The following is a 133,355-nucleotide window of genomic DNA, read 5'->3' as shown; positions in this document are numbered from 1 at the left end:
GAGGTGTGGGCCTGTGGTTTGGATGGGAGGTGTCTGCGCAAGAGGCTCTTCAAAAGTGATCCCCAATCCAGAAAGGTTAGAGAAAGCCAGGTACAAGAGAGCCCAACCCAAACATTACTACCTTTCCAGGACAGAGGCGGGGGGCTCTTGCAGTCATTCTGGAGGGGCAGAGTTAAGAGCTGGCTACCATAAAGTGTCCATTTGAGGGGTACACCGTTTCCTCCTAGTCCAAAGCAGTTAGGGTGACCAGATGTCCCGATTTTATAGGGACAGTCCCGATTTTTGGGTCTTTTTCTTATATAGGCTCCTACTACCCCTTACCCCCGTCCCGATTTTTCACACTTGCTGTCTGGTCACCCTAAGAGCAGTGACCATCACAGTAAAACCTTTCCGCACAAATAGGAATGCCATGTATAAAACCTCCACGCTCTGGAGATTAGGACATGCCCCCCTCTAGCCTCTTGCCTGAAGAGGAAATCTTGTCTTTTGCTCATACCGTTTGCATTGGTGACTTGTGACCTTCGTGTCATAGGGGGCTGCTGAGACCACATCTGGAACGGTGCACACAGCTCTGCTCACCTCAGTCTCAAAAAGGATCATATGACTAAGATGAAGACGAGAGAGTGAAAGGCAGCCAGAATGGTGCAGGCACTCAGGGAAGTTAGTTAAACAGAGAGCTTCGAGAAACTAGGTCTCTGTTCTTTAGAAAAGAGAAGATTAAGCGAGATCTCACTGAAGTGTACAGAATTCTGGAGGGAATAGAGAGGAGTGACACTACAAGGCTATTTGAACTCATGTCAAATGCAACAATTGAGGGCATGAATGAAAGCTCAGGAAGGGTTGGACACTAAAGGGATTCATGTGGAAATTCTTTATGCTGAGAGTACTTAATACAGTATATGGAACAGACTCACCAAAGGAAGTAGTAAGAGCAAGCAGGTTGGGTTTAGAAAGGAGTTTTGAGACGTGTATTACATTTTGGGGGGGGATTTGGAACTTCTAACTCTACACACACTGAATAGCCTCCTCTTTTGCCATAATCACTTGTGCTCCTGAGAGCTTCCTTGGGACATCACAGACTCTCCCATGCATTCTTAGTAGTAATAATTCTCAGCTTGTAGAATCTTCAAAGCTCCATATTAGTGTTAGTTAATGAAGCCTCACAACACCCTTGTGAGATAGACGAGAGTTTGCAGCAGGCCAGCCGTGTTTGCCTGAAACACCCCACCGTTAGTAAGCACTGATCCCGCTGGGAGAGGGTTAAGTGGATCCTGCTGGTTTACTGAGGTGGGTGCTGGATATAAGGGAGGTGGACATGGCTTTCTGGGGAGAGAGGGGCTAATGTATGGGGTGAACAGACCTGAAAGAGGAACCATAGGAGCGGCCAGGCCTGGAGAGAAGATCTCAGCTAAGTATGATGTTATTTGATCGTTGATTTCTGTGTTAATAAGCCAGATCCTGGAAGGGGAGAGTTTTTACTACACACAGTGTGTGAACTGTGTCTGTAGAGCAGGCAGGGAAAGGCACCAGTTCACAATGTTACTGGAGAACTTAATGAGAGCTCACACTACCCTGGGCTGTGAAGTTCACTTTGTTGTCAGCACAGACCCTCGATTCAGTAAAGCATCTAGGGAACGACTTTGCAAACCATGCTGGCATGCCATAGGACTTTTACAAAGAGTGCAGGTGCGTGTGTGGGTCTTGCACATCAGAGATCTCTCGCTTCCACGTCCATGGCTGTGAACAAATTTCCTGTGGATAGGAATGTGCAGAGAATTATAACACCCCAGGCAAGGACACACCCCATTTTACATATTAGAAACCAGGAGCAGGGACAGTAAGTGACTTACCTGAAGCTACAAAAGAAGTCAGTGCCAAAGCGAGGCTGGTAACTGGCAAGTTCCTGTCCCCCAGATCGCTGCTCACAGCACTCAGACCACACGTCTTTGTCTCTTTCTTCTTCTAGAATGGGTCAAAAGTGCACATCATAAACCAGAGATGAGACTAAAAATATGACCCTCAGTGACTTGCACAAGGTCACAGAGGGAGCCAAAACTAGAACTCAGTTCTCCTAACGCCCTGCTCTAACCTCTAGACCATACTTCCTTCCTAATTGCTCACTGTGAATATTAGGTTCAGCACGAAGCTGCACCACATCACACCTGAAAGGATTTTGAAGTGCTTGCTAGGGAAGAGGTAACATATTGCAGGATTTCCCTGAGGCCTGCTTGGTGTAGATTGCATAGGGCAAGCCCATCTCCTGCTCAGGTGCAGGATCATGTGATGGGATCCCCGGGGTTCAGCCTGGGACTGTGGGACCACTGTGCCACCTTAACTGTCTCCAGCCTGGGCTGTCTCTCACAATGCCTTGCTAGTGACAAGCAACAAACCCCTCCAAGTGCTGTTATCACTCAGCACAACCCCATGGGGAGCCCCACAGCCAGCTAGAGTGCCTGACTGCTCCCAGAGCCACTCAGAAATCACACAGAGAAAGGCACTAGCCAAATCCCCCCTGCTCCCAGCACTACCTCAGGAATATACCCGTCTTGCACTGCTCAAGACAAGCAATGCCGATTTATTAATTGGTTCACCACTTCATCAATGGAAAGTGGATATACACCAGCCTTTGTAAAACCTGAACAGATTTACCACACACTTCAGGCAAACTCACTGGCAAAGATAAACAATTAAAGAAGTTTATTGATTGCAAAAGATAGATTTTAAGTGATAGGCAAAAAGTCAGAGTTAGTTACCAAAAGAAAAGAAAATATAAGCACGCAGTCTAAACTCTCAACCCTGTTAGACTTGGCAACATCTAGATTAAGCAGTTTTTCTCACTCCACTGGATATTGCAGTTCATAGTATGCAGATTTCACCCTTGAAACCTGGGCCAGTCTCCTCTGTTGGAGTCTTAAGTCTTCTTCTCAGTGTCCTTGTTGCTTAAAGCATAGGTGGGAGCAGGAGAAAGGCCAAGCATGTGGCCACTGTGTTCTGGTTTATATCCTTAGTCCATGTGCTTGTAGAACACAGATCCAGGCATGTCTCGGGGGGCATTGCTGAGTCTCCTGGCAAGGTTGAGCAATTCCCCTGGTGTGGCCTCACACAGGTGAGTCATTACATTGTAGCTCCCTTGCTGGACAATGGCTGGTGATGTCTGTTCAGCAGTACCCACCCGGGTGTTGGTTGTCTCCCTTGTCATTGTCTCTGTATAGCTAGTATCTGGGCACCCACAGCATATTTTAGTGAAAACCATACAACCTGTTACCTGTTAGGTTCACTCCCTCTGGGGCACCTGGCATTGGCCACTGTCGGTAGACAGGATACTGGGTTGAATGGACCTTTGGCCTGACCCAGTATGGCCATTCTTATGTTCTAACACAATTCTTATAATTTCATATGTATTGGTGATACACATATTTAGCTAGAACACTGTCTTTCAGCAGATCATAACTTTTCCCTTAATATCTTACAAGGCATGCTTTATATGCAAGATCACCATTATATAAAAATGAGGAATATGGGGGTTAAAGGACGCTCCCCCAAGGTACAGAACATCACAGATCCGTCTGGCTGTAATTTCATCTCTGGGATCCTGTAACCATTACTTGCTTTGCACTCAGAGCAGCATCAGGGAAATGAGCAGGCCCCCGGGCTCACCCTCCCAAACAGAGGGCTGTATCCGTTTTGTATTTCCATTTAGAGCTAATCTGACAACTCCCAGTGCACCTCCCCATTTCATCCTCTCCCCTTTGTTTTCTCCCCACCCAACCCCTGCATGACCAGCCAACGTGGGAGTCAGCACTTCCTATTCAGAGCAGCTTATCGGCTCGGGAACAGGGTTCAGTTTTCTGAAGTGAGCTGGCAGAGGTCAGATATGGACAGGTCCAAATGCAGTGGGAACTGCACCCAGCTGCTGAAAACATGACGGTTGAGTGAGTTTGGATGGCTCCCAGGTGGACCCTATCCACCTGGAGAAAAAGGCTGCACTGGTTCACATTGCATGCTGCCGACTTCTGAAGAGATAGGAAGTCTCTGTGAGCTGACAGCCTGGAGACAGATACTGATCTCCCTGTACCATGGTAGACTTTGCCAACAAGTGCCACACAGCTGGCATTAATACCACCTTTCTGAGTACAGGGGGAAACAGGTAACCTCTGGTAGTATTGAGTGGTGGGTTTGAGCAATTGCTGACCTTTTAATGGTAACCACTGTGTATGACCCACAGCTGACACAAGAGTCCTCTGGCAGCCTGTGGTCGGCACCTATCACCTCAGCATTTAGGCTTTTCCATTTTGCTTCAATACCATACGACAGACATTTCTTTAGCTGTTGTTGTGTGGGAGAAAGTTTGAATGGAAATTACTGTACATTCTTTTTGTAAACCAGGGGATAAGGTGCAGTACGTCAGTTAAGGTTGCTTGGGTTCTGTTCTTGGCTAAGTCACTTAGGGTACATGTGACTTAGCCAAACACCTGCAACTGGCTTGTGTAAACTGACTCGGGCTTGAGGAGTTGGAGCTGTAAAATTGCAGTGTAGATGTTTGGGACTGGACTGGAGCCCAAGTTCTGGGACCCTGCGAGGCGGGAGGGTTCCAGAGCTCAGGCTGCAGCCTGAGCCGTAACCTCTACAGTGCAATGTTACAGCTCCTCAGCCTGAGCCCAGGAGCCTTAGTCAGCTGGCATGGGCCAACCGCCCGTGTTTAATTGCAGTGTAGACATGCCCTCTGATTGAATTTTCAACTCAAGTGCCTAAAGTTATGCACATAAAATAAAAATGACCTGCTAACTGCCTGCAGCTCTCATTGACTTCAGTGGGTGCTCAGCACCGCTGAAAATCAAGCTAAATATGGATTTAGGGGCCTAACTTTAGGCACCCGAGCTTAAAAATGTCAACCTGTGAGTCAAATTTTAAAATAGTTTGTTCATGTGCATGTGTGCACAAGCTCTTGCACACGCGTTATTTTTTGCACTATCTCTTGTGCATGCAAATTCTGGACTTTTCACTCGCACCCCCCACTGGCAGATCAAATAAGTTATGTAAAAATACATTTTGTTATAGGCACCCACAAGTTACTTGGGTGCCATTTAAAAATGAAGCTCTTACCATGTGGTGGCCTTCTGTGGTGCTGAGGATGTTGGCAGTATTTTGTGCGATATCGCAAAGGCCCCAGTTCTTCGAAAACTCACATATGTACTGAACCTTATACACAAGAGTATTCTTATTGATTTCAGTGGGACAACTCACATGCATAAAGTTAGACCCAGGCATAAATCTTTGCAGGAGTGGGGCCTATGACTAATAGGCATAAACTTCCTGACAAAATTGTGTTTTATAGGTTTTTTCCATAAAAATCATGATCTTTAAACCCCAGCCAGTCCCCAATTAAGCAAGATTTATTTCTGCATGATTCCACACAGATTTAGCTCTAAATGTGCCCAGTGCATTGGAATATATTTTAATGTTGGTAAACTATTTGCTAAATATCATTACCTGGTTTTAAACAACTTTTAGTGTAAAATAAAGGTCATTCGTTTGATTTTCAGCTATTATGTGCAACAACTTTGATTTATTTAAACCAAACCTGTGGTTCAGTGCATTTTTTGTCATGACTTTTCCCATTTTTTACAATGACAAGCACTTAGACACCTCTGCACCAAATCCTTTGAATTGCACATCCTGTGCTATTATGGGACACTGATAAAGTGTCCTGAAATTTGGGACACTGTAGCAAATCCAGGTCAGTGGAGGTAAGGGACACGTGATCTTGGAGCAGGTATACTTCATGGGAACATAGGCCAAATTCATCAATAGCAAAGTTTATTGATGTCAGTGGAGTTATACCAGGAATGTTTGCACCAAACTGTTTTTAAAAGACTTCATTCACTGAGCAGAGCAACTGAATCCTCTCGAGAAATGTTTGGCTCAGGTGTGTTCATCTATCAACATTTTTCAGATATGTGATCAGTAAGTAGATGTAACCTGAAGCATTGATCACACTCTGGCTAATTTCTGGAGAGTCTGAGTAATCTCATTTGCTGGAGTACTAGAATTATGAGGAGATATCTGTCTATGCTCATTCCAGAGAGGTGAAGGCATTTGATGAGGAGTGCTTAATTTTTAGTTCATTCATACATAACATCTTAGGGGACCAAGTTGTGTCCTCAGTTACATGGTGCAAGTCCCATTGACATTTCAACTGTCGTGCACAGATGAGAGCAGAATTTGGCTCATAGTATCTAACCTAGATAACTAAAGCCTAGAATGTGGCCTCAATTGTTGTACAAACTCCAAATTGTCTGAGTAAACCCAAAACCACACTGCATAGCCTCTTTAGTAGAGTTATATATAGTTTAACTGCTGCTTCTATTTTTTAAGTAGATATATTACTTGTACTGGTGCACTATTTATGCAATCTGCGTGAAACAAAGGGCTTGTACACAAGCTCTGCAATTTGTTTGGTTTCTACAGAAAACAGAAAGATTTCTTTGCAGACAACAGGGAGATCCCTCAGTGGAGTCCTTCCTATACAAATGGACTGGTTTGAGAGATTGTAGCAAAATGGCTTTCGTTTAATGGAAAACTAGTTTATTTCTCTAATAATGTAGATATTAGCATTTAGTTAGGGGCATTTATCTGTTTGTATCTCATAACAATGAAAAAGACAATGAAGGTGCCCATCCTAAAATGAAATAGTGCAACTGAGCCATTGTAAACTGTATCACAGTTTGCAAGCATGAAGGGACGGACATAGGGGTGGAGAGGGAAAGGAGAAATCAAATTTATTCTAAACATGTCACCATTGTACTATTGGGCTCCAGGAAAAAGAAAAGCCCACATCACTTGTTCTCTCCGATGTACAGTGAGTCCATCTTAAATAAAGACCTGCAAAAAGAAAAGATCTGATTAAAGGATAAATTGTCAGCCTACCAGTCCAAAATGCAGTGTTAGAGGGAAGTTGACCCCAATCAAAGGAGAAACTTGTTAAGAGAATATACTCCCACCCAGTACACCAATGTATAAAATTAGATAGAAAGTGAACCTGATGCAAAATGGCTTTTAAAATGGAAGCAAAGACCATTTACATGATTGACTGTAAGAGGAAGACTATGTTGGTACAGCAAAGTTATCCATACAAAAGACCACTGGCTTCTCAGTCTGAACTAAAGATGGACACAAACAAATATCCTAGAGCTCAGCACTTCCAGATTGCAGTGGGACCTGAATGTTGCAGCTTGGGCCCCTCTCTAAATTCAACATTTTGAGGGGAATGTATTTTTGGAGTATTAAACATCTTCGGAGTCAGGCCAGTTCCTTTCAAGAACTGCACTGAAGGAGGTCAGTAGGATGTGGCTGGTTAAATATGTTATAAACGATCATCATCCCCCACCCCTTGAGTTTTTACAAACCTGAGGACTATTTCCTGTTGCTTCCCACTACTTGAATACTTGGTGTTTCTGCTCCTCTCTAATGATGTGCCTTGATTAATAATGAAGAAACAACATATTGCCCCAGTTCTGCCCTTCAGTGCACAGAATAAAACTAAACCAACATTGTGCATTTAGTAACACAAATAGAAATAGATTTAACTTTCAAGCAGTTAAACAGCAGAGCATGGTAATGAGAAAAAATAAGTGTGTGTGGGGGGGAGAGATGGGGGTGGAGAGAGGGAATTTTATTCTCCTGGGTTTTTTGTAATCTTCATTCACCATATTTAGTAGGATTGTGACTTGCCCTTGCTAGCTCACGGAGAATTCCCCCATGTGTTTACTCCCACAACCTAGTGAATGCCTCCTTACACATCATGGAAAAAAAATACAATTGACATGTTGACTCCCACTAGAGAAGGAATTCTCACTCACCAAGCAAGCACAGGCTGGGAGTATGTCTGTGCGTGAGAGAAAGAGACAAATACTTTTTCATTAGCTCAGTTTAAATGTGGTTTACTCCTAAAATGACCTGGTCAGGGTGCACATCACCTCCCTTTTTTCCGTTATGGTCCCCTGACAAAGAAACCAGATGACCTTTGATTCAGTGTAATATGGACAGGAGTATAGGTCCTTTAACCCTTACTTGTGACATCAGAGGTTTGGAGGGAAATTGGCTGACAAAGGTGAGAGTCTTGGAATTTTCATGCAACCAGAACCACCACGTTGGGCAGTAATGGGTCCCAGTCAAATTGCTTTCTTCCCACTCTGGTCAGAAATGAATTGGGTCTGAGGATTGGGATTCATTTGTAGGGTGCATAGAAAACCCTGTCAGAATGGCCTCTTGAAAACGAGAACTCTGACAAAGAAACTCGTCAGCTCAGAATGCTTGTTATTTGGTTTTGGACATCTATTTTAGGGTACAAAACACAGAGAAAAAGAGTGATTCAGCCACTTGGGATTTTGTCTTCGTCTTCATTCTGAATTTAGGAAAATTACAGAGCTAGAAGAAATTACATTTATCAAATGCAATGTCTGTTATGGTTTATAGATAGACAGGGGGACAGAGGTGTCTAGAGCTGAGCAGGGGACTGGGAGTAAGGATACTTGAGAAGTACTCATGGGACCTGCAACTGAATCATTCTCAAAACAGGCAAATCGTGTGGTCCTGTACCTCAGTTTCCCAGAAACCATGTGCAAAAATGTGTGCGCCTAATTTGTGTACAGTTATTGTGAATAGATACTCAGCATTTGCACATGCCCATATGATGACTGTCTATGTAGAGTAACCATGCAAATATGAATGCATTAAAGTGTTCATATATTCCTTATCACAAGAGAACTGCTCGCAAGAATGTGACTTCTAAATGCTTCTTCAGTGCTAAAATGAAGGCTGCAGATAGAAGCCTCAACGTCCCTGGGCATATGGTCTGGATTTATGAGCTTTGTGATTTGGCAGCCTTGGAAAGGGTGGGATACAGAAGAGTTACACTCAGTCTGAAAACCCGTGGTCTTTAATCCTTGACATATATCATCAATGTTACACACTGTTAAACTCTGTATCATGCTTCCAGGTGACGTGCTCTTCATTCAGCAAACACATCTTGGACCACACCTAGGGTGACCAGATGTCCTGTTTTTATAGGGACAATCCCGATATTTGGGGCTTTGTCTTACATAGGAGTCTATTACCCCCTGCATCCCCATCCCAGTTTTTCACACTTGCTATCTGGTCACCCTAACCACACCATCCTCCCTTTCTACCTTCCTTTCTCCTTCTCTCTTCTTTTCCCACTGTCAGTTCTTTCCTTCTTTCTGGGGAGCAGCTTCCCCTCTTCTGAGGACAGAGTATGTAATTGCATACTTACTTTAACTGCAATACAAACTGCTAATCAAAAGAAAACAAACAAACAAACAAAAACCTATCTCTACACAGCAAAATACAGGCTCAAGTGTATTAAACCCTTCCAGCTTTCCCCAGCCCTTTGTGTTCTGCAGCTTCAGGAAACTCAGCCTCTCTCCACCCTCCCCCTCTTTGAAAGCATTCCCCAGGGCAGTGCCCAGTCTGCAGCTGCTGCAGCTCATGGGGGAGTGAGTCCAGCATGACACACACAACTAAATAAATAAATACTTTCCTCTAACAAAGAGAGGAGGAAGAAATCCTGAGTAGGGTAGAACTAGGGCATGCATGTTTGGAATTGAAGGAGTCCAGGGGTGATAGGGGAATTCCTGCCCGGAATCAGAGGAGTCTTGGAAAGAGAAGAGACCAGGAAAGGAATAATAGGGTGGTTTACCTAGGGATAACACAGAGTGTTACAAACATACTTAGCTATAGCTATATGGCCTGATTTAATGTGTTCCTCCCGCACAACCCAGCTTCCACTTGTGCACCTGTAATTGTAGGCACTGGGATTCAGCTTTAAAGCATTCAACGGCTGCAACCACAGTGGAAATATTCTAATATCTGTATGTACACGTGAGGATATGTTCACATGTAAAACCCATCAGATAATTTAACATGGACAATGGGGATTTGTGTGTTAAAATTCTGTCACCTGCACACAGGTGAATTTCAACTGAATGTGCAGCGATGTGCACACGCACAAGATTGGGTTTACATAAAAGGAGGCAGAGGTCTAAAAATCAGGCCCATTACTTTTAATTTTGTATTACTTAAACTAAGAATTGTGCCCTTCACTGCATACACAGACAACTACTGCAAACTGTTCATTTGCATTTTAATGGAATGCTTTCTTGGAAGATGGTAGTTGGACTCCTTTAGCAATACAGAAGAAAAGGTAATTGAAAAATATACTGGAGTGAAGACATTTCATTTTCATTAATTAGTTGCATTGGGGTTTTTTTCTAAAATAAAATTGTTTGGGTTTTTGCGGGGTGGGATGGAGTAGGAAGAAAGACATGCTGGAACAACTGTTCATCCACTTTAAAACATACTAGGGATCAAAAGATCCTTTTAGGAATGCACTTAAGTAAGGAGCAGTGGTGTAATTTGACTGACTTCAGAGGAATAAATTCTCTTTACTCCTGGGCTGCATTTGACCCACTATCTGTGTGCATGGGGAAAATAGTCTCTCTCAATAAGTGACCTTATTATATGTACCATGATTTGAGGAAAAGGAAATTAGGGAGCAGATTCTCAGAGCTTAGGCACACAATTCTGTGCAGTTGCTGAGGTTACATACAGAAATCAGATAACTGCTCGTAAACGGCCACTTCCAGTTATTTGCATACATAATTACCCAATGTGTGTGCATAATCACAGTAAGTGCATGTACTTAAATACCTGGAATATTTGGTCCTACATCTTTGCGGCTAAATTGTGCCCTAGTACAACTGCACAACAACACAGGCTTCAGAGACCCATTGTCTTGGCTGTTAAAGCCATCTCAAAAGTGTGGAGTCCTGCATACTCCAAACCTGTTAGCTCACTCCCATGAAATATAGTCCAGTTCTTTGATCTTTTGGTCGTTATCCTCAAAGGGCCAAATTTGGCCCTGTTATCAGTTATACTTGGCACTTATAGAATGTATTTCAGCTGCAGATCTCAAGGCGTCCGACATAAACGAGTAAGCATTATCTCCATTTTACTGTGGCAAAGTGATCGAATCCAATTCTCTTGACTTCCAGCCATGATCTCTATTAGACCCACAGCTGCCCACTTGCAATCCCATTGAAGGCAGGGGTCTCTGAAGTGAGCATGGTCGTATTGTTCTTGGGGAACAGCTTATCCTTCATAAGAGCTGTCCCTCCTTCATGTGTAACTAAAGGACTCCCCCTTGTTTTTGCTGATACAGACTAACACAGCTACCACTCCGAATAAAGGACAGCGAGTGGCTTTCAGAGCAGCAGCCGTGTTAGTCTGTATTCGCAAAAAGAACAGGGGGACTTGCGGCACCTTGGAGACTAACCCATTTATTTGTGAGCTACAGCTCACTTCCGCTCACCACAGCTTATGCTCAAATAAACCGGGCCAGTCTCCAAGGTGCCGCAAGTCCCCCTGTTCTTTGAGAGAGCAGTTTGCAGAATCTCCCTATGGGCACACACAGAAGGTCATCCCATGAAAGATACTAACCTCGCCCAGCTCGCCCCGCTAATATCCCGCGACCCTAATACCCCGACCTTCACCAGGAACCCGCCGCGGGGGTCGGCGGCGGAACGCGCCAGGCCCCCAGGCGCTCTGGGGGTGTCTAGGGGCGCTGGGCCTGGCTGCGGGGGCTGGTGCAGCTGCGGGCCAGGCGGGACCCGCTGCTCCCGGGGGGGCACCTCAAGAGCCCCGGCACAGGGGGGCTTCGAGGGAGGCCGGCAGCCCCCCCGGCAAGGCCAACGCTCCACCGCGCACCCCACCCCCTTCTGGGGGTGCCTCCCATGATGCTCAGCGCGCTGCCCTCACTTCCGGCGTCCGGCAGTGCCCGTGGCTGGCGGCGCCCCCCATCCCCGGGCGCAAGGGAGCCGGGAGGAGGCGGGGCGAGGGGGCGGGGCTTGCGGAGGCCTGTGTCCGGCGTCATCCAGTGGGAGCGTAGCAGGGGCGGGAGGGAGGCCGCACGAGCCCCTCAGGCCACGCCCCCGCCCTCACCGGTCTCGGGCCCGCGCCCGCGCGCCCGCCGCCTGGGAGCGCGCGCCAGGGGGAGCGGCGGGAGCGCGCCCCGCCCCCCCCAGCTTCCCCCCCCTCATCCCCACCCGTGAGGAGAGACATTGAGTGACCGAAGGAGCCAAAGCTCCGGCCGCTCCGAGACCCCGCTCCCCTGCCTGGGGCCCAGGTAAGCGAGACCCCCCCCCCAGCCAGGCTCCCCCTCACCCCGGGGGCTCGGCACGGCTGCCCGGTGCCCCCTTCCCTGAGGAGAGGGGCCGCTGGGGCTCCTCTCCGGCCCGGTCAGGGGAGGGGGCCTGACCCCCCCCCGCCCGCTCTTTCCGCTTCTCCCGGCCCCTCAGGGGAGAGGGATTCGCGCCGCCCCCCCCCCCAATCGACCTGCCCTCCCCAGCCTGGCCGGGGGCTCCGGGCTCTCCCCGGGGACTGGCCGCTCCCCCCGGCTCGGCGGGGTCCCGGGGCAGCGCGGCGACGCGTCCCGCTGGAGGGGGGGGTGTCCGGGGCGATGGGGAGGACGAGCCGCTCGTCGTCCCGGGGTGGGGGGGCTGGCTAGGGAGGTAGCTGCCCCCACTTCACTCAGTGGCGGAGGGGGGGGGGTGAGCACGGGAGTCGCGCGGCGCTTCGGGGGTGGGCGGCGCTGGCCTGGCGGAGGCGCCCCCCCCCCCCAGGAGATGAGGGAGGCAGTTAACCCGGCAGCACAGGGGGGCAGCCTGGGGGTGGTGCTGGAAGCCTGGTTCACACGCTGCCGAGGACACCCCCTCCCTGGCTGGGTCGGGGGAGTGCTGCTCCCCCCCCCACCGGGAGTGGGGTAACAGCGGGGGGGGGGGTGTCAGTGCCGCGATTCCAGGTGCGGGGGTCCTGACGGTGGGGAGCTTGTCTGAGCCCAAATGTCTCCCCTGCCCGGTAAACACTCTTCCCTATCCCTGAACCTCTCTGAGCCCCCGGGGGCCGCTGGGCTAAGCCCACTACACTCGGTGGGGAGGAAAGGGGGAAATGTTCCCTTTGTGGAAGGGGCATGGAGCCCCTTTTGGCACGCCTGACTGACTTGGTGTGGGTGGATGGGTTAACTAGGTGAGTGGCAGGGTTTAACCCCCCCCCTCCCCCATGACTCGTCCCCCCTCCTCCCTCTTCCCCCCTCCCTGTAACCTCCAAAAGGGGAATTTTCCAGCTGGTAATTTCTGCTGCGTCAACACCCAGCTCAAGGGAGAGGAGAAGAGACAAGGGGGCATTTTAACAGCAGCTCCACTTGCAAATAACAAGCCTGAATTCTGGCTCCAGAATTAAAAACCTTTCCACCCCCAAAAAATCAGCATCTGTGCAAGTTGGACCAAGAGTTTGTCAAGAGTGTGGTTCAAAACTGCTTGGAAAAAGGGATGAGGTAATAATACTGGTGAAGCATGTTGTATTTCTCTCTCTCTCTCTCTCTCTCTTTCTCTTTTTAAAGCCAGGCCTGTTTTGGGTTATTGTCTCCCCCTAAAGCCAGACACAGATCGCCTGGCCTTGCCTCCATTTTAATTGCAGGCTGAAATGGGGGAAGTGACCCTATTTAAAAACAAACAAACAAACAAAAACCCCCTGAAAACAATGCCTCTCCTCTTTGGAGATGTAGGTGATTTTTAATATACTTATAACAAGTGCAAAAGTGACTGAAATTGTTTTCTGTCAAGGTGAAAAACTACTTTGCATAACCTCTCCCACCCCACCGAAAAAACAAAGTGTTTGTAAAAATAGGGGGGAGAGAAGAGGTGTTTTGGAAGGTGCTTGTAAAATAAGGGGTTGTAGTATTGGATTGCCTTTGTGTCCCTGTAAATAGACGTGACAGTTTCACAAAGTAATACAAGTAGTGTCTGATAACTCAATCCCAGATGACAAATAGAGAATGGAGCAGATTTTAGTGGGAGGATTTATCTCTTTGATAGGAAAAAAAAATGTTGATACTTAATGCACCACTAAAGAACCTGTGTTAAAATGTTTAAGCGAACACTTTGAAGAAATCCAAATAACTAGAACAATATTTTATTTTACACCTGCCAAGGAAAATATAAACAAAGAAAGGTTTAACAGAGACTTTTAATGACTTTCCACATGCTTTCTATTTTACAATCTGAGTGATTCATTCGGCATGGATTATAGGGACAAGATTATTATCAGCATTGTTTAAAGATATGCTAATTAGCATATGTGTTTTGCAAACGGTGCTATTGCAGACACCTGTACTGAAGTTCTTACATGCATATTAATTGCCTTACTTGTATCATTTTTTACATTTAGTTAATTTAGTATGGGTCTAGCTCCCAGTTCTTGTCCTCAACAAAATGTTTATTACATGTTTAAATTTTCTGTCTAGTTCCATTTTTGTTAAATTACATACCTTAGAGGGACTTTTTCTAAAGAGAGGATGGCGGGGAGAGAAGGGGGAAGAGAACAGTAATTGAAAGAAAGAACAAGGTTAGGTGACCTAAAAAACAAACAAAAATGAGGGTGTAATTTTACAAAAGAAGCTTGCAGTTCCTGGATACTTTTTCTACTTGTACTGAATTTTTTCTTGTATATTGTATATCATCATAACTATTATTGCAAGAGTTAAAAGAAGATGCATTCACTTCTTATGGCAAGTTTTTTGATTGTGGATTAAATTTGGCTTTACTGATTTGAATTCAAAGAAATGGAATTTAACCACGGTTTGTCAAGTTCTTTATTTTGAAATCCTTTTAGTGATGGAAAAAATGGGAGGAGAAGTGTATTATTAGTCACAACATTTTCAACATGTGGTGAAGAATTCTCACTTTGAGGTGTTTTTGGGAGCTGAAATAGAAGCTGATAGAGAAGATTGCCCCATGGGCCATGCTGGGAACTACATAACAATATTTATATTTGTATTTGCTGGAATTCTCATACACATGTTCCTGAAAATTATGTTTTGGTTTGATAGACTAATGGGTTAATTGCAATTTAAATGGAAAATTATATTATTTTTTGTTTTTCTGATTCCAGCCTCACTATTGCAGTAAAATAGCATCTTTTTAGATTCCAGTCACTTTCATTTACGTTTAGTTTTCATGTAAGTGATGGAAATAAAGTTTTTATATTTTTATAGTGCTATATGCAAAACTGAGAGTAAATTTTACAGACTTCAAGAGTGAACATTACAGTTTCATATTTTAAAAGCCATATAATATAACTTCTGTTAATGTGGTGATATACATTTATTAAGTGGAACTTTTGAAAATATAACCTGTACACATGATTCTTAGAGACTAAAGAAAATGGGCCACTTTCTCCCCATGGTCTGTGTTTTTTCTGGGACAGTTGTACAGCAGTGGATATGTTCTTCTGTGCAAGAGGCATTTATAATTGGAAAGCTTAGAGGAAAACCAGATTGGCAAGTAGTTCCCCCCCCCCCACACCCCCCCCCCCCCCAAAAAAAAAAAAAAAAAAAGAAAGATTTTTAGTCTGTTACTTACCGTTTCTATATTCATTCATGCTCTGGCACGGTGTTGCATTGATGTGGGATTGGGTATATTTTGAAACTATTTTTGCCTTGACTTCTCTTCCCAGTTGAAGTTTCTCCTAAAAACACCCATTTTGATCTATTATATACATATGCTTACATTTTTTAACAAAATGTTTCCTGTCCTGCCAGGTGAAGACTACCATCCAATCCACGTTTTTGTTCCTAGTTAATATTTCTTGCAACAGCCCAACTTTTTCTAAGGCGTCTTTCTCAGTGACTATTTATGCCTGTGTTAACTAGCTACTCTAGAGCACTCCATGATGTATTTTGAACTGTCTTGCTCTGGTGTGAAGCACTCACATGGGTTTTCCTTACTCCTACATGCTTAGTTTAATGGGCAAACAAAGGGGTAAGGAGAGGGCTTAGTTTAAATCTTTGAACAGCTACCTGCTGTTCTAATGGATATTCCTTATGTTCATTGTAATTCCCTGGAGCCAGCAGTTTCTGTCCATTACTGGCAACAAACTACAGCAGAAAATTCTGACACTTTACACAAAAGGATGAATATAACATTCTTATTTTGTTGTCAGTTTACTGCTGACCTACCTTAAACTTTCTGAATGTGCAGTGTACTTGTACAGTATGTCTCTAACACTTATGTATCTTACAATTCATTAATGATGATGGAAAATGTCCTGTGTGGTGGTCTGTAAATTGCAGATACAATAAAAAGGACCGAACAAAGTTGTGGGATGCATAATTTTTGCTTAGAGTGCAATGATGATACTGGTTGTTTAATGATGCCTGTGATATTTCATGCTGTTTACATTAAGATATAGACATGAACATATTTCCGGTGTTAACTTTTTAACGAACCATTGTTTTAGGGGGTTTGTATCAAAAGAATATTCTCTGGTGGTCTTGGCTAGTTCTTATTTCCCAATCTACTAGATTGCCCAGACCTTCTAATGTATTAATTGCCACTGGTGTTCTATCAGTCTTGGGGCAGGGGAGAGAAGAATTTTGACTCCCACAGCCCAAAGTATTAAATTACTTATCTGATGCTGCCTTGATGTGTCTGGATGCACAGCAGTTGGGAGATTTGGGTTCTGATCCCACCTCCGCTAATGACTCAGTGTGCGAGTCACATAATCTCTATGTATATCTTTGGTCATCTGTAAAATGGGGATGCTAATGCTTACCCACCTCTTTAAAGGGCTTCCAAATCCATAGATGGTGTGTTATATTAGCATGCAGCATGTGTATTCTTAATTAATTAATTAATTAATGCAAAATAGTCTGAAATTTTGGGTTCGTTTGTCAAACACTTTTTGGTATATTTCTGTAACAGGCTTGTATTTCATTCTTCTTTAAAGTCATCAGCAATATAGTTAGAGGAAATTACAGCTGTAATTTTCTTACTGAAGCACGCCTTTAGGAAACATTAGTTTTTTTAAATTGAAGTGTGGATTTTTCATTACTCTTGAATTCTTTGCTGACAAGATGGGATCATTGACAGAATTCTAGTTAGATGGAACCATGGTCTGCTTTATGTTAGAAGTTTGATTATACGTGTGTGTGTGTGTGTGTGTGTATGCATGCACAAGAATGGGATATATGTCTGTAGATATGTGCAGTAGCTAGTTGAAAAGTAACAGGTACTTGCAGAGTGACAGTAGGTACTTGAAGTTTCCCTTTAAATATATGCATACCTGCAGTCCGTTCCCATATTATTATGGGGTTTGTTCCTGTTCAATTATTTTATTACCTTATACATTTATTATAATGAATATGAATAGTTAGTATACCTAAAATTCACTTATAATGAGGTTGGGGTGGGAGTTTCCAGATTAGGGGCAGCAAAGAAGTCTAAAATATTCTACACATACAGTTACTCACTGGTGTATGTGCTGAAATATGCTTAGTAACTAGAATGGCAGGGTATATGTGCCAAGAATTTAGCTACTGACTGTACTTAGCAAACTGAGCAGGGGTTCACATGCTGAGGAATAGTTATAATTGAGAGTAGTTCCACACATACCCAGTTACCTTTCACAATTTTTTCTTATGTTATTACTAAAGATCTTTGGATATAAATGATCTGCTTTGTTCCATCCAAGCCAGTCTTCTCTTTGTCACACGTTGAGCAATGTAGAGTCCGGAAAACATATCAGAATAGGCAGTTGATCTTTCGTCCATTAACTGCTCTTAGTGCTTGATATCAGATGCTTGAGGAGAAGATGCAAAATCTTAATTGTGCAATACTATAGCATGGGGAGAAACTTCTTCCTGACCCTGGCTGGCTGAAGCATGAGGATTGATTAGTGAGTGTGTGTCTGTCTGGTACTTGGGAAAAAGCTTTCCCAATACCAGCTAATTTGGGGACTAAACCAGATAGCCTGGATGAAAAATACTTGTGCTGCCACACCCTTCAGAACTATGCCCCCGATGTTTTAAATAATGAAATGGTTGTGAACTGTGTTTATTTGTAACATATTGTCAAACAGTTTTCTATTTACAATTTTTAAAAAAAATCTTAACTTACTATTACCATATTCTTCTTGGTTTCATTCCGTTTCCTTTTTTTTTATGATAGATTATTGGATTTAGATTAGGTTTATACACCCCCAAAAAAATAAAAATAAAAATAGAAAGGGATATTTGTCTACTATGATAAGTTACCATAAATAACAAAAACAGATCATCCACAAAACACCAAACATGGTGTATTTAATTCTGCAGTGTTTTCTCTTTTTTTCTTTTATCATCCTTGACTTTCTTATAACTTTCTTAACTTATGTTAAATTCTCTACCTCAACTTTTACATTTTGTTTTTCTCCCATGTCTCCTGCAAAAGCCTTCTCAATTCCATACTTCTCTTCTCTAATGTCTCATAATTCTTCCTCTTTCTTTCACCCACCCCTTTTCACATTGAGCTTGGAAACTTTGTCAGACATCCCATAGTGAGTGTACTAAACCAAACAGCCAAAAAACAATAAGAAGGGTGAGGAGATCTCACTCTTTAGGAGCAATACCCGGTGAGATACAGTCTCTAATGCTGAGATTGCTGCTAGGGAGCTTGCTGTTCTTTGACCTGCTTTTGGGGGCTTGACATACTTCTCAAGCATCCTATAAGGTATCCTGCTTTTCAAATGCTTTATTTGCTAATTTCTGTTTTTTCCTCTGTGATGCAAGCCCCAGTGGTGTGAGCACTGTTGGAGCTGTTGTTCTGTCTCTGCTACATAGGTTACAGACTGAGGGAGCAGATGTGGCAGGATGAGAGCTATATAAGCAGTATTCCTGTGGCATGGGGGTGAGGGAAGGATATGGAGAGAAGGGAGGGGAATGAATAGAGGTGGGAGGACATGAGGAAATGAATTAGAAGGCAAGTACAAAGGGAATGCAGAGAGAGGGGATGAGAGGAGAAATAATAAGTAGAAAATTGTGTTCTACATTGTATTCTCACACTGAAGCATTTTGAAGTCAAGAGGTTTATAGATCATGGTAACTACTAATATCACAAAAGACTGATTTAATTAGTGGGCTGTGAGGGAGGATGCCATCCAGACATAAGTATCAGCGGTGTTATCAAGTGGAATACAGAGGTTCTGGCTAAGTAATCTTTGTGTTTGTTTAAGTTTTGTGTTGGTGTAAAAAAACAAAACAAAACCCCGCTTCTTTAAGTTCAGTTAGGTATTAGTTGTACTTCTTTTCATATCCTTGCTATTTTTTCAGAAGGTTCTCAGGTTGCTAAAGGGCAGCAGTAAATTTAGTGTCCTTGTGCAGTGCTTTCCTGTAACTGTGATTTGGTCTAAATGGAAGAAGGATTCAATAGGTCTGGGAATAGAACCCATGTCTCCTACAGACTTCCTGTATTGTACTGAACAGATCATTTTAATCTTTGTCAACTAAGTTGCCTTCGCAAAATCTCCATTTTAGAGAGATCTCATGGGCAGGCAGATGTTAGGTAAGACTATTGAGGTGCTTGGATGGATGGTGTAAATGAAATGCAAAGTATAACAACACCAAAGTAAACGCTTCACAATACATTTTTAAAAATTTTCACATTACCAGTACTTACCTTGGGACGTATTGTTTGTTGAGATTATTAGGCAGCTTCCTTCACTGTAATTCTGTGTGCTAGAAGTGTGAGGTTTTTGTACTGTAGATTTTTCCTTTGCCTGATCACTGTAGTAACTGTATTCTGTTTTATTATTATAATATCAATGTCTTTTTAAATACCTTTCTTTGGCGGTGCATCACACTTCAGATAGAAGGAACTTCTATATAACATAGAGGCCACTTCTTTAAAATTATAAAGATTCAGTTCCTGTATTGAAAGGGGCTTGGAAGCATTGAATTCAGGATTTCTTTGATGATGAGTTCTGCTGACCACATTAATTTATTAATCTAGTAATCTATTAATAGTATACAATCCTTCATTAAGACTGGAATGAGTATTTTTAAAATCATCAGTATTTTAAAATCAGCTTAATAAAGTTTGCTTCCTATGCAGCTGATTTTAGACATTAACATTTTTTATGTAATTTTTCAGGAATATTTCTCTTCATGAGATGGTAAATATAATAGTATTTTGAATGATTTAACAGGTATACCAGTTTAAAGTACATGCATTCTTTCTATTATTAAATAATAACTTTTAGTTTACGTATTAGACAACTTCCAGGCTTGGCTTTTTTTAATTATTGCCTGTAAGAACGTGGAAGTCACAGTGTGTAATACCTGATTTAAAACTTACTGACTTTTAAATTTCTTAAAATTAAGATTATTTTTTCTTCTCTTCTTCCTTCCCAGTTACAGGGCAGTTGATGAACCTTCCAAAGCCTGTTATCAGAAACGCTTTCCCTCTGTTCATTAAAACATGTATGGTGTACCATGACACCTCGTGGCATTTATCTTTACTAAAGAAAACAATTTTCAACTATTGGTAAGTTCTGAACACTTGAGAGAGTTGCTTTTTGGTTTGTGTGTGGTGGGGGAAAGCATTACCTTGAGGACTTTGAATTATCTTTAAATTTAAACTTAACACTGACAATGAAGGTTAATTTAAAAACCTAACACAGAATTAAAACCTGACGTAAATTTCTTTGGCTACTGTATTGTTCCTACCTTCTGGCTTGGTCACCTTCATTAATCCTGATCAGTCGGTTGTTCTCTCTGAGTATATGAGAAGCAGGAAGAAAGAATATCACAAGACTCAAAACAGAAAAACATTTAGGGGTGATGCAAAAACAGGAAAGGTAGGAGCTTCACTGCTCTTACTGTTCCTATTCTACTCAGCCTCAGTTCTGGGAAGCCTAGAGTCCATGGTCAGGTGCAAACAAGAATTAGCAGTGATTGGCCATAACAACAGAGTGGAAATTTGTGTACTTTTGTATTCAGAAAAAACAGCTGTGGTTCCTCAAACTTTCTGAGGCTTGCTGAAATAGCATGGCTTTAATACCCTGTCATTAAAGAAATTGGTATTGTTGATCTAAAAAATGATCCTCTTCCTTAAGGGAGCTAGTCTGTGACTAATAACTGTACAGAACACAGCTCTTAGAACGTGGGCATGTGAGTTTCAGAAAGTGGCTAGCTCTTTTAAGAGAGAGTGCACCTGGGACTGGGGAATATACTGAAAATTATCTTGTTATGATGGAGTTACAGCACACAAACTAAATTTAGAACAAGGTAGAGTGAAGAATTATAATTAAAACTTAAATGTCTTAAGACTACTGAATAGCATGTTTTCTTCATAATGTTTTATAGCGGGGAGATATGTGATTCACTGTTATGTTTTACCTGTTATTCAAGAAGATGGAGTTAACAAATAAATATACTGTCATAGATAAGATTAAACACCTCATCCCATTAACCCCAGTTTGCCCCCCCTCGCCAAAAAAAAAAAAAAGTGGCTGAAATAGTCACCTCTTCATCTATAAACTGAGTTCCTGATCCTGGAAACTGTACTCCATTGGCTTCAGTGGGACTACTCACACTATATAAAGTTACTCATGTGCATGATGAGTCTTTGCAAGATCAGGACCTATGTTTTGAAGAGACCTCCCAGACCTAAAATGTTTTCCTTGTCACAGCATACACAAAATAAATCCGTGTAAAATAAATAGAAACTGCTGAATAACACCTTTTAGTGTAAAAGCTGGAATTCCTAATTTGCTTAATCTATTCTAAACTGTAGTTTAAAATTACCATTACATTTTTGTTTTTTATTGGTGGAGGTGTATGAGACCATTTCTCATAGGTAGCTAGCTCTTTAATCTTGTCTGGAATCTGAATCACACTGTTGAGGTAAGAATTCTGTTAACAAGAATTAAAATTTAATTGTAAGGTTGTTTTAATAATCCACATAGAACAATATATTCATATACAGTCCCATACAGAATGCATGTTGTTAGACAGGCAGCATGGTTTAGAAGAATGAGCACAAATTATTATCCTAGGGTGAAATGTTGGCTTCCATTTAAGTCAGTGGGAGTTTTGCCATTAATTTCAGTGGGGCCAGGATTTTACTCTTGGTTTTGCCACGCATTGTATGGCCTTTGGTAAACCATTTAAACTCTGCTGTAATTTCTAAATGTGTAAAATGATAATATCCTCAGAGGATTATTGAAGACTAATGTGTGCAAAGGACTATGTAAGTTGTAAATATTATGTTGAATTAACCATTTTAATATTGGTCAATTCTTCTGTACACAAATCAACCATTATATGAATGTAAAAGAATTTATGTAGTGTTATCTTTTTAAATTGTGTAACTAAAAAAGAACATATACAGACACTGCTCTGTGTGTGTGAGGGAGTGGGGCACCAGTGTACCAAACAGTTTTACTTCTGTAGTCACAACCTATTAAAACTTATTGGGAAGTCTGTCTTTTGACATATAATGTGTGTGTATGTTTGGACTGTCTTGAATTTCTTTGATCTTTAAGTCTAGGAATATGGTATCATCTAATAAAATCTGGCAGTTGGTTCGATATTTGCAGGAGGGCATCCTCCCTGAAATTCTGTTGTTGACTGTTAGAGAAACTCTGAATTTTACTTCAGGTTTAAGGTTAACATCATTGTTTTATCAATTAAATGGGACGGATTGGTGTCTTTAGGACCACAAATGTCTCTTTTTAAAACAGCATTTAGAATTAAGAGTATCTTTAAAAATTGCAAAACAAAAAAATACTTTTCCAAGGAGTTTAAAATATGTGAACTCTAAAATTTGATTCTGTACATTTTTAAGGGTAACACTGCTGCATAATTACCATTGTGCAATCACATGGCTTGTAGATCTTGGAATTGTGTTCATAAACTCTAGCGCCTTCTACATTGGTGGACTAGGTAGCATATTTAGTCCATCAGCTGATAGCTGAGTGTTGAACACTCGTTAGCTGTAAGGCTTGACTGAGAGAGTTTCAGAATTTGTATCATTGTTTTATTTATTTTCTTACTAATTTTAATAATTGTTTATCAGAATTGTCTTTCTCATATAAGAGTTGTAGGAATAATATACCAGTAATATACAAACAGCTCAGAGAGCTGCTATGCCTGTGCTGCTCTAGAAAGTTTAATGTCCTCGACTGTTGTAGGAGAAACATGAAACCTTGAATTCTGCTTGTGACTATTAAGAGCAAAGTGGGTTTATTCTAAAATTTACTCAGATGGTAAAAACGTACACAGTTGTTTAAAAACCAATATTTTCTTTCTTTAACTTTCTTTCAGCTAACTTTTAATTAAAGAATACAAACCTGTGTGCTCCTGTTGTAAAGTTTAAACTGTTGTTGCCTAATTTATATTGCATTTCAATCTGCCACGGAACATCATGCTGTCAGGTTTTCCCTCAAAGCCATTAAGGGTAAGGGCTTGTCTTCACTATGAGCTAAATCAGCACTGCTGCGATCAATGCATCAGGCATCGATTTCATAGAATCATATAACTGGAAGGGACCTCGAGAGGTCATCTAGTCCAGTCCCCTGCACTCAAGGCAGGACTAAGTATTATTTAGACCATCCCTGACAGGTATTTGTCTAACCTGCTCTTAAAAATCCCCAATGATGGAGATTCCACAACCTCCCTAGGCAATTTATTCCAGTGCTTAACCTCTCTGACAGTTAGGAATGTCCACCTAAACCGCCCTTGCTGCAATTTAAGCCTATTGCTTCTTGTTCTATTTAGCAGGTCTGGTGAAAACACGATAAGTTGATGGGAGATCCCCTCGCCTCCAGTACTCCACCTCCCTGAGAGGCTGAAGTTATGTCGATGGCAGGAGAGTGTCTCCCGTTGACATAGCGTTACATAGACACCGCTGTAAGTTGATCTAAGCTATGTTGACTTAAGTTACATATCTTATGTAACTTAAATAGCATAACTTAGATAGACTTACCTTGTTATTGTAGACCAGGCCTAAATGCTCTACCATGCTTTTATTTTTGAAGTTTCTCGTTTTTCTCTGAAAACATGCCTTCACCTCCAACATTAGCCTGAACTAATAAACTAATATTTTAACAAGTTTTCACACTTTCTGGGTTTTTGTCCATCTGATAGTGTATGGCTTACCATTTTGTAGAATCTATTTATTGGAGCAGGAGGATTCTGGATTGGTTTGAAGAGACTCAGTTGTAGCCAGATGGCCTTTGAGGATTTGAGGCATGCTCCTAGCTCTTGACAGCCAATTTGACCAGTATTTAAGGCTTGATCATCAAGGTTTGGGAGCACAGGGTGAAATCTGTATTGATTGCTCCCACTTATTTCAGTTCTGGCTGTTGGGGTTTGAATGTGTTTTTGTTTATCTCCACCACTGCAGTAGCATGGTCTAAAGAATATAAATATTTCTGGCCCATCAGACACCTTCAGCTCTCCTCCTAGAAGAGGTCGTCTTCTAACTGTAGACTCCACTGGTGTCTAAGCTGTCATCTTTTACCATGTTTTGAGTTTCCTGACTTAATCTGCTCCATACAGGTTGAGAGTTTGAACCTGTTCTTTGAGGTAGAGTGCTTGGAAATAGCCTGACTGAATCAGTTGACTCCCTCCCTCATCCATTGATTTGTTAGAACATGTAAATATGCCAAGGGTGTAGTTGCTAACCATTCTTGCATTGATTGAAGTGGGTGTCTTTCTGTGTTCTTGAACACTGTCTATCGTAAGAATTTCTAAAAGGAAAAAAATTTCCTGCAGTAATGTCAGCGATGTCCTAATATTTTTGCAGCTTGAAATTAGTCAAAACCCAGTGCCGGAATTCAGTTGCATATTCCTCAACAGATTATGCTAATTATAGTTGCAGGCTCATTACACCATGACTATTGAGAAGAAATGGTCTTAATGGACATGATCAACATTGAGAGGCCCAGGGCTATGACATCACCTGTTGTTTTTTATTTTACAAAGCAGTAGTTTTGAAAAGTTTCAGATTTGTTTACTTTGTCATTGTCTCATTAAGTATAAAATGCCCTGGATGCTACTTGCTATAGTTACCTTTGCTTTGAGTTTGGTAGAGTTTGTGATAGCGAAGATCTCTAAATACAAAGCCTCCAGATGTGGGATGGTCTTGGAAAGTAGGTTTATCAATCAGTGATATTTACATTCAGCTTACATACTAGATATTCACAGCCAAATGCAATTTTAGGTCTCAGTTCTACAAAGCTTAATTTACTGGTTCCATTGAAATCAAGACATGTGTTTGGTCTTCGCAGGATCAGGCCTAAACTTATGAAGAAGGGAATGTTTGCCCCATCACCAGTGAGAACCTCTGTATCTAAAGTTAGTGCTTGCAGATTCATGGGGAGACAAGGATACATCTTGAGTCTTTGTGTGTGCAGAGGAAGCAGTTCTCTTTAAAGAGAAATTAGAAGCTGAAGGAAAAGGGGACAAAAGACATGCTGAACTCCCTCTGATGAATGTCTCTCAATCCTACATGTCCTAAGGATCCCTTAGTTATGAAAAGTTGTCCTATCAAATAATTTTACTTTTGTTTCACCACTGCTATTAATTGTTCTTGATACTTAAGTGGCTTATAAGCTGAACATTCTCTGCTTATGTAAAAATCTAATAAAAGTAAAACACATCTTAAAATATGTCTTTTCATTGGAAATGAACCCCAAGATCTCTGCCTTATCCATAATGTTCCTTACATTAGAAGACATTGCTTTCTAGGGGTAGAGTTTGCAGGAGTAAAAATAAAGGCAAGTACCCATTCTGGTCCTTAATGCAATGTCTTCATTCTCTCTCATTTATAGGGACAAGATTGTATATTGGAGTGCCTTCATCATACTCTTTTGCAAGTCTTGTCTAGTTCTCAGTGACATCACAGGTCCAAAGGTCCAATTTGTCCTTACCACAGACATCAGTCTGTATTTGAAGGAATCTGGAATTCACAATTTTGATTTTTTTTTTTCCTGGCCAAAAGGACTTTGTTTCTTTAATCAAATTAAGGTTGCTTACTTCTGTCTGACAATTTGTTTAGTCAAGCTTTACATTTGTGCTTTTAAACATTGTGCGAACTGAGTGTGTTTTTGAACATCCAGTATAAACACATTTTCTTGAAAACTTGTATTGGAAGTACTCTATCATCCATCTTATCCCTAAGATTCTCTTCTGTACGTTCCCCCCCGAAATACATTCTTACAGAAATAGTCTCTGCTTCTGGAGAGTGAGCTCTTCCATTGCTAGCTTGAGTAGCAGGAGAGTGACTGCTGGGAGTCATCGTCCATCAGTGCTTTCATTCTGCTGCTTTTTCTGACCCATTAAGTAGGTGCAGTAACCCAAGCATAGACACAATCCTCTTCTGTTTTTCTGTTTTCCGATTAATTTGTAGTAATGTAAGAACATACCTATGCCTGGGTTCCTGTACATGTTATTTTCCCAGTGTTCTCAACTAGATCCAAGTGAAATTGACAAGCATCCTGTGTCCTATTCTGCAAGTAGAAGAGTTGAAAGTGTGACCCAACCTAGCGGAGTTCGTCTGCACTGGAATTTAAAAAATGTTGGAATGCTGGGGGGTGGGGGAGGGCTGTGGGCATGGGCAGGGGATAAGGGAAATAGAAACATGGGATGCATTCATTTAATTTTACATGGTAAAATTTTGGACTGAGTTTCAGTTCTTCCTTAATCTGTTAGCTGAATTTGTTTTATCTTGATAACTATGAGCAACATTTGAATTTTTTTATCTATATTCCAGTTAAGCTTTTCCCCCAGGGGAGTATGGAATGTTAGGTTGTTCTTAGTATCGTGTATAATACATACAGTAATACAGGATGGGCAGGGATGGTGTCCGTAGCCTCTGTTTGCCAGAAGTTGGGAATGGACGACAGGGGTTGGATCACTTAATGATTATCTGTTCTGTTCATTCCCTCTGGGGCACCTGGCATTGGCCACTGTAGGAAGACAGGATACTGGGCTAGATAGACCTTTGGTCTGACCCAGTATGGCTGTTCTTATGTTATGGTAGCCTATTATTTATATGTCCTTTGTTTGTTTTTTTCACTCTAAGGCTATGTGGTACTTAATTGTACGCAGGCTAAATTGTTTGTACATTTTTTTGGTTAGTTTTTGTCCTAAAAAAAAAAATCTTTCTCCTGGATCATGCTTTGGATTGATCAAAGAAATTTGTAATCTGTGTTTTTGTTGCTGTTTTCCTTCTGAGCAAAGGAAACAAAGTACCTTTGAGGAGGAGGAAGAGTTGTTGTTTGTCTCCAAGATTTTTCTGGGGGACAGTTCTGTAGACTTACCTTACACCCAGGAAGTGTGTTTTCTGCTTGTCTCTTTTTATTCGGGACTAAAGTGTTATATAGCAGGGGTTTTTGTACCCTTTAATTTTAATTGGGTTAAATCTTAATCTTGGGACTACTCATATCGTAATGTTGACAGGATAGTCCTATAACTATTTGCTATTTTGAAGGACTGTTCTAACTTAACTGATGATCCCTCAGTTTTAGTAAGGCTGCTGCTATATCCAGAAGGCACACCTTTATGCCTAGGTATTGATGGCGTAAAATCAACAATTTTTGAATTGCTTAGAGTACTTAGCACAGTGGAGATAAGATTAGTGCAGGGTTGTGCCCTTAAGGTTCTAACTTTCAGATACTAATTCAGTCTGAAAACTAAATAGTTTTTTCTCAGCTGTATTTTAAAATATCTCACATTATGATATTTGAGATGAAAAGAGAATATTACTTGGGGGGAAAAACCTTACTTGGTTGAAGCAATAAATATTATCTTTGCAGTGACTGATTTAGCATTGAAATACTACTTTTGTGAAGTGTAGAAAGTTTGGTACTCTAAAGTTTAGAATTCATTGTGAAATTTAGAATAAGTGCTAAGATACTTTTTTCCATCAAAGATAATGTTGTGAAAAGTAAGATATTACAGTGGTGGCCACCTGAAACAGATGTACTTCAATGAAGTCTCCTTCATTGTTGAACTTCCACAGGAAGTCCGTTCTAATAAAACAAACAACCTCAAGTAACTGTCATTTTGACTGAGGTTTCTAGTTTAATATAGAATTGATAATAATCAATTCTATATTAACGTTCAAAGAATATTTTAACAAGTTGTGGTACAGTTGAAGGAGGCTACCTGATTTAGTGTTCTGAAGTCTGCAGCTTTGCTCCTGTTGTTTTATTTAGTAGATAAAGACTATTTTGTTGAGTGTGCAAAACAGTTTCTCATTTCACAAAAAGTGGATTAGAACATGTGAGCAAGACGGTCCATAAGCTTAGACTGAATGTTAGTGTCAAATCGGGCTGTATTTTATTAACTTGTTAAAGAAGTAAACAAGACAATGCTAAGTACAGTAAATTGTTCACCAACTGATTACATTGACTTGGTTCCATTGTGTGTATCTGCAATTCACTAGAAAATTCTTGAATTTACAGTATTTGTAGAACTAGGTTCATTCTAGCAGTAATTTAGACTTGTATTTTTAATACTTAGTTTCAGACCTAGCCTGTAAAAATGTGAGCAGTGTCATTCTGACCTATAGCTATAAATTGACATATGGCTAAGTAAAATTAAATGTGCTGAGATTTAAAAGCCCATACTTGATTTTACTATTGTGTAAGTGCATTTTTGTTTAGAAACAATCTCTATAATTTTGCAGTTTGTTTATTAATATGCTTTCAGTAGAATCAAATTACTATATTTGCACATTAGCTTGCGGAGAAAATATGTTCAGACTACAGTTTATTGTTTGTGTGGGGGGAGGATTTGTCAGAGTCCCTACAGATGAGCTTTCATGGTTCACTGGCCTCTTGGAAGGCACTGTTGTAGCAACCTTCCTTTATCAGAGTACCAGATTTTCCTCCCTCTGGAGGGTGTTATAGTAACTGATAGATCAATCAGAAAAGTCCTGTAGACTAGAGCAACTTTCTGTTTTGGAGATTGGGGATGCTGTCTCTGCAGTGTCCTTATTCCTTTGTTCCCTAGAAAGTGAGAGGCTGTACTTGGGGAAACTAACATGGTTGTTGGACATATTAATGCAGAGCAGAGGTGGGATTTACCATATTTCAAAGTTCAGCCCGGTAAAATACTAAACCCTTTGAATGGTATATCTAACACATGTTTTTTAAACCACTGGAAATGAGCTCTCCAAGGTTTGTTAGCTATTTATCAATTAAAACTTCCTCTGTTCAGATTGGTTAGCAGAATAATTTATTCTCTTGTACCATAAAAGTGGTATTAAAAAACTATAAATAGCCTGATATGCATAGTATCTGTTATATAACATTGTCAAAGTAGTAGACAATTGCAAAGCTTCTGTCTTTCTATAGTGGATATTTAATTTTAGGATTACCAAAATTTGCAGCTATTTGTTGGTGTATATCACCCTGACAGGGTTTGAGAGAATGCCATTTATTTATTCCTGGTTTCTTTTCGTCGGATGTAGCTTTTTGCAAATTGAAAAATAGATCCTAATGGTCAAAGATATCACTAGCTCCAGTTAATTTTTTCAAGGGCTGTCAAGCGATTAAAAAAAATTTATCGCAATGTTAATAAAATATTTATTTAAATATTTTGGCATGTTTTCCACTTTTTCAAATACTGTATATTCAGTTTCAACGCATAATACAAAATGTACAGTGATCACTTTATTTATTTTTTATTATAAATATTTTCACTGTAAAAATAAAAGATAGTATTTTTCAATTCACTTAATACAAGTACTGTAGTACAATCACTTTATCATGAAATTTGAATTTACGAATGTCAAATTATTCACCAAAAACCCCCTACTTTCTAAAACAAAACAATGTCAAACTTTAGAGCCTGCAAGTCCACTCAGTCCTACTTCTTGTTCAGCCAATTGCTGAGACAAACAAGTTTGTTTACATGTGCAGGAGCAGGGTGGATAAAAATCAATGATTTTTTTAAAATCGGATTTAAATCGGATTTTTTTGATAAAATGCTTTTTGAGGAAAAAACCTATCTAAAGATAGCATTAATTAAGATACATTCTAGTTCAAAGATATCTCATCATGGAACAGGGATTATAAATTCTAATTCTATAGTATGAGACTATATTGATGTAATGTTTAAGGAAAGTTTTGTAAATGAGTTCCAATAGTTCATGGATTAGGGACCCAATCTTATGGGGTTCCAGGGGCTTCTGTATAGATTATTTAGGTTAATCTTTCTATCTATCCAATGGGACTCAGTGCTCAGTCTAGAAGATGCCGTCAGAGATGCTTAGTTTTGCAGTTCTCAAACTGTGAATTTGTGTCTCCAGAGATAATATGCTGGTTAACAGCAAAAATGTTTTAAAATAAATAAATATATAGAGGTGAGAAATAACGGACCTCAACCCTGTTGTCCCTCTGCAAATTTGTGTACACAGAGTCAATCCCTTACCTCTCTCTAAAAGTGCAAAGTTTCAGAAAGTTCAATGAATAGAAGATTGCTGGGGGCGGAAAAGAAGGCTAGAGATAAATGTGGGAAGGGAGGGACAGGCAGTAGAAACAAAAGTGAAACTGTTTGAGCAGCATATTCCAGAAGTCTTGAGGTCTTTCTGAGTGTAGCCTTCATTGATTTGAGATCTACCGTACCATTCTCTCACTAGAAGGGAAAACTATAATGGCAGCAGGCCGTAAGAGAGACCCAGTTTGGGAATAAGAACCATTCAAGAAATGTTTGCTGATGATGTTTTAAATAAAGTCACACCAGTGAACTAGTGGAAGTCACTTAAGCACTTGGATTCAGAGACAGTTGAAGTGATAATCTCACTTTTAACAGCAGTAGCTTCTTCTGATGGTGTAGAAAGAATATTTTCTTCCTTTGGACTAATTCATTCCAAATTGAGAAATGGTTTGGGACCTGAAAAAGCAGGAAAGCTTGTTTTTCTTTTCCAGATTATGAACAAACAGGAAAATGAAGGTGAAGATGACTGAGTTAGCTGCAGAAGCCAATATTTTAAGTTCCTCATGTTGACCTGGCTGATGTAGTCAATTTAATTTTTGTTTTTTTAAAAAAATATTTCATTTAACTGTTTTAGTTAAAAACAATTTTAACAAAAACAAACCTGATTTTAAAAAACTTGAATGTTTAAATTCAAAAATTCATATGTTTGTTTTATTAAAATATTATGTTTGCTGTTGAAGAAAAAAATCCAGAATACATAGCATTATTGTTTTTAGTTAAATAAAACAATTTAAATGTCTGTCTGATGATGTTCTCTTCCTAATACAGCATGGCAAGAAAATCCTCCAAATATTGATTAAGCTGTTGAATTGGAGTTAGTTCATCTCCCAATGACTTCAATAAATATTTGCTTCAATTACCTTTGGTAAATAAAATAACCAAATAATCATTCATTTTCTGATATACCTGTAAAACTAATCTGAAAAGTTTTAAAAATATATCGTGTGTACCTTCTAAAAATGAAACCTACATCTATCTCTGAGTTGTGAAGAATATGTATTAAGGTTATAACAACCAACAAGAATGCACTTCTGTGTAGAAATCTATGATTAAATCGAGTCTTCCTGACTAGTGATTTAAATCATGATTTAAATCAAATCCACTCTGTGCAGGAGTCAGTGCTGCCCACTTCTTGTTTACAATGTCACCTGAAAGGGAGAATAGGCGTTCACATGGCACTGTTTTAGCTGGCGTTGCAAGATATTTATGTGCCAGATGTGCTAAAGATTCATATGTCCCTTCATGCTTCAACCACCATTCCAGACAACATGCATCCATGCTGATGATGGGTTCTGCTCAATAGCGATCCAAAGCAGTGCAGACTGACGCTTGTTTGTTTTTCATCATCTGAGTTAGATGCCATCCGCAGAAAGTTGATTTTCTTTTTTGGTAGTTTGGGTTCTGTATTTTCTGCATCGGAGTGTTGCTTTTTTAAGACTTCTGGAAGCATACTCCACACGTTGTCCCTCTCAGGTTTTGGAAGGCACTTCAGATTCTTAAACCTTGGGTTGAGTGCGGTAGCTATCTTTAGAAATCTCACATTAGTACCTTCTTTGCATTTTGTCAAATCTGCAATGAAAGTGTTCTTAAAACGAACAACATGCTGGGTCAGCATCCGAGACTGCTATGAAATGAAATATATGGCAGAATGCGGGTAAAGCACAGAGCAGGAGACCTACAATTCTCCCCCAAGAAGTTCAGTCACAAGTTTAATTAATGCATTATTTTTTTAACGACCGTCATCAGCATGGATCAGCATACACTTCCGGAATGGTGGCCAAAGCATGAAGGGGCATACAAATGTTGGGCATACAAACGTTTAGCGTATCTGGCATGTAAATACCTTGCAACGCCAGCTACAAGAGTGCCATGCAAACACCTGTTCTCACTTTCAGGTTACATTGTGAATAAGAAGCAGGCAGCAGTATCTCCCGTAAATGTAAACAAACTTGTTTGTCTTAGCAAGTGGCTGAACAACAAGTAGGACTGGGTGGACTTGTAGGCTCTAAAGTTTTACATTGTTTTGGTTTTTTGAGTGCAGTTATGTAACAAAGAATCTACATTTGTGAGTTGCACTTTCACAATGAAGAGATTGCACTACAGTACTTGTATGAGGTGAATGCTATTTCTTTTGTTTATCATTTTTACAGTGCAACTATTTGTAATAAAAATAATATAAAATGAGCACTGTACACTTGGAATTCTGTGTTGTAATTGAAATCAATATATTTGAAAATGTAGAAAAATATCCAAAATATTCAATAAATTTCAATTGGTATTCTGTTTAACGGTGCGATTAAAACAGCGATTAATCACGATTAATTTTTTTGAGTTAATCACATGGGTTAACGGCGATTAATTGACAGCCCTAATTTTTTCACTTCCTGAACCAACAGGAGACTTGTAGTCACACATCCTACACACATCTCTTGAGTTGTGGGAGAGGACCCTTGCATACCTGCTATGGTGGGAACTCTTTTGTCCTTTGGCAGCACAGTGATTCTTTGGGGAATTGCCCATATTGCAGTGTTAGTTTTAGGTATAATTCGAGGGCTGCCCTAACCTGACTCCCATGCGCACACAAAGCTCTTTAGATTGAGTGAAGTGGTGCTTTAAACTCTAGCTAGCTGGCCAGTCAGGGCAGGAGTTGTGGGTTGAGCTAGTAATGAAGTGGGAGCTCAGCTATTCTGTGCTGTTAATACATTCTGTGCAGCTCAAAAACTTTGCAGTGTGACTGCTGTCATGTGATGTAGGCTAATTTGAGTGCAGTTAACATGGGCTAACACTGCAATGAAGGTAAGCAGTGGGTTGGTTGTTAGTATCTTATATAGCTACCATAGGAAATTGGACAGACTGTTGTAGATGGAGGTCTGGGTTGGTGATGCTCTGTTTTCAACCTCTGTTCATACCACATTAATGGATATTTTATAAATGTAGTGTTGATATCTTTTTTTTTTTGAGGAAGCTCTGTATCTGTTAAAAGAAAAGGAGGACTTGTGGCACCTTAGAGACTAACCAATTTATTTGAGCATAAGCTTTCGTGAGCTACAGCTCACTTCATCGGATGCATACAGTGGAAAATACAGTGAGGAGATTTTATATACACAGAGAACATGAAACAATGGGTTTTACCATACAGATTGTAATAAGAGTGATCAGGAAAGGTGAGCTGTTACCAGCAGGAGAACGGGGGGGGGGGTAAGGGGGGGACACCTTTTGTCGTGATAATCAAGGTGGGCCATTTCCAGCAGTTGACAAGAACAGTAGGAGGGGAAATAACAAGGGGAAATAGTTTTACTTTGTGTAATGATCCATCCACTCTCAGGCTTTATTCAAGCCTAAGTTAATCGTATTCAGTTTGCAAATTAATTTCAATTCAGCAGTCTCTCATTGGAGTCTGGTTTTGAAGATTTTTTTTGTTGAAGAATTGCCACCTTTAGGTCTGTAATCGAGTGACCAAAGAGATTGGAGTGTTCTCCAAGTGGTTTTTGAATGTTATAATTCTTGACGTCTGATTTGTGTCCATTTATTCTTTTACATGGAGACTGTCCGGTTTGGCCAATGTACATGGCAGAGGGGCATTGCTGGCACATGATGGCATATATAACATTGGTAGATGCACAGGTGAACGAGCCTCTGATAGTGTGGCTGATGTGATTAGGCCCTATGATGGTGTCCCCTGAATAGATATGTGGACACAGTTGGCAACGGGCTTTGTTGCAAGGATAGGTTCCTGGGTTAGTGTTTTTGGTGTGTGGTTGCTGGTGAGTATTTGCTTCAGGTTGGGGGGCTGTCTGTAAGCAAGGACTGGCCTGTCTCCCAAGATCTGTGAGAGTGATGGGTCGTCCTTCAGGATAGGTTGTAGATCCTTGATTATGTGTTGGAGAGGTTTTAGTTGGGGGCTGAAGGTGGTGGCTAATGGCGCTCTGTTATTTTCTTTGTTGGGCCTGTCCTGTAGTAGGTAACTTCTGGGTACTCTTCTGGCTCTGTGTATATAAAATCTCCCCACTGTATTTTCTACTGTATGCATCCGATGAAGTGAGCTGTAGCTCACGAAAGCTTCTGCTCAGATAAATTTGTTAGTCTCTAAGGTGCCGCAAGTACTCCTTTTTCTTTTTGCGGATACAGACTAACACGGCTGCCACTCTGAAATCTGTATCTGTTGTGACCCCAATGAATACTTTCCAAGTAGGAAACTATACAGCACTTTAAACTTGGATACATTCTATTTGAAGTTTTTCCTAAAGGCTGGAAATTTCCATGTGATAGTTGTGTATTGGAAATGGGTTGTATAAAGTAAAATTCAGTGGAATTAAGGAGGAATACACAGCAATGCACAGATAGAATTTATGAAACTAAAATTTTAGTGACATCACATGACATACTGGTGAAAGGATCTGGATAGACACATTACCCAAGAGAAATGGGATTTGATCTGGAAAAGAGGACCAGCAATCTCAATCTGAGATTTAGATTAAGATGTTTTTTCAAGGGTACCTAATATTGGTCAGGTTAATATATATAGAGAGCGGGGCTGGGGGGGGGGACTGAATGGGGATAAGTGCTGAAGAAATTGTGGAGTGAGTGGAGATTTGTGCATATATGGTGGACATGTCCAGTCATTAGAGTATTTGGATGCAGCTTATTACCACTACCACAATTGTTGGATATTTATTACCAAATGATCCTTTGGTAATCCTCCTGGGCTTTCTAGCAGAAATGGTCACACACAAGGAAGTGAAGAATTAATCTCTCATCTGCTAGTAGCTGCAAGGCTACTGGTAGCCTTGGAAAAAGATAAATAGTCCAACACTAGAGGAATCATTCAAAAATGTGGGAGGTGATGGTTATGGAACAATTGACACACCAATTGTGTACCCAACAATATAGACGGAGGACAAATAGTTACTTAGCTATTTGGTTACCATTTATTCAGTACTCGGAGTGTACTCACCTGCCAAAAAAAAGTTACTTTCCAACTTTTTTGAATATTAACAATTGATAGATCTGCCTGTTTTGTTAAATGTGTAATCAGAAGTTTCACTCAGTTTTATAAAATCACCAAAACATCATGTTATAAAGTAGTATGAAGATGCTCACTCTGTAATATGGTAACATCTTATTTAATCATCAGACCTCTATCTTATTACTGTAAGTTTCTCGAAAGCTCATTGTTGTAATGATTGTTTTGTTTCCTGATATTTACATGGCAAGGATTTGTAAACAGGTTAACTTCCTAAATAAATATAGTTTGAGAAAATATTTTTAATGATATCAGTAATTATATAAGTAGATAATACTGTTGTGTGACGAGTGAAACATTGGTAACAGAATGTGTCTGCCAAAAAAGCCAGTACAGCTCTTACTTTTTGCTTTCGATAACGGTGCAGACTGTTCTGATCCAAAACTGGAACTTGTCTGTTCTTGGTATTCTATTTTTTGACTGAGATATAGGCTAAATCTTAAATCATGTATTCTCTCCAAACTCAGCAACTCTTCATACTTCTCACATGCTTTCTTTAAAGGCTGCTTCCTTATGTGTTTTTGGGTATCTTGACAGGAAGCTAGATATACTAAAGTTTGGTTATAGATGGATCCTGTTTGTAAAATGAGGTTTTAATCTCTGATAACCAAAGACTGTGTGTGCACTTAACTTTGTTACATACCGACTTTAATGGGACTACTAACAATGTGTAAAGTTATGCACACATGCAAGTATTTGAAATTTGGGACAAAATTATAAAAAGTAAGACATCTTTGAAATATGCAGGATACAAGTAAAGGCTTAGTGAAGAATAAATGAAGCTGTGGATGACTTCATATTAAACAAAAATAGATACATTTTCAAGAGTTTTACTAACATTAGACTTCGGAGAATTAAAGCATGTCAGAGAGATCGGTAGAGGACTGTGTGTGAGAGAGAGAGAGACAGAGAGAGATGTGGAGACAATAGAGTAAATGTTTCAAAATATAGAAGTAAAACCCCTCATGAAGCAAAGTTAGAGTAATGCTAATCCATACACTTTATAGTAAAACTTTCAAGTTTGTTAATTTGAGACCTGAATTTTAATACCCCGATGCCATGTTTCTTTAATTTTGTTCATCTATTAATGACTCTATTATAGTTAGTGAAATCATTCCAGAAGTTGTCACTTATTTATTATTTTATTTTTTGAAGTCTTTCATCTGTGTTAGTAGAAATGTATTGGGCACATGTATGACTTCATCTAGTAAATATTTTCATTTAAAAAAATCTGTCATTTTCTTCAAAACTAGGACTTTTCTTATTAAATATTTCTATTTAACTCTTTCAGAAGCCACATTACATTTAAATACTAACTGGAACTCCGGCCTAAATAATCCAATCTGAGTTAATTGAAATCTTATTCAGAGTATTAAAAAGAGCTTTCATAAGCTCACATTTTAATATTTTTGTCTATGTGATGATCCGTTTTTATAAAATTGACTTCTACTTCCCAGTTTATTTTTCTTTAGTCTCAGGTGATTCCATTAGTAGTTGGAGGGGCTACATTTCTGTAGAACTCCTTCCATTATTTCTCATAAATAGCTATATCTAATCACAAAGTAGGGTAGAAAACCAAAACCACAAAGCAGTGTGTAAAACTGGAACACGGGAGAGGAGGATTTTGAAGCTTACTGAATTAACTACTAGCAAATTGCCTTAAATTTAACTTGTGCTAATTCCCTACTGGTCCTTGACATAAAACGGATGCTCTAGTTTGACATGGGTAGACAAAAAACTAACTAACTCTTCTGAATTTGAGACATATTTAATTTCTCCCCCAAAGACCTCTTATATAAAAAGTACAATGATGTTATAAAATGGTGAATGTGGAACAAAGTATATAAGGGGACAGGTTCTGTGACACACAGATCAAGTAATTTATAACTGTTTCTCTCAGATTGGAAGATGTTGAATTTTACTAGTCAAACTGAACACAAATATTCTTATTATTGCGCACAAATTTGAAGGTGACAGATAAAGTGGAATTCTCTTGTTGCGATAGCCACTAGTCCTCACAAATAATAGTTTCATCACCTTGCCAATTGATGGCAGAAAGTATTTTTTTGTGTCCTCCTGGCTTTCAGTCTCCAGACTCTCTTCAGTTTAGGGAGGCAGGAATGAGAAATTCAGTCTCTTTCCAGTAGTGAGGTGTTCTGTTTTTCTTTTGTAGCTATTCTGCCAGTTTCAGATTTACTGTTGAGTGATTTTTGTTAGTCTCCGAGCTAGTGTGCTCCCCTTCCCTCAAGTAGATGAATCTAAGAACCCAAAGACTAGAAAATTCTCAACATGCAGTACATTTTTGCATCAAACATGAGCAACTTGTCTTTACTTTCAAGGATCTTCATGGCCTGTCTCCACCCTACCTGTCATGTCATTCTCTATCGAGAAGTTGACTCCTGCCTCTGATTGGTTGCTGATGCCACCCTCCATTGCCTACTTATTAAACTTTTAAACAAGCACTTTCATGTTTTCTCCTATGCTGTCCATCACGCTTGAGAGGAGTGCCCCCATAAACATCTGCAAAGTTATCGAATGATGCTCCTTCAAAACTGTCCTTAAACTTTTCTTTTTCCATGATACCTAGAAAAAGTTGATAGCACATCAGTGGTCTAACTGCTGAGGCCATTTGTCTGTTATGCTGACCAATATTGTCTCATTGTTTTGTTTTACTCTATTTTATCTCTTGTTTTATCCTTAGATTGTAAGCTGTGTGGGACACGTCTTTTTGTTCGTTTGTTCTACCACAATGGGATATTGGTCCATGACTAAGGCTTTTAGGTGCTACAGTAATAAAACTACAGTGCTTTTGCAGTAAGCCACCTTTCATGGTCCTGCAGAGTCTCATTTCCAGTACTCTTACCACTCTTATACTTAATATTTTAGTAGAGCATGAACTCAGAGCAGAATAATGGAGCGCCCCCACTTTCTTTGGGCCAATCCACACTCCAAACTGGTTTTAGTTCTCATGCAGTCTGCCTCTATCGTGTCTGACAATGCCACAGCTACTTACTGCCAGCCCTCTCCTCAAGATACCTGGCAGATTTGCATGGCCTACATTCCAAAGAGCCTGCCCCATAGGGAAACATTTTGGGGGAGAGTCCAGAGTTTCACCCCCCAAATGTATCCTCCAACCTTCTGCTTCCTCTTTAGTGCCCTTAGAAATATGGGCAAGCAAACTAGGATCATCCAGCTCCTACCCTTCTTTGGTTAGTGATTCTTTCATCCTGCCCAGAGGCTGCATCTTCTGCCAAGGTCTTGGTGAGTGGGAGGAAAGGTGATACTTGGTCCTTTATTGCTAGGCTCTAGAATCTAGTAAGAATATACTGAACAGGAAATAGCCAAATCCAGTGAGAAGCTCTCCTCATCCAGTGAGGCTAGCAAGTGCTCTGTCCGTAAGGACAAGGCTAGTAAAGATTGATTCAGGTTAGTTCCAGGGGCTCAGTCTCAAAAGGGTCTAGTTAAAGAAGCCCTGCTTGAATTTAAAACAAACAAACAAAGAAAGGCACCAGGAGATTCATATCACAAGCTTGCACAGATTCCTTTATCCTAGCCATCTTCAGTCTAGACACTTACACTGATTTCATCACTGTGGTACAAATGGCTTTTCTCTGTTGGAAGATAACTAGTAATGAGATGTATATCCAGAAGGCAGACAACACACAAAGAAAAAACATACATATAGTCAAAATAAGCTGAGGGAAACACACGTAGTGGCAGAGGTCTTCCTTATCAAATGCTAGGGAAATTCTCTGAACTTCAGATGGAAGGCATTGAAGAAGAAACCCACGAAAGGCTGTTGCTGCCTAAATTCAAGATGGATGAAAATGTTGCTAAATATGCTTGATATTATCCATAGCAAAATGAGGAACAGTAACTCCAAGGGGAGCCTGTTTCCAACCAAGTCCAAGAAGTTGCTCCTTTTCTTGTAAACTTTCATGTTGGAATGAGAACACCGAAAGGAAAGAAGACAAATATATAAAAAACCTGTTCACTTCATAACTGAGATTTCTTGCATCTTCCTTTGAATGAATGCATGGATGGTGGACCACTCATCTGATCCTATATGGTGGTTCCAATTTTCCAAAAGGCAAAAAGACTTCTACAGCCTCTAAAAGTAGATGCACTAGTGGCTTCTTTAATCAAAAATACTGTCCTTCCATCTGAGAAGCGGGCTTTCAGGAGCCCACTGGTACAAAATTATGGAGCTGTGGCAGTCAAATCCTCAATCACAGTATTTCAAATCATCAATCACAGTATTTCTAACAATTTTTTCCTTTCAAGTCCAAACATTGGAAGAACTGATTTTCAAATGTTCTCTCACTTTAGTGAGAGAAGACTGTCTGTCTGTCTGTCTGTCTGTCTGATTCTTGTATAGGGTCTTTAAGGCTATGTCTACGCTACCCCTGGATCGATGCTCTGGCGATCAATGCACAGGGGGTCGATTTAGTGGGTCTACTGAAGACCCGCTAACTCAGTGGCAGTTCACTGTCCGGTCGACCCCGGTACTCCACTGGGAACAAGAGGAGCAAGATAAGTCGACGGGAGAGTATCTCCCGTCTACCCCTAAGTCGACCTAAGCTACGTCAACTCCAGCTATATTCTTCACGTAGCTGGAGTTGTGAAACTTAAGTTGACTTACCGCAGTAGTGTAGATGTGGGCTAAGATCTGTGGCATGGGTAATGGCTTCCAGTGCAATCTTCAGGACACCTATATCTGAGGACTACTGGTTGAACCTGGAAATCTACCTGCAGTGATGTCATCCAGATATTCTGCAGGTACATAGCATCAGCCTCTTCTAATTTGCACCAAAAAGTCTAGCCCTCTTATGCGTTTTGTTTTCCCTGGTACTTCTTTAAAAGAGCTTCTGGTTACTCCCAAGGAAGAGGATAGATATTCCCAAGGAGGAAAATCTAGGGCTTACTCCATCTGGAATTTAAACACCAAAAATAACACATGGCTACCAGTTCTACCTGTCCAAGTATTCCTCCTCCCTTGGAAGAGGCTACTGTTTTCAAGTGTCTCTGGTCAAAGAAGATACTATGCCATGGAATTCTCACATTCCTGTGGAGACCGTTATCTTCTTGCAGACCTCAAGGAACCTCTGCAGACAGAGCAATGTGTGAAACAGTAGCTCACCTTCTGAAGTTTGAAGTCATCAGAGAGGTCCCTCAAATGGAGAGGTCTTACAGCATACTATTGATCTTCTTTTTTTTTTTCTCTCTCTCTCCTTTTTTTCCTGAAGATTTTGGGTTCAGATTCTGTCACTCTAAGACAGAGGTGACTTATTTAATGCTATATGGAAACCATATATGGACTATGTTCATGCTGATATTGGAGTATTTAAAAAATAATAATTAAATAGTAGTTTATCACTTCACTTGTGAATTTGATCCTACTTGCGTTATGGAAAAAATGTTAACCTTAACACATCTTGTTTTATGAATTTCTTTAGAAGAAACAAGTTAGAACATTTAGCAGCTTTAAGAGGGAAGACTTCTGCTGGCAGTTAAAAAAAAAAAAAACAAAACAAAACTATACATTTAAATTAAAGATTGTCAGGGAATATATATTGATGTTGGCAACGCTAGTAGCATCATCCAGGCTTGGCAGGAATCTGCTGTAAGGGTCTTCTGAATTGGTCGGTAAAAGTCCAAGTCTGATGCAAAAGATACCGTTTTGGGAGTCAGAGAATCCTTACTATGCATACATCTACAGTATTTGGTGAACAAACAGTGTTTTAGGGGCCCTTGATTGAAAAAAGGGTGATTATATAGAGACTAAATCAAATCCATTCCGTTCAAAAAGTATGCCTGGCAAATAAATTTATCGTGACACTAAAAATGATACAGACTAACACGACTGCTACTCTGAAACCTGTAAAAATGTTTTGATCGTAAATAGAAAACGAGTTAAAGTTCAGGTGAAATTAACTTCATAGTCTTTATACATTAAAACTTTACTTGATTGAGGGGGGATTTAAAATTTTCCGAAATGTGGTTTCAGATCTGTCTGATTTTTCTCTGACACCGTAACGGCATTATAGCCCCAAAGCAACAATATAGCAAAGTAAATGGCTAGTGTCAATTGACTTTTACTGTTTGAGGATTTAGAGTATTTAGCGTGCTATACATAAGTTGGGTTTTTTCCCCCCTAAGGAAATACTGCTGCTACAGGATACTATTCAGTGGTTTGCATCCATTAGCATAGTTTCAACTCTAGTTCTTATTTATCAAGTCTTAAATGATAAAAACTGACAGGTATTTTACCAGGACCATTTCAGTAACACAAAGCTTGTCTACAACACTAACATGTTGCACATTAATTGGACCATGTTGACTGCTGGTGTGCACTAAAGATTCCCTAGTGTTCTCTGACTTAGTGCTGCTTGAAACAGTACTATGTTAAAGCACACTAGGGAACCTTTAGTGCACACCAGCAGGGTATTCATGCAACAATTAATGCAAAACATGTTACTGCACTTTAGAAATCATACCTCCCATAGTGTACATTATCCCACTATGTGTACAAGCCCTTACTGACAAGCTTTTTCACCATAATCCTGTGTTAATTTAAAGTATAATCAGTGGTACATGTAAAATAATGTCTGAGATGTTCCTGTGTGTTGGAGAGTTGAACTTCCACTCTGATTTCTCTTAATAATGTGAATTATTTGAATACTAGCATTATGGTTAAGATTAATCACATAAGGAACACACAATCTGTGCTAGGCAATAATTTTTGTTTTATGATGACAAGATAATCCTCGAAGAGCATTTAATGTGGTGCAGTTTCACCAGTGCTATTGACAAAATACATTTTTACATTTGTTTTGCATTTTGAGGTAATGCTTTCCTTTCTCCCTCCAGAGTCTGTGGACGAGGAAACACAAAGATTCCCAAATGAATAACCGAAAGGAAGATATGGAGATTGCCTCCCATTACCGTCATCTGCTTCGTGAGCTCAATGAGCAGAGACAGCATGGCATCCTCTGTGATGTTTGCATTATAGTGGAGGGGAAGATCTTTAAGGCTCACAAAAATGTCCTGCTCGGGAGCAGCCGCTACTTCAAGACTCTTTACTGCCAGGTGCAGAAGACATCTGACCAGGCCACAGTCACTCATTTAGACATTGTAACTGCACAGGGCTTTAAAGCCATCATTGACTTCATGTATTCTGCACACTTAGCACTGACAAGCAGAAATGTCATTGAGGTGATGTCAGCTGCTAGCTATCTCCAGATGACTGATATTGTACAAGCTTGTCACAATTTCATAAAGGCAGCTCTTGACATAAGTATAAAGTCTGATGCCTCAGATGATCTTGTTGATTATGAACTTGGGGCCGCTTCCAGCAGTAGTACAGATGCTTTGATTTCAGCAGTGGTGGCTGGTAGGAGTATTTCTCCGTGGTTAGCTCGACGAACAAGTCCCGCGAACTCTTCTGGAGATTCGGCCATTGCTAGCTGTCATGAAGGAGGGAGCAGTTATGGAAAAGAGGATCAGGAACCAAAAACAGATAGCCATGATGACATTTCATCCCAGTCTCTTTGGTCCAGTGACATGGGCTATGGGTCTTTGCGTATCAAAGAGGAGCAAATTTCACCATCTCACTATGGAGGGAGTGAATTGCGTTCTGCCAAGGATAGTGCAATACAGAACACTTTCTCAGAACAAGGAGCAGGGGATGGCTGGCAACCCACTGGACGCAGAAAGAATAGAAAAAATAAAGAAACTGTGCGTCATATTACACAGCAAGTAGAGACTGACAGCAGGGCAAGCTCTCCAGTGCCATCTTTTTTATCTGCCTCAGGATGGCCATACAACAGTCGTGACCCAAGTAAGGTTTTGTTTTGGTTTTTTTTTTTCTTTTGATTTTCAGCAATGAGCAGCTGTAGTAATGCAAATATAGATAGTATTTTGCTTATAGCACACTTGTCATTCACTGAAATAAAAATATTATGAACTTCTGGGGATTGATAATGGAATATAGAACCTTATATCTTTAGGTTATTTATCCAAACTTATCCCTGGATAGTAGAGAACTGAAGTCATAGTCATCTCATAGGTATTAATTTGCGAATAAAATAGTGGCTTAAGTCAGGTCCTTGATGTACAATTGTCTGTCACCAAAACTGCCATTCTTACTAGCAGTGTTGGTAAAGGATTGAAACGGGACTTGACCACCTGCTAGATTAATCATTTCAGGTCAGGGTTGAGGAGCACTGGTTGTCTAGAGTAAGGAGTCTTTTTTAATTGCTACTGCATGTGCTCTAATCTCTGCATCTTAATGAGACTACTGTTTCTAACACTGCCTTCTGGTATCTACAGGAGCGCCAGTTTCACTCATATGGCCTGCTTAGATCACTCCTCAGTGGAGGAACAGCTATGGTGTTGACAGAGGGGGCGATTAAGGACAACATAGCATCCATGTTCCTCCTTAATCAAATGTCAGCCAAGTGTTTAGTGGCTTTAAGAATGGAAGTCCTCATGTCGTTTCATGGTTTAGACCATCTATTGGTTTATTATGAATATCTGCAGTCTTTCAGATGAGCAGGTTTAAATGCATTGCAAGGGAGACAAATACACTCTTCGCCTCTTTTGAATTTTCATCAGTGTTTATCTTTTAAAATAATATGAAAATTGTCCAGCTACATTCACTTTATCCACCAATTATTTAGGTTCAAGAATAAATATTTGCCTGCCAAAGTTATGGCTGAGATTTTCAAAGGAGCCTGAGCGTGTTAAGTGCCCAACTGCAGTTGAATTTCAGTGAGTACAAGGTGCTCAACTCCCTTGGCCTTCTTTGGAAATCCCAGCCTGTCATGAGTTATTAACAAAATCTGTTACGGCATGCTGGTGCATAAAGTCAGGAAAGGGGGGAGCGGGGTGTGGGGGTGTGTGTGTGTGCGTGTGTGTGTGTGTGTGTGAGAGAGAGGTGTAATGTATAAAGTAAATACGATTATATGTTTTCATATCTTGTAAGAAACAGAATTATAATTTTAGGGAAAAATCTACATAATTGATCCTATTTGAAGTTGAAGGGCAGTATTAGTGAAATATTTCTGGTCTGGAATTTGAATGTTAAATGTCATGGAAAGTCAAATTAGATGGAATGGATAACAGTCTAGAAATACTTTTGGATTTATTTGGTTGCGTGCAGCAACAAGCTTGCATATAATTTTGATCATCCTTATTGGTTAATGATAAAAACCTAAACAATTTTAATTTAAAACCAACAATGCCAAATGATATTGGCTTATAATGAATTTTGGATTTATAGTTCTCAGACTTCAGGGTATTCTTGAATAAAGCCTGTTGTTCCCAGTTAAGTGCCTATGATGCTGTTCAAGCATAAGTGTTTCTGGCTAGCACACCACCCCATAAAAACCACTCAAGCAATTTATATTATTCACACTGTGGACATTTTTGGACTGGTTTATAGAGTAAAATACAAGTATACTGGAATGGCTGCAAAAATGGAACTGAAAAACTAATTGCAGGGATATGTTCGAGGATTGTTTTAAAAATATAGTTTCTTAAAACATATGTCAGAGATATTCAGTGGCATAATACAAGAGATTCTGCTGTTGGAATTAATAGGGTTTTTGTCACTGAGTTCTTATTATTAAGGTACTGAACAGTATTAACTTGAAAATGGTCACAAAAACACCCCACCCCCACCCAAAAGAGACTTCCAGCGTTGATTCAGTACAGTCCTTAGACATCTGCTTCAGTGGACACTATCAAATAGTTTAGAATGGCCTTAAATCTACATTTTGTGTGTTAAAACTAGGGCTGTCAAGCGATTAAAAAAAATTAATCGCAATTAATCACGCTGTTAAACAATAGAATACCATTTATTTAAATATTTTTGGATGTTTTCTACATTTTCAAATATATTGATTTCGATTACAACACAGAATACAAAGTGTACAGTGCTCACTTTATATTTTTTACAAATATTTGCACTGTAAAAAAAATAGTATTTTACAATTCATTTAATACAAGTATTGTAGTGCAATCTCTTTATCATGAAAATTGAACTTACAAATATAGAATTATGTACAAAAAAAACTACATTCAAAAATAAAACAATGTAAAACTTCAGAGCCTACAAGTCCTCTCATTCCTACTTCTTGTTCAGCCAATCGCTCAGACAAACAAGTTTGGTTACAATTTGCAGAAGATTATGCTGCCTCCTCCTTGTTTACAGTGTCACCTGAAAGTGAGAACTGGCATATGCATGGCACGGTTGTAGTCGGCCTTGCAAGATATTTATGTGCCAGATGCCCTAAAAATTCATATGTCCCTTCATGCTTCAGCCACCATTCCAGAGGACTTGCACCCATGCTGATGACAAGTTCTGCTCCATAACGATCCAAACCGAAGTGATCCCATGCATTTTGATTTTTATCATACGAGTCAGATGCCACCAGCAGAAGGTTGATTTTCTTTTTGGTGGTTCAGGTCCTGTAGTTTTCGCATCTGAGTGTTGTTCTTTTAAGAATTCTGAAAGCATGCTCCACACCTTATTCCTCTCAGATTTTGGAAGGCACTTCAGAATCTTAAACCTTGGGTCGAGTGCTGTAGCTATCTTTAGAAATCTCACATTGATACCTTCTTTGCGTTTTGTCAGATCTGCTCTGAAAGTGTTCTTAAAATGAACATGTGCTGGGTCATCATCCAGGACTGCTACAACATGAAATATATAGCAGAATGTGGTTAAAACAGAACAGGAGACATACAATTCTCCCCTAAGGAGTTCAGTCACAAATTTAATTAACACATTTTTTTAATGAGCGTCATTAGCATGGAAGCATGTCCTCTGGAATGGTGGCCAAAGCAGGAAGGGGCATACAAATGTTTAGTATATCTGGCATGTAAATACCTTGCAACGCCGCCTACAAAAGTGCCATGCGGATGCCTGTTCTCACTTTCAGATGACGTAAATAAGAAGCAGGCAGCAGTATCTCCCATAAATGTAAACAAACTTGTTTTTTTAGCAATTGGCTGAACAAGAAGTAGGACTGAGTGGACTTGTAGGCTCTAAAGTTTTACATGGTTGTGTTTTTGAGAGCAATTATGTAACAAAAAATAAATCTACATTTGAAAGTTACTCTTTCACGATAAAGAGATTGCACTACGGTACTTGTATGAGCTGAATTGAAAAATACTATTTTGTTTATCATTTTTTACAGTGCAAATATTTGAAATAAAAAATAGTATAAAGTGACCACTGTACACTTTGTATTCTGTGTTGTAATAGAAATCAATATATTTGAAAGTGTAGAAAAACACCCAAAATATTTAGTAAATTTTAATTGGTATTCTATTGTTTAACAATGCAATTAGTCACAATTTTTTAATCGGGTTTAATTTTTTTGAGTTAATTGCATGAGGTAACTGCAATTAACTGACAGTCCTAGTTAAAACACATGTAGATCCTAATTAGTAGAACTTCTTTAGCTAAATCTTTTTTTAAAAAAACTAAACATTCCAGTAGTGCCAGTAGATCAGAAAGAGAAACTAATTAGAAATACTCTTATTTATTGTTCACTGTTGAAATTGAGTGAAATGCCAGAAATAAACAAACAGGGTTGATGCCAGCAGAGATAGGGACCTACAGAGATCTGGCTGCTGCACCACGAACACTATGGTCCTGAATACAGGCAATCTTGCTGAAGAAGGGAGATATCTGAAGGCTGACCAGCCCATGGTATACCCACTTAAGCCAGCTCAAGAATTGATCAGAAATAGAATTCTCCTCCCTTTACTGTTGCAGAGTGATGTTGCTCTTCTCCACAAGACTCTGTTGCCTGCCACAAGAGTGGGCTTGGATTGAATGCTGCTCGGCACACTTCTGCGAGAGCACTGTGTGATCCACTATAGTGCCAGAATCAATCCCTAAAAGTGTTTTAATCGACTGAGAGACACTGTTTTTCTGTTTCACACCTTGTGTATTTGCTTTCTGTTTCTGGTTACAACTTAATCTTTGGTTTCAGAGTAGCAGCCGTGTTAGTCTGTATCCGCAAAAAGAAAAGGAGGACTTGTGGCACCTTAGAGACTAACCAATTTATTTGAGCATAAGCTTTCGTGAGCTACAGCTCACTTCATCGGATGCAGTCAGTGGAAAATACAGTGGGGAGATTTATATACACAGAGAGCATGAAACAATGGGTGTTACCATACACACTGTAAAGAGAGTGATCACTTAAGGTGAGCTATTACCAGCGGGGCGGGGGGGGGACGGGACGGGGGACGACGACACACCTTTTGTAGTGATAATCAAGGTGGGCCATTTCCAGCAGTTGACAAGAACGTCTGAGGAACGGGGGTGGGGATACTTAGGACGTTTGCCAGTTGCAAATTTCCTTCCTGTGCCCAACTCTGCAGGTACATTGGATGAAATGAAATCTAATTAAATAGGCTATTCATGTGAGTTCATTTCACCATTCCAGTGGGTGGAGATAGGAGTGGAGGAAGTGGTCAACAAAGCTCTTACTTTTTGCTATGAGAAATAGGGCTTTCTGCCTCAAATTAATATTTCCCATCTCCAGCAGGTGGAAGCAACCCTCTTGCTAGTTACTAGATCTACTAAGCTGCTAGGCTTCAGAGCTGAGCTTAGGTTAGTCACTGATATTTTTTTGGTTTCTTTAGCTTCTTAATTACTTATTTATTTAGTGTCCAAATATATGCTAAGCACTCACAAACCTGTAATAGATAGGCCACAGCCCCGGAGAACTGATCAGCTAAATAAGTAAAAACAAGAGATGATGGCAAATGCATGCCATATGTAAGCAAAGTGTTAGAGGTGATATTTAGCATGTTTTGTTACCATTTACCTTTTAACTAATTCCAGCCCCCTCCTTACTGTGAATTTAATAGCCTCCACCCTGATGAAAACCTTTTCAAACTGTCCCTAACTTTTTATGTAAGGTTCTTTGTCCTGTTCACTAATCTGGAAGTGATCTTACCCATTCAGTCCATATCCAAAGGGAAAAAAGTACTACCTCAATATTGAGGGAATTGGTGCTTGATATACCATTGTAATGTGTGTGTTTGGGATACCTAGGAGAAAAAAATATTTAAAACTTACTTTTTTTTGAGGCCCCATCTCCTCTTCATTCTGTTGAAATCTGACTAGAAGTATCTTGAGACTTCTGATTGTCCTGGAATTAAGTCTTTTAGAATAGTATGGCCTGTGATGAGATGTTAGATGGGGTGGGATCTGAGTTACTACAGAGAATTCTTTCCTGGGTATCTGGCTGGTGAATCTTGCCCATATGCTCAGGGTTCAGCTGATCGCCATATTTGGGGTCGGGAAGGAATTTTCCTCCAGGGCAGATTGGCAGAGGCCCTGGAGGTTTTTCGCCTTCCTCTGTAGCATGGGGCACGGGTCACTTGCTGGAGGATTCTCTGCTCCTTGAAGTCTTTAAACCATGATTTGAGGATTTCAGTAGCTCAGACGTAGGTGAGAGGTTTATCGCAGGAGTTGGTGGGTGAGATTCTGTGGCCTGTGTTGTGCAGGAGGTCAGACTAGATGATCATAATGGTCCCTTCTGACCTTAATATCTATGATCTATGAATACTGCCAGGCCAAGGGTTAGTGTAGACCATCTGGCAGCCTAAAATGATGATTCCCTGAAGGCCATTACAGGTTTATAGTCTGAAAGTGTTGATACCTTGCTCTGGGAATTGTGTGGTGTGAGCACTTGTTCTTCGCTAGAATTTTCTCTAGACCCTATAGAAACAGGAAGAAGCATGATCATGTGTGGATTTTGGAGTGGGGAGGAGAATAATACAGGGTTCCATTGTTATCACAAAGTCCCCTCAATTTATTGGTAACTTTTGAGGGGTGGGTATTTTAGAGTTGCTGGGTTGACATAGGAAAAGAATGAGTGTCATTTTCTTTCTTCTTAGGACTTGAAGTAACCAGTGCTAGACCCAAAACCCCTCCTGTGTTTTGCAGAAGTAATTCGTGTATTAAAACTTTAATGCTGTTATGGAGTTGATTATATAGTAAGCTATTTTCTGAAATTCTTTGCTAGTGTACACAACTGAACTGTAAAGGAGCTACCAGTCCTTTAGGGTAATGGTGCTTATTTCAGTGAGAAACATACAGGCACTGCATATTAGAAAGGTCCTACATACCAAAGCAGGCTATGGAGTGGAGCCTCAAACCCAGAAATATTCAGATTCTTGGTGGAAAGGCTAAGAGAATAATCCATGGATCTGTTGACTCCCTATCCCAGATGTGAATAGAGACACCGCTTTGCTTTCCTGAATTCCACTACACGGCAGGCCAGTTAAATAAATAAGGCAAACGTCTGGAGTGATTCTGATAATATTGTATTGGCCACAGGCACCATGGTACTTGGATACCACAGAAATAGCAAATGGGGAAAGGGATTCTTACTGTTCGCCGTGAATTCTGGATCCACTTTCTCCAGGAAGGAATGCAGAAGCAGGATTTGTGAAAGAATCTGGAGTAAATTGAGATTCTAGACTGCTGAAAATGTGATGGGAATCAGATAAATTGCAGTTTCTGAAGGATGGCCTTAATCGTATAAATGTTAGTGCATCCGCTCTCATTGAGATCTTCGGTAGTATGGGGAGGTGAAAAAGGTTCTAGCTTGGTGAAGTAGGCTAAGGTAGCTGTGTGGTCCAGTTTATGTGTTTCCTGGCATCTGTGGACACATTATTTGGCTGAAAGGGTCTTTCATGCAGATGTAGATTAATCTGTGTTTTTCTTTAGTGCTTTTTCTGTGTTCCTATCCCATTGCTATATGGATTAGTGTAAATTGTTTCGCCAGTCTCTTTCCCTTTCCTCATATCTGGGATATGCTGTTTTTTTTTCCCTCATAATTTAGTATACTTTAATTGTCTTAGCTGTCAGTTGCTTTCCTATGAGATGCCTGTCAATCCACCACTCCTTTTTTCAGTTTGGGGAAAAAAGCACTATACTATTTGCTCTGTGTTTTAAGTGTATGCTATTTAGTTGTTCTTGTAGCAGGATAGAGCAAAAGGGGTCAGGTTCATGGGATGTTCTTGTTTACTGACATCTCTACACTGTATTCATATCTGCCAAGTAATAGGAGAAACCACCGTCATAGGATGACTAGATCTTCACTTGGTTAATCTGCTAGTTTCTTTTCTGCAAGTCATTTATTTGAAATAAAGTACTCCAGTGTTCTTTTAAGAAGGTATTGAGACTTGTGGAAAGATGTATGCTCCTTTACAGTAAGCCTTTTCTGACCATGTTTACTGGAATCACAACTTTTAAAAGGTAAATTGAGAAATGTATTTTCACGTTGCAACTTTTGCACAATTGTTTAACCAAGAAGAAGCTTTTTTACAGAGATTTAGCTTAAGAATTTGGCTGGCTTATTTTTCACCTCCTTGTTATAAACCCTTTAGCATTAGTAGAGAATTAAAATGTTGCTGCTTGGATTATTCTGAATATAAAAGAAGCATCTGAAGTTTCAGACAAGGTCTTGTTAATTTTTTGGATTGTTCAGTTAGTGTTAGGAATATTCCTTTTTCCAGGATTAAATAGAGTCAGACTCTGGACTATAGGATTTGATGGTATTAAAGGTTGGCCTCACAGAGGTCAGTTATCTTCACAGGAAGAGCTGTTAGCCTTGCAAAACAGAGGTGTTGCTTTTTTCATATAATTGAAACTTCTGCCACTCTTTTTGTTTGAGAAATTTATGAACGGTTTTTGCTAATACATGTCAATTCAAGCACAGTAGTTCTGGTTAAGAAATTTATTTCTAAGGAAACACTCCCACTCGTATCTTTTAAATCCTTTCTCCCAAAAGCTTGGAGTGTTTTTGTTTTGTTTTGTTTTTTAACTATTAACAATGTCATGTAGCAGTAGATGATGATTTTTCAAACCAAAACTGAACACATTCGTTTTCCAAGATACAGAGTCTGTGGAACTTATAACCAAGTTTCAGCAACTAGCACACATAATAGCTATATTTTGAATGAGAGGCTCTAGTTATATTAATCTTATTGGGGTTTAAAGGGATATAGCTACCTTTTGTGGCCAAATTCGTCTGCCATCACAACTGAGTCATATTTCCAAGATGTATGTTGTGCATTTATTATCTAATTAATATTAAAATGCCTTAAAATTTTTGGGACCTGAGAAACCCAAACTCTCTCCAGTCAAAACCCTTTTATGCTATGCAACATTTCCTGTTGCCAGTGACGTGGAAGGCTCAGCCACATAGTTGGATCAGAACTCCGCACAATCCTGCTGCCTACTGTTGGAGGACTATTGTCTGTAGTCCTGGTGGAGAATTCAGCTGGCTGCACGCTCTACTATTTTGAAGAGAAAGCAAGAATGCTAAATGATACAGAGGGGTGTTTGTAAAATTGAACAAGAATAAAAGCAAGAGAAAACATGCAGTCTCTTCATCCTCTAATATTTTCATACAGTATTTTAACTCTCTAAGCATATAGCATCAACTTAACTATGTTTCTTTAAAGAGTGGAGGAGAAAGTGCCTGTAGGCTACCAGAGCAGTGCAAGAATTTGGTGTGTGTTCAAACTAAAGTGTCAAAATGTCAACAAACTATTTCCATTTTCACATAAGCTGAAAAGAGAAACCCTAGGAAAAAAATTAGTTTTAATTCATTTAAGCCGCTAAGGTAGTATTTACTAAACTAAGACGACCTTGGTTCTGAAGTAAGTGTTCAGTTTGATCTCTGGGGGGATGAGGGGGGTGGTATGTATAACTTTGAAATATTCCATGAAATGTTGTTCAGAGCATTTGAATATGTTTCATTATCAAGCTAACAAAAAAAATTAGTGTAGCACTTATGTGCAAAACTGCTGTTGAATACAGATGTCAAACTTATTTACCTAAAGATTTTAATAATTGAAAGGGCAGTACTGTACTAGCTTTCTTATTTTGCACATTACCTTGAACACTACTGGAAGATTGCTATTGGAGTAGAAAGAGAGTGAACACAGCAATGTATTTGGTTCTGTTCCATGAGGTTGGAGTGAAGGGTGGTCTGGCTGAACTAAAGAATAAAACTTGGATACCTTTGATAGTACACTAGACTTGTGAAGGAATGATATCTCTGAAAATTAAAATACTCTGTCATAACACAAAGCAGCCTTGTTTATACACTGCTTAGGTTCCTAGTCCACAGAATTTTCTCAGTATTTTTTGGCTTGCAAGAATGTCTTTCTACAAGTTGTCAAGATTCCCATCACACATTGACCTTGATAGCCAAAGGCTTCAGATCCTGACAGGTCTGTCATGGTTACAAGGATATATGCACCTCTGTCTCCTTTCTGGTTTCTGAGTGTACCCCTCAAATATCTACCTCTGCTGGGGTGAAAGCTGCAATTTTTCCCTTCACAGATGGGCCCTTGGCCAATGGTAGCCTGTGTACCAACTGCACTTACACTGCAAGTCCACATGGGTTTAGCATTTGGTTTTCTTCCCTTGCAGCGGTTCTCAAACTTCATTACACTACGACCCCCTTCTGACAACAAAAATTACTATGTGACGTGGGGGAGAAGCAGGTCAGGAGTGGAGCCCGAGCTCTGCTGCCCAGGCTGAAGCCCTTGGGCTTTGGCCCCAGGCATCACCAACTGTAACACGAGCCCTGTTGACCCCATTAAAATGGGGTCACAGCTTACTTGGGGTCACAACCCACAATTTGAGAACTGCTGCCTTAGGGAGTCTGTGACCAGTGATGAATATGACGACAGGATAACTCCCATTTCTGTTGACCTATCTGGAACAATGATCTAGCAGAATACTATTTGCTGAGGTAAACTGCCAACCATGAGTGATTCCAGAAGGACTTGTGTTCTGAAGCTTATATTCAGCAAGTGGAGCTTCCTGTGATAGACCTTTTTGCCACCAACGAGAACAAATGATCTCTGTTCTTTGCCAGAACATGTACCGGCCCAAGGTCCGGTAGGCATTTACAGCTGCTTCTTCTTTGCTGCTATAGTTGTTCAAGATAGCTTCATCACACATGTGCAGTCACACTTCTGATTGTAGTGTATACTTACCCTAACAGCTACTGTAATACAAAAAAAAAAAAAATTGAAATCCTTTTCAGCTAATTATTTTCCCTCTTCCTAGATATGAAGTCTCCTACCTGCAAGCTATTCTCACTCCTCCACAATGACAGCAACTCTACTAAAAACGCCTAGGCACTAGCCTTTCAAAATCTCTCCAAGCTGTTACTCACCCATCCTTCCTAGCAGCTATCCCTCTTTCCAGCTCTGCTATTAAATTTTTCTGTAGTCCCACGTCCCATTACAGCCCCACAAATCAGCAACCCTTCTGTAATAACGTAATCCATCATCCTAGGATATAGGAAGTGTATCTGCAAAGAAGAGCAGCTAGTAATATGCATTAAAAATCCCATTTTAGATAATGTTTTCAAAGTATCTGAAATTTTTGCAAATAAACCAGAGATTGTCTGTGCCTGGATGAGATGGCTAAGAGACTTTCCTTCTGAGCGAGATACAAACTTCAAAATTGTGAGGTTTTACAGCAGAAAAATTAACCTTATTCCATGTACTCTCCATCATAAATAAGCTTCCACTATTTTTCTTAAATAGTTGCAGATCAACTTAAAAGAATGTGCACTGTACTGCAGAAGTATGAGAAATACTAATGCCACCACATGCCTTTTCTAACCTCTTGCCTAGGTTAGGTAAGGGAATAAGCAACCTTTTTTGATGTGGTGTTAAAGTTGCTACTCAAGACTTTTGTCCCTGCCTCCTCAAGGTTAGAAATTATTTTGAGGCACCTATCGGGGCTTGTCCCAAACATCATCTCGTAACCTAGTCAAGTTGTCTAAAATAAGAATTATTGGCAACTTGTAGAGAAAAAAGTGCAGATTTTAAAGGAGGAAAATAATGCATCTACTTGGATACTAAAAAGATCCTCAGGAGGTGAGACCAGAGCATACGAGACAAACTACTGAAATGCTGCATATAGCATGGTAGGCAAAATCTTTGTCTCCTACAACCTGGAATGGCATTTCAGTCTGCCAGAGTCACTCAATCTTTTGTCCATCATGGTTCATATTTTCCTCCCAACTTGTCTGTCTTTATAGCAGCCTGGTTGGCTCCATTACTACCACCGCCAAAAAAGGGTGCCCTTGATGGGAATTGTACTCTTAAAGCACGAAGTTATAGCACCTCAAATTTTAACCACTTTATTTAAAGTGTTTGTATCTCCAAACAAACAATATTTTCCAAGTACCCTTTTCCAATATATTTTGTATAATTACTACGCTTTTGTTCAGGGTAATATGTGTCTCTCAGCAGACTTGTCTAAGGCAAGTTTTAACAAACCACTGGCTAGGCTGGGGCTTATATCTTCCTACTAGAGATTTTTATATGAAATAGAAATACAGGACATATGGTTAAAATCTTAATTGTGGATGGTGATGATTATGGTATAAAAGCCTAGATGGTATAGACCAGTACGCCACAAACTTTTTTTACTGGTGACCCCTTTCACATAGCAAGTCTCTGAGTGCAACCCCCCCCCCCCCAAATTAAAAACACTTTTTTATATATATAACACCATTCTAAATGCTGGAGGCAAAGCGGGGTTTGGGGTTTAGGTTGACAGCTCGTGACCCCCCCATGTAATAACCTCGCGACCCCCTGAGGGGTCCCGACCCCCAGTTTGAGAACCCCTGGCTAAGTTGTACATCAGGGACAGCTAACTGACACTGAGCTTCCAAAAAAAAGTTGTTTTTTATTTCATTTTCTGCAACCCAGATGCCATATGTTGCAACTCCTCAAATGGTGGGCATATCTGCCATGTATTTGGCACAAAAGAACTCTCTTGTTGACTCGTAATTAGTATAGTCTTTATGGAGGCACTTTCATATGTTGTTTCTGTCAATGAAAATATGTCTTTCCCTGTTTTTCCTCTTTCTAAATGGCAGTGTCTTTTCTTTCAGCTCTGCCTTTGGAAAGATCTGGTGAGTGAGACAATGGTATTAAAGTTTAACAATAAAATTGAATGATCTCTGCAGAAGTTCTGCTATCTAAGAGGAATATGTTGCTTCTGAGCCTGAAAAGGAGGTAAATAAACCAAATTGCAGCAATCACCAGACAATTTATTGCTAGTTAATTTGTGAGCTTTTTGCCCATGCCAAATGAAAACCATGTCAGGTAATGGTAATGGGTAAAGAAACTTCCTTGCCCAGCTAGGCACTGTAGGCAGTGCTTGAGTCCTGTGTGACTCAGTGGAGCTAAACTAAATGGTCAGGAGGTTTATGTACAGAAACGAACAATGAGGTGGTGGGGATATTAAAATGTAAATTAATTTGGTAGCTGGGAACCATTACAACTGAGCCATATTGGTTTCCACTTTCAGCATTTTATACATTTGTCTTCCACAATGAAGTCTTCAGTCTGGTTTTAAATGTAATGGCTCCCAGCTGCTAAACCATTTTCAAATTTTCATAGCTCCCTCTGTGATCAGAGGTATTCATAGTCTTTGAGATCTGCGGACTTCCACCGCCATCCATAGGTCAGCCAAGCATGATGATGCAACCTTCTGATGCATTTTTTGAAGATTTTTCAGCCTGTCAGGCCTTTATCCATCGGACTGCCCTATTGAGCTGTAGATATTCACAACATGAGGAAAAATGTTGGAGTTTCCATCACAAATATGGAATCATGACATTGGAAGAAAGACAAATGTGTACAACCATAAAAATTGTTTTCAGGGTAAAAAAGTACATAAGAAAAGTATGTGATCACAGAACACAATGATGTTTGCATGCATGCTGTTTTGAAAATCTGGCTGTGATGTGTGTAGTGATCCCCATCCTATAAACTATGTGGACAAGACATGGAAAATCATGGAAAAGTAATAATGGACCTTTATTAATTGCGGTAATTTGGAAATGCTAGAGAAGATCTTCATTTAAGAAAAAAATGCTGGAACAATACAAACACTCAAGTATTATGTTACGCCTGTTAATTTTTTTTTTTTTGATAACCAGACATTTTGCTGCAACTATATTATAGTCATTAGTGCCAGGGGCTGACAACGAGAGCCCCAGCCGTGCGCAGGGCTGACAGCGGGAGCCCCAGCCACTGTCATCTCAGATAAATGGGGTTCTACTGTACTAACGGGGAAAAAAAAATGTGCAAACCTCAAAATGTATGTAAAATTGTGCAAAGTAAGCTAATTAAAGTCAAAATTGTGGTGGAAGCCTAATATTGTGGGATCTGCAGTATGGCAAATTAAATAGGGCCTTATATATGAAATTCTTCTCCAAGAAAGTTATTTTGAGATCTTTCTGTAAGATGATTTCCCTTTATATAACTTCCTGTCTTCTGTATATCTGAGTGGGATGCCCTTCATCTAACCCTTCATAATATGGATTGTTAACCTTAGTCAGCAGAACACTCCGTTCAGTGAGTCGGACACCAAAGGGACACTTTCCCTGTAGAATGTGGATGGCGGGCATCTGTCTGCAGAACTGGTAGTCTAATTGGTACATATCATCATGGAGAACAAAGGTTCTCTAGAGTCTGCACTGGGGAAAGAAATTTGAGGGTAGAGGGGCATTTAACGGGAATACTTACGGGTTCAGCAGTTCATATTCAATATTCAAGGACAATTACAGAGGAGTCTGTGCTCCTTGGATGTAACTTGGATGAAGTAAACTGGATCAGTCCTCCTGAATATATCTAGATTAACTTAAAAATTAGGGAGTGGAGGAGACTGCCAGTTCGCTGAATGGTAAGTATCCATTGTAAAAGTCTTTAAGAATTCAAAATGTTTATTCTCCCAAAAATACACATTTTCCAGCAACCCACCAAAATACACAGTGGTGTGCAAGCCATCATCATCAGCTGAGGCCTCGTTGTGTCATAGGCAGATAGTAGTGTTTTGGTTCACAACATAATTGTAGAGGTACTAGCTTCTCACCCATTACTTATCTGTCCTTCTGAGAGTCTACGCTAAAAAATTAAGTTGACCTAAGTTATGTCGAAGTATCACCTGTGCAGTAATTAAATCACTTTTGCATGTCCACACTACACTTCTTGTGTCGGTGGTTTGCATCCTTTCCTGGAGCACTTGCACTAATTTACCTATTAGTGTGGCGCATTGTGGGACGGCTTCAGAAAGGCAGCAACAGTTGATGTAAGCAACGCAGTGTCATGCTGACACTGTGTTGAGCTAACTTCATTGACCTAAGCTTTATGCTACTCCTCTCGCGAAGGTAGAGTTAAGTCAGTGTAGTGGGCTAGTTACATTGATGGGACCTACATTTTAGTGTAGACACTTACACAGTTAAGTTGCTTTATGTCGACCTAGCTCTATAGTGTAGACCAGGGCTTATTTGTACCAGTGGCCCCATGAGGTTTCTGCAGTTAATGGAACTGTGAATTCCCATCCTGTTGTCACTGACTTTAAGTATTGGCCTAATGGATGTAAAGCACTTCAAAATCCTTGTATAAAAGGGGCTATTGAAGTATATATTTAAGCTCCATGGGACCCTTTGGACCTTTGTTTTTGGTCTCTATTTCTAACCATCAAGATGGCGGCAGTGGTGGTTTTTGAGTGGGCCCATACGTTTCGGTGAACTTTTCTAGGTTTATATAATGTTTTTTATGTAAATAAATTTTTACGAAGAGGTGTATAAAATATAATTTTATCAAGTCAAACCAATTTGAAATTTGGAAGAGATTGATTGATTGATAGCTAATTTATAGAAAATTACTCTGGAAAGCAAACAAAAGAGGTTTATGCTATTTGTTCTATGTCTGACCTATCAAGTTTTGTTTGAAAAGGTCCTCTACGCTATCCTTTTGTATTTTGTGTGAATACTATAAAGGAAACCAAAGCCTCAGTCCTTCTGTTGTAGATTTTATCAAGTAGACCTTGATGTACAATTATCTCTCCACTGAATGTCAAAGGACTTTGTGTCTAATGAGATGGAGAACAGGCTTTATTAGCGTTTTTAATAACATTTGTAATATAGTGTTTTGAGTTTTTTGCACCTCTAACAGATGCTGTAGATTGCATACTTTCTTTTGTAGATCCACTGTTTGGTTGCCATATAGCTATGCTGTTTTTGTTTAGCACTGCTGTTGCACAGATGTGGAGAAGGGGGACAGAAGATAATTGGTCCAAGACACAAGTATCTACAACAATGATGCTCAGTGTTATTGGAGCAGGATGAAGCTGCAACCCATCAGTCTCCATATCTTTTTTTTTTTTTTTTTTTTTTTTTTTTTTTAAGTTCCAGTGTTAAATATAAAATTGAACACTAGGGTTTGAATATTGCTACATTAGTGAATTTAAAACTGGTTTAGTTAAAAGTTGAGTTGTCAGAGTAATCTGGGATATTTTAAATTATAAATGCAACATTTGGGCTCAAATTTTAAGTAGATTATTAGAGCTGCTTCATTATTTGGACTGCTTTTATGCTGTTTTTACACTCAGTTTGTGAAAGATCAGAACATTTCTTGTTTTAAGTAGGATAGACAGAATTATGGTGCAGGGTGGTTCTTGGGAAAGTTAGAGGTTAAGAATCTTGCAACGGTATCAGAATTTTTCGGTATATATATTGAAGAGCAAAGTAATAGTTTTGCTCCAATTTGAGCTTCAAACAACATGCCACCTTAAAAAAGTAACTTAATTAAAAACAGATTGGCAATTTAGCAATTAAGACAGGATTATGATACAGGGTATTATGGATACCTTGCTATTATTTAGATGTATTTGGCAATACGATTAATCAATTTGTGAAACAATTGTGCATTTTGTGACACCTAGGGTAGGTGGTGATACACTGGAGAGCTAGGCTCTCTTTAAAGCCAGACCTGCAGGGATTACCTTTTCAGTGCTCGAATATCCCACACCCAGAATTCTTTTCCTGGAGTCCAAATCAGCTTAGTCCATGTTCTGCATTCCACTGGATTAGGAAGATGCCCAGATTTTTAAATTCTTTTGGTATACTCTCCGTTTTAAGTGTACAAAATGAGTAATTTTAATGTATACAAGGAAATAGATTGTAGTTGCAACAAAACAAAAAAAATACAATGAATCCTGTATTGGTCTGCAGAATGTTCAATGACTAGTTCATCCTAGAATGTTCAGGGAAGAGATCAGATACTTCACTTAACTACAGTCATACGTTTATGAAATTTGTGAGATGCAGTCTTCACAGGAATAGCAGTTTCAAGTTTCCATTATTAAAGGGTTAGGTCAGGTTATTTTCAAGTCTCTCTGGAAACTGCTTTAAACTCGGACTTCCATTCCCTGGCTACACCCTTGGTTTAAAATGGCTCCACCCTAAACCAGCTTTAGTTCAAAGCTCTGTCTGTTTCCCTTCCCCACCCTGCATTCCTTTTTCCCCAGGCTCCAAAGCTCTCCTCCTCCTCCTCCTCCTCCTCCTCCCCCCTATAATAACAGCCATGTTTCTGCTAATCTGCTTTAACTCCACAGATCAGAAAGCACTTCCCTTCCGTGTGTCTTTATTGCAACTTTAATGTATTTGCATCTTGAGTTGAGGCTATACTATTCCCTAATCTATATTTATCCAACTTTTTACCAAACATTCTATTACCATTTTAATATTTTAATCCTGCCTTTTCTCTTAGTTATAACCTTTTTTGAATATTGAATGAATAGAGAATTTTTTTAAATGTGAGTCAAAATTTCAGACTGCTAAAGTATTTTCTCCTGGTTTGTGAATCACACACTCCTGTAAACTGTTCAGTATTTTCATCTTTATAATGGAAGGGGTAATTTTGCATTTATGTATGATATGTAGGAGTTCATTCTTTGAATTCAGTGGTCTGCAATCTGAAAAAAATCTGAGATCTACAAGTACTGTGAAGTTACTACTGCTTTTTCTGAGTTTTGATCACGTCTTGAAACAAAATAATTTTTTTTAAAAGGATTTTGAAAATCTTAACATTATTTCTGAGATAAGATGCTAATCCAGTGGGGGCCATTAGCCCCAGTGCACCTGTCATTCAGTGTTAATATCATTTATTAATATCTCATCATAGCTTTGTGTGGTCCTGTACAAAAATAAAGGCAGATAAATTTCTCAGTGTTGAGACCTTATATTATAATACTTTGTCTAGAATTTTAGGAAATCCGTATTTAAGAGTCAAGAGATTAAATAAACATACAGTAGTACACTAGCATTTGCAGTGTTGAAGAATGTTACCATGTCATGTTAAAGGAGGGTGAATTATCCTCAAATTCCTATGGATTATTTGTTAATCTGTTAAACCGGAATTTAAATGATTTCTGTCCTGTGAGAGTGTTGGAGGGAGTTTTCTAATTTGGCGAAAAGGTCTGTGGTCTGTAACATGGAGTCTTCCTTTTGAAGGCCAATCAAGCTGTCATTGGTACTTTACCAGTAATAATTTTTTTTCATGATTTAGTTTTGTAGTAGTGGAAAACGAAAAATAAATTATTTGGTCAGACACACAATTCAAGTATTATATGTATGAAACATGTAATTATAATAGATTATTATATGTCATAATAATCATGGACTGTGTTAAGACTTTAGCCTTTACACATGACATTCTCATAAGCAAATTAGGGAGATATGGTCTAGATTAAATTGCTATAAAGTGAATGCGCAACTCGCTGAAAAGACATACTCAGAGAGTAGTTATCAATGGTTCTCTGTCAAACTGTGAGGATATACCAAGAGAGGTCCCACAGTGGTCTGTCCTGTGTCCAATCCTATTCAATATTTTCATTAACAACTTGGATGATGGAGTAGAAAGTACACTTGTAAAATTTGCGGATGACACCAATCTGGAAGGAGTTGCAAACCCTTGGTGGCTGGAAGTATAATTCAGAGTGATCTTGATAAATTGGATAATTGGTCTGAACTTTACAAGATGAAATTCAGTAAAGACAAGTATACAGTAATGTATTTGGGAAGAAAAAAAATCAAATGCACAAATACAAAATGGAGAATACCGAGCTAGACAGCAGTACTGCAGAAAAGGATCTGTCTGTTTGAGTGGATCTCAAATTGAATGAGAGTCAACAATATGGTGCTGTTGCAAAAAAGACTAGTGTCATGAGGTGTTTTAACAGGAGTGTTGTATGTGAGACACGAGGTAATTCTGCTCTAATTGGTGATGCCTCAGTTGCAGTATTGTGTCTGGTTTTGAGCATTACCCTTTAAGAAATTGGAAAGAGTCTAGAGAATAGCAACAAAAATAAGACAAGGAGTACTTGTGGCACCTTAGAGACTAATAAATTTATTTGAGCATAAACTTTTGTGAGCTACAGCTCAGTTCATCGGATCAGCTGTAGCTCACGAAAGCTTATGCTCAAATAAATTTGTTAGTCTCTAAGGTGCCACAAGTACTCGTGTCTTTTTGCGAATACAGACTAACACAGCTGCTACTCTGAAACAAAAATAAGAGGTCTAGAAAACCGGACATCTGAGGAAAGATTGAAAGAACTGGTCCTGTTTAGTCTAGAGAAGATTAAGGGGAGACTTCTTCAGATATGTTAAGGGTTGTTATAAAGAGCAGTCTGTTCTTCATGGCTACCAAAGGATAAGCATCTTAGTTTGCAGGAAGTGAGATTTAGGTTAGATATTAGGAAAAAATTTCTAACTATAACTATAGTTAAGCACTGGAATGGGCTTCTAAGGGAGGCTGTGGAATTCCATCATTGGAGATTTTTAAGAACAGATTAGATAAATATCTGTGAAGGATGGTCTAGGTTTACTTAATCCTTCCTCAGTGTAGGGAGATGGACTAGAAAATTACCTCTTGAGGTCCCTTCCAGCCCAACATTTCTGTGATTCTGCATGTGAAAGTATAATTCCTGCCCATATTGGAGCTGCTCTGTAATGTGTCAACAGGGGGAATCAGCTTATCCTCACGTGGGCTAAAGTACTTGGTATTTAAGTGATCTGTCCTAAAATATGTATCTTTGTAGTCAAGTGAATATCCTTTAAAAACTGAAGTTCTGCCAGAACATGCCCAGTCTAGGAGCAAACCCAAATCTTTTTAGCATGCTTCAAAAAGGCTTAGTGTTAGATGTTTGGTTTTTTTTTTTTAAAGAATTTGAAATACTGTTTTCAGATACTCTTCAAATCTAGATTTTGGAGAGTTGTTGAAATTGTCTTGTCTTGCTTTTTTACATTCATTCAGACATCTGGAGTTGTGTATTGAAAGAACAGATATATTCCACGTGAAGGATTTTAGATTTTCTAATAAAAATGTATTTGTTGCATTGACCATATGGAAATCAAATAATGGCCTATGATAACCAATTCATAGTTCATATTCAAGACCTTATTGGAAATATAGCAGAACTTTACCTTTCAAATGTCATGCACTTTGAACTCCTTGTATTCTAGAAGTTCAACTGTTCAAATACTCAGGGAGATCGTACTACAGTGCATTCTCAATTTATTCAAAGGACTCTGGGAGACCTCTAGAAATTTCTAGCTAAGACAAAACAAATGGAGTAGCTGGCCTAGCAAGCTTTGAAGTTTTCCCTCTGGGTCCCCAGCAATAGATGGCAACTTTCAAAAACTGTCCGCTGCGTTTTCCAAAATGATACTTAATGGATTATCCAAAGCCAACCTGCAGTGCAGAGGAGAGAGTGCTCCACGTCCCAGCATGGACCACAGTAAAAAGTTTCTGTAGAATCCATAACATAGTGAAAAATGAAGTGCAGCCCCAAGGAGATAACTTAGTCAAATTACTGTTTCAGTTAAATGTAGTTGTATTTCAGAAGATATATCCTGTTTAAAAGAGGTTCTTAGAATAAATTTGTGCTTGAATATTCATGTTTGCTTGGACCTTTCTGTAATAAAGCTGTGAATTGTTATGCAAATAAGGCTTTTGTGCTTTCCTTTAATAACCAGGAATATATCTTTATAGAACATATTGCACATTTTTATCCTAGTCACAGCTCTTATATACACATACACACTTTAAGCTAACAAAACTCAAAGGTGTGATAACCAAGAATCCAGGATAATGATGTGCCTGAATTCTGTCATGCAAATTAACTGCAGTAAGTGAAAATAGTAGTTTTGCTTAATAAATAGTGACCTGTAGAAAAGTTATGTCTGCTAGGAGTTTTCATTTTTGCCAACTAGGGATTATCTGCCGCCTCTCACTGGAGAGCCATCCTGAGGTGAAATATCATTTTCCACCCCCATCCACCCCTGCCCAATCCTGTTTAAAAAAGGTGGGGGGAGGGAGGCAAAGAAACAAAAAGCACTGGCAAATCAAAGAATGATTTCTGACTGTTTGCAAATCAGTCTTGCCTTACATAAATTTAGCTCTTTTCACAGTTTGTTCGTTGAGTAGATTAAAAGTGGAAATGTGAGTGCATGTTTTTCCAGACCTGCTTCATCTTTGGCACCTTGAATAAGTCTAGTATCTTGCAGATTTTCACCAGTTCTGGACAGTTCTCCTAAAACTTGACACATTTTAAAAAAGCAGTTATAAATGCATTTTGGAACAGTTAAAGGGGGTTTGTTCTGCTTCCTGAATTTGGATGAGGTAACAACATAAATACACCCCAAAAATGTATGTTCTGATGCTTTTAAAGGGACATGAAGCCAATATAACCCCCAAATTTAGGTTTGCTAGTATGTAGTATCTATACATAAATAAATGGGGTCTTTGAAACTTTGCTTAAGACCTGTAGAACAACTGACATGGATTAAATTCCAATTAAAAGTTCTGTTTTACGCAAATGTGAGGATTTTATAGAATTTGACTTTTCCAAGAAACTTAACAGAAATAAAATTCAGAAGTCAACACACACCTTCAATATCCATTCTGTTGTCTGGTCTCAATCAGGATCCACATGAACTTTCAACAAAGACTTTCATACAGCACATGTGGTTGGATTGTGTTTGCTCTCCACTGACAGCAGTCAGTCTTCTTCATGGTAGCATTGGATACTCACTGGCCAATCAAAGGAATTCTATTTGTAAGTTAGCAATGGCTCATGTTTCCTTATTACCAAGTGTCACAATGTTATTTTTAAACAGTCAAGTTGTAATGGGGAGCCTTACATATCAGGGTGAGCAAATTTGGGGTTTAACCCTGATTTTGAGAGTTTGATGTGGCAACAGAAGTAAAAAAGAACTTTTTCAGTTTTAGCCATAAAAGGAGTCCATATTAATGCTTCATTTTTTCTGTAAAGCTTGTTTATTATGTATCCTTTTTCCCTTCCATTCCTCCAAAATATGTCCCAAGTACTTCCAAATATCACTTGTAATATGGCACTTATCTAGAACCAAAGTTAAAACTAAGTTTAAAGGTGTGGCATAAAGCTGGTGTAGATGAAGTGCCTAGCAGTTATTTATAAAATTTATAAATTTATAAGGCATTCTAAATGCATTTGTTATTTACAAAGGGAGCCAAAGCTTTTTATCGAAAGGACATTTCTGTCAAATGAGGTAAAACATTACAAGGTTCTTTAACATTACTTCTTTAAGTCTCTCTAAGATTACAACATTTAAGATTATTTTCCAGGGTCTTGATCTTCTGATGTAACAAAGTTATGCTTTTTAGGCATCTTAAGAAGGGTTTTTCAGCTCTCTCCCTGAGTTTGTAATTCAGTCAAATTTCTTCAAAGCTTTTAACATACCCACAGGCACCACTCTCCCTTTCCCATACCCACCTTCAGTCTGTCACCATTTAGTATCAAAAGTATCAGATTTAATGTGAAGACTCTTTATTTTGTGAAGACATAATTTTGTTGAGGGAAGCTTTACCCGTTTTCTTAATTGATCATGAAACCTCACTGAATCAGAAGATGAAACTTCATCTCCTAATGGCATTAGACCATGTGATGTAACTGGGACAGTCATTCTTTTAACAGGCATCCTCTGTCTTTTTGGTCATATAATTGAAAGAGAGTGAGAACTTCTCCATAGTGTTACCATGCTATTAAGATTTCATCATCTACCCATAAATAGGTTGAATCATACCAAAAGACTGTCTTCATCCCATTGCAGACCTCCAGAAATCAAACAGCTTTATCAGAAAGTTCTAGTTCTGAAAGACTAATTTTAATTTTCGTCATTCCTGCCCTTTCCCTTTCAGCTGATCTGGGGCTTTGGACTTAAAGGGTACCTTAAAGAATGCTACTTTCATATAATTTTCAGACTGGCTCCGATAAAATACCTCCTGTTTTTCTCTGCAGAATTACCATTATCAGTACAAAGAGCTGTCCTTTGTCTTTTTCCCACATCAAGGGTATTCATTTTTGACAGTGTTTGCCACAGTTTACTTGGCATCCAGCTTTGATACTGACTTTGGGCGAGATTCTGATCCCTCCCCCCCCATTATGTTGAGTAATGCCTTACTCCACAAAAAGTACCATTAACTTCAGTAGGGCTACCTTTAGAATAAATTACTGTTCAACATGGTTCAGGATATCCGAATCTGACTCTTTGAGGGCACTTTTACAATCCTTGTGGTGTTAGAATTCCTCAGTCCAACTGCCTGAGTGCTGCTTGCTAGCATCTTGCAAGTAGGATTATGCAGGGGTCATTTTTTAAGAGGAAAAAAAAAACCCAACAACTTAACATTCTGACTGTGGCTCTTTGAGAGCGTTGCCTTTTCAAACCATACTATTTTCTCCTCTTCCTCGGAGTTCTTCTGTTGTAGGATTCTTGGAGAGACAAGATGGGTGAGGCAATAGATTTTATTGCACCAACTTCTGTTGCTGAAAGAGACGAGCTCTTCATTATATATGCATACGTGCAGGAAGACATGCACATGTATGTACATAAAGACAGTGCTTTGGGAGAACCACAGTTACCATAATCAACTGCGTTTTATAATACGATGAGTAGTGCAGTGCATTGTTGGTATAAAACAAGCAAGGAATGTCCTATTGAATTGCATGTATGTATGAAGATTACTGTATGACCATTATTTTAAACTTAAAACTAGCATAGAGATTTGGGAAGTATTTGCACTCTGGGGGGGGGGGTGTATACTTATAGGCTATTTAATCTTTTTGATTTATTCATACACTGAAAGTGACTTTGGCAGTCCAAATATGTCCCTCATCCCTCCCAACGTATGTTCACTTTCCACTCCCACACAAATTAGTAAATTGCCTTCAGGTACCTTATATAGAGAGAGTTGGGAGTGGAAGAAAAGGACATGTCCCTTTCTGTAAATTGGCTTACATATCAGAAAACCCCAACATTAGATGAATTTATCAAGATACAGTAAGGCTTGTACTCTAAGTATCGATCCAATGTCATCTGTTAATATTTCCTGTCTTTCAACTAGTATTTACAATCTAAGTTCTCTAGTATTCCTCTAGACTTGTCTATTTTAGAGAACATGCAATAAAATGGTAAGAATACGTTTTATAAAGAACATGTAACAGTGTAAAAAATGTTGTGTTTTACAAATCCCCCTAACATCAATCCCATTGGTTGACTTCACTTGCAAAATATTAAGCATGTATGTGTTCACAGACTTGGGGCCGAAATATTTTAGAACTTGCTTGACTTTCCAGCAACAATAGGCTGGCCATAAATACTAGGTATGGAACTTAATAAGATGTACCGTTATCATAGTATTATATTAGGGAAAGTATTTGAAAGAAAATGTCTTTTGGATATTGGACCTTTTTTTATTGTGGAATCCTTTTTTTTTTTTCCTTCTCTTTTATTCAGCTGTGTGCTTTAGATTTTTTTTTATTGATGATAAAACAGAGTTATAGACTGTCCAAGTTGTTTTCTGACATAACTTTTTTGTCAACCACTGTTTTAATACTTAAGTTTATATTTAACTCTTATTTATTTACTCTAGAATGTGCATATGGGCCCCATCTTAATAATGCTCTATAACTCTAAAGTAGCTTGGGTCTTTGGGGCGGGGAGGGGAGTGGTATATAAATGCATGATTTTTATATATACAGTGAATTATAACTTAGTGTTTCAGTACCTTCCATTTATTTAAAGTTCCCACCTTTTTCTTTAAAGCTCTGTAGGCTTTATTTGCCTAAAGTTGTCTATAGGTCTCTTATTCTACCAGATATAAAGCACCAGAGAATATATATGATGGTAACTAAAATATTCCATGTCTACTCTGACCATTTAAACTTGTCTGGAGATAATGTGCTTTTAGCAGCCCCATTTTAAACAATAATTTGCTTCAATCTTGTTTTAAAATGTTCGCTTAGAGGAGGGTTTGTGTTTATATCTTTGATATGGCACTGGCAGCATTTCTAATACTTATTTCCCCGGTGTGCAAACCTGAGCTCCTGCACTTCTTATGAAGTAGAAGGCCAGGGTCCACTAGAACACAATAAATATAAAAGCTTGGTTTATTTTGTTCTGAACGTGGGTGGATGCAAGCAATTGTGGCAGTTGCAATGCATGCTTGTAAAGTTAATGTCCCCTTAGCACTGGAAGGTTACATATTTAGTTTTGGGTTACAAATACACAACACAACAGTAATTTATAAATGTGACTTACATGTAAAATGCCAAGCTAAATATTATTGATAGTGTTTCTAGGATACTTTTAAGAAATATCGACCCACCTGTGGATTTCCCCCTCCCCCCCAGGGTATGATATGCTATTTGATATGTTACCTGTGGATCACATACAGATGTAGGGAAGATACTCTATCCAATGTTGCAGCGCACAGCAACGTTTATGAATAACTCAGTTTTAACTCTTAAATGTAAAAATGGATTTTAAATGGTAAATATCTAGATTAGAAATTAACTTTAAAGTACAAATCAGATGCCTGTTTTGTTGCTGTGCCAAATATTTATTTCCAATAGTACCTACTGTGTGCTAGGTACTCATCTAGACTCTTTATATAAAACTGCACATATAATTACAATTAGTTTCCACTGATTAGATCATACGCTCCTGTCATCTTGTGCATTAGACTTTCTTATACTTTTCTAAAACATTGTACCTAGAAAAAAGACATTTGAAGAGAATATGATACCATAGAAATATTGACTCTGGCAATTTCTGAACGAAAAGCTATTTTCACCATTTGTTTTGTATGGTTCAGAGGTACACCCACAAAATCAAAATTCCTTGCCTCCCTCCCACCACAACCTACACATTACACATTTTATAAGATGCTCTTCCTTTATTAGGAGAAGTGGGATTAGTTGTCCGTTCACAATCAGTTATTGAAGGTTCTTATCAATATCTTTATTAGATGTCCAGATATTATGGTAGTGGCTGCTTTACAAATGCATGTGATACATAGATAGGAGTTGATAAATCCATTTACTTGTGTGATTAGCATCCAGCTTCTGGAGAATCGAAGCTTTAATTTAAAAGAAATGTAGTTTCTAGCTCTTATGCTGAAGAATACCTTCTAAACATGAACACAGTATTAAGTGATGCAGTTCCATCTTGAGTCTGCAGACAGTTCCAGTGCCTTTGGTGTTGCTTATAGCTTTGTCAAGCCTCAGCAGAATGAAAGTGACCAAAGTCATTTCAGTTTTTGTTACTTATCAGAACCCTAAGGGCAGCAATAAAATTGCCAAGGTGATGGGTGCTTTTGTTCTGCTGCGGCTCCTAAAATTGTGTGTAACAGCTGAAGCACTACTGACTTAGGAACCCGAAAATCAGGCAGAGAAAATGATCAGGTAATTTATTCATAGATTTATAGTGTCCAAGATTAGAAGGGACCATTATGATCATCTAGTCTGACCTGCATTACACAGGCCATAGAACATCCCCAAAATAATTCCTAGAACATATCTTTTAGAACAATATCCAATATTGATTTAAAAATGGTCGGTGTTGGAGAATTCAGCACAGCCCTTGATCAATTGTTCCAATGGTTAATTATCCTCACTGTTAAAAATTTATGCCTTATTTCCAGCCTGAATTTGTCTAGCTTCAGCTTCCGTTGGAGTTTTGTCTTCAGTCTTATCATCCAGGAGTCTCTGAAGACTGAGATGGGGAAACAGTTATTCTTTCTCATTCTGTTAGCCAAGGAGGGACTTATGGGAGAGAGATCAAACTCCCTTTAGCTAGTTCCTAGTAAACCGAGCTTGAATATTTTCCAGAAACCCAATATTCAGGAGGGAGAGGGGAAGTAATTGATGGAACAAATTAAAAAAAGGGGGGGGGGAATAAAAGTGTGATAGAAAAATGTTTAGGAGGAATTAAAGAACACAGTGTAGGGAAGAGAGAAATTGGTGTAATGAGAGAAGGAAAAGAAGAAACAGGTGCTGAATATAACTTGATATTGATATACCATGAACAATGATAGGAAAGAAAAACAAAAAGTGGAGTGAAGCCACAACAGGATAAATGTATAACAAAAGCAAGAGTTGGATTTTTTTAAAATGTCTGAAATGGAATAAGAAGTTAGTTAATTACAGTACACAATTTGTATTCAACCTTTAAATTGCAGGAGCTGTTTCTTTGGGCATATGATCCTTGTCTATGGGGTGGTGGCACAAGTAATTTTCATCCAGGCTAATAGGCTTAGTTATTTTAAAAGCGTCAAGTGCATTTTTCAAGCTCTTGAAGATTGGAATTATGTATCGCTCTTGTTTTTTGTTCTAATATTTGTAGAGTGTCACTGTCACATCTTACTTTTGTTTTAATTCTTCACTTTAAACTTCAAGGGGTAATACTTCATATTTTTCTGGACGGTACAGTCTTTTTATAAATAGAGCCTTATCTAAAAAGCTTATTAAATCTGACTGTCCTGTAAATAATTGTCCATGATAATACATTTTAGTTGATGGAGGTGGGTTTTAAATGCTCAGTTCTCTGGTACCGCTCCCACAGTTTTAATTAAATTTTTCATTTATCTGTGTCAACTTCTATCAGCATTGTAACATAGTTCATGGACTTGCTCTTCTCCTTATTGCAGCAGTAAATTTGAATCAAGGACAGAACAGTTTTTGGTTCATTGGTTACATGACATAGGTTTGGTGGATGACTACTGAGAAGGATAACTAAACTAAAAAATATCCTGAAATTATTGCAGTCCAGCCAACATAACTTTCTTGCTGTTTAATGTATTTAGCCAGAATGAGCAGTAGAATGTGATCCTATAGCATTCTTTTGTATATGGTCCAGAAATATTAAAAAAAAAATAAACCTTTTAAAAAAAATTTTTTTTAATTTTTGCATGGAGCATCAATAATATAGTTTTCTAATTCAAGTATGAGGCAGTGATTATAAAACAAAGAAGGGGGGGGAGTAATGACTTTTTATATGGTTTGAGTGAGAAATGCATGTCAAGGTCAAGTTGCTACTTTTTTAGAGCAAAATGTTTTAAATAAATTTGTGTCTCATGTGTGGTCTGCAGTGTTTAATGCTCAGTTTCTGATCCTTTAAAAATGAGTGTGATATTTGGTATTTGCTTTTTTAAGGGTCTCTAAACCTGTATATTTTAGTAATTGCAATTATCGTAAGATGTCCGAAGACTTGAAGCAACCCAACAGCTACATGCTCTAACCCAAGGGTCATCTTGATGTCAATCATTGACAGACATGAGCACTACCTGTCTTCTTTCAGAGTAGCATGATTGCCATAAATGCATTACTGTCTGCTCACAGATGTCACTCAAGCTATCAGGTCCCAGGAGGCTTATGTTAAGTTATACCTGTCATCCTCCATAGCTTCCCATTAGACTGATTCTTCAGTTAACATGGAAGCAAAGAAATTCTTAAAAGGTTAGTGACTGTATTTAGACTTCCTCCATTGGAATCATCCTCTTTTAATGTAGAATCTTTTGCATTGGGTCCCAAATTATCAACTTGAGAGTTTTGAAGTGGTACTTGAGCTCCTTGCCTTTCAAATCAAAGGGATAAGCTGCATTTCAGTGCCATTCCATTATGGCTCTAAACCCTCAGTTTGGTGGCGGGACTTCTGCAGAGCATAGAGAGAGGTTTAGGGTATGTCAGCACTGCCCACATTACAGCACGCTGCAGCAGCGCAGCCATGGCAGCACTGTGACGTGGGCAGTGTAGTCACGCTTTTTCGCCGCAGGAGAGCTCTCCCGGCGATTCAAAAATAACCACCCCGAACAGGGGGTGGTAGCTTTATCTCTGGGAGCACTGTCTATACAGGTGCTTTTAAGCGCTAAACTTTTGTCACTCAGGGGTGTGTTTTTGCAGACCCCTGAACAACTAAAGTTTTAGCGCTGAAAGTGGCAGTGTAGACACAGCCTTAGTGATTATCAAATCCATACCCCATTTTGCATCAGCTACATTTCTTGAGGTACCAAATCCCAGTAGTGTCCTCAGTCTGACCTGATGTGACACCTGAGAAATGTGTTCTGACATGTGGCTTTTGCTTCTTTCATGCTACCGTTAATCAAGAAAATGTCATGTGCTAAGTGTTCAAGATAACTATATAGCTACACAGAATGAGAGTTGTGCGTTCTAGCTGGAGATTAGCTGATCAAATATCTCTGTGGAAAAGGATTCAGTAGTGACACTAGGTTTTCTAGGAAGTTATTCAAAGTGTAAGCTTGCTCCTTTGAAACATTATATTACAGCCCTTGTAGACATAGCTCAGTCCAGAGAGCTCAGGTCTACTTGGATGGAATGCTGAAAGAACAGCTAGAAGATACTTGAAACAACTATACTGAGAATCGTAACCTAATAGTCACTACAACATGTATTGTTCTTGTGGTATACTTTCACATAATACACTCAAAAGATTCTGAGATCTCAGTGGTATGGCATCTTGAATCACATGGATGTGACACAACTCTTCAGAAAAGATTGTTGTAAAGAGGACGGTGATCAGTTGTTCTCCATGTCCACCAAGGGTAGGACAAGAAGTAATTGGCTTAGTTTGTAGCAAGGGAGGTTTAGGTTAGATATTAGAAAAAGCTTTCTAATTATGAGGCTAGTTAACCCCTGGAATAGGTTACCTTTGGAGGCTGTGGAATCCTGTCACTGGAAGTTTTAAAGAACAAGTTAGACAATCATCTGTCAGGGATTGCTTAGGTATATGTAATTCTGCTTCAGTGTGGGAGATGGACTAGAGATCTCTTAAGATCTTTTCCAGCCCAACATTCCTATCATTCTGTGATTTACCTGGAGTTGGTAAACAGTCTGACCTCAGACATGGACTTCCAAATTAGTAACCAACAACAGAACCAAATGTGTCATAACCGTTTCAGAAATAGTAGCTGAACTTTGCACCAAGCGGTGCTCAACCACTGTTTATGACACAGCGATGAATGTGGGTTTTTTGTTCTGTCTACATTTGTAGTCTATTTTCAGTGCTAGTTTAATTACCCCCATTGCTGACACATAATGTCAGTGACTGGTTCATTTCCTAGTGTAAACAATGCAATATAGAAGGATTATTTTCCTAATATATGATCTTTCTGGATGTACAACCTAAAATTGTCACACATCACAGAACAAATTAATATCTAGCTGCCTACAAACTTCTGCCACATCCCTAGGTATGTTTTAGCCAACTTTGAAAAATTCTTCTTGACTTAGGCAAGTAAGCTTTATGGCAGGTGAATAAAATACAGGGTTTTTTTCAGTTATAATCAATCATCATGTGTAAAGAGCAGATAAATGGTTATTTTGCCAGGGCTGGTATGTTTTTATTATAGTTTTATGTAGTTTGCTGCATTCATACTTTCCAAGTATGTCACTCACATAACAGTTTTGGATTATTTTCCCAACGAAGAAGATTGCCTTATGTTTTTCTGTTTTGACTGTTTAATTTGTGTTTGTATTTGTAACTTCTCCATCTTTTTTGTTTTAATTTTCTGACCTCCCTAAGCTTTGTAGGAATTTCCAGTTTAGTAGTATTTTCAAATAAAACCCTTGTTACAGCAGTGGCATACTGCTGAGATACAGTACCCTAGGACTCTGTATCTCAAGACCGTTAAATCGAAAGATGACTGTGAAGAGTTACAAAGGGATCTTATAAAACTGGGTGACTGGGCAACAAAATGGCAGATGAACTTCAATGTTGATAAATGCAGAGTAATGCATATTGGAAAACATAGTACCAACAAAATATATAAAAGTCTGGGGTCTAAATTAGCTGCTAATTCTCAGAGATCTTGGAGTCATTGTGGATAGTTCTCTAAAAACATCCACTCTGCATGCAGCAGCAGTCATAAAAGCTAACAATCTTCTATACCTACCAAAGAACAAAAAACTGGTTTCTTGTCACTTGTGCTCCTCAGCAAAAAAAGTGTCCAGTTTACCTCTATCCAAGTAGAAATTTATGTGCAGAGGCTTTGTCTGTGTTGGTTTAGGAAACTGCTACTCCAGCCACTCTGTCAAACTGCTTAAACACTGTTGTTTCTAGAATTGTGCTAATGCTTACCGTGGTGAGCATAGTTAGGGATGAAGTGTATGTGTCATGCATTAGTCAGCTAGAATGTGTGGTCTCTCTGTAACAAGATGCATGTAATTGGGCTTCATGTGTAAATAAGGATTTTTCCCAGTTAAACACTTTCAGAGTTTCAGGAATGTATGACCTACATTATAGCAGAAACTGTTAAACGGAAGCTCTTTTTTTTTTTTTTTTTTAAAGCAAGTCTTTGAGCAGACTGAATTTCCTAATAAAGATTTTCTGAAAGCGTCAGTGTCTGGAAACAAGGGTGGGGCAATGGAATAATTGTGGGAGAATTATTAGCAGATACTAATGAGCTCAGTTTTTCAGAACAGCATTTTAATTCCATATTTAATTTGCTGGCGCTAACAGGGTTTCCTGTGAATGATGCAAAAAGATGCAGGGAAATGCCTCTTTGGCAAGAAAATGTCATTTAAGCTCTCATTTAGAGTATGTCTATGTTATAAGTGAAGGTGTGAGTGTAGCATGAGTAGGCATATCCGTGCTAGGTTTAATTAGCATGCATGCATAACCATAATCGTGAAGACGTGGCAACTCAAGCTACTAACCCAGGTATGTACCCAGGTTTCTTGATGGCTTGTAGTCAGGTTGTTAGCCTGTGCTAAAGTTCTTGTTGCCACATCTACATTACTAATCAACAGTACTAGCTAGATAAAAGCTAGCGTGGTATGTTTAGTCACACCTTCATGTGCAGCATACACATACCATAAACGTTCGGTGAATTAAGGCTTATTACATTCCTCGTCTCCTTGGATAATTAAAAAAAAAAAAAAAAAAGCATTTACTGGAACTTGATTGACTTGAATTTGAAGGGCCCTGATGAACTCCTTAGTTCAGGGGTGGGGAACCTTTTTTCTATATAGGCCACTGACCCACAGAAAAAAAATCAGTTGAGGGCCACACACAGCCCTGTGGGGGAGGGGGGAAGAAGGCGGGTTGCAGAGGCTCGGGGCTTTGTCCCGCAGTGGGGCAAGCTGGTGTTTGCAGCTCCAGCCCCACATGGGATGTGGAGGCTTGTGGCTTCCCCTAGGCTCTGGGGTGGAGCCAGAAATGAGGGGTTCAAGGTTTGGGAGGGGACTACAGGCTGGGGCAAGGGGTTGGGTGCAGGAGGAAGGGGTGAGGGCTCCAGCTGGGGATGTGGGCTTGGGTAGAGCTGGGGCCAAGCAGTTTGGAGTGCAGGAGCAGGCTCTGGGTTGGGGCAGAGGGATTGGGATGTGGGAAGAGGTTTGGGGTGCAGGCTCCAGGAGGGAGTTTGGGTACAGGAGGGGGCAGGGGGTGGGGGTGCAGAGTCTGGGAGGGAGTTAGGGTGTGGGAGGGGGTTCTGACCTGGGGCAGGAGGTTTGGGGTGCAGGTGCTTACGGCAGCGCAGTGGGGCTAAGGCAGGCTCCTAGCTCCATGCTGCTCCCAGAAGTGGCCACCATGTCCGGCCCCTTGGCAGAGGGACCAGGGGGCTGTGTGCACTGCCCGCAGGCACTACCCCCAGGCACCACCCCCACAGCTCCCACTGGTCATAGTTCCCAGCCAGTGGGAGCTTCAGAGCTGGCACTGGGGGCGGGGGCAACGCGTGAAGCTTCCCTAATGGTCCCTGCTCCTAGGGGCCGCAGGGACATTCTGGGAGCTGTGCGGAGCCAACCGTACTTTTAACGGCCTGGCAACCTCAGCTTCCCCCCACAGCTGGGTGAGCTAGTGCTCGTGGCTCCAGCCCCGCGGGGGGGCACCAAGGCCCAGGGCATCTGGCCACAGGCTAGATGAAATGCAGCAGCAGACTGGACCTGCCGTAAGTTGCCCACCGCTGCCTAAGTTAATTGGGCAGCGATGGATACTTTAGGTTCATATGATTCTTGGCTAGCAAATTAGAAGAGCTGTTACATCAGATTTGAGAGGGGTTTTGGAAGCTCAGTTAAGGGGGACTTTGTGCGTTTGGGGTTTCTGGTTTTGTATTTTTATTTTGTATTTTTTTTTTAGTAATTACGTGAGTGTGATTAGTTATTTTGCCTTAATGTGTATTTGATTAGGTCATTTCAACTATAAATACTGGAAGCCCCAAAGGTACTATTTCATTGGCTGCCTCTAATCTTGGCTTTTGACGAATACTTAATATTTTGTTAGGTTTCAGAGTAACAGACGTGTTAGTCTGTATCCACAAAAAGAAAAGGAGTACTTGTGGCACCTTAGAGACTAACAAATTTATTTGAGCATAAGCTTTCGTGAGCTACAGCTCACTTTATCAGATGCAATATTTTGTTGTGGTTACAATTAATCTGTCTTTGTTTTAGCAATTAGTGTTTGTGTGCAGCATGCAGCAACACATTCTGGAAACTGTCAGTCAGCATCTGTAATAGGCTATGGAAAAGAAGTGAGAAAACCGGAAATGTTTTACTGCCCAATTTTTGGCAACAGTGATTGTTGTCAAACATCCTTTCAGGCCTGAATTCTTTGCCACCTCATGCAAAATGCACTACACACATGGCTGATAGGAGTAATAGGTTTAAAGATGTTTGTTAAATTGCCTTTTTAGTTAGCCAGAATTCTCTTCATTTCTTTATCTTTTCATGCAATGCATGATTTTGAATCATTTTGTTTAAAGGGACAAATGTTTTTTTAAAACAATCTGTTTTTACAATTGTTTTTATCCTTTAGTTATAAGCACTAATAAAAATGTGGCTAAGTATTAACATTTTAAACTCAGAAAACTAATTTTTAAAATACTTTTTTCTAAAAGAAACTAAGACAGTTGAATGACAAATTTATTTGAGCATAAGCTTTCGTGAGCTACAGCTCACTTCATCGGATGCATCTGATAAAGTGAGCTGTAGCTCACAAAAGCTTATGCTCAAATAAATTTGTTAGTTTCTAAGGTGCCACAAGTCCTCCTTTTCTTTTTTTCTTAAAACGGGTGAGCTGACTCTCCAGAAATAAAATATGGGGAGGGAGGGAATAATGAGAAATAGTTCTGCTTTAAAGAGACAGACAGAGAGAGAATATGTCTGATAGATGAACCTAAACACTGCTGTCATGTTTGTTGCAAAGCTTGCATTGCCATCGTTTAATTTTCCCTAAATCTCCAACAGTGTTGATTGAGTACTACATAGTAGTGAATAGTTTCATTTTTGAAGGAAGTGGAAGATGTTAAGTATGGGACAACACCAGGCTATTGTTGTATTATCATATATGCAATCCAGTTTAGCAGAATAAACCTCAAAGTATGATAAAAGAAAAGGAGGACTTGTGGCACCTTAGAGACTAATAAATTTATTTGAGCATAAGCTTTCTTGAGCATCCGATGAAGTGAGCTGTAGCTCACGAAAGCTTATGCTCAAATAAATTTGTTAGTCTCTAAGGTACCACAAGTACTCCTTTTCTCTTTTTGTGAATACAGACTAACACGGCTGCTACTCTGAAACCTAAAGTATGATAAGGAATCTAAAGTGCCCTGAGAGGCAGATGTAAGATCAGAGCATATCACAAATAACTAACTTCAAATACACTTCTGTTCAAAAAACTGTTAAGAGAAACTTCAAGTGCATAGTTAAGCACTTAAAAGCCAAGATATCCATATGATTAACCTTAATTCTGCTATTGTTATGCAAATGTATTGGGATAGTCTTAGTCTCATGATCACATTGTTCCTCAAATAGGGCTCTCAAGTATAGGGTATTGCAGTTTCCTCTTTCACCCCTCTTATTCGTGTGGCCATTAGGAAGGCCACTAAGATGGCATGTTTCAGAGTAGCAGCAGTGTTAGTCTGTATTCGCAAAAAGAAAAGGAGTACTTGTGGCACCTTAGAGACTAACCCATTTATTTGAGCATAAGCTTTCGTGAGGTGATGGCATGGAGTACAGTATTTTAAGTATTTTTTATGAGGGTGAAAGCCAACTTGTGTTCTGGACCAGTGGGTCTCAACCAGGGGGCCGTGAGCAGGTTTCAGGGGATCTACCAAGCAGGGATGGCATTAGACTTTCTGGGGCCCATAACAGAAAGCCGAAGCCCCGCCACATGGGGCTGTAGCCTGGGACCCCGAGCCCTGCCACCCAGGGCTGAAGTTAAAGCCTGAGCAAATTAGCTTCACAGGGCTGTCTGTGACATGGGGCCCTAGGAAGTTGCCCTGCTTGCTACCCACTAATGCTGGTCCTGGCTTTTATATGCAGAAAAACAATTGTTGTGGCATAAGTGGGCCATGGAGGTTTTTATAGCATGTTGGCGGGGCCTCAGAAAGAAGAAGGCTGAGAACCCCTTCTCTGAACAATGCTGTTGAACACTTTTAGCCAGTTTTAGTCAGGTTGAGATTAGGTCGTGGAGGAGGGCAGGTGAGTTAAATTTCAAACTAGGCAAACCTCAGGTGGTGCTAAATTGTAGGATGTCCAGTTTAGGATGATATGGAGAAATAACATAAGCCCCTTTGGCTGAAGGTATTTGTGACGGGATCCCTGGGATGCAGCCTGGGACTGTGGAACCGCTGTGCCCCCTTTACTCCCTATTCTGGGTTCTCTCTCACAATGCCTTACTAGGGGCAAGCAGCAAACCCCTGCAGGTGCTGTTACCACTTAGTACAACTGCATGTGGAGCCCCACTGCATAGACTGTCGGTCCTTCATCAGTTGAGACTGAGCCAATCACAACATGTCTTCCAATCTTCTCTCACTCTGGCCATCCTTCGCCATGCTTGTCCATATCTCCTTGTTAGGAAATCATCCCACCTCTTTGGAGGCCGACCACGTGGCCGTTTCTGTTCTCGCGGATACCACTCTGATATAGCTATGGTCCGTCTGTTGTCACTGAGTCGGGCCGAGGTAAACTAGGAGGTAAACACGCCACTGACAGCCCAGCCAGCGGGTAGCTGAAAACAATGGCTAAAACAATATGGAGCCCCACACCCAGCTAAATTGCATGAATACTCCCAGAGCCATTCATGAATCACACAGAGAAAAGCATCAGAGCCAAATCCCCCCAGCTCCCAGCCTTGTACCTCAGGCATATACCGTCTTCACTGCTCAAGACCCTTTCTTGAGCAATGCAAGTTTATTAATTGTTTCCCCACTTCATCAATGGAAAGTGGACATACACGAGTCTTTGTAACTTGAGCAGATTTACCAAGCACTTCAAGCAAACTCATTGGTAAAGATAAACAGTAAAACAAGTTTATTGATTACAAAAGATAGATTTAAGTGATTATAAGTGATAGGCAAAAAGGCAGAGTGGTTACCAAAATAAAATATAATATAAGCATGCAGTCTAAACCTTAACCTTTATCACACTAGGCAGTATTTAGATCAAGCAGTGTTCTCACCCCATTTTATCTTACAGTCCTTAATGTACAGGTTTGTCCCTTAAATGTGGGCCAGTCTCCTGTGTTGAAATCTTCTGTCTTCTCAGTGTCCTTGTTGCTTGCAGCCTGGGGGGGGGGGTGAGGAAAAAAGGCCCAGCATGGGGCCACTCTGTTCTGTTTTATACCCCTAGTCCCATGTGCTTGGAGAAAACAAATCTAGGCTTGTCTCATGGTCACTGCTGAGTCCCCAGGCAAGGTTGAGCAATTCCCCCGTGTGGCCTTGTGCAAGTGAGTCATTGCTTTGTAGCTCCCTTGCTGGACAATGGCTGTTGATAGTTGTTAACCAAAGCCCAGGCAGGTGTTGATCTCCCTGGTTATTGTCTTTGGGGGAGCTAATATCTGGGCGATTCCCAAACCCATAGCATATTTTAGTGACAATCATACAACACAATTCTCATAACTTCATATGCATTAATGATGTATATTTAGATGGAACAGTGGGTTTCAGCAGATCATAACCTTTCCCATGATACCTTACAAGGCATACTTTGTATTTAATATCAAAATTATATACAAATGAGGAATATGAGGGTTACAGTGTGCTCCCCTGGGGTGTAGAGTGTCACAGTAATCATCTGTCCTTAGTTTCTTAATTTTGGAATGGTTGTAGACCATCATTTAAAACGCAGTGGCTTTTAGACACTCCATATTACAGCAATGACCAATATGTCGTTTTTTGGTCTGTTGCCAGACAGGAGATTGCAACCTTTTCTCTCTGATTTGGACCTTGTTGCTGTTATCTGTGGCATTGTCACCTCAAAATTACATTATGGTAATGAAGAGCAGTGTGATCTAGTGGATAGAGCAGTAGACTGAGACTCAAGACCTGGATTCTGTTCCTAGCTCTACCATTCGCCTGCTCTGTGACCTTGGGCAAGCCACTTCACCTTTGTGCTCAGTTTCCCCATCTGTAAAATGGGAATAATGATTGACTTCCTTTGTAAAGCACTTTGAGATGTAGTGATGGAAATTGCTATCTAAATTATAATATGCTCTCCATGGGGCCACACATTAAATCCATATGAAAACTGCAGCTGGTGCTACAACTCACCTGTTAGGTGGTATATATTGTAAGGGAGCACACAGCATCAGCACTTTGATCTGCCTTGGCTGCCTATTGGTTTGAGTGATTTTTTAGAGACTTGGTTTTGACCTATAAAGTAATAAATCATTTGGGACCTGTCTACTGAAAAAACTGCTTCTCTGCCTATATGATGCAGCCACACATGCACTCTGCAGAGATACAGAGCCCCCTTGGTGGGGCATTCTCAGTGATGTTCTGCTGGCTTTCCAAAATAGCCTTAATCTGTTGATTTTTAGGACCTGCTGCACCAACAATCCATTTGCTCAGGATTTTGGCAATGGCTAAATTGTGTGTGTGATTGGGTTTTAGGTTTGTTTGGGTATGTTTGGCTATTTTGAATTGATGGCTAGTTAACTTTATTATGTGTGGTCACTGTTACTCTGTTGGGTGATTATTCCTTTGTGGAATATTTTAAATAATTATGATGGCTAAAGGAATGGATGTCATTTTTTATTAGAATAAAAAACATGCAAATGTAATATTTACAACTTTACATACATGAGTATTATCATTTTCTAACATTCTTTTCATTCTTCTGTACTTATACTAATTTTATTGTTGTAATAGTCCATTATATTTTTGACTTCTGAGGCAATTAACTATGTCGGGTGGTCTGTTTTGTCAGAAGTTTTTCACTAGTACTCACGTTAAACTTCATGTATAATATATGTTGTGCAACTGTGGTTTATGGTGTACTTTTAATATGAATGACCTCAGGGTCCACATGGAATTGTAGTAGACCTGTTGCTCAGATTTTCCAAAATCTTCATCCTGGGGGAAAGACCAAGCCTGGAAAATGTCAGCTGGAAAGCCACAGTTTAAAGTGGCTGAAAACTGTTTCTGCACTAGCTTGCTGTAATAAAATCTTAACTGTCGTGGTCAGTGAAACTCTTGCTGTAGTACAAAATATGAATTGCTCAGTATAATCACGTGAGTTACATTGATTATCGTATATTGCCTATCCATCTACATTGTTTGTGGTACCTGTGATGTAACCACCTGCTTCATAGGACAACAGTGAAGACTGCAACCCAAATTGGTAGGATCTGGTGGTGAACCTTAATTGAATTGGTTCTGATGTATCTCTTGTAATGCATACGCACTTTCTGTTTCACGATTATGGGTCATATAATATTGCTGTTCACCTTCAGGCTTTCTCAAGGGATGAAAGAGTTACTCGCACTAAATTTGTTTCTCACCATGTATTTGAATAAGTCTTCAGTGGTTGGCAACAGAAAAGGCTAACAGAGTTTTTGTTTTAATCTTTGTGTAGTCTGGAGATTAGAAGCATGTGAGTTGCATGTTTTGGGTTGAGTAAAAATGTGTAACTGTTTTAATTTAAAATACGTAATGGACAATAAAAGTTGAGACAAACCAGAATTCTGTACCATCTACTTATGAGAGCAAAAACATAGGTCCTTTCCCTATGTACTATTGGTGCCTAGCTGTTTAGTCCTAAGATTAGAAATGCACCTGTTGTAGATATCTCACCTTGAAAGTTTGAATACTTTGTATGTTTCTCTAATGGTGTTTTTATTTACATAGGTGCTGATGTGACAGTGACAGAACCCAGTAATTCGGATAGCCGACTGGAGAGATCAGACCTTTACGCAAATGTTGATGAAGCACTCATAGGAGGTGATGTTAGCTACCTATCTCAGCCTCTTACCCCAGAGAAGGATGATGCACTTCAGGCTGCGACAGTTGCTAACCTGCGCGCAGCCCTCATGAGTAAGAACAGCTTGTTATCTCTGAAAGCTGACATGCTGGGAGAGGACAGTTCTCTGCTATTCGAGTACTTACCCAAAGGCACACATTCTTTATCTCGTAAGTTTATACTTTTATATTTTTGCTTAAAGATTAATTTAAAACCTAATTAGGGGAAAAGGAGGAAATTCAGGGCACTCTAGATGTATTGCTCCTTTACTATTTGTATCTAGGTTAAACTTCTGTATAAATGCACATCCCACCAGGTTTGGAATCCTGTCGTCTGTAGTGTTATGCAGCATAACTCTAATACCAATGTTGGAAATACAAAAGGTATTAGGGAGATATTATTACATTGATTTTGTACTTTGTGCTTATTGACAAATCACTAGCATGGCTTTACATATTTAGAGAATATGGAATATTTGACTTTTTCAGTTAAAGAAGGGATGCTGTGTAGGATTTGGATCAAAAATGAATCAATCATAAAGCCAGGTGGGAAGGAACTGCCACTCCAGTAAATTTTAAAAATAAAATGAGAGTTGTAGTCATGTTTGTAAACCCAACAAGCCTAATCCTTTTTTTGCTTCTTCCTTTGGATTTTCTGCATTTGATAATGAACAAATATAGTTTCTATAGCCATACTGACTTTCACTATTCTTGTGCACAAAGAGGGATACTTGTTTGTTTTGGGAATTTTTTAGGACTAAATATTTGGAATTGAGGAAGGAAGGAAAATTCATGATAGCATCTTGTAAGTAGTCACTTGCACATTTGCTAGATATCTCCAAATAATCAGGGTGGAAGTGTTTACAGTGTTGCTGTATCCATGTTGGTCCCTGGATGCTAGAGACAAGGTAGGTGAGTACCAACTTTTGTTGGTGAAAGAGACAAGTTTTTGAGCTTACACAGAGCTCTTCTTCAGGATAAAAGTGATCATTCTGTGTATTCATAACTTAAAACATACATACTTCAAGTCTGAAGCATGCGGACACGTAGTTCATAGGATGATTTCCTGGTTGCTTCAGGTTATGCTCTACTGGTTATGTGTACACAACATTAATTGAACTTGAGTATATATGCATGCCTGTATTGTAAGATAGATCTATAGTTTCTTCTATGCATAAGTCTTTTGTAAAGTGTTTTAGATTCTGTGGGGTATACAACTAAGAAAACTGCAGTGGGCTGAAGAAAATAGAAATAACAACCATATATGCTATATTGAGATGGTATTTTCAGTAGTGGGGGAGCAGAACACTGGCCGTACAAAGCGAAGATGGCCATTAGCGGTGTATATGCACTTCAGACTTCCAGAAACGGGGGGGAGATCATCATTAAGGCAGTGAATGACCCAAATAAACAAAGTGAAAAGAACATTTAGCACATATTTGATTTTTATTTATTTTTATTTTTGAAGCTGGAAATGTTTAGGTCACCTTTAAGCTAACAATCACCTGAACTGCATGATGAATTACAGTGCAGTGGCAATGCAATTAAAAATAATGTAATGGCAAATCTTAATGTTCCTTCTCACTCCCAAAATGAAAATAATTGAATTTTTTGTTGACATTAGTCTGATTTTTTAAAAGTGAAAAAACTATGGGAGATTGGAAGGAGTAATCTTTTTGCAACTTGGGGTTGTGTGTTTCGTTCGTTTTTGTTTTGGGAGTGATGTTTTGCCTTTTTTTTTTTTTTTTTAAATTGCTAGGGTAGTTTCTTTCCTTTGGTAATATCTCTAAGTAAATAAGTAGAATATTCTGTTCTTCAGGCTGCTCCTAGAGTGCAAATGGCCCCATTGCAATGAAGCAGCACATGACCCTTTGTACTATTTAAACTCTTGCTGCAACTGTGTGGAGGAACCTGTAGGCAGAGTGTTTGCACAGGGGAGTTTTTGCCCTCCTTGCATTCTGTAGAAAGGGTCTCCTCACCAGGCCTACAGGTGGGTGGAGGCTAGAAATAGGGCAGGTCCAGGGGGGAACCTGGGATCAGTGTTACAGAGATAATGTGTCATGGCCACTGCTTCTAGGAGTAATAGCATGATGAAGCAGTTTCTGCCTTCTTGGGCAAGAGAAACAGCTCTGAGAGGATGCCACACTGCAGCCCCTCATCTTGGCCCTAGATTGGCAGGTACTTGATTTCACATCCTTACGCTTTCACCAGCGCATGAAATTCACCCACATAGGCCCTAATTACTTGGTCTTTATGCAAGTAAAATGAATGTCTTCTGGAGTTAAGAGAAAAAGATAATTGGTCTATACTTCTTGCCACAACTGCGCCCAAAAGCTTGGGGAGACTCATTTTACAGCTGACTGAAGCAGGGAATTGGGGCGGAGGGGGGAGGGGAACCTTCTCTTTATATTTTATTAGGCTCCTTGCTGTTTATGTTAATATATCACTAGGAGCTGCTGTCATAATTTTGAGTGTACTTGTTTTATAATGGTCCATTCAATCTGAGTATCTTTTTAATGTTAATTCTTTAATGATATTTACCTCTATACACTAAAATTTCTCATTAAACTTTATATTGTGTTGTATTTGTTAAAAAACCATAAGTGATAGCTTGTTTTTAAATTCGTGTTTAGTATTAAACTCATAAATTATAATGTATCAAGTGATTAGGGCACTGCTAAGACATTCAGAACATGCAGTTTAGGTTAGTAGTAGATTTTTGGATTTTTTTCCCCTCCCATTATTTCAGTTCTTTACTTTCTTTCTCAAACCCATGAGTTGAGGATTTTGTCATTTAAATCCTTGGTACTTAAAAGAAAAAAAAGAAGAAAAAAAAATAAAAGCAGTGAACAAAGTTCTTTTAAAAAAAAAAAACCCAGACATGTTATTTATTGTAGTTTTGTTTTCTATTTTATCAAATCTGAAAATGACGTGTACTTACACCAAGCATTTCTAAATGGTTTTCACCCTGAAGCTTTAAAAAAAAAAGAAAGAAAGAAAGCGTGTTGGATCTTAATCATCTGTTGATTCAGTTGTCTTTTTGACCCAGAAAATAGTAGTGTAAGAAGATGACCTAAAATTGCTGTCCTTTTTCTGAGTAAGGTTGAGGTAAGGAGGAATAGGTTGTAAGAGTGTATTTTCTTTGTTTGAAATACTCATGAGCTTTCTAAGAGAGTATAACTCTGTCACTGTTAGGGATGCAATGAGGGGAGGGAATCAGGGCGCCCAGGGTTCCCCCCGCCCCCCTGGCCATTGGGAGGAAAGCGGGAAGAGGTCATGGCAATGCCGGGGGGGTGGGGGAGACACATACACACAAATGCATCTCTCGGGCTCCCTCCTGAGGAAAATTCTGGTTGCACCCCTGGTTGCTGTAGAAACACAGGGGTTTTTTTAGTTTTTCTCTGGCATAGTTTATACTGTTGTAAGAAGCTAATTAAGAATACATAAAGGTGCTCATCATACCTTTGCTGATTTTTCTAATGGATTTTAAACCTGGGAAATCTTTGCTTGGTGAGTAAAGGGAACTGCTGATTACTAAAAGGCTTAGCTTCATGTCAACTTTACTGTGGTTCTGTGTTGTAAACATTAAGCTAACAAAACAAAGTAAAAAGTTCTGTGTAAATGAACATTAATTTTAAAGGATGTACAAGCATTGTACCTTTTGTAATGATGACACTGAAAGAGAGGCATGAAATCCTTAATATTCTGCTAATGGACAATGGGAATACAAGATGATTCTTGTTACAGTGGATATTAATATATTGTGTTTAAAACAACGGAGCAGAAGGTAATGCGGTACTTGTAAACTTAACCAATTCAAATCAGCTTAAAAATAAAAGTAATAAAAAAAAAAAAAAATTGATATTCATTTCTTGTCATTCAGGTAATGCTGTAAGAAATAAATTGATCCAATTACTTTATCCATATATTCCATAGTTTAAAAAGTCAGTTACGTTTTCAGTTTTCTGGTGATTGAAGTCAACTCTCATTTTAAAAAAAATTGACTCCTTTCATGTTTTCAGATTAGTCTGTTATAAAGTTCTCCATATGTCTGTTTGGCTCTTCCTGTTTACTCTCTCTGTTTGTTTATAGAAGCAATTCCTATGAAGCGTGTTATACAACAGATTGCATGGTACAAAAGGCCCTTTTTTCTTGGGCTAACCAATTAATATTTTATTTTTAGATACTCTTTGAAGCCAATAATTTATACTTTCACTAAAAGTTAAAGGAATACATTTACACAGTGGTCAATTTTCCCAAGTGGTATTCATGTAGGCAGGGATGTTTTCTTACAAGATTTAGAGGAGAGTTGATGTCATTTTAAGCATGTCATAATGATCTTGGCATTTCAATTTAAGTTTTCTACAGGAGTTTCCTGTTAAATCTGTTTGTGCTCTTGGAAATGGAGGATACTATTTTCATGTTGCTATCAGTGAGATCTTCTATGCATATTTTTCCATGAACAATGCTGACCATAGGACAATTGATAGTTTTAATTTCTGATTAAGAAAATTGTCTTGCTTCCTTGAAAGAATTTAAAGAAAAAAATAATCTTACCATTTCTTACTATATTAGCAAGAATGAATTAAAATCTAAACTCAGATACTGTTTACTTACTTACATGCATAGTACAGAATATCAATGATATACCTTCATTTGATACTTGCAATTGGTGGAAACAAACAAGTAGTTATTAATTATTGTTATGTATCTATTTTATGCTGCATATGTTTTCTTTCCATTTTCAGGAGTGGCATATTGTTTCCCCTTATTCTCCAAAAAGTTGCCCATTCCATCAGCCCTCACTGTTGCTTTAATAAGTGGGCAGCTGTTTACTTCACATTCAATACCAAGCACAGCTTCCTAAGGAAACTAGCAAGGGAATTACGAAAGCTAAACTACTGTTTCTTACTTTGTCAAAGTTCAGACTACATTTAGCCTGAATTGGACTCCTGATGTAAGTTCTCTAGAGTCGCAATGCAGAGCTGCAATGTAAACAGGGCAATCTGCATCAGTATTGTAGATTTAATCAGAACACCAGTTAATCTCATATTTGTGTAGGTGGACAGTGATTGTGCAATTACCTAAAGTAGTGTAATACTATAAATCTAATTTTTCCCCCCGATTCATTTGAATATTGAAAATATTTTTTACTCTGTATCTCAAAGAAGATGTATTAGAATTGGAAAAGGTACAGAGAAGGGCAACAAAAATGATTAATAGTATGGAACAGCTTCCAAATGACGAGAGATTAAAAAAACTGGGACTTTTCATCTTGGAAAAGAGATGACTAAGGGATATGAGAGAGGTCTATAAAATAATGAATGGTGTGGATAAAGTGAATAAGGAAGTGTGATTTACTCTTTCACATAACACAGGAATTGGGTCGCCCAGTGAAATTAATAGGCAACAGGTTTAAAACAAACATAAGGAAATTCTTCATAAAATGCACAGTCAACCTGTGGAACTCATTGCCAGGGGCTGTTGTGAAGGCCAGACCTATAACAGGATTCAAAAAACAATTAGATAAGTTCATGCAGGGTAGGTCCATCAATGGCTATTAGCCAAGAAGGTGAGGGATGCAACCCCGTGCTCTAGATGTCCCTAGCCTCTGGCTGCCAGAAGCTGGGACTGGACAACAGGGATGGATCACTCAATGATTGCCTGTTCTGTGCATTCTCTCTGAAGCATCTGGCATTGGCCACTGTCGGTAGACAGGATACTGGGCTGGATGGACCATTGGTCTGATCCAGTAGGCCGTTCTTACATTCGTATGTACTCTCCATGTGTTCTTGAAACTGCCACAGACCATTGCCCAGTCACAAGGAAATCACATAAGTTCTAATGGTAAATTAAGACAAGAAATCCACCTGTTTATAACTGGAGATAGTAACTTAAATAATTTAATTTTGCCTTATTACTGCATACATTTAGTTTTTCTTGGCATTCTTCACTGCCCTGCAATGTTTATTGTTAAATAGAAGGAAAGCTTAAAAATATTCTCTTCTCATCACTCCTGAATGTAACTAACTAAACTGTGAGAGTAATTTTAATACAGAAGACCAAAACAGAGGAGGCCAAACCAGAGGATAGTAAGAAGTGCAAGAGTAGCTGTGGTGTTTCATATGAACGAAAAATTAAATAAACTGAGGAAGTAATGGGGAGTTCTTATTAGAAGGCATCTTAAAGTCACTTTAATCTTTTTTGGTATTTAATAAAAATGTTAGGCTGCTGTGTTTTGGGGCGGGTGGTTTAAGTAAGAAACTCTTACCCAGTTTCAGTGGAATGCTTCGTTGTAATTTTGATTAAGTTGTATCTTTTGTGAAATAATTGTTCATGCCATGCGACTTAACATTTGCACGTATTTAATAATTTGATTAAAATTATGCTAAGTTTTTATACACCTTGTTTGCGATCTTGCAAGCAAATTATTGTACTCTTGTAATAAGAATAAAAAGCCTTTGAAAGGATGTAAAGTATTTAAAATTCTGCTTTTTTTACAGCTTAGTTTACAAAACCATATTTAACAGTGCATATATAGTATTTGTTCCTGTTGATTTTGCCCACTTTCTTTTCACAAGCAGTGGTTTGTGAGGTTGAAATGAGGCAACAATTAAGATGGCTGTTAAGGTTTAATTAACAATTTTAAACTTATATAGCCATTTGTCTTAGTCAAAACATTGTTGTATATTTTCACCATTGATTGTCAACATACTTTCTGAGTACGGTATACCATTTAGCTGCTGTCACAACATGAACAAAGGGGTATACTTTTATTTTGTCTGGCACAGCAAAAATAAGTTGGCCTTTTAGTGGCCAGGCAATATTCTTTTCCCTTAAACTTTAGTAGAGGTTTAGAATGTAACACTTTTTAGGGTTTAATTATGCGACCGTGAACACGTCTCTTAAGTTCTCTGCTCTCTCAATCATAAAATGTAGGTAATGCTTTCTCACCTTTGAAAAGCACTTTGAGATCTCGGATTAAGGATACTATATAAAACAAATTATTTTATTTTATTTATTTATTTATGGTTAAATGTTGATCTTAAGGCTTTGACAGAAGTTTTAAAGACAGTTATATGGATAGTTGATCATTTTTGTATATGTTCATGGAGAATTTAGAGCTATATGTTTAAAATAGTATTTGTTAAAGCAGTGTATTTCAGAGATGTAATTGTTCAGAATATTTGTGCTACCTTTTGCTTCTTTCTCCCATGTGACTCTCTTTAGTGACCATTTTGCTGCTGTGAGATATAACCCCCACCACATACATCACATGCAGACAACTGGCATTTTGGGTGGGGAGGCTGGTTTTAAAAACACAAAAGGCCTGCATCACTACACTCCTGCGTTCCCTCCCACTGACAGAAGATAAACTGCAAGTGCTCATTCACTGCCTTTTCAGGGCCTTTTTAAAAACCACCAGCTGGTGCTAGTTCACGTGGGTGAGACTCGTTTCCTGTGTTCCCCAGGGCCTGGTGCCAACTTGAATCGTTCAAGGGGCGAATTTGATGGCAAAGTGGAAGCACCATCTCCCCTGCTGCCTTCATCACACCTTGCCACTCAGAGCCCCCCTGTGATCTCCTGTTCTGGTGAAATGTCACCAGAAACCATGATAAAAGAAAAGCTGTCTTCCTCGGCTCAGGTAAGATCAAGAGATAGCTGCAAAAATTTGTAAATGTTAGAGGGTTTTAACACACATTCTCCTTAGTAGAAAAATGTGACCATCATATTTTATACATTTACCATGTCACACTAGCGAGTTAGATTTTCAAAATACAGTTAGTTTGAAATTTCAGGAAAAAAAAAATCCAGATTTGCTCCTGGGCTGGGTTAAGAGCTAATATTTTCCTAATTTTGCAGATCCCTTTCCCTTTTCTTCCTTTCCTGAATGGAACGTGCATCCAAAAGTAATTAGTATTTTTTTAAAAAATGGCAGGTGTGCTTTTTATTGTAAAAACCATTAAAATTTATAATACAGTGTAGGGATGCTTGAACACACAGGTGTCCAGTGTGCTTTTTTACTCATTACTTAAACATGGATAGAAGCAGGGATTGCTTTCCACAACGGAAAAGTTTCTGAACTAAAATATGTAGCTCTCAGTAATGAGTTACATTTTTAAATATTTTTGAATTAGATATTTGCCTCCTTATTAAACAAATGGAGTAAAATACAGCTCTTCTTTTGCAGTCACCTTAGAAAAAAATCACCTGGTAAGAACGGTTAATTTACCACCCCTCCCTGTCCCCAATCTCTGAGAAACCTGCCCAGACTACATCATCTGCTCTATTCCATAGACAGAGTCACCGTCTGCCATGCAATGGCATAGTGCAAACTGCTTATGCAAAAATCAGCTTGTATTTATAATTCAAATCAGTCATATCATATAGTCTTAACATAAAAGAAACTGAGGAGAGCATGCTTTTGCTTGATATGGATATTTCTCTATGGAAAGAAAAATAGCAGTAAAGGGTTAAGGGCAAAGTTAGGTACCTGGATCCATATGCCACCTCCTAAATAAAAGTAGCTTGACTTTCAGAATTGCTCTGCATCCATGGTTCCCATTAAGTTGAAGGGAGCTGTGTGTGTTAGGCAACTCTGAAAATTGAACCACATTTACTTACGATCCCAACTGTGAATTTAAATTCCCTATCTAGGTCCCCTTCTTTATGCTCCACACTTGAAAATTCTGACCTCCATTTCTAAATTTTATTAATGAAAAGTTTGTAGAAGAGAAATTAGTTATTGCTGAATAGAATGCTGGATCTCTGTTAAAGAAGTGGAGGGTTGGTGGATGGGTAAAAAATATTTTTCTGTGCGTGTGTATTTTAACTTAATTGAACTTTTCATTTGCAGGTCCCCTGTGATGGATTTTTAGCACTGTGGCAGTTTGGCAACTCTGACACAGGTAAATGGAGAGAACAATACCTTTAATAGAAAATTATTTTGTACTTAAAGTCATTAACGTGTGTGTGTTTCTGTTTTAGATATAAATGTTTCAAGATCTGAAGATATGGACTTAACCAATGAAGGCCTGTTCTTGGATTCAATCTTAACCAAGAGACTGACTTGTGCTTTCTGCAGGAGGGTTTTTGAGTGCACTGAAAAGTTGAAGGAGCACATACACGAGCATGCTTTTTCCATGATTCTTCCTTTTGACTTAATTGACTGTGCCAGACCTGTGCTCATTGGCCTCACTGATCATATGTCCCAGGATCAGCTTGCCCGTTTCCAATGTTCTAAGTGCCCTGCAAGCTTTACACTAAAATCAAATATGGATAGGCATGAAAAGACAATCCACTTTAACCACAAGAAGATGCAGTGCCCTGACTGCTTAAAACTCTTTCGAGACAAGACAGATCTGAACCGGCATCTTATGTCTGTGCACTCAGATGAACGTACCTTTGTGTGTCTCTTTTGCAGCAAAGGTTTTGGCACACAAAAGAATCTCACTACTCATATAAAAGTGTGTTACCTGGGCTCTGCCCAGCCAATTGGTGAAGAAGTTCTGGATAGTGTGGATCAAAATCAGGAACCTGACGTCGTCTATCAAAGCTGTATTAAGGAAATGAGAAAATCATGAGATTGGAGGGAGATGGGATCCCATGTTTTAGGCATTTATTTTTATTTTTACATGCCATGATTAACAACTTTGGCTTGTGTATTTTTTTAATATAAGCTCAAGCCTTTAGAGAAGATTTAATTGGTTATACAGAGGTAATGTTTTAAGGATAATTAATTTTTTATTTTTTTTTTAAAGCAGTTTTAAAAGATTCCTTTGTAAAGATAGCAATTTAGAGCAATATGTTTTATGCAGTCCCTATGTACTGTGAGGGTCTGTATGAATGGAAATGATCAGTGATTGTAAACATTTTCTTGGTTTAAAATTCTGCTTTATAGGTTCTGTTTAAAATAGTCTCAAAAGGATTATTGAGAAGTATACAGGATAACTGCATTTGGGAGTAGAAGAAGGCGTGTCTCTGTGTCGACTTTGTCATCTAAGGAGATTGCCCCCTCTGATGTTAGGCATTACACAGTTGAACTATAAGCTTGTTCTGCACTGCAGCTAAAGTGAGTCTGTTCTGAGAAGTACAAATTCCAGCAGATGTCAGGCATGGGCAGAGGAATATAGTCCTACCAGAAGAGGTGAAATTGGCCTGCTGTTTCAAAAAATTTGATTATGGCATTTTGAGATTTTTTTTTTAAACTTCCTTTGGCTTCCTGCCAGTGTACCATGTATGTACACTCAGCCACCTCCTCTTCCCTAAAGCACTCTGATTGTTGCCTGTATTAGGTGAGAAACTCTGTTGAACCACTGTGACAAATGTGTCTGCTTTGCTGAATGATGTCTTCATTTATACTAGTTTTAAAAACCACATAAAACTTCTGGAATGCTATTGGACAAAGATTAGATTTTTATTGCATCAAACAGATTATAAAAGAAACAGAACAACGAAAGACCTGAGCTTTGCAATTGCACAACTGTGGGATGGAGCTTGGGTGACCAGACAGCAAGTGTGAAAAATCGGGACAGGGAGTGGGGGGTAATAGGAGCCTATATAGGAAAAAGACCCAAAAATTGGGACTGTCCCTATAAAATTGGGACATCTGGTCACCCTAGATGGAGCTGCTAGTTCCATCTCTGGTCCAAACTACCAGTTAATGAAAGTACTTTGCTATCACCAAATGCCACAAGCTATTTATAAAGAAGTCCAGTTTTCTGTATCATATTAAGAAACTCTGTGCTACTTGGGCATATGTTCTATACTAGGGTTTTTTAAAAATTGCTGCAGGTTTAAGAACATTTGATTATTTAGTATGCTGCTGAATGTTACCTGGAGTTATTTTTTATATTTATGAGTAAGAATGTGGCATTCAAAAACTAAGTTTCTTCAAGTCTTTTAACTCCATCAATTTGTTCTGTACATTGTGGTTGAGCTAGCCAAATTGAATGTACATAAAAACAGATCCTGTTGCTCCAAAAAGCCTAATACTGTGTAGTGGAGACAGTGGAGCTTGACAATCAGTCACTGTTACTGGAAGGTTGAAGTCTTAATATAGTTCCCATTTAATTACTTTGGTTCAATTATTTGAAAGCTGTGAACTGTTTAACTCATAGCTTGCCGTTTATTTTCATACAAATACATATTAGTTTAATTACTCTAACAATTGCTGTAGTTTAAGGCACAGTAAGAGTGCGTTTCAAATACTCTGTGCACAATGCACAAGTTGTCAGCAACTTAGTTTGGTGCTTAAGTGTTATGTAGTGTGTAGGGGTTAACTTGTATATTGGTTCTTTTGATATGTGACACAACATAAATAGAAAGCAATAACAAAAGTTTTAGAAGTAGTAGTCCTGTGATTTCTCCGAAGTTCTCTTGTAGCATGGCCATACCTCAGGAAAACAAGGCAAGGAAATGCTTAGTTTTGCACAAACAATATAGTATACTTGTAGCGTGATTAAACATTAAGGGCCACATTCTTTAGCCTGCTAAATCCACTTTGCAAGCTACACAAAGTGGGCATAAAACAGCTGGAGATGGCCACTGGAGAATTTCTCATGCAGAGGAACTGTCCACCAGTGGAAAGCTGGAAGAGGTGGCTCCACCATCCCCAACATGGAGAGGAAGTGGCGCCTTCAAGAGCACTGCTCTGCTACACTCAGTCCTTCTCTGGTGTAAATTATATCTGCTTCACTGCAGCTCTAATTTGCACCTGAGCTGGGTGGCAGCTTAGGGCCAGGGAGCCACAAACCACTCCACCTCACCCCCACCCCCAATGTGCCTGAGCACATCACAGACAGTTTGAGTCTGTTCCTGTGTAACTATTACAGCACGTATCATGTTAATTGATATAGCAAGAAAGCCATATTAAACTCTCTCTTGTCCATATAATGCTTTCCCATTATTGATATACATGTAAATATGGCTTAGAATCAACTTGCTCCTCCTGTTAGGAACATGACTAATCTGCCTGTTTGATGTTTGGCAATAGCTAAGTAAATTTACTGTGCTGTTTGGCAGATGGGAGAGGAGGTGGGAAGGAACTAAGCAGTGGGAGGGAACTGTGAAAAAGCTCTCTGCCCCCATGAGAAATATCTGTGGCATTCTGGAAGCAGAAAATGAGGGCTTATCTAGACCGTATCAGAAAAGGAACATGAGTAACCACATCATACCTAAAAGGGCTGCTGTCACATGACAGAGTCATAGTCATAGAGTTTAAGGCAACAGGGGGCTAGTAGAGGGTCAGACCTCTTTATCGCAGGCCACCAGCACCCTCACACTAATCCCAACTAACCCAAAGTATTACAACCCATAGGAAGTTAGACTGTTATGTGCCACAGGCAGATATAATGGCCATATTAAATACCTACTGGGAGCGGGGGTTTCCCCCTGTATTAGGGAATTAATACCTGTGTAACATCAGTCACAAATCTCGATCCTATCTGATTTCTTCAGTGATGCTACGGTTCAGTCATTAGAAATCAAATTGCCACAATGGTAATAAATGTAATGAAACATATAAGGAACTGTTAAAGTCACTGAATACATCTTATAAATAGAAGGAGTAGGTGGCTCATGAAAGAAGACCCTTGATCATTTCCTCTTCTTTTCTCTCATTCTAACCAATGCCCCTGTGGGTTCTCTGATTTTGTTAATGTTTTCTGTTAGCATTTTCTGCAGTTTGCTGTTTTGACATTTTTAAGTCTGTCCTTTATTATTTTGTGTTATTCTTTGTGAAAATGTCTAGATAACATTCTTTCAACTAGATTAGCCCTCTCCTTTCCCTAATGTTTAAGGGACTTGATTAAATTAATTTAACATCCAAATGAGATCACATAGCAGTGGAAGAAATTATTTTCTATTAGACAGGTTAAGTAGGCATTCTATTGTAATATGTACAGTCAATACCGATCGTATTGATTCCTGACACCTGTGCAAATATTTATCCAACTTCTTGAGTGACTTGCAAGTTCTTGTCTTCACAGGTAGGAGCAAATTAATTAAAAAAACCACAAACATTAGAATTTCAGGGAACAATATAGCAGATGTTTATATAAACATGTAATAGAAAACTTTCTTAAACTTAAAAAGAAAAGGAGTACTTGTGGCACCTTAGAGACTAACCAGTTTATTTGAGCATGAGCTTTCGTGAGCTACAGCTCACTTCATCGGATGCATAGCATATCGTGGAAACTGCAGAAGACATTATATACACACAGAGACCATGAAACAAAACTTCCTCCCACCTCACTCCCCCGCTGGCAACAGCTTATCTAAAGTGATCCTCAAGTAGAGCCATTTCCAGCACAAATCCAGGTTTTCTCACCCTTCCCCCCCCCCCCCCCCCCACACACATACAAATTCACTCTCCTGCTGGCAACAGCCCATCCCCCTTTGAAACCCCTCTTTATAATGCGCATGATAATCAAGGTGGGTCGCCTCCAGCACTAATCCAGGTTTTCTCACCCCCCCACACACCCCCCCCTTTTTTTAAAAAACCACACACACAAACTCATTCTCCTGCTGGCAACAGCTCATCTTACAATGTGCACAGCAATAATCCAAGTTTAACCAGAGCGTCTTGGGGGGGGGTTTGCAGGAAAAAAAACAAGGGGAGACAGGCTACCTTGCATAATGACTTAGCCACTCCCAGTCTCTATTCAAGCCCAAATTAATAGTATCCAATTTGCAAATGAATTCCAATTCAGCAGTTTCTCGCTGGAGTCTGGATTTGAAGTTTTTTTGCTTTAAGATAGCGACCCTCATGTCTGTGATTGCGTGACCAGAGAGATTGAAGTGTTCTCCGACTGGTTTATGAATGTTATAATTCTTGACATCTGATTTGTGTCCATTTATTCTTTTACGTAGAGACTGTCCAGTTTGACCAATGTACATGGCAGAGGGGCATTGCTGGCACATGATGGCATATATCACATTGGTGGATGTGCAGGTGAACGAGCCTCTGATAGTGTGGCTGATGTTGTTAGGCCCTGTGATGGTGTCCCCTGAATAGATATGTGGGCACAGTTGGCAACGGGCTTTGTTGCAAGGATAGGTTCCTGGGCTAATGGTTCTGTTGTGTGGTATGTGGTTGTTGGTGAGTATTCGCTTCAGGTTGGGGGGCTGTCTGTAGGCAAGGACTGGCCTTTCTCCCAAGATTTGTGAGAGTGTTGGGTCATCCTTCAGGATAGGTTGTAGATCCTTAATAATGCGTTGGAGGGGTTTTAGTTGGGGGCTGAAGGTGACGGCTAGTGGCGTTCTGTTATTTTCTTTGTTAGGCCTGTCCTGTAGTAGGTGACTTCTGGGAACTCTTCTGGCTCTGCTGGAAATGGCTCTACTTGAGGATCACTTTAGATAAGCTGTTGCCAGCGGGGGAGTGAGGTGGGAGGAAGTTTTGTTTCATGGTCTCTGTGTGTATATAATGTCTTCTGCAGTTTCCACGATATGCTATGCATCCGATGAAGTGAGCTGTAGCTCACGAAAGCTCATGCTCAAATAAACTGGTTAGTCTCTAAGGTGCCACAAGTACTCCTTTTCTTTTTACGAATACAGACTAACACGGCTGTTACTCTGAAACCTTTCTTAAACTTGTATTTTTAAATTCAAAATTGGGAAGTAGGAGATGATGTGATAGGGATTATTGGTTTTACCATGTAAATAACAAAAGATACAGTTTAAGCTTAAAATGCAGTCTAATGTGTAAAATGAAGGGGAAAAAACTTGCCTCACGCTATTTTGTGAAACACTTCTTGGCATCCAAAAGATTCAGTATTCCAATAATTGTCATGCAGTAATGCAGCATATGCATAAATTACAGACTTGTAGAATAAAATTTAGTTTTATATAGCACCTTTATGCAATAGTTATGCAGTGTTTTACAAAACAGCTGCTGGTATTGATGTAACTGTATAGGAAATATAGCAGCTGTTTCTGAGAGCGAAAATTTTGGTCAGGAAACAAGTTGTCCCTTTAATTTAAAAAAAAATAATTTCCGTAGAATCAGAAGAAATCGCTTTTGGTTTAACATCTTGTCTTAAGGATGGCAGTGCTAATAACACACCAAATGGAATACTATATTGCAGTCTTGCAGTAATGAGAGTATATTTGGGTGGACAACTGAAGCAGGGGAATGCCAAACAGTATATGGCACAGAAATGATCTAGTTACTGCACAGGATTCCAGAAATTCTGTCTCCATAATTTGGGCTTTGAATTATAAACATCTTTTTGGGGGTCCTGACGGTAGCAATCAGCAATAAAGAGAAAAAATTATGAATAATTGTTGCAAATGAGATTAGCAAGATATTAAGAAAGCATAAATTTAGCTGTAGGTTTTTTTGGTGGGGAGGGTGTTGACTACAAATCTTCCAAACTGCAGAAAAACCTTACAATAAAATGTCTTCTGTAGTTCATGTGATGCTAAATGAAATGGGTTCCCTTTATCACTGACTTAGCGTGCATATTCTAAACTAGAGTGGAAATAACATAATTGATGTGAGTATGTTACATGATAGGACTAATGCATATAAACTTTGCACAACCGGTTGTTTTCCTATATCATCTACGCATTTGTCTCTGCTTAGCAGTGATAGTCGACAGACCAGATTTATGCTTTTTAAAAAAGTCTTTATCTTTCACCATTGGGAACTTGTTTGGAGTTTTAGATTTGCAAACAGGTTTTTTTAAAAGATCGTATGCAGGAAATGCATGTACAAACCAGGATAGTGTTAAACCTGCAGATCACTTTTTCAGGTGGGAAAGCGAGAGGGGAGCTAACATGTATTAGCAAGGAGAGAATTCTAAAAATGTAAAACAATGAAAATTTACCTCAGTGAAACAAGATAGATAACTTGAGACAGTAATGCCAAAGTTTTTGTAGTGTTGCTGGATAACTTTTTTTAAAATGCTCATTTTTTATAAATGTATTTATAAAATTATTTATTTTTGCAGTTTTTGTTTAAAAATACAGCTCTGTTCGTAATGCATATTTCATTTCTTCGTACTATTCTTCATGTATTTGCCATGTATCGTTGCTGGTAATGATTTTGGTAATCTGGTCAATGATCATTTCCTTGTTTACAGATGCTGCTATTCTTAAGTGTTGTAAATATTTAACATTAGCCTTTTTATTTCGGGCAAATAGTTTGTACATTTAACCTTTGTCATTTAGACCAAAAAATGCATTGTGTGTCCACACTGAGGTTAATATATTATTGACTAAATATATGTGCTTATAGGCATGTGTGTTTAACAGATAGATAGTACTGTGAAACTCTAAAATGAAACTGTGTATTACAGTTTTTCTAATGATGCTTTTATTTTTCAAGTTTTTAGATTATAGATGCAGAAATAAAAATATATGGATATTTGACAAAATATTTAGATTTTAATAAAATTATAACTGCAAAAATTGTCTTAATTGTTTAATTTTTGTTTAATCTTAAGTAAACGGCAAAATTTGTCGTATGCACTGAGATTCGTTGTAATACCCAAAGCAGTAAATTTGAGGGATATTATAAAATGTTCTGCATCTGTTATTTGAAACGGTGTTTGTATCTGAATTTAACATAAAACTTTCACATCTTTCTCTTGGTAAGCAGAAATAGTTAAAGTGGTTCAATCTGTTTTCACCATTCTCTCAAAGCTTTTGTGCCTGGTTTTTCCATACTGTTTAGGTTTCCAAGTACACGCATTATTTGCATGGATTTGCTATGACCATGCATCCAAAGTGGCGTAAATGGACATTTTGTACCTGGGTTTGCCTGGTTAACTCCTGGAACTGTATACCTTGGCTTTGAAATTGGGGACTTTTACGTCTGCAGTAACATGCAACATTTTACTGTAATTTATTTAGCCTCACAAGCTTAAACTATATGTTGTCTGGACAATAAGTTGAGGGAAGACCTCCAAGGGGCATCTTAGTGTTGTAGGAAGTAATGTGTACAGTAAGTGGCATTCTTACCTCTGAGTTTTCTGAACCAGTCACATTGATTTTTTTAATAATTCTTGGAACACTGGGGAAGTTCCGGAACACTGGAAGAAAACTTATGTGATGCCAAGATTTTCAAGGGTAAGCAGGATGACGTGGGTAGCTATAGGCCTGTCAGCTTGACATCTCTCCCAGGAAACTAATGGAATAGCTGTTATGGGACTTGATTAATGAAGAGTAATATAATTAATGCCAATCAACTTTGGTTAATAGAAAATAAATCCAGTCAAACTTGATATCTTTATTTTAAATGAGGTTACAAGTTTGGTTGATAAAGATTATAATAGTGTTGGTGGAATATACTTAGATTTTGGTAAGATATTTGACTTGGTACCACGTAGTATTTTGATTTAAAAAACAAAACAAAAACTAGATGCAAAATTAACATGGCACACATAAAATGGATTAAAAACTGGCTAACTGACAGGCCTTGAAATGTAATTGTAAAAGGGGAATTATTGAGTGGGTGTGTTTCTAGTGGAGACATACAAGGATCGGTTCTTAGTTCTACTGCATTTAACCTTTTTTGTCTTTTATCAAGGACCTGGAAGGAAAGATAAAATCATCACTGATAAGGTTTGCAGATGATGAAAAGATTGGGGAATGGTAAAATGGGAAAAGTCACTGAAACAGAGCAGTCTATATTGCTTAGTAATCTGGGAGCAAGCAAATTATGTGTTTTAATATGACCAAATGTAAAGTCATATATCTAGGAACAAGGAACGTACCACACTTACAGGATGGGGGACTCTTATTGTGGGAAGTGGTGACTCTGAAAAAGAGTTGCTGGTCCTGGTGGATAATCAGCTGGGCTTGAGTTCCCAGTGTGAGTGTGTGGCCAAAAAGACTGTTGTGAGTCTTGGATGTATAAACAGGGAAATCTGAAGTAGGAGTAGAGGTTGTATTACCTCTGTATCTGGGACGGGTGAGATCACTACTGGACTGTTGTGTCCAGTTCTGGTGTCCACAGTTGAAGAAGGATGATGATCAATTGTAGAAGTTTTGGAGAAGAGCCACAAGAATGATTAAAGGATTGGAAATTATGCCTTAAAGTGAGAGACTGTAGGAGCTCAATCTATTTAACAAAGAGCAAAGATTAAGGGGTGACTTAATCAGTTTATAAGTACGTGGATTATAGAAGGCTCTTCAGTCTAGCAGAAAAAAGTATAACAAAATCCAATGGCTGGACGTTGAAGGTAGTCAAATTCAAACTGTAAATGAGGCATAAATCTTTAACAGTGAACAGTGGAACAACTTACTATGAGTTGTAATGAATTATCCATCAATGGCAATTTTAAAATCGAGACTGGATGTTTTTCTAAAAGATCTGCTGTAGCTCAAACGGGAATTAATTCAGGGAAGTCCTATGGTTTGAATTATACAGGAGGTCAGACAAGAGGATCACAGTAATCCCTTCTTCTCTTGCCTTTTAATCTACAAATCAGAATTGACACCGTATCGCAGAATGGTGTTGGGGGCACTTAATTTCTGTGAGTACTTTCATGGCACTCATAGTATAGGTGGCATCCTGGCTAATTGTAACACTGTTAACTACATTCTGCCTACATAAAGTTCTGCAGTTGAAACAGCAGTACTTTTTTCTTCAGTTTCTGTTCTAAACAGCCACATGTTGTTGTGACTTACTCTAGCTTTTCAATTTCTATTCTATGTTACCTCTTCTGAATAGCTCCAGTACCTATTTCTGTTGCTGGTAAGAGGTTTCTTGGTCGACAGTGTGAAACTGATTTACAGTTGCATTGTTGTCAGGATTCTGAATAGCAGCGATGAAACTAACCATAATCTTGTCAGCTTGACTCCGCTTAAATCGGGAATGCCAGCAGCGGTGGCGCTTAGAACGGTCTGTCTTTGCAGACTCAGGAAAGCAGTACTGTATCACTTCTCATTTGGAAGGTTCTCTTTGCAACTGCAAGGATCACACTTGATTTTTTTAAAGAACATCTTAAATTCTGCAGAAATGGATAGCTTCAGCACTCTTCACACACCCACAGGGGAAAATTTCCTCTACCCCATCGGTGAGAGGATCAAGTCCTGCATTTATATATAGTGTATTTCACCAGTAGATTACTATTAATGACTTTTTTTAGGTGGTGGTGAAAGCTAATCCAAAATATCACAAATTTGCTGTTAATTTGAGGCATTTTCATTGAAAGGACCCAATTTGTTTTGCCATACTAGGATAGCATTTTTTTTTTTTAACTGATTTGGTTAACTGTACATGAGAGGGAACATCTCCTGTTCACAACATTGGCCCTGCAGGAACCTTGTTTACTGCACCTGTGACTAGTTTAATTCCTGTAAATAACCACCTATGAAGGAATCCAACAGAGCTGGATAGCTGAGAATTTAATAAGACCCTCCTGTAGTTATGTATGTTATGTTTAAATTGTTAGACAATACTGAAAATAGCCGTGTAGCTGTGAGAGGCTTAGCTGACCTTGGCTGATCTTACCTGATCTGTTTATAGCTTGCTTACCTTGTCTAGATTTTGTAGTATTTGGGTTATGGTGATCCTGTGGAGTGCAGATGTTTTGTTTGTATAACCTATTGTTAGTGGTCAAGCAGCTGAGAGATCTTATCCCATTGAAATTGGTAACAGATTATCATAAATATCTTTGTCCTTCACAATATTCAAACTTGCTAAAGATTGCTCATAAAAGAAATAAACTGGGAAATGTGTTAGATTCAATGCAAAGGCAAAATATTTTTCATATACTTTAAGTTCTCCCAGGCAAGTTGGAAAAATAAAATACACCAGAATACCTTTCCATTCTCTAGTTTATTTCAACAGTGCTTTACAAGTAACAAGTTAAATACTAGTAGCACAATGGCTGCACAAGCAAGGTGTTGCTATTGTTTTATCAACAATAGCTGGCGGAGAGCAATGGACATTAGAACATGCTTTATTGAGAATGAATGGTGCCGGGAACTCAGGTGTTCTATCTTTTATTTTGCACCTTTCATCCCATAGGTTCCCAAAGCAGTTTGCATGCATGGGTGTAATCCCTTTAAAGTAACCTTATGAAATTCTATTTGACTGGAGTGGGTAATCTTTTCTGACAAGTGAATAAAATAGTCTTTGTTTTTTCATTATTATCATTATAGTCACCATGGTGCAGGTGGGTGAATAGGTTTTGTGCTTGGACTAGTAAATTTTCATGACAGTTTTCCAGAGCTGCTTTAAATAACTTCAAGGTGGAACACAAGAGCTATAGAACACAACAGAGCAACAGTCTGGGACAAGACGTGAAGACTATTAAGTTCAAAGTGCTGATTTGAGGAAATTTAGAGGTAGATTTAAAAATAACTGCCCCTTTTGATGGAGCAGGAAACTGTACTTTGGATCTTCTCTCTAATTGGTCAGGACTAGAGCCAGCCAGAAGATGACAATTCTGTTTCGTGGCAACATTTTGAGTTGTTGAAATTTGATTTCATTCCATGTTAGAACGAAAACAAAATTTTTCAAATGTTTCCACAAAATGGAATTGTGTTGAAATGTCCATTTTTCTTATAGAAAAGATCAGATTTTCAATTTGGGCTTCTCTCTCTCGTCAGAAATGACCAGAAAGCCCTGGACCTTAGAAATCTTAGAAAACTGATAGGTCTCTGAAACATTTACTCTTCGATTTAACAACATATTTCAATGAAAATACATTTCATCAGAAATGTTCCAACCAGTTCTTGTTAGGACCATGTTTGTGCGTTATCTGAAAAATGGCACGTGGAAGCCCAGCACCCCAGCACAAACGTGGGGCATTTTTTACAGTACTGGCCTGGAGAAGAGTGTTTCTCAGTCAGTTAGTACTAGAGTGGGACAACATTTTTCTGCCAAATCCTTTCTTGTAAAAAAAAAAAAAAAAAAAAAAAAGGCCAATTTTTTTCATTTAATTTAAAAAAAAAAATCAATGTTTTGAATCACCAAAATTTACAGAACTCAGTATTTTGCTTGGTCTCCTGTTCACGTATTGAACAAATGTGACCTTGCTTAGCTTTTGGCATCTGATGAAATATGTTCATTTCCTCCTCATTAAATAAAAGTGCTATGCGTTCTAACTTCTACCTGGGCAGTCAGCAAAAGTTAGAAGGGGTTGCTGAATGATCCCCTAAGGGATAATGTTTCTAATAGTACTTCCTTATCTAATCCTACCGTGTATTGCAACACTGGGTAGGTGCCTCCATCTTTGGGTGTTATTTGAATCCACAATCTTCAGGCCTAGAGATAAGAATATAACCAATGAGTAACATTTAAATGTATAGGAAATCATAACGTAACAGATTTGGTTACAAGTATACAACAGGTGGCCCCTTTATTATCTTATTATGTATGCTTTTTAAAAAGGGGAGAAAATTGCATTACTCTTCAATTATTCCACTGAAATTAATGGAATATCAAGACATATCTTTTTGTGTTGAGTAGCACAACAGGTGCTGTTCTGCTGGATATATGATTCTTCCTCTGTCATCAAGGGCACAGCACTTAAATAGTTAAATGTGGACAAAAAAAGTGAAGGATTTGCCATCTATATGCTTAGAAATAAGTTACATTGACTACAAGTAACCATCTGCATGTGAGTATGGTTCTAGTCTAAAAAGTCTCTCTATTGGAGGGAAAAAAACCACAACCCACTGTGGTTCAATGTTTGTTTAATTGATTTTTACTTTGAATTTCACAGTTTACAACTAAGAAGACTGGTTGGTTGTCCAAGTACTAGTCCTAGAAATTTAACAATGAGACAGTCAAGTTTTTTTCAAAATGTTTTTTTCTTCTATCCTTCTTGTGTATCAGTTCCAGCAATAAAAATTCTTCCAAAATTGTTCCCAGGTGTTCCTGTGCAACTCAATATCTTCAAATTAAGCCTTCAGTGACACTTGTGCAGCCCCATACTAATCAATGGGGTTTCAAAGGATTGTCTTCACTGTGTATGCATGAGGAATCAAACCTAGTTTCCCACTCTCGTTGTGTTTGCTCTGCCATGCAAATAGAAATAAATTTTTAAAAATATCTGGTCACCAGAGTAAGCCGATGAGACGGAACGCACGCAGGGAGCAGGCCTGCTGAGTAAAAAGGTGTCATTTTAAAATAGTTCATTTCTCAGAGTACAACTGCACTTGAAGGGTGTGGGTCTGTGAGACGCTGAGAGCTGTCAGCGTTGACTTAGCTGCTGGGATCTTTGCAGGATGTAATATTTGAGTACGCATCTTGTAATTTAACTCGGTACCTTTAGTGACATAAGACCATAACAGACACTAGACTTCCCTTTTTTCCTTCTCTCTCCTACATGCAGTGCTTCATTTGAAAACACAGCGCTGGTTTGCCATCTACTTAGAACAATAGCGTATTTAAGCCCACCAAGGTTTAAGATGTCAACTAGAATTTGCTTTTATTGAATGCAAACCAGTATCCTTAAGATTAAGAATCCAGGTCCTTACTAGCAGTAAAACTGCTTTGGGCAAAGTCATTGAAGTGGGTAATATTTAACAGCTAGTAATGGCAACTAAGAGAATCACTAGTGGGAGGATATCAAACATTACATGCACAAAGACAATGACCTCCAAATGTATAATGGGTGGGTTCCATTAAGGAATATCAGATCTTCTGTTTTCCCCTGCTTTGTTTTGCATGTTCCACTTTCATTTTTATTTGGAGGGGGAAACAGCAACACAGCTTCTATGTGCATTCTGCTGGCAAATTAGACCATTAGGCTGTCAATACTGTATGTATCCCTGGGGTCCAGTTTGAGTGCACTTACCTCTAAAAGGATGGCAAAAGGAGAAATGTTGACAGCACAGGAATAACTTATAAAAATTCATTCTCTTCCAAATCATTCAGGAAAATGTGATAAGAAAATTAATCTCGCAAAGATTATACAATTTGGACCGTGAACCCACTTTCAAGAATTGCGCTTTCATTAAAGATTTTGTATCTGCTTTCTGCTACTCTCTGTATTTGCAGCAATAATAATGCTACTTTAAAGGTGGTTACTGTTAAATGCTTGCATGGTGAGCTCTGTCTTTGTCCAAGACACCCCTTAATCTTTGAACATTAATGGCAATAGTGCCACGGTACCTGGTTTCCTATAAACTGCATTTCACTCATTTGTTTTACTTAGGGGTTTAAAGAGAAATTCGACATACTGCTATCAATATGTCACATTTGTGATCCTCTCTTCACAGCTAGTTATTTCTGACCTGACTCTGCATGTAGCTGTTTCAGTACACGAGGGCATTGTCACTAACTAGAACTATGCTTGAATTTCAGATGTCTCTATATTGGCCAACCAATTCCTGAAAATAATTTCGGATTATAGCAGATTATAATCCCCTTTTGTTTTGTACTTTAACAGACATTAAGGAAATTGCGTCATTTTTTTACTGTTGCTAAATATTTGACAGCCTGGTGTACAGTCTTATCAACAAGTTTCTCTGGGGAAGATACTTGAAGTTCCCAGCTGTGTTGACACAGTATAAGTACCCTAGTTAAAATCTTCCACTTAATAAGGCAGACATTAGAAAGACAGTGCAACGTAATTGAACTTGTTAAATGTTTTCCTTGTGCAGAGCATAAAACAGTGGGAATGTGGTCTGACAGCAAAAACATTAATGAAAATTAAGCAAGAAAATGGATTATTTGAAATGTTTTGAGTTGTAACCTGCCCTCTTGGGTTGCTCTTTTTCAGTAAATGAATTCACAGTCATCAGAAAGAAATTCAAGTGCCCATACTGCAGTTTCTCAGCCATGCATCAGTGTATCCTGAAGAGACACATGCGATCCCATACAGGAGAAAGACCATATCCTTGTGAAATCTGTGGGAAGAAATTCACACGCAGGGAGCACATGAAACGGCACACCTTGGTAAGTAGGAGCATTTGAAGTAATTGGAAAACAGAAAGGTGGTTTGTTGTTGTGATTAAGGAGAAAAGGAACTTCACCTGACTTAGATTTGTATTCTGTTTTTCCCCTGGTGCTCTTCTGCGTCTTTTATGGAATGCAGAAGACCTCTCTCCTGTCTTCTCTACCTTTAAAAGTCCCAGTGTCTTGCTTATTGTTCCTCTGGAGCTATTCAACAGCTGGTCCTCCAACTCAGCCAGAGGAGTTGCTGAAGAACAATTTGAAGTGGTCTGCACACCCTGTTTAGTGCTCCTGGCCCTAAGGTGAGGGACTGAGCTGGGATCTCAAACTCCAATCCTCTCTTCTTGGTGCACTAAACTACTTTTTAATGCAGCATAGACTGCTGTGGAGGACCTATTAGGCTTTGGTGTTTCAAGGCACAAGAGGCAATGGTATCTTTAGGATTAAAAATGTTGGCCAAAGACTGAATAATTAGGAACAATTTATTTTGAAGTAATACACCACCCAGTAAAAGCAAGGAAATTCTGATCCAGGACTACCGCTATCTTGTTGTGCTTAATTATCATTTAATTAAAGATTGCTTGCTGTTCAGAGAGCTGCTAGAAGGTCAGTGTGTGCTGTTGTAACTTGCTGGCTTGTCTCAACTGCGGTGTTGTTATAAATACATGACATTGTGTGTGGGTTGTTTTTGTCAAATTTCCTTCTTTGGTGGTAGTATTTTCCCTTCCATGCATTTGTTAGCATCATTTCTAGACTTCTTGCACCTGACAGTCCATCACCTTGATGATGTGGGGTGAGACTGTGAGATAGTAGAGATGACATGAAGTCCCATCTGGTGATAGTGAAATTAGATATAATTGTTGCAAATATTGTTGTTCATACTCACTAGCTACTTTTTCAAAACCTTAATATCCTGGAAGAAGAACAGGAGGACTTGTGGCCCCTTAGAGACTAACAAATGTATTTGAGCATAAGCTTTTGTGAGCTACAGCTCACTTCATCAGATGCATTCAGTGGAAAATACAGTGGGGAGATTTATATACATAGAGAACATGAAACAATGGGTTTCTTCAACAAAAAAACTTCAAAAACAGACTCCAACGAGAGACTGCTGAATTGGAATTAATTTGCAAACTGGATACAATTAACTTAGGCTTGAATAGAGACTGGGAGTGGATGGGTCATTATACAAAGTAAAACTATTTCCCATGTTTATTCTTCCCCCCCACCCCCCACTGTTCCTCAGACGTTCTTGTCAACGGCTGGAAATGGCCCACCTTGATTATCACTACAAAAGGTCCCGTCCCCCCCCCGCTCTCCTGCTGGTAATAGCTCACCTTAAGTGATTACTCTCGTTACAGTGTGTACGGGAACACCCATTGTTTCATGTTCTCTATGTATATAAATCTCCCCACTGTATTTTCCACTGAATGCATCCGATGAAGTGAGCTGTAGCTCACGAAAACTTATGCTCAAATAAATTGGTTAGTCTCTAAGGTGTCACAAGTCCTCCTGTTCTTTTTGCGAATACAGACTAACACGGCTGCTACTCTGAAACCTGTTAATATCCTGGCAATTTCTATTTATTATAATAAATTCAGTACCCACAAACTAGAAGTGCTAGAATCTAACACCTTGCCAAGTTTATTTTGGTTTGATTTTTAAACAGAATGTTTGGGCTAGAATTTGACACAAAGGAATCTAAAACTAACTCACATTTTTCTCCAACAACAACAAAAAAAAAACTCCACCTTGAACAAGTGTTACTTTAAAAAGAACAAATTTTATGTCAACTTCTAGCACAATAGTTTCAACAGCCAAGACCAGCACTGTCCCTTCCCCCTTAAATCAGGTCTGTAGCACAAACACCAGTTTCAGCTTTAATTTTAGGGATGGTGGCGGCTTCATAGTAATACTTTCTCATACATCAACTGGTTTGTAACACTTTGGGAGAGAAAGGGGAAAAGAGTGCTGGGCAGAGAAATCACTGAAAAAAATTATTAGAGCCAGTTCAATAACTTGCTTGCTTTTACCTTTTATCACCTTTTTAATTTTGAATTTGCAAATAGATGCAACTACTAGAGAATTCAGTGGAATGTATTATCTTCAGAAGCAACAGTTCTTGATTGTGGGCTGTAAGACTGACTAAAATCTTCCAGGCTAAGAAAGACCCTTACCTTAATGGGTTTTGACAGATAGTAGCTGGAGACAGCTTTTCCTTTTGGATGATGTAGATTCCATGTGAAGTACGTGTAAATTAAGGTATCACAAAAGATTAAAGATAAATTTAGACTGATTTATGTTTTACTGGTTATAAGTCAAACAGCAGATATCCACAGAGAAATCCTCTCTCCCATCACCAGATTTTGAAAAGGTGATTTAAAACGATAGTTTAAGTTAAGTATAACACATTTGAATATCCTGAATATTTGCAAGGTTTTTTTTCCTATTGTAGTGGATAGTTTTAAACAGGTTAAATGTAGCATATTTTTATTTTCTCTTGTCTTTCAGAAGTGAAGTTGAGGTAGTTTTGTACAAATCCATCTTAGATCTCCATTTTTGCTATAAGGAAAGACCATTCAGGTCACTACCATGGTGTATTGAAGTGGAGTTAAAATTCTTTTAGTATATACATGGGGAGATGTATCAGACATCTCTGAGATATCTGTAGCTTTTCTTTTTATGCAGTTGAGCCTGTCTCTCAGAATCCAGTTATGGCCAGAGGTTAGGCATGTTGTTTTGAAAGTGCCAACTGGGTGTGCAGATTTGTAGGGCAAGGGATAAAGTCCTGAAAAAGTTTCACATGGAATAAAAAAAACATTACTACTTATGTTATCGAAGTTATTCCAAAGAGTTTAACTGATTTATAATGAAACTGATAAAGGTTGGGTTAACAATCATAGAAATGTTGGACTGCAAGGGACCTCGAGAGGTCAAGTCCAGCCTGAGTCAGGACCAAGTAAACCTAGACTGTCTCTGACAAGTGTCTGTCCAACCTGTTCTTAAAAACCTTCAATGACGAGGATTCCACAACCTCCCTTGGAAGCCTATTCCATAATTTAACTACATTTATAGTTAGGAAGCTTATCCTAATATCTTACCTAAATCTCCCTTACTATAGATTAACGATTTACTTCTTGTCATACCTTCAGTGAACATGGAAAACAGTTGATCACTTGTCCTCTTTAGCACAGCCCTTAACATGAAGCTTATCAGGTTCCCCCTCAATCTCCTTTTCTCACAACTAAACATGTCCAGTTTTTCTAACCTTTCATCATAGGTCAGGTTTTCTAAACCTTTTAACATTTTTGTTGCTCTCCTTTGGAGTCTCTCCAGTTTATCCACATCTTCCCTAACGCGTGGTGGTGCCCCGAACTGGACAGTGAAAATGACAATTAAAATAAATTAAAAATCATGATTTATTTCGGTTCAGACCATTGTTCCTTCTATGAAGAAGCACTAGGTAGGTTCACTTTGCTTTTTGGATGTTACAATATGGACCCATCAAGTTTACTGACAAAAATCTCTACAGAGGAACCCACTGACTGAGTATTTTCACCAAAGTGAGAGCCCTACAGGGGAAGATTGTGTATAAGACTCCAGAAAATGGATAGGTTTATGTTCATCGGATTTTTTTTTCCAGTTTAGCACAGCATCACTTTCCACAGGCTACTAGTTCAATCAGTATCTTGATCTTCAGTTATGGGGAGGTGTTGGGGGTTGTGTGACTGGGGGTTGTGTGGTTGGGGATTGTGTGAATATGGGGAGGGAAACCCGTGGAATCTTGTTCCTTGTGCTTATTTGTCTTGTGACTTTATTTTCCTGATATGTCAGACGTTTATGCTTCTTAGTGCCAGTTTGCAGGTAGAACTGTGGAGATGAATGTTGTTGTGCATCAAATGCAAACTGCACCTGTTATAAAAATAACTCCCAGACATACATCTCAGAGTAAAAAGTTGAAGTAGAGAAAAGGAAATGTGTTTAAACCAGCAAAGCCTTTGCTTCTTTCAGTTCCTCAATCAATGTGCAAGGTTTAAAGGGCCTGGGTTAGCTTATGTTTAGCCCAATTTTTTGTTTTAAAAATGTGTTTTGTTTTGTTTGTTAAAGCTTTTACATAACCTCAGGTCTGTAGAAATGTTTCTATGCGGTATCTTGTTAAAATCCAGAGCAAGTTTTTTAAGCAAATAAGATTTTCCCTGCATTCCTTGCTTCTCAGATACTTTTCCATTGCGTTACAGCATAAGAAGCTGAAAGTGAAATTAACTAGAAACAAAAATGACAGATATATTTTCATTGTCCAGGTTGAGAGAAATACAAAATGTGTGAACAGCACAGATTCTAGTTTTAGTAATGTATGCAACGTTAACATAGGTAAGGACATTAATTTTTAAAAATATTGTTTTAAATCTGATATTGTCCCTTTAAAACACTGTCTATAAAAAGTTAGTTTTGCCCGTGTGATTTCTATCTAAAGAGGAATTAGATCAACAGCTGTGCTTCTGAAAAACACACACACGACCTGAGTTGGCAAATATCTCTTTGTTATTTCCTTTCTTCTATTTGATTTACAGATGTGTATTGAGAAATACATATTCTAAATAAGGTTCATTTATTTTATTTTTAAATGACCATTTACTTTGGAGGGCCTAGATGTAATAGCAAAAGTAACCAATGGATAATGTATCAGTTAACGTTACATCACCACTCGCTTTCCTTGAAGTTGCAATGCACATTGTGTATCCAAAAATGGATGTCCACCTTGCAAGGAAAATGTGTAGCCCTATAATCAAATATTTCTAAATGGCTTCAGCAAAAAGTATTGATCTGCTGTTTGCTGTTGGGTTTTTTGTTTTGTTTTTCCCTTTGGGTTGTCCCTGTTTTTGCTAAAAATTTTCTGACCCCTGCTAGTTGCAGTGTCCATAGTGACCAGAAATTACTTAAATCTAGTGGCTTTGTGAGGGAAAAATAACAGCTTCCCTTGTTGCTGAGCACCCAACTCCTTGTACAAGCTATAGCTTTTTAAAAATATAAACTGACATTTTTAATGTAGATACTACATTGTGAATTCAGCTTGTTTTGTTCACACGTGCATTCTGAAACAATGTTCAGTTCCTTTTTCTGGGAAGAGTTGTATGCAGTCAGCTGGTAGGCAGTTGCCTGCCTACAGCAGATGCCAGTGTCATGTCTTAGCTTGCCAAGTGGTGGTGTTTATATACAAGGTGGCAGTTAGCCCATACCACTTAAACCAGAATGATCAAGGGGCTTATGGTATCAGTTGCTATGGTATCTAAAACCCCACCATCTTTTACTTCCTTCCATAAGTATGTGTCCATTCGGATGAGTGCCCAGCCATCTGGCCTTGGGACCAACTGCTCCTTGAGATGTCCCTTTATTATTTCCTTTGGGTGTTAGTCTTCTGGTGTTCAATAGGCACATCCAAGCAGCCGGCTCTGTCCCCTGTAGACACAAAGGTTTCAAGGTCTGTTGTTAATTTTGCTGTTGTAGACACCTTGTCATGCCAGCTGGTTCCCTGGATCTTTATAGTTCGGGGTGGAATATTTTTCTTTTTTACACTAGGATTTGGTGCAATTGCAGCCAGGGCAGTTATTCCCCTTTGAAATATTGGTGAATATCCTTATTATCAAATACAATAAGAATAGGGTCTGTCTACCATGAAAGTGGTCATTTTCAACCACTGAAGACAAACAGCATACATGCTTTTGTTTTAGATAGTACATCTTTTTGAGTTAACTGGGGGAATGGAAATAGTATGTTTTGATGGCAAAATCCAGTTGTGTGGGTCACTTTGAGTATTCCAGTTGGACTATCAAATGTAGAAAAGGAGCGGGGAGGAGGGGAGAATCATTTAAAAGTTTGGGCTCCTGGACTTCTGTTTGAAGTTACGGTTCATTTTGGTGCATATTGTGTCACTTCGGGCTCTCTTGGCCCTGAGGACCTCCCCTCATCTACCTATTTTGCCATCTCCTGAGATGTTGTTAATGTTTTGATTCCTGAAAATCTTTTCAGTAACACAGAATGGCATACATGGATACAGCATAGATCATTTTAAATCGCTTTTAAGATCCCTTCTTTAGGATGGGTCTACTATCCAACTTTTTTTAAAAAAGAGTTTGCTTCATATACGTATGGTAATACATCCAATAGTATTTCAAATAGTTTTCAAGAACCCTACATTACAGGGGGAGATCGATCTAAGTTATGCAACTTCAGCTACGTGAATAACGTAGCTGAAGGTGACATACTTAGATCTACTTACTGCGGGGTTCACCGATGCAATGTCAACGGGAGAGTGATCGGCAGTCATCTATCCCCCGGTAAGTGTAGAGAAGCCCTAACTTTTCTTCAGTTATAGTAAGGAACTGATGAAAAAACCCTAAATTAAAAGCTAGACTTTGACCTGACAATCTGAGTTTAGAACACATGCTTCCTCACATTGAAGTCAGGTGGTGGTGAGTTGGCTTTTCCACACAAAAAAGGAGATAGGAGGACAGATATTAATGCAGCCCAACTTTCATTAGGCATAACTTGATCCAAAGTTTTTGCATGACTAAATCTGAAATTAATCTGAAACCAGTCAGGAAATGTGCCGCATAGAAAATGCCATAGAAAGATAAAACAAACAGACAGGTCAATATAGAGCTGTGCCATAAGTCACCTTTGAAAGGAGATGGCAGCCTTGCAGCTGAGGCACTGGTCTGGGATTCAGATCTGGGGTTAATTCCCAAATCTGCGGCAGACTGCCTGGGTGAGCTCAGACAATCCACTTCATCCTTGTGCCTAAATTACCCGTCGGCAAAATGGGGATACTACCTATTTCCTTTCTCCCACCCTTCATCTGCTCTGTCTGCTTCGACTGTAAGATCTTTGAGGAAGGGACACAGCCTCTCATTATATATTTGTGCAACAGCTAAAACAGCGTAGCCCCAAGTTTGGTTGGGGACCCAGGCACTATAACAACCAGTTTGGGGTCCCCAGGTGATATAAATAATTAATAAAAACAGACAGCCGGAAATCAATTAATTTCAGTTGAAAGTAAGAATTCTTGTAGCACAAATCAAGTGTACATAGCAGACTTTTTTCTTCTTTCGGTGCTTTCTAAATGAATTGTCTGTAACCAACACAGCTGGTACCATGGCTAAATGCACACGAGAGTGGGTGAAGTGCCCACACTCTTGCTACCTGCAGGAGATGATGCTGTGCTGGCAGGATTGAGAACTGTGACTACTGACATCCAAGTTTGAATCCCCAAATATATGTAATTTCCTGTCTCAGCTCAAAGAAAAAGGGTTTCCTGAATAATTCCCATCCCCTGTAATGCATTTGACCACCACTAAGGCATTTGAGCAGACAGAAACTGGGAATGTAACACCAGACTCAACAAAAAATTCTCTCGAATCTTTATATCTAAGAGCAACACTTCCTCACATTAACTTTGTAATAGTCAAGCGCTCCACTCCGGAGGGCACTAAGCTCTCTGATGATTTCTGTTTCTCAAAGTTCAAGGCAGCTGGGAGTATCAAGAACACAATACTCCTAGTCTCAGAGTTAGGTTGTTTGAACAGACTCTAGTCATTCTGTTTAGCAACACTTATGGATTATGTTAGGTTTCCCGACTTGGGTAAGGTGCCACATGAGAAGAGCAACGGAGCAGTTAAAGCAGGACCAATTTATCACTGCAAACATACTGCTAGGGGTAAAGAAATGGGCAGCCTTTCTGGCCCTGTGATGGGCCCTCATAAAGCTGCTAAGAGATACAGCTCATGGCTGGGGAGTGCAGGTTCAGGAAGCAGTTTGCTGGTCCAATCTGTGTGTGTCGCCCCTCGCAACACACAGCTCAGTTGTGAGAACAGGTGTCTCGGCCACATGAAAGCAGTAAATATTCACCTCCATCACAAGCAGCGTAGCTTTCTGGTCATTGATGGAATAGGCAATGGGGACAAGGGGAAGGGAGAGAAAAAACCAAGAGAGCAAAAACTAATAAAAATGGACAGGAAAAAGGAGGAATGGGAGTCACAGGAGGTGTATAAAAAAGAAGCACACAGAAAAGGAGAGTAAAGTGAGCAAACAGAAAGGTTAGAAACACAGTAACTGAATCAGTAGACAGCATGGGGATATGGGGAGGCACTGCCCATATACTGTGTGTGCTCTTGACATAGTTGCATATAAGGTGTATCTACTAAAAGGGGGACATGGTGGCCCAAAAACTTGTAGCAAGGACAAGCATAATCACATCTTGGGAAGTTGAGACCCCTTGGGAAAATGTTGGCTGAGGACCATGGACCACTTTCTAATTGTCTGCTGGCAGCTCTCGTGGTGCTGGCTCCACTTCCTTGCTCCCAAAGGCATTTGGGCTCATCAACGTGAAAACATTTTTTTACTCAGAAAGAAGGTCAATTAAACACATTTTTAACTGAGTCACAGAAGATCTACATTTCCTGGATCTGAAGCCAAACCAGTTGTTCTATGGCAATTCCTATGCTCCTATTCCGATCATAGGCTAATCGGAGTGCTTACAACTAGAATATTCAATTTCCTTATTGGTTACCCAGCTGAATTAAAGGTATTTGGAGAGAGAAGAAACTGACCGACTTCACCTACTCTTACAGTCGAAGCAGACAGAGCAGATGAAGGGTGGGAGAAAGGAAATAGGTAGTATCCCCATTTTGCCGACGGGTAATTTAGGCACAAGGATGAAGTGGATTGTCTGAGCTCACCCAGGCAGTCTGCCGCAGATTTGGGAATTAACCCCAGATCTGAATCCCAGACCAGTGCCTCAGCTGCAAGGCTGCCATCTCCTTTCAAAGGTGACTTATGGCACAGCTCTATATTGACCTGTTTATTTGTTTTATCTTTCTATGGCATTTTCTATGCGGCACATTTCCTGACTGGTTTCAGATTAATTTCAGATTTAGTCATGCAAAAACTTTGGATCAAGTTATGCCTAATGAAAGTTGGGCTGCATTAATATCTGTCCTCCTATCTCCTTTTTTGTGTGGAAAAGCCAACTCACCACCTGACTTCAATGTGAGGAAGCATGTGTTCTAAACTCAGATTGTCAGGTCAAAGTCTAGCTTTTAATTTAGGGTTTGTTCATCAGTTCCTTACTATAACTTTGTGGCATAGCTAGCATAGTTTTAATTGCCTTGGAGCCCTCAAACAGAAAACATCTTTTCTCTGGTGGACATGGTAGGCCCATCAATTCAAAGAATAGACAGTCACAATCAATTTGAATGCTGTTTCCAGAGACCTCTTGGCATTGTAACATCTTAACAGAAAGAACCTTTAAAAGCATGTGTGCGTGTGCCAGATTATTTTTGGTGTGACTCCACTGAAGTAGAGGTCAGTAATCCTGACCCCACTGATACGTTCTTTTCTTTAGGAGTGGAGTGTAGCAAATGAGTTTAATGAGTAAATAGGCTCCCTTGCTTTGCCTAAAGTGAAAATGCACTAAGGCAGAGATTACGTGTATTAGCGTACTTTGTATGGAGCTGTGTTTAAACGCACAAACTCTTCAAGTATTTAGTTCTGGTTATTATACTGTGACGTTTGGGTCAGTTAGAACAATGTTCTCCCTCTGAATAAATTCTGCAGATTACTTTTCCACTGCTGCTCGTACTCTGTAACTGTAATAGCTGTGCATAATGCCATGTTCAGACACACAATGCTGTGTGACTTTTTCAAGAAACAGAAACTTCTGTGATAAACCTTCTTCAGCTGTCAAAGTAGACACAAATTTTGAAGCTGATGTACATTAGAAGGTGGTTTGGTTTTTTGTTTTGTTTTAAAGTGAGTACATTGATTAGATTTTTATTCTTTAGCCTGTGGTGATGGTGATAACGATGGAATGCAGACTGCTAAACTCATGCATTACAATATCCTGACACCTGTTGATAAATTACCACCTTTGAGCCTGTCTGCATTGGGAACATTTTTGAAAAACTTAATCAATGTAATTGTGTCACTGCAGCTAAAGCTGGGTACACCTCTCACACAGATGCACTGCACCAGTCCAAGACAGGGTTTGCAAAGGCACGACTTAATATGGTTAATTGCCAAAGTAAACCTTACTTTACTTCAGTGCAGTGCAGCTAGATTAGCAGTTTGCACCATGTAACTACACTGACATGGTTACACCACCAGTGAAAATGTTCCTAAGGTAGAGCGTTCCTTTGTCTGACCGATAGCACACACTGAAATTCTTGTTGTATCTTTGAGACATATTTCTGGGTAGCTTTTAACTAGCATCTGGTGACAGCTATTTTAAGATAGTATGAGACTTTCAAAATGTAGTAGGAATTTTAGGAATGTGTGCACTCTAGTTCCCTGTGGTAAATGTAGACCAATAGAAGCAAGGAGGTTTAGGCTGAAATGATTGGTTTCGCAGTCAGAGGTGTTTCAAAAAAAGGATTTTCCATTGCATTGTAAAATACCTTCCTACTAATATTAGTAGAAATATAGTGGATAAAAGTCATACCTGGGACCCATCATTTCTGTTCGAAATACCAGCCAGTGACAGTTACAGGCTACATTATTTTTTTCCCTTTACAGCAAAATGGAAAGCATCTCTTCTTTCTTGGACCACATTTGCAATTCTCTGCGTCATCTTCCTTGCCTTAATTTTTTTCTATTTTTTCCTTCCCTAGGTCCACAGTAAAGATAAAAAATATGTATGCAAAGTGTGCAACAGAGTGTTCATGTCTGCAGCCAGCGTGGGAATTAAGCATGGTTCCCGCCGCCATGGAGTTTGTGCCGATTGCTCTGGTCGAGGCATAACAGGCCACTTAGATCAGAATGGAGGAGAAGGTTCTCCAGATGAATTGTATCCTGGTGAAGGCCAGTACATGGAGGATCCAGATGACATGAAAGTGGAGGGAGATGAAGAGATGGGGGATGATGATGATATAAAATGGAAAGATGATGTAGGAATTTCACAAGATGATGTGATTCTAGAAGATGACAAAGAAGATGTCGACTCTCCACAGGAGCAAGAGAACTCTGGAGAAAATGACAAGGATTTTACTTGGATTTCTTAGGGAAATGGGGAAGATTTTGTTTGTAGGGGGAGGGAGGGAAGACAGAGTGTGCTGGGAAAAACTAAGTAGCCTTGTTGTTGTCCATGTGTGCAAAAGAGTTGTTTGTGGTTTTTTTAAACAAACAAGTCCTTTATCTGTACCATTCAGATACTGTATTAGTAAGTGTCACTTTTAGTGGCATCAGTTACATCCCCTTCCCCTTCTCCCACATGGAAAAATATGATTGTCTGTCTTTGCCTCTCTGTGGGAGCAAATCAGATTGCATGCAAGTGACTTAGAGTTTCTGAAGATGTGAGCACTGTGAGGGGGGAGAGAGAGACTAGGAGACAGTGTAAAGCATGTGTTCCTTTTATAAACCTTCCCCACCCTGAATTAAATACCAGGGAGGTTTTGTGTCCCAAACCACTGGTTTTTTTAAAAGTTTTGTTTGTTCTAAATTCACAGCAGCAGTGGACTTACTTACAAACTAGTATCATGTAAATAAACTGACCTGTGTGTTTGAGGGCTTCTCCATATAACCCAAGCCTTTCGCAAAGAATTAATTTAAATATTTAATTTTTTTAATGTATGGTTTTTTTTATGGAGCCTGTTAGATCAAACAGCAATTCAGGCTGCAGCCTTAAGAACCCCTTTCGTAACATGGGATCTTAACTCCCAAATAGTCCATCAGGTTAAAGATCGTGAAATTACTTGGGCCCACTGGCATCTTAACAGTATCCAGTTTTCCAACCTTGTTTAGTTCTATTATCTGAAATGAGTGTTGGTGTTTCCATAAGATTTCTTTTGCTATAAAAGACGCATAGAGTTTAGTACCCAGTTGCTTGGTTTACATGAAAGTTGTCACCTTTCTTCCTTAGGTGTCAACTAACTGCCTTTTTCGTATTTATATGCAAATTTTAGTAAATACAAGTCATTTAGCAAAATGAATTACAAATTGTGATAACTCAAGGAACTAGGGGAGAAATCCTGGCTCTGAAGTCAAGATTTTTCCCAAATTGTTATATTCATCCTTGCCAAGTTGAAACATTCCTACTTACTTTGTAGGTGTAGTCCGTATGTTTAACTGACTAAGTAAAACTTCCTTTGTTGGTTCCAAGTAAGTAAACCTTCCCTTTTAGAGAACCATATTTCTCCACTAGAGCATCTCCACTTTCTTATACAGTAGAGTTTACATGGGTGTGTTCCAAATAGTTCGGTTCATATTGGCCACTGCTGCCTTCCTATGACAACATTTAAATAAAAAACTCAATGAAAGTGTCCTGCTCATAATAAAAGCTTCTGCTGAACCTTTCACCTTTATGCTTTTGGTGCTTAAAAAAAAAAAAAAAAAAAGCTGAAGACCTCACTGTTTTCTTGCTATGGAGCAGATTTTTATACAACCTGTATGATTAATGGTGGTCTTGAAACCTGCCACAAACAAGACCAAGAGGCAACCAGTTAAATCTAGGAAGCCAAATTATTAAAAGGTGCTATTTTCCCCCCAATTGTGGGAAAGGTACTTTCTTGTGGGAAAACAATATAAGTCCTTGCAGTTTAATTTTAAAAAATGGAAAGCATGGTTCTACCCAGGGAGTAAAATAAAAGCAGATTTTACTGTACAAAATCCAAGTAATCAAATCTTTAGGTTTTTCAACTCTTTGGTGCCAGGAATCTCTTCCCAGTGAAGTGTGATAATGCAGGAACCTACCCACCTGGCTACCTAGAATAGTTGGACATTTAGGCATTGCTCTCTTTGAAGGGTCATATCACCATTGTTATGTATTTTATTCCTTTCTCTGCAGTTGTCTTCAGTTTCTTGAAAAGGAAAAAAACCAAAATCTCCCCAATTTTCCTATGCATGTTTTCTTCCTCCCCAAATTTTGGGACTCCACTCACAATGGTTTATACTTTCACATTGTGCATAAGCACCAGAATTGTTGCTGTTCAAGTTTGGTACTTGTCAGTAATTTGGAAAAATGTTTTTCTAAGTCAATCCATGGTCTTAAATCTATTGTTAGCTCAAAGCAAAGCTCTATGATCACTTGTCTACGTGCTGCTAATGTTTAGGATTGAGAAAGTTACCTGACAAAAATGGGCAACCAGATTCTTTAAATATTCAAGGAATAGTGTGGGAGGTCATATAAAACCATTTTTATGAAACTGTAAAAAGCTGTTTTTGCATTTTAGCTTGTTATAAAGCCCTATAACTATGTTTAAAACCCCCCCAATATTTTAAGATTGGACCTTTTTATATCCCTTTTTCTAAATGCAAAAGAAATCAGCAGTTGTGTCCACTCTGGGTTGATTATAAAACCAGGCCACTGTTTCATGAACTTGACTGCTTTCACCTATCAGATATGCAGGCTGTGGATTTATTGCCATTTATTCTGTAAATATTAATTTTTTTCCCTAGACTTCCAGCAATCACTTGTTACATGTAGACAAATACATACAGTACTTTAAAGAAAACTGTAGCTTGGCTTTTTATATATTAAATCTATTTAAAAATAGAGAAAGGAAAAAAAAAAAAAACCCCGAAACCACAAACCTTCAGTTTCTACATTCCACTTTTCGTCCACCCTGACTTCACTATACAAATTCACTATCTTCAGCTAGTATGTTTTAGGGAGAAACAAAAGGTATTGATCCTGAATTGACTTTTTCCCTTCTCCCTGCCCCCTTTTGGGCGAACTTGATTTTGTATTAATATTTTGGGGTGCTTAGCTTTATTTTGTGTTTTATTTGGAAATATTTTATATTGCCTTTTTCTTTTCCTTTTTTTAAAATGGTGGACAATAAGCCAAATGGCTTTCATAAATGTTTTCTACCAGTGCCACTTCTGTGCTCTTCAAACTGAGGATGCAAAAAAAGAAGAGAAACCCACAAAAAGTTAACTTGTTATAATGTTAAAATTATAATATAGCGCATACGTCTATATTACTAACTTACACTAAATAAATATATATACCAAATAAATCATTCTAATATGTGATGTATACTTTTAAGTGCTTTGTTTTTGATGGAGGTGTGCAGATTTGGAAATTAAAAACCTTTCAGGAATTGCTTTTTAAACTTTCACACCCTATGGGGGAGAGACATGGGATTTTATTTTTGAAAGAAAGTGAGTTTGAAAACGGTGATGCTTTCCATCAGATGGAAAGGGGGGCTCTCTATACAACTTTACCAGTTACTTTGCTTCTATGTTATAAACTGAAATCTGAAGCTGCACTGTGTTTAACTGCAGGGATAATCTATGTAAAAATTAAAAGAAATCAGATTTGAAAACAGGAAATTAAGCATGGAAAGAGACCAGCAATTTCCAGGTCCATCCCCAGGCCCAGTCCCACAAAGACGTCAGCAAATGCACAACTGCGCGCAGGTGTTTGACTTTCTAAATTTGGAGCGCCAGTTTAGAGTTTACCAACCATATCTCACATTTTTCTGTGTCCAGAGACTTGTGTAATTTGCTGCCTATATAAATTTCTCTTTGCTCTTCTGTGTAAAGAAATTCTGCCTAAATGTTGTTCTATCCAACACTAGCTCAAATAATCTTTAGCATCCACTCTTCTATTTCCCTTCAGGAATTTGTATATTTTACTGAGGTTCCCTTTTTAAATTTCATTTTCTTTAAATACATAAATAAATAAATAAATAAAATGCAGATTTAGTTTCAGAAAAGAACTCCCTTAATGAAAAAACATTTGATCTCAGTGGAAATGTGTGTAATTTTTAAAAAAATTTTATATGTAATGTGTGATCACTGTACCCTGAATCTCTTTATTATTCTCATCTTTTTTATATATAAAATGGGGCCAGGACTACAAAGAGCATCTCAAATACAGCTTTGCTAACTTCTCATGCAGTTCAATGATTGAATGCATTTCTTCAGTTTTATATACCTATCTATGCAGCTCAGAATAAATACCTAAAGAATGCTAAATGATGCAGTAAGTTAGACCTTTGTAAAATACTGCATTAAAAGCTTTCTTGAACAATACAGGCAACTTAGGTTCTTGGCTTCTCCTTCCTGTCCACCTTTTGTTTCTTTCAAAAAGTCATTTAAACAAAAATCCTAATTTATATATATTTAAGTATTGTTTCTTTATATATTAAAGTTTAAGGTCACCATAAAACCTCACAAAGATACAGAATGATTTTGCAGGGAGATGAGAAGTAGGACATGTCTCATGAAGGTTTTCGAAGTGACTGGCTCTTTTTAAAAACAAATAGTGTTTGGACTATTAAAGGAATATTTTCTTATCAAAAGGAAGCCTACTTTAGCATTAGGTCCCATTTTATGTTTTGTATCTTGAATTATGCCTTTAAATGTTCTGCAACTCCAAAGTGAAAATCGCATTCAGTTGACTTTTTATATATATGTATGTTTGGGAATTTATTACTTTGGGTTATGTGTCAAACTCTTGTTCCTGACAAAGTTGTATATTTTGACTCTCAATTTGCAGTAGAGCATTGGGTCAGAACACTGCCATCTTTGAATAGGCACCTGTGTGAAAAAGATCCACCTTAATGCTTCCAATTTTGCACATCATCCTTTTAAAAAAAAAAAAAAAAAAAACTCCAAGAAAATGCAAAAACTGGAATTTTTTGCAATATTATGAAAGATAATCTTATTTTAGCTCATTCTGTGACATGTGCAACTCTTGAGAAAGCCATACTTAATGGTTCTTTTTATTTTTAGATTCTATATTGTGTTTTGGATTTCTGCCTTTTTTAGAATTTCTGCATAGTAAGAGTGCTGTGTGTATGCTTTCATATATATTTATTTTTCAACATGCTTTAAACCTGTCTACAAAAATAAAACTAAAAATAAAAAACCCACCAAGACAGTGTTTGAAGATTGTTGACTATTTTTTTTTGCTGGGAATATTCTATATTATACTGACTTTATATTAATTATTATAAACCTGTGTTTGTATTGGAGATGTGTTTAATATTTTGGGGAGGTGGGGAGATTTTAGTAATCAGAAGTCAGTGGGAGAACATGACTGTGTGTTGTACTGATTTTCTGTAAATGTAGTTCAGGTAAATATTACCTTATTTTCTAGTTGATCTCACAGTTTCTTGTCTGCCTAGGCATGCCAAAGGTATGCCTGTTGATTATGATTACTTTATGTGATGGGATTAGCTTAGACATACTTGCAAAAATCAATCAGTTTCAATAAATTGGGAAATTGCTGCTAAAACACATTGTCTTGGTTTTTTTACACACTGATTGAGACATGATAGATGTCCAGGAGTCCCAGAATATCACTTGAGAGAGTTTGGTTCAGAATCTTGAATGACCTTTTCCCATGTTAAATTAAATTATCTCCACGGAGACAGCCTGTTGAAGCCCACCTGAGTATCAGAACTATTCATTTTGGAATAAGAGGGAACCATGTTAAGTACAGCTCATTCAGGGAGATTTATACAGAAGCATGTATCCCTTCTTCCTCAAGCTCCTTTTTTCCTGTCAGTGGATCTGGAGCCCGACTGAGCTGCTCTGGCTTGAAGTTTTCTTTAAAATGTCTACATTTTGATGGACATTTTCCTTAGCTTAGATTTTCTTACTAAACTGAAAACCATTTTTCCTCAGGCCTCATTCAAAAATTGTAATAGAAATTCTGGGGGTAACCCAACTCATCTCCCCACTGATGTAGGAACGGGTTTCCAGCTGTACATTTATGACTGTTTGACAAGTCTAGTTTGAAATGTCCCAAACGAAGCCATTCCACCTCTTGGGAAGTTTTCCTTAATATCATAAGTAAAAGGCCTCCCTTTTGTAATTCCCATGCCATTACTCCTAGTTATGTGCCTTTGTACTAGACTAAGCTATGGGAAAAGGTGAGAGGAGAGGGAGGGATAGCTCAGTGGTTTGAGCGTTGGCCTGCTACACCCAGGATTGTGAGTTCAATCCTTGAGGGGGCCATTTAGGGATCTGGGGCAAAAATAAGGGACGGTACTTGGTCCTGCTGTGAAGGCAGGGGACTGGATTTGATGACGCTGCAAGGTCTCTTTCAGTTCTGTGAGGTAGGTATAGCTCCATATTATTATATCTAAATCTGGCTTTAAAACCCGTGCTTCATGAGCGTGTTTGGAGGGATCCCCGTGACCTTTGTGTTATGCCCAGAGATTGCTGTTCTCAGAACAGGCTTTCTCAAACAGGGAGGTCCCATACTGGGGGAGCAAGGAAGAATGTCTGACAGGAGCCTGAAAATCTTGTAAATTTAAAGGGGAGGAAGCAAGCAAATGCAGATCTTCGTGTGGCCTTTTCTTTTCGATCACCCCCAAGGAGCTTGTTCCACCTCCAACCAAATTCTCTCTCATGCACCCGTCACAGGCTGTTAGGAATTCAGTCCCCTGTAGTGATTCCTCCTGGCCACAGGCTGCCACTGTGGCACTGGCATGAAGGCCAGGAAAGCTGTCGCCATCCTCCATGCTACCCGGGGTGGTGGCAGCTGCTGTTTCTGGGCAGTGCTGGCCGGGAGGGACAGGGGTGGCTCCACGGCACTGAGGCTCCCTATCCCCTTAGCCTGTTCCCTTTGGAGTCCTTAAACGTTGCCTCCCACCCAGGTTTCCTCATGGGCCCGCCTTCCCCGCAGTGAGACTTGCAGGTCACTCTTCCATCACCACGTGGGTCAGTCTTTCCCCCGCACTGTAGGTGCTGCACAGAAATCGTCTCCTGCAGCGCCAGCCTGGAGCGCCCCAAAGCCAAGAGCCAGGCCTGGAGCTCAAAAGTTAGGGAATGCCAGAGTTAAGGCAACATGGGCAACCTCAGTCTGGCCCCCTCGTGTACGTGCATTGTGGTGCAGTCTGTAATTACGTGCTGTTTTTCCCACAGGAACCCTGCCGCCTCTAGGGCTTCTCACCCTTTTACTTTGAGGCCTCCCCTCCCCCCAACATGCTATAAAAACTCCACGGCCCACCTGTGTCTCAACAACTGGTTTTCTGCATAGAAAAGCCAGGGCCAGTGCTACGCGGTAGCAAGCAGGGCAATTGCCTGGGGCCTCGTGCCACAGGGGCAAAGCTACATTGCTTAGGCTTCGGCTTCAGCTTCAGCTCTGGGTGGTGTGGGGCTTCGGGCCTGGGCTTCAACCCCACGCGGCGGGGCTTCGGCTTTCTGCCCTGGGCCCCAGAAAGTCTAGTGCTGGCCCTGCCAAAACCTGCTCGCAGCCCTCCAGGGGGCCTGTGACCCCTGGTTAAGAACCACTGCTCTCATGGACAGGACGGATGGACGTGGAGTCTGGATTAAGGGGGCATGGGCAGTTGTAAATCTAGCATTCCCTAAATGCTGGGGACTTGGGTTTACAGCCGAAACATTCTTCATGTAGTTGTGAGACCTGTAGCCTGGAGTTTAGAGCGCCAGGCACTTGCTGCTACCCTCGATCGGTGAGCGGTGGAAAGTGGCCCAGAGCTGCTTGGGAAGGCCAGATGGGCAGAAGCGCCGCAGGGTAAAGAGCTCTCTGCTGCCATCTACTGGTGAACGGGGAGAAGAGACTGAATTAGCCAGGCCTCATTTGCATTTTTGTTATGTGAAAGTTTTAGTGGTGGTGGTGAAAATTGTTTTTTGGGTGAAAGGATAATGAAATGTTGTTATCCTTGCTGGGTGACAGAAGGCAAAAGAACTACACCAAATGTGCCCTGGGTGGGGGGTCACCCTAACCAATCCTCTGTCTGCTATGGCTGGATAGTGAAATATGGACAGAAACCAAAAGGGCAAGTTTGTTCCCTACTATACTGAAATTATCACAGTTGAATTAAATGATGAAGACTCAGGACCAGACTGCATAGTGTTTCCCCTAGGGGTTGGAGATAGGCCTGCTGAATTCTGGACTTTGCTAACCAGGGATAATCAATGATGAGTGGAGTGCAGTAGCAGAGGGGGAAGGTGACTGTGACAACAAATCAACAATGAGAGGGTGTAACGGAAGAAGGAGAAGGGGATAGAAATTGTTAAAGGGACATTTTCTTATCCTGTAACACACCAGCCTTTTGGGAACTGAGCTGAACGTCTGCCAAAGATACCATGGGCGTGGGTGATTTATTTTATACGTACGCACACATGTTATTACTGTTCCTGATTCTGCATCCCCTTTTCCATGAATACAGTTTTCCTTGTTTCCTACTCACACTCCGTGCTTGCGAGTGGGGAAGTATTGCCTGTTAAAGATGCCCAGGGCAGGCATTTAGTTTTCCCAGGTTTCTGGGAAGGGGCTTAAGCTGGTATTTGTTTAATTCTAAAAGGAACCCCTAGATATTTGAATTGGTTATTTGTGCTGCTGACTACTCCTGGCAGAAGGGTTACACTAACATAGTCTAGAGTAGACTTTACCCTTTTTCATGTCAGTATAATTTCAAGGACCAGTTCTCCTCCACTTCCTGGATTCGGAAGTGTGGTTTGGTACATTTTAAAGCTGGTAAGCATCTTATTGTATGTTAAAAAGTGGCTCTAATCTAACAAAACATGGATAACACCCTGAGCAAGCAAAGGAAGTGACGGTACAGTGCCTGCAAGTCTGTCTTCAAATACATTTGGGGCTAGGTTTTGCCCGCTCATTATTGCTGTGAAGTGTGTTCCCTCCTGTACGGGACACACATACCCTGACCCCATCTAGATAGAATACACACAGTAGGTAAAATGCGCAAGAACCCCACCAGCTCGTCCTTCGAGCTGAACCCTTAGTAACCTGGCGTAGAGGTACCCGCCGCTCTCTAGTAGATTTGGCTGCTGCTGCTCCAGCTTCAGGGTGGTGGAAGTGGGCCGAGGGAGAGGAGTCCTCACGCTGCAGTAGCTGGGGGGAAATACAGAATCTCCTACGTGGAATGAACAGATGGTGCAGAGTGGCCCAACATCCTGCTGCTGGAGTGAGCAGTACCCTGGGTCTCGCGGCCGCCACATGCACAGATGACTGGGGCTTTGGCAGGAGTGCAGCCCTCGATGCAGTGACGGTGTAAGGGAACAAATGGGTAGAGCATGCTGCACTGCTGGGCCCATCTGGCCGGGGCCCATGCCCAACCAGGCATTCACCCCCATCCCTTTCCCCACTCAACCATGGGCAGCTGTCTCCTGTCATGCCTAGCTGCTCACCTGGCCGCTTGCACGCCATCACTGCTTCAGCATAGCTGCCTCAGGCTCGCATTGTGGTATACACTGGGACACGGAGGGAATGAGCAGCCTGAGACGGGGGCAGGATGAATATCCCCCAACCACCACCCGTTTGCTCTCACAAGGTCTTGGCAGGATCCTGTTCACCCGCCATCACCAATGCTCCAACTGCGAAGGGTGACATTATTTTCCCAAAGGGAAAACAGGACAGAGCACAGGGCAAGCCTGCAGCCCCCAGCTTCCCCCCTACACACATGAGCCTGCCCTCCCTGCCTTCTGCTGGCACGGGTTTGGCCTGAGGGCCCCCCGCCCTTCCTCTCCCCACACGTGAGGTTGGCACAAGGCCCTGCTGCCACCCAGTCAGCCCAAGCCACCCACATGGGGCTGACCCAAAGGCCCCATCTACCCACTACCACCTGCATGGGTCTGGCTCAAGACCCCCCTGCTGCCTGCCCGTGCACGGCTGGCTTGGCCCAAGCCGCTCTCCCTAGCCCTCCCTCCGATGCTGCCGCTTGCCCCCCCCCCCAACGGTCCTCTGTGCCTGCCCATGCACGGCTGGCTTGGCCCAAGCCGCTCTCCCTAGCCCTCCCTCCGATGCTGCCACTTGCCCATCCCCCCTCCCCCAACGGTCCTCTGTGCCCCACTTTTTTGGCAAAACTGCATTTGTCCAGCTTGCTCTTGCCAGCTGGTGAGCACGTGGCTGGGACAAATTCCCAGTTTTGCCAAACAAGGCGGGCCAGCCAGGACAGGGCTTAAAAAAGGGACTGTCCCAGCCAAAATGGGCCATATGGTCACCCTACAACGGCGGTGCCGCTGCAGGGGAGTGCGCGTGTGCGCACATCAGCACCCCTCCACTTCCCCCCCTTGCACCCACAGGGCTGGAGCGAGGCCTGCGGTACAGGAGACCAGCTGGGCCAGGCCTGCTGAGCCCTGAGGCTGCTGTTGGCCCAGGAGTACTCGGGGCGGGGGGGAGAGAGTTTACGCTTATGCCGGCGGGGGGGGCCTGCAGCTTGTACCACGCCCCCTGCCCCCCACCCCAAGGCCGAGCCCGCCTTGCTCTGGTGAGGAGCGGAGGGTGGCCTGCTGTGGCTCGAGCTGCAGTATCGGGTGATGGGCAGCAGGGGGAGCCCGCACGCCACCTGGTCCTGCAGCAACACGCCACGCGTGGCCGTGGCCGGGCAGCTGAGCCCTGTGGCCACGCGTGGGGCCAGCTGAGCCACATGCACAGCAGGGCTCCCACGTGCGCCAAGGGGGGCAGCGTGTCAGGGCTGGGGCGGGTGGAGGGGGGGGGCTTTGGGCCTGGCCCTGCCCCATGCAGAGCCAGCCTCGCCCTGGCAGTTTGCTTTGGCTTGTGCCCAGCAGCAAGCGGTGCCCGCTGTCTTCCTGCTCAGGTCGCTGTCAGCCATGGCGGGGACGGGTTGCCATAGCCGGCACCTCCCCTGCGGGGGTGCTGCACTGGGCGAAGAGGCTAGGGTGGCCCACTTTCTGCTTGCAGAAAACCGAAACCCCCCCCCCCCCCGCGCTACACACCATCCCACATTTACACCAGAATGGAGCGGGTGGGGGCTCTGGCTGGGGGGGGGTGTGCAGGCTCTGGGGTGGGGCTGGGGATGAGGGGGCGCCGAGCTGAGGCCAAGGGGTTCAGAGTGCGGCCCAGGGGAGAGGGTAATGTGGGCTCTGGGAGGGAGTTTGGGGGTGCAGGCTCCAGGTGGTGATTACCTCAGGTGACTCCCGGAAGCAGCCGGTAAGTCCCTGCAGCACCTAGGCACAGGGGTGGCCAGGGTGCTCCACGCACTGGCCTCGCCCGCAGGCGCTGCCCACGCAGCTCCCATTGGCCACGGTCCCAGCCAATGGGAGCTGCGGAGCCGGCACGCAGGGCAGGCGCAGAGCACGGAGACTCCTTGGCCACCCGTGCCGCAGGGGGGGGTCACAGGGGGCTGCAGGGACATAGCGGCTGCTTTTAGGATCTGCAGGGTTACTGCCTTAGCCCCGCTGCACCGCCGACTGGACTTTTAGTAGCTGAGTCAGCGGTGCTGGGTATTCCAGCCAAAAACCGGATGCCTAACAACCCTAGAAGAGGCTCAAACTGGAGGCCCAGCTGCTGGCCGCAGGGTGGGCTGAGGTGTGTTCGAGGGGGAGCTGTGTATGTGCCTGACGGGTTAAAGGGAGAGAGTGTTGCGCCCCCAGAGCGGCTGACCCTTGCGCTGCTGTTCAGGAAGTGGGGGGAGTCTCTGAGCCTTCTGCACCACAACCCCGTGAACTCGGGGGCTGTCTGGGGCAGGAGCAAGGGAGGAGGAAGGGGCGGCTTACACCCCGATGCCACTGCCTGGGATGAGAACGGCTCCACGTGGTGGGGGCACTGGTTGAGGGGCAGCGTCATGTCCCAGTCTGAGCCAGGCTGCCATGTTACTCAGCATCAGTTAGCACAAGCCCCTCTAGCCTGTTGCTGGGACCCCAGTGCAGACCCCTAACCTGGTATCTGGTGGGGCAGCAGTTCCCTTTGACTAAGTTACATCGGTTTTCAACCCGCGCTCCTCCCCGGACCGCTGGGGCTGGCTGGCAGGCAACGGGGCCAGTTGAGAATCTGGTCCCACTTGTGGGAGAGCCCCTGGGGAGCTGGCCCACAGCACTGGCTGCTCCTCCTTGTTCCCAGTTCCCCAGTTCCTGTAGCGAGCAATACAGAGACTTTGCCAGGGTTCCTTCTCCTTGGTAGCTAGTGCCATGTTTACAAGCAGGGGACTGGGGGACCCTGACCGAGGTGGGGATACGAGACGGTTTGAGCCAGGGGATAATCCTGGCACTGAGAATTTGACAGCGCCCCACTGCAGAAGAGCCGTGGGTTTGCTTATGGGGCCTTTCTGCGACCCCATCCTGCCCCAGGGAGAATGTGGCCACAACTCACCCACGTCAGGGCCTGATTAAGACAGAAGAGGCGGTGGCAGCTGTAGAAAAAGGTGGGTTATAGAGCGGCGAGCTCAAGGGGCACGAGCTGGCAGAGCTCTGTCCGGCCACGGTGGGATGTGCGATGGACAGAGCTGGCGGCACCAGGCCACAGCGTGGACAGAGCTAGCCCAGCAGAGCCGCGCGGTTGGCAGCATGTTCCCAGGAGGGCGTGGTCCGTGGCACGTACTGCTTTGGCCACGCAGGCAGAGCTCTCCTCGGGAACCGCTCCCGGTGCTCCGCCGTGGGGCAGCCAGCTGCAAGCTGAGTTTTCAAACTAAACAGCTGCATGGCTGCCAGGGGCCTGGCTGCGCTGGTCCAACAGCCAGGTGCAGGCTCCTACCACGGCTGGATGGAAGCCCCACTTGTTCCATGCCCCGTTTTCCTTGGGACTGCAAGGGGTGACGATGCTGGAGGCAGCTCTGCGGTGGGGGAGCTGGAACCACCCAAGGGGCCACGGCTGCAAGTACAGTTTACCCCAGAGGCGCTACGTTCCGTGTTTCTCAACCCTTTTGATCCCAGGGACTGGCTTGCTGCCTTCCTAAACTGTCAGGGAAACCTCAGGGACCGGCACCGACCTGCAGACCCGTCGTCGAGAAACACTGCACTAGTGCACCAGGCCTGGCAAATGCAACAAGCTGGTTCAGTGCATCACGTGGCCCCTGGTGGCGGCTCCAGCCACACGTTTACGACTCTGCAAGCTGACGGAGTCACTCCATCGGTGGCAGGAGTGGAGGCCGCAGTCCCTAGGCACGGATCCAGGAAAGGATTTGTGTACACGCCTAACTCCCAGCACATGACCAGTCACCAGCTCCCATGTTCCATTCCCCACTGGTGAGTACTGGGAATGGGTCATTACACACCCAGCTCCCACTGCCCCACGATCCAGCAGCCAACGCTGCCACCCAGCCGCCCCACCCAAACTCTCCCCCCGAGCCGGGCACAAAAGGCAGACAGAGAGGAACGACTCTGAAAAACACAAATCTTTTATTTTTCTTGTGTGTCTGACAAACCCTCCCTTCCATGGGCACATGATTCCGGGCACAAGAGGGACCTGAGCGAAGAACACGTGCGACAGATAGCATCGGCCCAAATTCCACTTGCAAAATCCTGGAAGAAAATTTTAAAAAGGGGCAGCCCCAGCAGTGCCCGCTCCAGCCGCACCCCTCCTGCCAGGAAGAGCCACAATCCCGGGTCACAGAGTGCAATTCCCTGTCGGGTTTTGTACATTCTAGCCCAGGTAATTCAAAGCTGGTTCCACTCGTTCCGTTTTGTTTTTTAATTGCCACTTACAAACACCCTTTTACACATTGATTTTCCTTTTCAAAGCGCTGTTTGGCTTCGTTACTTTTCCCCGACCTAGCCTGGGATCCCCAAAGGCCATGCTTCCTCTTCGTCTCAGTCTGCATGGAGCCAGCAAGCTGGGCCGGTTTGTGCAGTTGCGGGAGAGATGGCATGGCCTCTTACTGCCTTCCCCACCGACTGAGCCCAGCCTAGCGCACGTCCCCCAGCTCTGGTCCTGACTGACGTGAGCAGGAGCCTCACCGGTGGTAGGAGTGCAGGAGGACTGCCTAGGCTGCAGGGCTCCTACAAAGTGCATGACCATACCTTCCCCTTCACCAGTGGGGCACCGGGGGCCCTGGCACGTGCTGCCTCACCCCCCACCCTTTGCAATACACTCTGCCCTCTTTGGAAGGAAGTGCTGGCTCAGCTAATGCACGGTCACTGGTGCATTCTTCCACCGCAGAGCGGCTTTCTGCCAGGGCACGGGGGCTAGTTTGCAATGCAGAGGCTCAGTACCAGTAATCAGCAGTGGACAGGGTAGACGACAAGGGCTGGTCCGACAACTGTTCCTGCCCAAGCTTTGTGTTATTAGCCAGGACCTCAGGTTCCTAGAGGGACCAGCGCGGGCCAGACAAGGGACAGGAAATCCAAGCAGAGGGACCCTCATCCCAACCCAGCTTCAGTGCAGCTGCAGAAAGCATCAGTACCTACAAAGATCCCTAGTGCATGAACCTGTCAGAGTCCCACAAGGTCAGAGAAATGGGTAACATCACACAGCCCAGGGAAACAAACAAGCTACATTCATTGCCTGATGGCCAGCAGGTTCACAGGTCAGAGCTAAATTCACCTCTGGGGAGGCGGGGTGGCTCAATTCCCCTGAATTGTGACTGCCTGTACGGAGGGCATGCGGGAGTTCGGAGTGTGCCTAGGGTGTAGCACATCTTTGGTCCACCCAGGTATCTCTTGTGCATTCCCTGTCCATCTGGCTTTAATCCTCAAAGAACGTGTCCATTGCACTAGGAGACCACACGCATGCACACGCCACTCACTGCAACCAGTTACCTTCCCCCCTTGCACAAAGCCCGAGGCGACACCTCTGTGAGCAGCAGCAGCGAGGCCAGAATTGGTGAAGGGGCCCGGCAGGGCAGGGAGCTGGTGGCCAATCTCTGGGGTGAGGGTGGCACTGCCAGCCAAAGCCGTTCAAAACCACGAAGGAGCAGCAGCCTCAGTCGCTTGCATTTGCCACGGCCAGGTAGGTAGCGTTGCCAGCTCTGGTCTGCGGCATCAAGCTCGTCTGTATCAAGTGCAGCCAGAGAAAGGAAAAAGGCCACCAGGATTCCTTGGGCAGCCACCTGCACCAACCCTCCCAGTGCAGGGACCCCACTGGTGCTGCAACAACCTGGAGCCGAGAGCAATTCCAGCCAGCTGCGTGTCACAGCCCAATCCCCCATCGCACCCATGGCCCTGCCAGCAGGGCCCCATCGCCACTTGATACCCGTCACAGGCTGCACGCAAGGAGCCACGGAAACCACGGGCTCACCCCCTGCACAGCAAACCAGAGGGGTTTTCCCACTCGGCAGGGAAGAGACTCTTCTCTGCTTTACAGCTTAGGAGCACCATCAGCAGCCATGGGATGACCCCGCTCCCTCCAGCCGGGGCCGACCTGCCCCCTGCAGGCCGTTCCCATGCTCAGTACATTCGCTTTGGGCAACGTTCCTGCCACTTCTCCTGAAATACTATTCCCAGCGTCCAGTGGACGCGCCTGTTGGATCTTTAAAAGACACCAGCGGAGATGGAGTCTGCTGCTTCTGAGCCGCCGGCCAGCATCTGGGGATGTAGGATTGTCATATCGCTGAGACCCGCCACGCACTCGGACTGCAATCCCACCAGAACCAGCCCGAGGCCCAGACAAGCTCCCCTGGACCCTCGCCGGGAGAAATCGTCAGGTGCAGAGCTGTCACCCAGGGCACTGCTGGGATCCCACCCTGCTGCCACCGGGTTGGGAAAGCAGGAACTGAGCCCTACAAGAGGAGGTCCTGGGAATTCGTGGGGAAATCTTACAGCAAAAGGGGATTAACATGCTGAAGAAAGCAATGAAATGGTCATTAACGCACCAGGCCCAGTGGTGCCAGCAGCACCGACCCTGCTGTTTGGGCAGCCCCTTCCCTGGGATTACGCTTCTCCGCTTTGCCCGTGGCTGCAAGAGGTGCACCCCTGCCCTCCCCCAATCATTTGCCTGGGGAAATCACAGTGCAAATTTGCTTTCTTAAGAAAAGTGAGTTGTGTGCTAGTGAGCAGGGCCAGCCCCAGGCCCCGAACTCCCTGATTTACCCTCAGAATTGGCACACCACAGGTAGGGCACATGTCCCTTCACACCCCACCCCTCCCCCACAGGGTGGGGGTACCATTTCCATGCTTGTTCGGGCCCTGGCCACGGGGGAAGCTGCCAGCATTTGCAGAGGGTTAGACCCTGCAGTCCCTTCTAACCCTCTGACTCTATGGGACACTAACCACCAGGAACCAGACTTGGGTCCCAGGCCACTGGCCAGCCCTCAGAGACTTCTGGTGACTACAGACCAGCGCCAGCTTCAAACCCGTGCCCCTGGCAGTGGACAAGGGTTAGTGCTAGCAGGTCCTCGTTACACCATGCTGTGTTCTACCCTGAGAGAAGCCTGGGACATGCGACCCTCCAGCCTCCCCTTGGTGCTCCCCCAGAGACAGCGGGTTCTGCAGGATCCCGTAGCTCTGAGTGGCTGGGAAACTCAGTAATGGTGGAGCAAGGGGTGAATATGGACCCCTGGAGCTTGAGAGGGAAGAAAAAGGCTTTAGGAGGAAAATAGCCCAGAACAGCAGAGCTCAGAATGATCTGTCCTAGAGCGCGGGTGGCTGAGCTCAGTTTTATAGAACTGTGCTGGGATACTGCCCCCCACGGCATGGGGCAAGAGCTCTCACTGCCCCACAGCATGGGGCCCGCTGTGTCAAGTCCCACATCACCTTGCTCTGAGTCTGAGCACTGGAGCTGGCTCAGGAAGCACCTGGCCAGGCGTTCCAGCTGGGGATAAATTAGGGGAAGGTTTGACCCTGCTGAATTCTCAGAAGGGCTTTGAAATGCTGGAAGTGGCGGGAGATTCCTATGATCCCGCACGACCCCCGATCAGCTGAGAAATACAGCGGGCACCAGCTGGATCTGGGGTTTGCATCTCAACCCCTCTCCCCTGGAAGGATCCAGCGTAGGCCCATGGCTAGTCAGAGGCCCCGCTACAAAGCCACCATAA

At 40.5% G+C, this 133,355-nt stretch overlaps 1 protein-coding gene across 11 annotated transcripts; it reads left to right on the top strand.

The window, feature by feature from the left end:
* The first annotated feature begins 12,021 nt into the window (after window positions 1-12,021).
* Window positions 12,022-121,954, top strand: ZBTB46 (zinc finger and BTB domain containing 46). 11 transcript variants are annotated; one of them, XR_005222143.2, is made up of 10 exons: window positions 12,086-12,202; window positions 13,186-13,408; window positions 20,300-20,432; window positions 42,294-43,263; window positions 55,391-55,411; window positions 81,747-82,028; window positions 89,330-89,502; window positions 90,715-90,766; window positions 90,846-91,575; window positions 105,545-105,676. XR_005222143.2 is itself a non-coding variant. In XM_037877200.2 (9 exons), exons 4-9 carry the CDS (start codon window positions 42,327-42,329, stop codon window positions 91,439-91,441), a joined length of 2,061 nt encoding a protein of 686 aa, XP_037733128.1. In that variant the 5' UTR covers window positions 12,078-12,202; window positions 13,199-13,408; window positions 20,300-20,432; window positions 42,294-42,326; the 3' UTR covers window positions 91,442-92,097. The 11 variants fall into 11 exon arrangements, 10 of the variants coding, with proteins under 10 accessions (XP_037733133.1, XP_043382523.1, XP_043382520.1 ...); XM_037877200.2 differs by lacking the exon at window positions 105,545-105,676 and having other exon boundaries at window positions 12,078-12,202; window positions 13,199-13,408; window positions 90,846-92,097; XM_037877201.2 differs by lacking the exon at window positions 105,545-105,676 and having other exon boundaries at window positions 13,228-13,408; window positions 90,846-92,097.
* The last annotated feature ends 11,401 nt before the right edge of the window (window positions 121,955-133,355 follow it).

Source organism: Chelonia mydas, chromosome 13 (assembly GCF_015237465.2).
Source record: "Chelonia mydas isolate rCheMyd1 chromosome 13, rCheMyd1.pri.v2, whole genome shotgun sequence".
Classification (NCBI taxonomy): Eukaryota; Metazoa; Chordata; order Testudines; family Cheloniidae; genus Chelonia; species Chelonia mydas.
The sequence above is the reverse complement of the archived record's forward strand: the minus strand, read 5'-3'. Positions and strand labels throughout refer to the sequence as shown.

What these genes read in the sequence shown, in the direction of transcription:
- ZBTB46 (XM_037877202.2), top strand. Translation starts at nt 42,327, where the DNA reads ATGAATAACCGAAAGGAAGATATGGAGATTGCCTCCCATTACCGTCAT. An exon ending in ATACAACAGTCGTGACCCAA is followed by an intron (nt 43,264 to 55,390) that starts GTAAGGTTTTGT and finishes CTTTTCTTTCAG; the next exon opens with CTCTGCCTTTGGAAAGATCT. An exon ending in AGCTGTCTTCCTCGGCTCAG is followed by an intron (nt 89,503 to 90,714) that starts GTAAGATCAAGA and finishes TTTCATTTGCAG; the next exon opens with GTCCCCTGTGATGGATTTTT.